Genomic DNA, 144179 nt, shown 5'->3' on the forward strand with positions numbered 1-144179 from the left:
TTTCCTCGTGCCAGGGCCCCCAATTCAAGCCTCCTTCCTGAGAGTGCAGCGTCCCAGGCCCCTCCGCAGGGTGGTGGCCCAGGTTGGGTGTTGTCTGGAGGGGAGGACCGGACTTTCAGGGGGAAGGAGTAGTGAGACACGAGCCCTTGAGTGTTTGCTCAGGTACATTCCACTCGAATAAACAGCTCATGAAGCCAGTTTTCCTAAGGATCTCCTTGCCCCAGGAACCAGAGTTGGGCATGAAGAACGGCAGCAAACCTCTGCATGTTTTCCATATCTACAACTTGACCAGCAGTGCTTCAGTCAGTTCAGTTGTTCAGTCGTGTCCAACTCTTTGCAACCCCATGAATCACAGCACGCCAGACCTCCCTGTCCATCACCAACTCCCGGAGTTTACTCTAATTCATGCCCATCAAGTCAGTGATGCCATCCAACCATCTCATCCTCTGTTGCCCCCTTCTCCTCCTGTCCCCAATCCCTCCCAGCATCAGGGTTTTTCCAATGAGTCAACTCTTCGCATCAGGTGGCCAAAGTATTGGAGTTTCAGCGTCAGCATCAGTCCTTCCAGTGAACACCCAGGACTGATCTCCTTTAGGATGGACTGGTTGGATCTCCTTGCAGTCCAAGGGACTCTCAAGAGTCTTCTCCAACACCACAGTTCAAAAGCATCAATTTTTTGGCACTCAGCTTTCTTCACAGTCCTACTCTCACATCCACACATGACCACTGGAAAAACCATAGCCTTGACCAGATGGACCTTTGTTGGCAAAGTAATGTCTCTGCTTTTCAATATGCTATCTAGGTTGATCATAACTTTTCTTCCAAGGAGTAAGTGTCTTTTAATTTCATGGCTGCAGTCATCATTTGCAGTGATTTTGGAGCCCCCACAAAAGAAATCTGACACTGTTTCCATTGTCTCCCCATCTATTTCCCATGAAGTGATGGGACCAGATGCCATGATCTTAGTTTTCTGGATGTTGAGCTTTAAGCCAACTGTTTCACTCTCCTCTTTCACTTTCATCAAAAGGCTTTTTAGTTCCTCTTCACTTTCTGCCATAAGGGTGGTGTCATCTGCATATCTGCTGCTGCTGCTAAGTCACTTCAGTCGTGTTCGACTCTATGCGACCCCATAGACAGCAGAGATTATTGCTATTTCTTCCGGCAATCTTGATTCCAGCTTGTGCTTCATCCAGCCCAGCGTTTCTCATGATGTACTCTGCATATAAGTTAAATAAGCAGGGTGACAATATACAGCCTTGACGTACTCCTTTCCCTATTTGGAACCAGTCTGTCGTTCCATGTCCAGTTCTAACTGTTGCTTCCTGACCTGCATACAGGTTTCTGAAGAGGCAGGTCAGGTGGTCTGGTAGTCCCATCTCTTTCAGAATTTTCCAGTTTATTGTGATCCACACAGTCGAAGGCTTTGGCGTAGTCAGTAAAGCAGAAATAGACGGACCACGCAGAAGCGTGGCCGTGAGGAGCTACCCCTTGCCCAAGGTCAGGGGTAGTGACCGAGCACGCCAGGCGGCGACAGCGCAGGAGCGGCGGCCGAGAGGAGCTTCCCCACGTCCGAGGTCAAGGGCAGCGGCTGAGAGGAGCAACCCCACCTCCAAGGAGTGGCTGCTGTGGGGTGCAGCAGGGCTGAGGGGAGCTACTCCACATTCAAGGTCAGGAGGGGCGGCCGTGAGAAGATACCCCTCGTCCAAGGTAAGGAGCAGCAGCTGCGCTTTGCTGGAGCAGCCGTGAAGAGATACCCCACGTCCGAGGTAAGAGAAACCCAAGTTAGACGGTGGGTGTTGCGAGAGGGCATCAGGGGGCAGACACACACCTCTAATTCACAAGCCCTGGGGGGCTCTTAATGACAGATGCCCTCAGGAAAGGCCCAGGGCCAGTACTGCAGAAATAAATTCCAAACACAGTCCATTTTCAAGAAGCCAACTGCAACAGGTAAATTTCCCTCACATGCTTTGAGGGAAAAGAAAAGGAAAAACAAAACAAAAACAATGACGGCCACGGGACAAGATCCTCAGCATCCCTGATGATTCTGGAAGAATAATAAAATGACAGCAAACCCCGAACCATAGCAATCAGATGAACAACTGCAAGTCTATAAGCAGTAAATGGAGGAGAGAGTCAAGAGGGCACGGAGCCCCCTACACGGTTGGTGGGATGGACATTGGCAAGTTACTAGAGAGACAGTCTCTGCATGCCAGAAAATAAAATTTTAAGACAGGTAAGCCTAGGGCTTATTACACCTGGGCCTGGAGCCCGAGAAAACCATCATTCAAAGAGACACATGCATCCCAATATTCACTGCAGCATAATTACAGTAGCCAACACTCAGAACCACAAAATTTCCAGCTTAAAACTTAAACAAGACATAATACCTACATTCCATGGATTATTATTCAACCACAAAAAATAGTGCCACCAAAATTGTGCAATTATGCCACTAGAGGACACAAGAGTGGATCTTGGAGGATCATACCCTAAGTGAAAGCAGCCAGACAAAGGAGGAATATTGCAGATGATGAACCTCCTCAGCAAATTAAAAAAAAAAAGTATGAGAAGCTAATTTACAATGCAAAAGGAGCCTCTGAGAATTCAAACACTAGGAAAGAATTCAAACAAGAATTAAGACAATAGAGGGCCAGGATAAACTAGGAGGTTGGAACTAACAAATCCACAGAAAGCCCTTACTCCAAGGTACGCACCAAAATCTGTACCTGTAATAAATTATCCACAAGGATGATCTCCTTCCTTCCTTTCACATTCACACACAAAAAATATCTGTATCTCTGATAGATACTCACAAGGATCTGATGTTCTGCACAGGGAACTTTTCTCTAACTTCGACAATACTCTCGATGGAAGAAGAACCCACAAAGGAACAGATATGCTGGATGTATATGTCAAAACTGAATCAAGCAGCTGTACACTGCACAAAACCACACACCAACTCTATTCAAAAATAGCAATGGCTTGAGATGAATGGAAATAAAAGCACTATCCACTCCGAGCCTACCTGACTTGGGCTGCTACCTCGTCACTGATGAGGCTTGGTTCCCGTGGCTGGACTGGGCTGAGGTGGTGACATCAGGAAGGGGGCCCTTAATTTAGATCCCGAGTTCACCTGTACTGTCTGGGACTGCACCCAAAGGATGCTGGCACACCCTCTGACTCTGAGGACCTTGGAAAACTCACCAATCGCCAGGGGTCCTGGTGCTGGGAACCCAGTTCAGTCCTCCCCCCGAGAGTGCAACCTCCTTTGCCCCTCAGCAGGGGTGTGGCACAGGTTGGGGCGAGTCTGGAGGGGAGGGGAGAAGCTTTAAGGAGAACAGCTAGTGAGACAGATGCCTTGAGTGTTCGCTGGGACACTGACTTTCCTTAAGGCTCTGGTCGCAGGAGGACCTGAATTGGCCGTGAGGAAGTGCTGCCGCCTTGTGGACAATCCCTCTAACTACAACTTGAACACACCTGTGCTTACTGACCGCTTAAATTCAGTACCTGTGGGGCTTAATTGACAGCTGCCCTCAGGAAGTGTCCTGGGGATGGTATGGCAGAAATAAATTACAAACACAACCCACCTTCAAGAAGCCAATTGCCACAGGCAAATTTGCCAAGTTCTTTATGGAGAAAAAAAAAATCAGGGAAAAAACACCAGTGGCCACAGGACCAGATGTTCAGCATCCCTAACTATTAAAGGAGGAATGATGATCAAAATGACAACGGAAATCAAACCCCACCATTCAGAATGGACATCCTCACAAGTCCACCAACAGTAATCGCGAGAAAGAGTCCAGAGGTGACTGAACTCCACGAAACGGGAATGGATACTGCCAACAACCCCTGGAAAAGAGCCTCCACATGCCATAAAAAAAGAAAAAAACCTTTCAAGAGAGTTTAGCATCTCACATACACACACCTAGGCCTATAGCCCGAGAAAACCATCATTCAGAAAGACATGTGAACCCCAGTGCTCACAGCACTAACAGTACCCAAGACACAGCCCCAAGAAAATGTTCACCAACAAATTAAAGCTTAAAGAAAATGTGGCACCTATACACAATACCTATTACTCAGCCATGAAAAGCCACCATGGAAATTATGAAATTATGTCTTTGGTTGCTACCAGGATGGACCTTGGAGGATCACACACTGAGTCAGCCAGAGAGAGGAAAAGAATATGATATCTCTTGCAGGCAAAATTCTAAAAATATACAAAGGAACTCATTTAATACACAAAAAAATCCCTTAGAATTCAAACAAATACAAGAAATTCCCCTAAAAAAGACAAAGGCTCAGGGATAAATTCCATGGACAAGACAAACATATATACAGGAATCTGTATCTGTAATAGATAATCCACAAGGATTACCTTTTTCCTTCCTTTCATCCAAATGTAAACAAAAATCTGTGTCTCTAACATAGACGCAAAAATCTCTGTCATATAATTCACGAGTATTATCTCCTTCCTTCCTTCCACCAATACAAAAAAAAAAGCAAACTGTATCTCTAGTAAGTAATCCAGAAGGACTTGATTTTAGGCAGAAAGAAATTTGTTCAACCTTTTGAAATAACCTCTATGGCAAAGAATCCCGAAAACTAGACATAAGCTCTATGTACATGTCATAACTGAATCAGGCGACTATACGCTCAAAGAAGCACAGAGCTGGAGAATAAAGAGAAGAAAGTACAAGACAGAAAAAGAAGGCCTGCTTCGTTCCCTCCACCTCACTGACCTGGACAGCTGGCTCATCCCTGGAGCCTGAGCAGGCTTGGTTCCTATGGCTGGCCTGGATGCAGTAGAGACAGCTGGGCAGAGAGCCCTTAATTGAGTCCCCCTCTTCAACCTGTACTGTCTGCTTTTCTTGGGTGGGAACAAAGTCCCCAGTGTACCCAAAGGGTGGTGGACCAGCCTCTGGCCTCCAGGACCTTGGAAAAATTCACCTAGCCTCTAGGTCTCCTGGTGCTAGCGTCCCCTGTCCAAGCCTCCTTCATGAGAGTGCAGCCTCCTAGACCCCTCAGCAGAGGTGGTGGCCCAGGTTGGGTGCAGTGCAGAGAGGAGGCATGAACCTTCAGAGGAAGCAGCAGTGAGTGTGTATCTGGCACATTCCATTCTAATTCACAGCTTGGGAAAGTGATATTCCCTAGGGACCTCCTTGCTCCAGGAAGCAGAGTTGGGCCGCCAACTCCAGGAAGAGCAGCCGCCCTTTGCACTTTTCTGTATCTACAGCTTGACCAGCAGTGCTTACTCACACCTCCAATTCACAAGCCCTGGGGGGCTCTTAATGACAGCTGCCCTCAGGGAATTTCTTGGTGCAGGTATTGCAGAATGAAACTCCAAACACAGCCAACTTTCAAGAAGCCAACTGCAACAGGTATATTTCCCTCACATGCTTTAAGGGAAAAGAAAAGAAAAAAACCAACCATGGGACAAGATGGTCAGAATCCCTAATTATTAGTGGAAGAATGGTAAAAGTGACCACAAATACCAAACCACACCAGTCAGAATGGACATCCGCACAAGTCTGCAAGCAATAAATGGAAGACAGATCCAGAAGTGGAGGGAACCCCCCCACACTGTTGGTGGGAATGGACACTGGCATTACCAGAAAGGACAGCCTCCGCATGCCAGAAAAAAAGTTTCAAGACAGATAAGCCTCGTATCCCACATCTACACACGTGGGCCTAGTGCCTGAGAAAACCATCGTTCAGAAAGACACATGGACCACAACACTGAGTGCAGCACTGCTTACAGTAGACAATGCATGGAGCCGCAAAACCTCCACCAGCAGCTCAGAGCTCAAACAAGATGTCATACATGTGTGCTACGGACTATTCCTCAGCCACAAAGCAGCGCCACTGAAATTACAAAATTACGCCACTGGTCACCACAATGGTGGACCTTAGGGGATCGTACCCTAAGTGAAATGAGCCAGACAAAGGGAAAAAATTGCAGAGGATGAACCTCCTTGGAAAAATGAAAAAACAGATTAAAATTTACAACACAAAAGGAACCTTTGAGAATTCAAACACAAGAATTAAAATAAAAATACAGTGGAGGACCAGGATGAATTAGAGATTGGAACTAACAAATACACAGGAAGCCGATACCCCAAGGGATATACCGAAATCTGTATCTGGTAATAGATGATCCACAAGGATTATCTCCTCCCTTCCTTTCACATTTACAAAAAATCTGCATCTCTAATAGATATTTCACCAGGATCCGATGTTCAGCACAGGGAACTTTTCTCTTCCTTCAGCAATAATCTCTACAGGAGGAGTCCACAAAAGGAGAGGTATGCTGTATGTATGTGTCACAACTGAATCAAGCGTCTGTACACTGACAACAAACACGCAAAACCAAAAATCAACTCTATTCAAGCATAGCATCCGCATGAGATTAAAGAAAATGAAAGGAAATTGAAGCACTATCTGTTTCATTTCTTCCAGCCTCCCTGATTCTGGCTGCTGCCCCGTCCCTGGAACCTGAGCCGGCTTGGTTCCAGTCCATGGCTGGACTGGGGTGGGGTCGTGACACTAGGAAGGGTGCCCTTAATTTAGAGCCCTAGAACACATGCATCGGCTGACTTGCTCTGTCTGGGGCCACACTCCCTCGTGCACCCAAGGATGCTGGCAGACCCTCTGACCTCGAGGACCTTGGAAAACTTACCCGGTCTCCAGGCGTCCTGGTGCTGGGGTCCCTAATTCAAGCCTCCTTCCCGAGTGCAGCCTACTAGGTCCCTCATCGGGGTTATGGCCCAGGCTGGGACAAGCCTGGCGGGGAGGGAAGCTTTAAGGAGAACAACTAGTGAGACACAAGCCCTTGAGTGTTTGCTCAGGCACAATGCTCTCGAATTCCCTGCTCAGGACACTAACTTTCCATAGGCTGGTTGCAGGAGGACCCGAGTTGACCATGCGGAAGTGCTGCCGCCTTGTGGACATTTCCTGTAACTACAACTTGAACACACCGGTGCTTACTGACCCCAATTCACAGGGCCCGTGGGGCTTAATTGGCAGCTATCCTCAGGAAATGTCCTGGGGCCGCTCTGGCAGAAATAAATTACAAACACAACCTACTTTCAAGAAGCCAACTGGCACAAGTAAATTTCCTCAAGTCCTTTATGGACAGAAAAAAAGGAGGAAAAAACACCAATCGGCCACAGGACTGGATGTTCAACATCCCTAGTTTTTAAAGGAGGAATGACAATCAGAATGACACCAGGAAATAAAATCCCACCATTCAGAATGGACATCCTCACAGGCCCACCAGCTGTCAACATGGGAGAGAGTCAAGAGATGATCTCACGACACATTGGTTGCAAATGGACATTTCCAACAACCCCTAGAAAAGACAGTCTCCCCCATGCCAGAAAAAAAAAGAAACTTTCTAGAGAGCTAAGCCTGGGATCGACACACCCACACCTGGGCCTATAGCCTGAGAAAACCATCCTCCAAAAAGACATGCACCCCCACACTCACTGCAGCACTGTTTATAGTACCCGAGGCAGGGTCCTAAGAAAATGTTTAACAGGTTAAAGCTTCAAGAATATGTGGTACCTATACACAGTGCCTATTACTCAGCCATGAAAAGTCACCACAGAAGCTATGAAATGATGTCCTTGGTTGCCAACAGGATGGTCCTTGGAGGATCACAAACTAACCAAAGTCAACCTGAGAGAGGAAGACAAAAGAATAGTATATCCTTTACAGGCAAAAATTTTACAAGTATGCAAAAGAGCTAATTTAAAACACACACACAAATCTTAGAATTCAAACACAAACAAGCAATCACCCCAAGCCTCAGGGATAAATTTGATGGTGAAGACAAACAAATACACAGGAATCTGTATCTGTAATAGATCATCCAAGGAAGGATTATTTTTTCCCTTCCTTTCTTCCTTCCAAATATACAGAGAAATCTGTATCTTTAACATAGACACAAAAATCTCTGTCATAGAAAATTCACAAGGATTATCTCCTTCCTTCCACAAATATAAAAAGGAAAAAACCTGTATCTCTAATAGATAAGCCAGAAGGACTTGATTTTAGGCAGAGGGATATTTGTTCAACCTTCTGCAATAACCTCTATAGCAAAGAATCCCCAAAACAAGAGATATGTTGTGTGTACATGTCATAATTGAATCAGGCCACACTGTATACACTGAAAAGAAACACGCAATTGGGGATTAAAGAAAAGCAAAAGAAACAAAAGTGTTAGTCGTTCAGTCATGTCCAACTCTTTGTGACCCCATGGGCTATAGCCCACGAGGATCCTCTGTCCGTGGGAGTTACAGGGCATGAATACTGGAGTGGGTTGCCTTCCGTTTTCCAGGGGATCTTCCCGACTCAGGGATCGAGCCCAGGTCTCCTGCACGGGCAGGCAGATTCTTCACCACGTCAGCCAATTCCTAATTCCCAGTCCAGGAAGCTGACATTCCTCACGGCTCTGGTTACAGGACCAGAGGTGGGCATGAGGAAGTGCTGCCGCCTTGTGGACATTTCCCGTAACTACAACTTGAACGCACTTGGGCTTACCGACACCTGTGATTCACAGTGCCTATGAGGCTGTTAATTGACCGCTGCCCTGGAGAAATGTCCTGGCCCCAATATGGCAGAAATAAATTCCAAACACAACCTACTTTCTAAAACTGAAAGTGACACATGTACCCCAGTGTTCGTTGCAGCACTGTTTACAATAGCTAGGGCATGGACACAACCTGGATGTCCATCAGCAGATGAATGGATAAGGCAGTTGTGGTACTTACACACAATGGAATATTACTCAGCTATCAAATAGAAGGCGTCTGAGTCAGTTCTAATGAGGTGGATGAAACTGGAGCCTATTATATAGAGTGAAGTAAATCAGAAAGAGAAACACCGGTACAGTATATTAATGTATATAGAACTTTTAAAAAATATAAACAGGACACAATTTGACATAAAATGCAGCAAGTTCTTCATGTATCCACCTCTTAGAATAATGAAAAATAAACCACAAATCAGAAGATGGGACCTCATGAACCACAAAACCATTTGCATTCTGAAGGAAACCCTAAGTGAGAGACAAGCTCAGCACTCAGAATAGGAAGAAAGATTTGCAAAGGAATTTACCCACACGGGATTCATCTCCAAAGCATATGAACAGCTCGTGACTCAATATCAAAAATAAATACATCCCCCAAACAAAATGGGCCAAAGATTGAAGTGGATATTTCTCTAAGGAAGGTCTACAGAGTGCAATTAGGCATGTGAAAAGATGCTCAGCATCACTGGTTATTAGAGAGACACAGATCAAATGAGTCCAATAAGCTAAGTGCTCACATTGGTCAGATGGCCATATGCAAGGCCTTTCCTGGTGGTGCAGTGATTAAGAATCTGCCTGCAAATGCGAGTCACAAATTCGATCCCTGGTCTGGGAAGATTCCACGTCCACGGGACAACCAAGCCCGTGTGCCACAATGTGGAGCCTGTGCTCTCAAGCCCTTGAACCACAGCTGCTGATCCCTCGCGCCAGGATCACTGAAGCCTGGCACTCTAGAGCCTACGTTCTGCAACCAGAAGCCACCGCAATGAGAAGCCTGCACAGTGAAACTAGAGAGTAGCCTCTGCTTGCCGCAGATGAACCTGCACTCAGCAAGCAAGATCCAGTGCAACCAAAGATAAATTAATAAATAAAATTATTTTTAAAAGAATAAATGTGGAGACAAGGAGAACCTGCCTGCACTGTTGATCACAATCCACATATGAACATCCAGTAGGGAGAACAGTATGGAGGTTCATTTTAAAAATACCATAGAAGTACTTTAGGACTCAGCAATCCCACACCTGGGCATAAACCTGAAGAAAATAAAAAATTTAAAAGACAAGGAACCCCTGCAATCTCAGCCCCACAAGGTACAAAGCCAAGTTTGAGAAGCAAGCTGACTGTAGAAATCACAGTTGAATGGATACACAGTGGGGTACATGTACACAACGCGATATTTCTCAACCATAAAGAAGTAGGAAATACTGCCAAGTCCAGCTTCAGGAAAGAAGCTTGAGATGATCATTCAAAGTGAAGTGAGGGAGACAGGGACAGACAAGTGTCATATAATATCACTTCTAGGTGCAATCGAAAAATGGATACAAATGAACTTCATTACAAAGGAGAAACAGATTCACAGACTTAGAAAAGAAACTTACGGTTACCAAAAAAGAAATGTGGAGGGTGTGCAGGGAGTATTGAGCTGGTTCAGATCAATAATACACCTTATATACACCTTATACACCTTAAAACAGGTGCTGTTTTTGTTGTTTAGTCACTGAGTTGTGTCCGACTCTGTGCGACCCCATAGACGGCAGTCCACCAGGCTCCGCCGTCCCTGGGATTCTCCAGGCAAGAACACTGGAGTGGGTTGCCATTTCCTTCTCCAATGCATGAAAGTGAAAAGTGAAAGTGAAGCTGCTCAGTCATGTCCGACTCCTAGCGACCCCATGGACTGCAGCCTACCAGCCTCCTCCATCCATGGGATTTCCCAGGCAAGAGTACTGGAGCGGGTTGCCATTGCCTTCTCTGATATCTCCTATTAGTCTCCTGCATTGCAGGCGGATTTTTACCACTGAACCAGCAGGGAAGCCATAAAACAGATGCTGAAGGGCTCCTAACAGTCACATGTCCCACGGGATTTTAAATGACATCTACCCTCAAGAAATGTCCATGAGTAAATAATCGCAAAAGAATTCCAAACAGGACCAAGTTTCGAGAAGCCAGTTTCAAGAGGTAAATTGTACTCACAAGGCATAAAATATAAACGCACATGGAAGGATACTCCACATCAATAATTATTAAATCAGTGCCAATCGAACCTCCAATAAGGTATCACTTCACACTGGTCGTAATGGCTATCACCAAAAAGATCTACAAAGACTAAATACCGCAGAGAATGTACAGAAAAGGGAATCCTCCTACTATCTTTGTGGGAGCGCAAATGGTGAAGCCGCTATGGAAAACAGCATGGAGGTTCCTTGAAACACCAACCATAGAGATAACATATGATCCTGTGATCCCATTCCTCAGCTTAGCTCCAGAGAAAATCATCATTCAAAATGACACATGCACCTTGATTTTCAGGGCATCACTATTTACAGTAGCCAAGACACAGAATCCACCAAAATGTCCATTGACAGAAAAATGAAGATTATGGGGTACATCTATACACTAGAATACTACTCAGCCATAAAACAGAAAATAATCATATTGGCAGCATCATGGATGAACCAAAAAATTACCATTCTATATGAGGTAAGTTAAATACCCTAAGATATCACATATAGATGGAACCTATAAATTCATAGCAATAAACTGTACAAAAAAGAAACAGACTCACAGCCTGAGAAAACAAGATTATGATATTATCAAAAGAAAGTCTGAAGGGAGGGATAAATTAAGAGTTTGGGATGAAAATATACACACTAATACATATCAAGTTGAAAATGAAAAAGGACCTACTGGATAGAACAGAAAACTGTCCTGAACAAACAGGAAAAAACAGAAGAACAGATATATATCTATGCATAACTGAATCAAATTCATGTATCCCTAAAACTAAACATCAGAAATCAAACTTTACTCCAATATAAAATAACAGTTCAACTACAAATTAAATTACATGGGCTCGGTCTAGGGGAAGCCAGACTGTGGTGACCCCTATGAATTGGATCTGTGATGTACTGTGATATTAATATGACCCATGAGAAGTTGCCTGACCTCATGTGAATGCGACAAGATGAAGAGAAGGAAAAGGATCACAGGTTAATCAGGGCAACACCCTCAATTCAGAGACTGGGGATCTCAGAGGGGATGAGACACACAGCAGGTAAAGAGTAGACAGGGGGTCTCTGGGTACAGGTTCCTGACGCACATGCATGGGTGAGACCCACACAATCCCCAGGACTGAACCGGGGACACACGTCCACAGTCTCCAAGGCGACACCACCTCCCCAAGCCCTGCACCTGGGGCCCCACGACCCTTGGTTAGGGCACCAGGTCTCTGCTGGTTGGACCCCTAAGGCAGAAACGAGGGGGTTCCTGTAACCTCCTGGGACGGTAGAAAGAAGTGCAGGGTCGGTCTCCTCTCCCCACATTGTACCAGAGAAGTCCTCCCCTTTCCCTTTGGTTCTGTGATAGTGACTGTTTCTACAGCTGTCCTGATCATGTTGAGTGCACTATCTTGGTTTTGGAAGGCTTGGTCCTTTCTCGTGCCACTGAAATGCTGAGAAAACACCACAGATGCAGGGCAGGAAGATGAGAGGCAGGTCTGGTCTCTGTTGAGTATGGGTGGTCAGCTGGAAGGAGATAGCAGCAGCAACCTCACCTGATCCCACTGGCTTTTTCCTGATCCACGTGCCTGCAATCAATTTGCGAGTAAACCTGCCTCCCGTCCCACCACGCGCATGCTGGCAAGTGGAATAATTCCCAGGTAGCCCACCTGAGGAGTCCCCAGGCGCCCCAGGGAGGGGGAACCTCTCAGGGGTAAAGAGGCAATCAGGTACAGGCCTGTGTAGAGTGAATACACTCAAGTGTTAATTCCTAAACACAAGTGAAGCTCTCGCATGTTCTTCCCTCTTTCTTAGCTTTGTGTGTGGGGTCTCCCTGCACACAATCCTGACCCACACAGAGGGCGTGAGACTCACACCGTCCCCAGACCCCCCACCTGGGGTCTCACGTCCCCTCGGTCAGGACCCCATGGCTGTGGCCCGCGGGCCCCCAGTGTGTAAACCAGCCAGGCCCCTGGGGCCTCCCGGGACCCTAGAAAGAAGTGAAGGGTCCTCTCCCCTCCCCACAACGGTCCCTGAGAAGTCAGGCCCCTCCTGTTTTCACTTTGGTTCTGTGTGGTTCTTTGCTGGTTTGAAAGCTCGTGCTGGAGGTGAACACACCACCTTGGTTCTGGCGGGCTCTGTCTGTCTTGTCCCGCTGAGATGAGGAGAAAACAGGAGAGCTGGGCCGGAAGTCAAGCGGCAGCTCTGTCCTCCTGAGGAGAGCGGACCGGAAGGAGATCACAGCGGCAACCTCAGCTGCGGCCCGCGGACTTCTTGCCCAATCCCTGTGCCCAGGAAACAATTCAGCAGGTGAACCTGCCTCCCTACTCAACCTGAAGGTGCTGGGAAATTGGAGTGATTACCAGGTAGCCCACCTGAGGGGCCTCCGTGCCCCAGGGAAGGTGAACCTGGCAGGGAGAGACTCAGAGCCTGCCGCAGCACTGCCCCTGGGAGGGCCATGGAGCCCCCTCAGAGAGGAGCACGATGCCCAGAGAAGCCCACCTCAGCTCCAGGCCCCCGACATCTGAGCTCTGACATTCAGACGCAGGCGCGGAGTTTTCCAGGACAGAGGCCAGGCCAGGTCTCTACCCAGGTCTCCATGTCCCAGTGCACACAGAAAAAGGTCAGGTCTAAATGTTCTCATCGTAGAAGCACACGGTCATGTCTAAACGTCATCAGTGTAGACAGGACTTTTTTGTTCAGTCATTCTATTTTCATATATGAAGTAAAGGAAATTCTATCATTTTCATATATGAAATATGAACCACTATTTTCATATATGAAATACAGAAAATTCTCCCATTTCCATATATGAAATGTGCTACTCTTTCATATATGAAATATAGAAAATTCTACCACTTTAATATATGAAATATGGACCTCAGTTTTCATATATTCAATATAAAAAGTTCAACCACTTTCATATATGAAATATGCTACTCTCATTTCATATACAAAATACAGAAAATTTTACTACTTCACAACAAACTGTGGAAAATTCTTAAAGAGACAGGAATACCAGACCACTTTACCTGCCTCCTGAGAGCTCTGTATGCAGGTCAAGAAGCAACAGTTAGAACTGGACATGGAACAACAGACTGGTTCCAAGTCGAGAAAGGAGTACGTCAAGGTTGTATATTGTTACCTTGCTTATTTAACTTATATGCAGAGTATATCATGCAAAATGCCAGGCTGGATGAAGCACAGGCTGGAATCAAGATTGCTAGGAGAAATATCAATAACCTCAGATATGCAGATACCACCACCCTTATGGCAGAAAGTGAAGAGTAACTGAAGAGCCTCTTGATGAAAGTGAAAGAGGAGAGTGAAAAAGTTGGTTTAAAACTCAGCATTCAGAAAACTACAATCATGTCATCTGGTCCCATCACTTCATGGCAAATAGATGGGGAAACAATGGAAACACTGACAGACTTTATTTTGGGGGGCTTCAAAATCACTGCAGATGGTAACTGCAGCCATGAAATTAAAAGACGCTTGCTCCTTGGTACAAAAGCTATGACCAACCTAGAAAGCATATTAAAAAGCAGAGACATTACTTTGCCAACAAAGATTCATCTAGTCAAAGCTATGATTTTTCCAGTAGTCATGTGAGATGTGGATTAAAAAGAAAGTTGAGTGCTGAAGAATTGATGGTTTTGAACTGTGGTGTTGGAGAAGACTCTTGAGAGTCTCTTGGATTGCAAGGAGATTAAACGAGTCCATCCTAAAGAAAATAAGTCCTGAATATTCATTGGAAGGACTGATGCTGAAACTGAAACTCCAATACTTTGGCCACCTGATGCGAAGAGCTGACTCATTTGAAAAGACCCTGATGCTGAGAAAGATTGAAGGTGGGAGGAGAAGGGGACGACAGAGGATGAGATGGTTGGATGTCACTGACTCGATGGACATCAGTTTGAACAAGCTCCTGGAGTTGGTGAAGGACAGGGAAGCCTGGCGTGCTGCAGTCCATGGGGTCACAAAGAGTCAGACATGACTGAGCGATGGAACTGAACTGATATATGAAACAAGGACCTCAATTTTCATATATGAAATACAGAAAACCGCCACTTTCATATATAAAATATGGACCTCAATTTTCATATATGAAATATAGAAAATTCCCTTTTCAGAGATGAAACATGCACATATAGAAAGTATTAAAATAACATTTTAGCAACATGAACTTAGAGATGATCCTACTAAGTGAAGTAAGTCAGAAAGACAATGACAATATCATATGATTTGGCATATATGTGGAATCTAATATATGATGCAAATGAATTTATCTATGAAACAGAAACAGACTCACTGGTATATAGAACTAATGGTTGCCAGTGTGGGGAGGGAGGTGGGAGAAGCAAGAGAGGGGTAGGAAAATAAGAGATACATACCATTATCTGTAAAATAAATAAGCTACAAGGATATAGTGTACAGCAGAGTGAAATATAGCCATTATTTTGTGATACCTTTAAATAGAGTTTATTTCATAAAAATATTGAACCACTGTGTTGTACACCCAAAACAAATACAGGAATGTAAATCAACTGTACTTCAGTTTAAATATATAGTTGATATCCAGGGGATCTTCTCAACCCAGAGATCAAACCCAGGTCTCCTGCATTGCAGGCAGTTTCTTTACCAGCTAAGCCACAGGGGAAGCCCTGATGGTTAGCTACAGACACAAAAAATAATCAATGAAAAAGTTAGTGAAATAAAACAAAATTTTAAAAATAGAAGATTCCATCAAGAAATTACTTTCAATGACTTTTAAATAATCATATAAAGTAGTTTTACTCTTAAAATTTGTTTCACAAAGAAGTAGTCAAGCCAGTTAACTATAAATTTTTTTTTGAAAGTTGCTTTTTTTTTGTCAATGTTCTCTGACAAAACTTTTAACATTATTTTTGATGCCTACATTTGGTTTCAGTTCACAATGCCCTAAAATAGAAGTCACTTAGCAATTTTCTAGTTTCAAATTAAGACTTTTGTATGTATTAATATGTAAGACAGTATACCTGAGTTAGAAGAGTTATTTTAAGTCTTTAAAAGCATTACTCAAAAGGCACAATGATTTTCATTATGGTCCATGGACTGGTATTTGCAAATCTACTAAACAAGAAGCTCTGGAACTACAGTCTGACAATCTGAGTTAATGAGTCCTCCAGGTGATTATGAAGTACTGAAGTGCACTGAAACTTGAGATCTATTGCCTTAGAAGTCCCAGCGAAGCACGTTTTACCAAGCCCACGTGGTAAAAACTTATCCTTAGAAGTTACGGTAAAACTTTGATTATTTTGCATAAAGAACAATAGCAAAGGAGTTCACTCTACAAATGTACATACCTTTCCATATATGAAATACAGAAATGTCTATTTTCATATATGAAATATAGAAATGTCTATTTGCATATATGAAATATGCACCAATATTTTAATATGTGAAATATAGAAACTTCTATTTCCATTAATGAAATATGCACTTACATATTCATAGTGAAGTATGGAAAATTCTATGTTCATATATGAAATATGCACCGATATTTTAATATGTGAAGAGTCCTATTTTATATATGAAATATGCATGGTTTTCAAATGTGATTTATAGACATTTCCATTTTCATATATGAAATATGCACCAATATTTTCATATACGAAATATAGAAAAGGTTAAAATGCCATTTTCAGCAACATGAACCCAGAGATTATCATACTAAGTGAAGTCACAAAGACAAAGATAAATGCCATGTGATATCACTTATATGTTGAATCTAAAATATGACACAAAAGAACTTCCCTATGAAACGGAAACAGACTCACTGGTATAGAGAACCAGCGGTTACCAGTGGGGAGAGAGAGGCTGGAGGGACAAGACGGAAGTAAAGGGTTAAGAGATACAAACCACTATGTGAAAAATGAATAAGCTATGAGGATATAGTACACAGCACAGGGAAATATAGCCTCTATTTTGTAATACCTTTAAAAATACAATTTTCCATAAAAATATTGAATCACAGTCTTGTGCACCCAAAACAAATACAGTAATGTAAATCAACTGTACTTCAATTTAAAAAATAGTTGATGGCGGCTGCAAACACAAAAATAATCAAAAAGAGCTAAAAAATAAAAATGGGAGAATTTTTAAATTAGAAAATAAAGATTCCATTAAGAAGCTAATTTTGATGAGATTTTTAAAAATCACATACAGCAGTGTTACTGTTTTAATTTTTGCTTCACAAAGAACTAGTCAAGTCAAGCCAATTAACTACAGAAAGAACATGGTTTTTTTGAAAGCTATGTTGCTTCTGTCAGCGCTCTGTGACAAAACACCTTATATAACATCATTTTTGATGCCTATATAGTGATTTCAGGTCACAGTGCTCTAAAATAGAAATCACTTAGCAATCTTCTAGTTTCAAATTAAGACTGTATGCATTAAGATGATGTAAGACAGTATACTTGAGTTAGAAGAGTTATTTTAAGTCTTTAAAAGCACAATTACTCAAAAGGCACAATTATTTGTATTGTGGTCCCCAGACTAATATTTGCTAATCTATCAGATCATAAGCTCTGGAACTACATATGACAATTGGAGTTAACATGCCTTCCAGGTGAATCTGAAGCACACTGATATTTGAGAGCTATTGCCCTAGAAGTCCAGGTAAAACTCACATTTTACCAAACTCAACTTATAAGACTTAGTATCATTTTAAGTTACAGTAAAGTTTTTATTCTTTTGGTTAAAGAACGATAGCAAACGAGTTCACTCTACAATGTATATACCTATATTTTCATACGTAAAATATAGAAAATTCTATTTTTATGTAAAATATGCAATGATATTTTCATATGTGAAATATGGAAGCTTCTATTTTCATTAGTGAAATATGCACTTATATATTCATAAGTACAGAAAATTCTATTTTCATATAAGAAATAGGTACCTATGTTTTCATACATGAAATATAAAAAATTCTACCTTCATACATGAAATATGCACCTATAAGTTCATATGTGAAATATAGACCTGGTTTCAATCTGTTGGTCAGGAAGATTCCCTGGAGAAGGGAATAGCTACCCACTCCAGTATTCATGCCTGGAGAATTCCACGGACAGAGAAGCCTGGTGGACTACACTTGATCCTTGTAAGGAAAGCTATGACCACCCTAGACAGCATTTAGAAAGCAGAGACATCACTTTGCCAACAAAGGTCCATATAGTCAAAACTATGGTATTTCTAATAGTCGTGTACAGATATGAGAGTTGGAGCATAAAGAAGGCTGAGCATCAAAGGACTGATGCTTTCAAGCTGTGGTGCTGGAGAAGACTCTTACAAGTCCCTTGGACTGCAAGGAGATCAAACCAGTCAATCCTAAAGGAAGTCAACCCTGAACATTCCTCGGAAGGTCTGATGCTGAAGCTCCAATATTTTGGCCACCTGATGTGAAGAGCTGACATTGAAAAATACCCTGATGGTGGGAAAGATTGAGGGCAAGAGGAAAAGTGGGAGGCAGAGAAAGAGATGGTTAGACAGCATCTCCAACCCAATGGACATGAATTTGAGCAAACTCCGGGAGATAGTGAAGGATAGGGAAGCCTGATATGCTGTGGTCCATGGGGTCACAAAGAGTTGGACACAGCTTAGCGACTGAACAACAACAATATACACATAGAAATCTGTATCTGTAATATTAATATATAATTCACAAAACTTATCTCTTTCCTTTTCTTCCTTCCACATATACAAAAAATCTGTATCTCTAATAGATACTTCATAAGGACTTGATGTTTAACACAGGGTACTTTGTTCAACCTTCTGCAATAACGTCTTTAGCAAAAGAATCCAAAAAAGAACAGATACGCTGCATGTATATGTCATAGCTGAATCAAAGTAGCTGTACCTTGACCACCAGCCCCAAACTGGAAATCGACTAGACTCCAACATAGCATGGGCATGAAGAAAAGGAATAAAGAAGCAATGCCTAGTTTATTCCCTCCAAACTCCCTGACTTTGACTTCTATCCCATCCCTGGAGCCTGAGCAGCTTGAGTCTCTAGTCTGGACTGGGTGGAGTTCAGGCAGCTGGGTCAAGACAACCAAAATTTTAATAGAGAAGTATACCCATGTGAGTTCGGCCCCACAAGATACCAAGAAGCAAGGAAGGGAAGCAAGCTAATTATAAAAGCACAGATGGATGGATACAGAAGGTGGGGTATATTTACACAATGCAGCATACCTCAACCATGAAAAGTAGGATATAGTGCAAAGTCCAATCACAGAAAAAGTAGACATGATCATTCTAAGTGAAGTTAGGGAAACAGGGAAATAAAGTATCACATGATACCACTTCATAGGTGTAATCTAAAAATGGATAAAAATGAACTTCTTTCAAAAAGAGACACAGCCTTAAAGACTTAGAAAAGAAACTTTTGGTCACCAAGGATGTAAGATGTGGGGCAAGGAGAAATGAGCTTCTTTAGACTAACATATGCACATAACTATTTATAAAATAAGACACCAGGACCCATTGCATAACACAAGGAATCTTACACAACACTCTGTAATCTCTTGTATGGAAAAAGAACCTGAAAAAACAAAACAAAACAAAACATGTATCTATGTGGAGGTGAACCAGTTACAGTAAATTGAAAAGAAAAAAAAAAACCAAGATTGCAATTCACCTATATATACTAGCTCAAATAATGATATACTATATATATTAGCTCAAAAAAAAAAAAAAAACCAGGAAAAAAAAGAAGAAAACGCTGACTCTAGTCCCCTCAGGCCATAGTGAGCTGGGCGGGCATCACATCCCTGGAGCCTGATCAGCTTGGGTCCCAAGGTTGGAGTGTCCTTGGGCTGAGTGAGCCTGGAGCATGTAGCAGGTGGTGCGTCTCCACAATGGACCTGGAGTGCCTGATACCCTCTGTAGAGCCCCGAACCTCTGACATAGGCAGGATAAATTAAGAGTGTGGAATGAACCTATACACATTTGTTCCTTTGTTGGTTCATTCAGTCACTCAGATATGTCTGATTCTTTGTGGCCCGCATGAACTGCAGCACACCAGGCTTCCCTGACTTCACTGTCTCCCGCAGTTTCTTCAAACTCATGCCCATGGAATCGGTGATACAATCCAACCATCTCATCCTCTGTCATCCCCTTCTCCTGCCTTCGATTTTTACCAGCATCAGGGTCTTTTTCCAATGAGTTGGCTCTTCGCATCAGGTGGCCAAAGTATTGGAGCTTCAGCTTTAGCATCAGCCCTTCCAGTGAATATTCAGAGTTGATTTCTTTTAAGATTGACTGGTTTGATCTCGTTGCTGCCCAGAGGACTTTCAAGAGTCTTCTCCAGTTCACAAGCATCAATTCTTCAGTAGTCAACCCTCTTTATGGTCCAACTCTCACATCACATATCATATAGGTGATCAAAAATACATACTGAATGGCACAGGGAAGTTTTTGACCACTCTGTAATCATCTAAATGAGAAAAAGGACTGGAAACAGTATAGATAAAGGTCTATATATAAATTAATTGAGTTTCTGTACGCCTGAAACAAACATCAGAAACCCAGTACATTCCAATATGAAATAACAAGGAAATTACGGATTCTTTACTCTTGGAGGCACGAGGGAAGCCCATGGAAATTACAGAGGAGGGGAAAAAAAAAAAAAAAAGATTGTGGAACGAAGAAGTGCTGCCACCTTGTGGCCATTTCCTGTAACACCACCAAGAAAAGCTGTGCTGCTGAGCATTTAATATTCACGAGGATCCAGAGCAGTAGGTAAAAATCATGTGAAAGATGTCAACATCACTAAATATTAGAGAACTGAAAATCCAAACTACAATGAGGTATCACATCATATCGGCCAGAATGGCCGTTGTCAAACACTCTACAAACAGCACTGGAGAGGGTGTGGAGATAATGAGAACCTTCCTCCACCAATACCTGGGATGCAAATTGGTAACAGCCACTAGGACACTGTGAAGATTATTTCAACCGTGAAAACAACAATGATGTTAGAATACTCCCTAACCTCACATAGAAATAAATTCCAAATTGTATAAATAAAGAAATGTAAGGATGGGTACAATGAAATTCTTGAGAAAATATAAAGAGGACACAATTTGACAAAATATGCAGCACGTTCTTTGTGGATCCACATTTTAGAATGAAGTGTGTGTTAGTCGCTCAGTTGGGTCCAACACTTTGCAGCCCCGCAGACTGTAGCCAGCCAGGCTCTTCTGTCCATAGAATTTTCCAGGCAAGAATACTGGTGTGGGTGCCCATGCCCTTCTCCAGGGATCTTCCTGACCCTGGGATCGAACCATGACTCTTGAGTCCCCTGCAAAGGCAGGTGGGTTCTTTACTGTTAGTACGACCTGTGAAGCCCTTTTAGAAGAGTGAATAATCAACCACTAATCAGAAGCCTGACCAAACTAACCTTCAAAGTATTTGCATTTGCGTACCAAAGGAAATCCTAAATGAAAGATAAGGACACCCCCCCAGAATTCCCCCCCTAAAAGAAACACCAAAAAACATATTTCCAATTGGACATACCCACAAGGAATACATCTCCAAAACATATAAACAGCTCTTGCAACTCAATATCAAAAACACATACAACCTTCGAAAAAAATGGGCCAAAGATCAAAACGGATATTTTCCCAAGGATGGCCTATGGATTGCAATTGGCCCATGAAAGATGCTCAACATCATGAATTACTGTTGTTGATCAGTCACTAAGTCTTGTTCAACTCTGTGTGACCCCAGGTATGGCAGCACACCAGGCTCCTCTTTCCTCCACTATCTCCCAGAATTACTCATATTCATGTCAGTTGAGTCAGTTATGCTATGTAACCATCTTATCCTGGGTTGCCCACTTCTCCTTTTACTTTCAATATTTCCCAACATCAGGATCTTTCCACTGAGTCAGCTCTTTGCATCAGGTAGCCAAAGTATTAGAGCTTCAGCATCAGTTCTTCCAATGAATATCCAGAATTGATTTCCTTTAGGATTGACTGGTCTGATCTCCTTGCTGTCCAACAGACTCTCTCGAGTCTTCTCCAACACCAAAATTGGAAAGCATCAATTCTTTGGTGCTCAGACTTCTTTGTGATCTACTCGCACATCCATTCACGACATCTGAAAGGATTGGTCCAAATCATAGCTTGGAGTACAGACTTTTATCGGCAAAAATGATGTCTCTGCTTTTTAATATGCTCTCTAGGTTTGTCATAACTTTCCTTCCAAGGAGCAAGTGACTTTGAATTTCATGGCTATACTCACTATGCAGTGATTTTTGACCCCCCCCTCAAAATCATGAATTATCAGAAAAAGGCAAATCAAAATCCAATTAGGTAAGCCCTCACATTTGTCAGAATGACCATCTCAAAACATCTTAAAGAATAAATCCTAGAGAGGGCATGGAGAGAAGGGAAACCTTCTGTACTGCTGTTTGCAAAGTACATAGGTATATCCATAGGGAGAACAGTATGGAAGTTCATTAAAAAATAGCATAGAAGTTATTTATGTTATTTACTTTAGGACTCAGCAATCCCAAGGCTGGGCATAAATCCGGAGAAAATAAAAAAATGAAAGACAAGCACAGCCCTGCAATCTTGGCTCCACTAGGTTCAATAGCCAAGAGAAGGAAGCAAGCTACATAGACCAGGACATATGAATGGATACAGAAGGTGGGGTACGTATAAACAACGAAATAGTTCTCAATCATAAAGAAGCATGCTATAATGCCAAATCCATTCACAGAGGTAAACATCATTTCAAGTGAAGTAAGGGACACAGAGGGAGACATGTATCATATAATATCACATCAAGGTGTCATCTAAAAATGGATACAAATGAGCTTCTTTCAAAAAGAGACACAGCCTCACAGATTTAGAAAAGGAACTTCTGGTTGCCAAGAAAGTAAGATGTGGGGCAGGGAGAAATGAGCTGCTTCAGCCCATATGCACACTATTGTTTATAAAATAAGTCACCAGGACCCACTGTGTAACACAAGGAAGCATACCGAACACTCTGTCATCACCTATATGGAAAAAGAGCCCCCCAAAAAACATGTATACGTGTATGTGGAAATGAACCAGTTGCAGTATTTGAAAAGGAAAAAAAAAAAAGATTGGAATTCACCTATATACTCCAGTTCAAATGGAGGGGAAAAAACAGAAAAAAAGAAAAACAAAAAAAATGCTGACTCTATTGCCCTCAGGCCATAGTGACCTGGGCTGGTGTCACATCCCTGGAGCCAGAGTGGCTTGCATCCCAAGGCTGGAGTGTCCTGGGGCTGAGGGAGCTGGGAGCAGGGGGCAGGTAGAGTGTCTCCGCAAAGAGCCTGGATTGCCTGTTGCAGAACCCCTAACCTAGAGACACAGGCGGGAGAAATTAAGAGTTTGGAATTAACGTATACTGGTGATCAAAGTACATGCTTAATAGCACAGGGATGTTTATGAACATACTGTAATTATCTATATATGAAAAAGGACCGAAAAGAGAATAAACACCTATGTATAACTGAATCAAGTCCCTATGCATGAAACAAACACACATCAGAAATCAACTATATTACAACATAAAATTACAAGGAAATTTTGGGGGTGGCGAGAGAGATTGTGCCATGGAGACATGCTGCTCCCTTTTGGCCATTTTCTGTAACAACACCAAGAAGAGCTGTGGTGCTGAGCTTGTAGTATTCACAGGGACCCAAGGGTTGAAAGTGAGAAAACAGTTGCCTTAGAGAAATGTCCTAAAGGTAGCAATTGAAAACGAATCCAGAGCAAGACAGGAGTTCAAGAAGCCAATTTCAAGTGGTAAGTTTAACGCACACCCTTTAAAAAAAAATCACATGAAAGATTTTAACGGTACTAAATGCTAGAGAAATGCAGATCTGAACCACAGCAAGGTACCCCATCACACGGTCAGAAAGGCCACTGTCAAACATTCTATGAACAGTAAGTGCTGGAGAGGGTGTGGAGACAAAGGGAACCCTCCTTCACTGAGACTTGGGGTATAAATTGGTAACAGCCACTATGGAAGACACTGTGAAGCTTCCTTCAGCCATAAAAATGACAATGAGATGAGATTACTCCAAGCACTATCCAAAAGAATAAACTCCAGATTGTATAAATCTCTAAATGTAAGGACAGGTACTATGAAATTCTTAAGAAAAATATAACCAGGGCATGATTTGACATAAATTGCAGAATTTTTTTGTGGATCCACTTTTTAAAATCATGAAAATAAATCACAAATCAGAAACTGGACTGAACTAACCTTCAAAGTATTTGCATAGCAATGAAATCCATAAATAAAAGACGAGGGAAAGGATCAGGATAGGAAAAATATAACCCATTGGACATACCCACCAGGAATGCAGCTCCAAAACATATAAACAGATCTTGCAACTCAGTATCAAAAATACATGCAACCCACGAAATAATGGGCCAAAGATTGAAATGGATATTTATCAGGAAGCATTTAACAGGAGGCTTCCTGTGTGCTGTTTTGGATCCATCATGAATCCTCTGTTCCTTTTTAATTCCTGAATATCCAGGAATTAAGAGGAGAGGCAAGCCTCTCCTGGGGCTGAGGAATCCATGCGTTTCCTTGGATCGCCTCTTGGCCTTATGGCCCCTATTGCTCCTTGCTTCCTTGGTAAATTTGTAAAGTCTGGTCTCTTGATCTTTATCTAAAGAAGCTACTGGTATATATACTCTTACAGAACTCAGTAAAGCACCTTTGCTCCATCAGAGCTTGGGTCCCCGTGTCTTTCTTTCTCTCTTTCTCTCTCTCTCTATTTCTGGCTGATTCCCTGAAACACAAAAGCCGGCTGCGTAACCCAGGGAATATTAGCCTCTTTCTTTCTTTCACTTTCTCATCATTGACTCTGGATTACCAGGTTCCGGTCCATTAAAGGACCAACAGATATTTCTCCGAGGAAGGGCTACAGATGGCAACTGGCACAGAAAAATATGCTCAGCATCACAAATTATTAGAAAAAGGCAAATCAGAAGTCCAGTGAGGTGAGTACTCATACTGATCAAAATGGCCTCTCAAAACATCTTAAGCTATACATGCTAGAGAGGGTGTGGAGACAAGGGAACCATCCTTGCTCTACTGTTTGCAATGTACATAGGTACATCCAGTAGGAAGAATAGTATGTAGGTTCATTAAAAAATAAAATAGAATTACTGCAGGAACCAGCAATCCCATGCCAGGCCATAAATTCAGACGGAATCAAAAATTGGAAAGCTATGTATATCCGTGTTATCTTGGCCCCACTAGATTCAACAGCCAAGACAAGGAAGCAAGCTGATTGTAGCATGACAGATGATGGATACAAATGATGACATACATAACACAATAGTTCTCAACCACAAAGAAGTAGGAAATAATGCCAAGTCCAGTCACAGAAAAGAAAGTAGACATGATCTTTCCAAGTGAATTAAGGGAGACAGGGAGATACAAGTATCATATGATATCACTTCTAGGTAAAAACAGATACAAATGAACTTCTTTTCCAAAGAGACGCAGCCTCACAGACTAATAATAGAAAAGGAACTTCTGGTCACCTGGAAAGGCAAATGTGGGGCAGGGAGAAATGGGCTGCTTCAGATTAACATATGCACATTACTATTAAAAAAAGTCACCAGGACCCCATGTGTAACACAAGGAAACATATGCAACACTCTGTAAAATCTATAGGAAAAAGAACCCCTCCAAAAAACATGTGTACATCTATGTGGAAGTGAACTAGTTGTGACAGCTTGAAAAGGAAGAAAACAAAAATACCAACAAGATTGTAATTCACCTATATACTCCAGTTCAAATGATAGGATAAAAACAGAAAAAAAGGAAAAGAAATTCTGACTCTCAGGCCATAGTGACCTGGGCTGGTGTCACATCCCTGGAGCCAGATTGGCTTGTGTCCCAAGGCTGGAGTGTCCTGGGACTGAGGGAGCTCGGAGCGTGGGGCACGCCATGTGCCTCCAAAATGGACTTGGAGTGTCTCTTCCCCTCCGCAGAGCCCCCAGCCTAGAGATACAGCTGGAGAAAAATTAAGAGTTTGGAATGAACATGTGCCATTTATATATATCAAGATCCAAAAGTAACTTGAAAAGCAGAGGGAAATTTATTGCACACACTCTAATCACCTCTATGTGAAAAAGGACCCAAATGAACAAACATCTATGTATGTATAACTGGATCAAGTTCTTGTACACCTGAAACAAACAACATCAGAAATCAACTATATTCCAATATAAAATTACAAGGAAATTACAGAATTTTAAAAAAAAGAAAATTGTGGCATGGAGAGGTGCTGCCACCTTGTGGCCATTTTCTGTAACAACACCATGGAGCATTGTGCTGCTGGGCGTTTAATATTCACAAGGACCCAGGGGCCCTCTAGAAATGTCCTAGGAGTTGTCATCAGAAAACAGTTCAAAACAAGGCAGCCATTCAACAAGGCAACTTCACGAGGTAAGTTTAATTCACACCCTTTAAAAAAACAGTCACATGAAAGATGTCAGCATCACAAATATTAGAAAAATGCAAGTTTTAAACTACAATGAAGTATCACAGCACCCTGGTCTGTGTGGCCACTGTCAAACACTCTGCAAACAAACAGCGCTGGAGAGGGTGTGGAGACAAAGGGAACCCTCCTCTGCTAACGCTTATGATGTAAATTGGCAACAGTCACTATGAGGACACCGCAAGGGTTCCTTCACCCATGAGAATGAGGTTAGAATTCTCCCGAACACCATACACAAAGATAAACTCCAAATAGCATAAATATCTAAATGTAAGGACGGGTAAACTCCAAACAGTATAAACATCTAAATGTAAGAACAGGTACTAACAAGAAATTTTTGAAAAAATATAAGCAGGACACGATTTGACGTAACTTGCAGCAAGTTCTTTGCGGAGCCACCATTTAGAATAATTAAAAATAAACCATAAATCAGAAACTGGACTGAACTAACCTTAAAAGCATTTGCATAGGAAGGAAAACTCCAAAGAAAAGACAAGGATATCATTCAGAGTAGGAAAAAATGTTTCCAATTGGAAACACCCACAAGGAATTCATCTCCAAAATGTATATTAAGAGCTTGTGCAACTCAACATCCAAAATACATACAACCCAAGAAAAAAATGAGCCAAAGATCATAATGGATATTTTTCCAAAGAAGACCTATAGATTTCAACCGGCACATGAAAAGATGCTCAGCATCATGAATTATTAGAAAAATGCAAATTAAATGTCCAATGAGGTAAGCACTCATATTTGTTGGAATGGCCATCTGAAAACGTCTTAAAGAATAAATACTAGAGAGGCTAAGGAGAGAAGGGAACTCTCCTGCACTGTTGCTTGCAATATACATAGGTATATCTAGTAGGGAGAATAGCATGTAGGTTCACTAAAAAATAACTTAGAAGTAATTTAGGACTGAGCAATCCCATGCCTGGGAATAAATCCAGAGAAAAGAAAAAACTGAAAATACATTCCTACCCCTGCTATCTCAGTTCCATGAGGTACAAAAGCCAAGACAAGGAAGCAAGCTAAACGTACCAGGACAGATGAATGGATACATAAGGTGGGGTACATATACACAATGAATATTTCTCAACCATAAAGAAGTAGGAAATAATGCCAAGTCCACCTGCAGAAAGTAGACATGATTATTTCCAGTGATGTAAGGGAGACAGAGAGAGACAAGTATCATATGATATCATTTCTAGGTGTAGTCTAAAGATGGGCAGAAGTGAACATCTCTCCCAGAGAGACACAGTCTCACAGACTTAGAAAAGAACTTCCAGTTACCCAGAAAGTAAGATGTGGGCAGGGAGAAGTGAGGTGTTTCAGACTGACATATGCACGCTACTATTTATGAAATAAGTCACCAGGACCCACTGGGTAACAGAAGGAAACTTACACAACACAGGCTAATAACCTATACAGAATAAGACACCTACCAAAAAAAAAAGGTGTACACATCTATGTGGAAATGAACCAGCTGCAGTAGATTGAAAAGGAAAACAAAAGACGCCAAGAGGATAGTAATTCACCTATATACTAGCAACAGGCTGACTCTCGTCCCCTCAGGCCATAGTGACCAGGGCCGGTGTCATGTCCCTGGAGCCAGATGGGCTTGGATCCCAAGGCTGGAGTGTCCTGCGGCTGAGGGAGCTAGGAGCATGGGGCTGGTGGTGTAAAGAACCTGGAGTGTCTGTTACCCACTGCAGAGTCCCCAACCTAGATACAGGTGGGAGAAATTAAGAGTTTGGAATTAACATATACACATGATTCCTGGGTCGGGAAGATCCACTGGAGAAGGGATAGCCTACCCACTCCAGTATTCTTCGGCTTCCCTGTGGCTCAGCTGGTAAAAAATCCGCCCGCAACGTGGGAGACCTGGGTTCAATCCCTGGGTTTGGAAAGATCCCCCGGAGAAGGGAAAGGCTACCCACTCCAGTATTCTTGGGCTTCCCTGTGGCTCAGCTGGTAAAAAATCCGCCCGCAATGTGGGAGACCTGGGTTCAATCCCTGGGTTTGGAAAGATCCCCCAGAGAAGGGAAAGGCTACCCACTCCAGTATTCTGGCCTGGAGAATTCCATGGACTGTATAGTCCATGGGGTTGCAAAGAGTTGGACACGACTGAGCAACTTTCACTTTCAGATTAATATATGTCAAATAGATGATCCAAAACTAACTACTGAAAAGCAGAGGGAAGCTTATAAAACTCACTGTAATCTCCTATATATGAAAACCACCCAGAACGAGAATAGATAAATGTCTATGTACAGCTGACTCAAGTTCTTGTACACGAAACAAACATCAGAAACTGACTCTATTCCAATGCACAATAACGAGGAATTTACAGGAGAAAAAAAACAAAACAAAACAAAACGAAGTGTGGCATAAAGAAATGCTGCCACCACGTGGCCATCTTCTGTAATAACAATTAGCACTTGCGTTGCAGGTCATTTAATATTCACAAGGATTCAGGGTCTGTAAGGAAAAACAAATACCCTTAAGGAATGTCTTAGGGGTTGTCATCGAAAAAGAATTCAGAACGAGGCAGGCATTAATGAAGCCAATTTCAAGACAGAAGTTTAGCTCACACCCTTTAAAAAATCACAAGAAAAGATATCAACATTGCTAAATATTAGAGAAACGCAAAGCTAAACTACAGCAAAGTATCACTTCACACTGGTCAGAATGGCCATTGTCAAACATTCAAACCATAAGTGCTGGAGGCAAGGGAACCCTCCTTTACTGGTCTTGGGTTGTAAATTGGTAGCATTCACTATGGAGGACACTGTGAAGATTCCTTTGACCATGAGAATGAAATTAGAAAACTCCTTAACACCATACACAAAAATAAAGTCCAAATTGATTAAATATCTAAATGTAAGGATGGTTACTGTGAATTTCTTGAGAAAAATATAAACACAAATGCAGCAAGTTCTTTGTGGATTCTCCTTGATGGATGAAAGCTTACAGTGTTCCGCCAGATTGGTGGTCTCCAAAGGATAAGGTTTAACTCAGGGACCAAAGACAGTCTCAGTCACGCAGAGCTTTGTATAGTAGAATTTTTATTAAAGTGATAATGGCAGAAAAAAGCTTCTGACATAGACATCAGAAGGGGCAGATTACTTCCTTGTTAGTTTTAAGCAGGGCACTGTATACTTTTCTGTTAGCTGTTGAGAATAGGAAAAAAACAATACCTCATGGTTGTGAAAATTTTTCCCACACCCTTTCCTGTAACATACATCCTGGGATGACATCAGCATGAGATTAGTCAGAAGGAAGGGGTTAACCCAGAGCTCGAGGCTGTGGAAGTTTTACCTGGACCTTCTCCCATAACATACATTCTGAGCTCAAAAAAAGCATGTCCTTGAACAAGAGATACCACTGTCTACAAGGCCTACATGTCTAAGTCAAAAGAATGTGAAAAAGAATGTTTACCTCCTCCTTGAAAGGGCCTTAGGCTTGGACTCCCTATCAACCTGACTAAGTTAACTGTCTCAACCTCCTAGAATAATGAAAAATAAATCACAAACCAGAAAATGGGACAGAATTGACCTTAAAAGCATTTTCATACCAAAAGAAAATTCTTAAGGAAAGACAAGGACAATCCTCAAAATAGGAAGAAATATTTACAAAGGAAGATACCCACAAGGGATTCATCTCCAAAATATACAAACAGCTCGTGCAACTTAATATCAAAATCACATACAACCAAGAACAAAATGAGTCAAAGATCAAAATGGGTATTTCTCCAGCGAAGGCCTACAGATTGCATTTAGGCACATGAAAATGTGCTCAGCATCACTAACAAAGAGACACAAATGGAAAGTCCAATGAGGTAAGCACCAACATAGTTCAGATGGGCCACCTCAAAATGTCTTAAAGAAAAAATGCTTGAAGAGGTGTGGAGAAAAGGGAACCTTCCTGCGTTGTTTTCACAATATACATTGGTACATCCATGAGGGAAAACAGTATGGAGGTTTGTTTAAAAAAATAGCATAGAAGTACCTGAGGACCCAGTCATCCCACACCTGGGCATAAATCCAGAGAAAGCCTACAAGTTAAAAGATATGGGTAATCTTTGATTTTGTCCCCACTAGGTACAATATCCAAACCTGGGACACAAGCTAATTGTAGAGATTACAGATGAGTGAATACAGATGATGGGAACATATACACCGTGCAAAATTTCTCAACCATGAAGAAGTAGGAAATAATGCCAAATCTAGCCAGAGGAAAGAAAGTAGAGATCATCATTCCAAGTTAAGTAAGGGAGACAGGGACAGACAAGTATCACCTGAGGTCACTTCTAGGTGTAATCTAAAAGTGGATACAAATAAAGTTCTTTATCAAGAGACATAGCCTCACAGACTTAGAAAAGAAACTCCAATCACCAAGAATATAAGATGTTGGCAGGGAGAAATGAGCTGCTTCAAACTAACATATGTGTATTACTATTTATAAAAATGTCACCAGGACCCTGTGTGTAACACAATGGAACTTACTCAATACTGTGTAATAACCTACATGGAAAAATAAACCAAATATATATATACATGCATATATGCATATATATATATTCACTTCTATGAGGAAGTGAAGCAAGTTGCAGTAGATTGAAAAGGAAAAAAAAAAAACCCACAAGATTGTAATTCGCCTATATTATTTGATAAAAACAGAAAAGAAAAAAAAAAAACCCTGACTGTATCCTGCTCAGGCCATAGTGACTTGGGCTGGTGTCAGATACCTGGAGCCTGAGTGGCTTGACTATCAAGGCTTGAGGGTCCTGGAGCTGAGCGACTTAAGAGCATGGGGCAGGCTGTGTGCCTCCACACAGGGAAGAGTGTCTCTTCCCTTCAGAGCCCCCAACCTCAACACAGGCGGGAGAAACTAACAGTTTGAAACTATCAGATACCCATTAATAGATATCAAATAGATGATCAAAAGTAACTACTGAATGGCATAGGGAAGTTTATGCACACACTGTAATCACCTATATGGGAATAAGAACCCACAAGAGAACAGACAAACATCTATGTATAACTGAATCACATATCTTTACAACTGAAACAAACACCATATCAGAAATCAACTATATGCCCACATACAACTACAGGAAATTACAGGCAAGTAAGACTGAGGCCTGAAAAAGTGCTGCCCCCTTGTGGCCTTTCTCTGTAACAACACCATGAAAAGCAGTAGTGCTGGGCATTCAGCTCAGTTCAGTCGCTCAGTCGTGTCCAACTCTTTGCGACCCCATGAATCACAGCACGCCAGGCCTCCCTGTCCATCACCAGCTCCCGAAGTTTACTCAAACTCATGTCCATCGAGTCAGTGATGCCATCCAGCCATCTCACCCTCTGTTGTCCCCTTCTCCTCCTGCCCCCAATCCCTCCCAGCATCAGGGTCTTTTCCAATGAGTCAACTCTTCGCATCAGGTGGCCAGAGTACTGGAGTGTCAGCTTCAGCATCAGTCCGTCCAATGAACACCCAGGACTGATCTCCTTTAGGATGGACTGGTTGGATCTCCTTGCAGTCCAAGGGACTCTCAAGAGTCTTCTCCAACACCACAGTTTAAAAGCGTCAATTCTTCAGTGCTCAGCTTTCTTCACAGTCCAACTCTCACATCCATACATGACCACTGGAAAAACCATAGCCTTGACCAGATGGACCTTTGTTGGCAAAGTAATGTCTCTGGTTTTTAATATGCTATCTAGGTTGGTCATAACTTTCCTTCCAAGGAATAAGCATCTTTTAATTTCATGGCTGCAGTCACCATCTGCAGTGATTTTGGAGCCCCAAAAAATGAAGTCTGAATCTATTTCCCATGAGGTGATGGGGCCAGATGCCAAGATTTTAGTTTTCTGAGTTTTAAGCCAACTGTTTCACTCTCCTTTTTCACTTTCATCAAGAGGTTCTTTAGTTCTCCTTCACTTTCTGCCATAAGGGTGGTGTCATCTGTGTATCTGAGGTTACTGATATTTCTTCCAACAATCTTGATTCTAGCTTGTGCTTCATCCAGCCTGGCATTTCACATGATGTACTCTGCATATAAGTTAAATAAGCAGGGTGACAATATACAGCCTTGATGTACTCCTTTCCCGATTTGGAACCAGTCGGTTGTTCTATGTCCAGTTCTAATTGTTGCTTCTTGACCTGCATACAGATTTCTCAGGAGGCAGGTTAAGGTGGTGTTGTAGGTAAAAAACACCTGCCCTTGAGATTAGCCCTAGGGGTTGTCATCGAAAAAGAATTCAAAACAAGGCAAGGTGTTCAAGTGGCCAGTTTCAGGTGGTAAGTTTAACTCACACCCATTTAAAAAAATCACATGAAAAGATGTCAACTTTTTAAATATTAGAGAAATGCAAGTCAAAACTGCAATGAGGTATTTCCTCACATGATTCACAATCACCATTGTCCAACAGTACAAACAATAAATGCTGGAGAAAGTATGGAAAAAAGGGAATGCTCCTACACAGTTGCTGAAAAAGGTAAATTAGTAACAGCCACTATGGAAAATGGTGTGCAGGTTTTTGAAATGATAAGAGGACTGAAATTAGAAATGAATGAAATAATGTCTAATGAAATTAGAAATTTAGAAATGATAATAGGATTTAAATTAGAATACTCCCTGACAGCATACACAAAATTAAACTCCAATTAAAGATTTAAATAAAAGGATATATACAATGAAACTCTTGAGGAAAAGAGTATATAACATGCTTTGACATAAAATGCAGCAAGTTCTTTTTGGACCCACCTTTTGGAATCATGAAGAACAAAACAAAAATAAATGGGAACTAATTCCCCTTAAAAACACTGGCACAGCAGAGGAAACCATAAACATAACTAAAAGACAACCCTCAGAATGGAACTATATTTACAAACAAAGATATCAACAAAGAATTTATCTTCAAGACATACAAATAGCTTATGCACCTCAATATCAAGAAACAACCCACAAGATTTAAATGGACATTTATCCAAAGAAGACATAGAGCTGGCCACGAAACACGTAAAAAGATGCCCAGCATCTGTAAGTATTAGAGATCTGTGAATCAGAAGTACAATGTGAGATCAACTCATGCAGGTCAGAATGGTCAGCTTCAAAAAATCTACAACAATAACTGCTGGAGAGAGTATGGAGAAAAAACAACCCTCCTCCCTGTTGGTGAGAACAAAAGTCAGTAAATCCATGAAGGAGAACAGAGCAAAGATTCATTAAAAACAAAATAGAAAAGTACCACAGGACCCAGCAATCCCATTTTTTGGGCATCGATCCAGAGGAAACCACAATTTGAAAAGACAGGTGCATCCCAACGTTCATGGCAGCACTATGAACAATAGCCAAGTCATGGAAGCAGCCTAAGTGGTTAAGGACAGATGAATGGGCAAAGAAGACTGGGTACTCACACACAGAGCCGCATCACTCAGCCATTAAAAGGGTGACATCATGCCATGTCCAGCAACAAGGAAGGAAGTAGAGAGGATCATAATAAATGCAGTGAGACAAAGAAAGACAAATATCATATGATATGACTTAGAGGTGAATTCTAAAAATGGACACACATGAACTTCTTTCCAAACAGAAACAGCCTCACATAGCAAAGCAACCTCATGGTTACCAAAAGGGAAAGGTGATGGGCAGTGAGAAATGAGGAGGTGGAGATGAACATACACACACTCTTTATAAAATGATCAACAAGGACCCCTAATCAACACTGCATAATAAACTCTATGGGAAGGGAACCCAAAAAAGGACACGTCCACATCTATGCAAAGGGAATCATGCTGCTGTACAAAACACACCCTATGACCTTATAAGACACCTATACACAAATACAAATTATAAAAAGAGAATGCTGATTCTGTTTCCCTCAGGCCTTGGAGACCTGGGCTGCTGGCACATCCCTGAAGCCTGGGCAGGCTTGGTTCCCAAGGATGGACTGTCTTGGGGATGATGGAGCTGGGGAGGATGTACAAGGCAATGAGCCCTGCCCCGTGGACCTGGCGTGCCTGCTCCTCTCTGCATGGGCCCACAACCTCCAGATCCACGGGGTCCTCCTGCAGTGAAACTATGCCTACTGCACCCGAAGGATGTGGAGCCTCTGGGCTGAAAGAGCTTTGAAAAGCCCCGTGGGCTCCCTGTCTCCTGGTATTGGGGTTCCCACCTCCAGCCTCCTTCCTTGGGGTTTCCCCACCTATGGATGAAAGCACCCTCTACATAGTGGTGTTAAAGGAACTGGGATTTGTCCAGGGGATGGGGGAAGGAAGAAGGAACAGGACACAAGCTTTGGGTGTTTCTCCTGTCACTTTCCACTCTGACAATCCAGGAACAGGACTTTCCCTAAGGCTCTGGTCCCCCCAGTAACCAGAGTTGAGCATAAAGACCTGCTGCCCTGTGGCCATTTCCACAGCAACTTTGAAACGGTTGCTGATGGGTACTTAATATTCACAAGGCCTGTGGGGCTGTAAGTAAAAAGCACCTACCCTCAAGAACTGCTCTGGGGGAGGTCATCAGAAAAGTATTCAAAACAGGGCAGGTGTTCAAAAAACCAATTTGAATAAGTAAGTTAACTCACATTGCTTTTTTAAAAATCACACGTAAAGATATCAACATTGCTAAATGTGAGAGAAACACAAATGAAAAGTTGAAGACCACCCAGAATGGCCATAGGCAGAAAACTCTACAAACAATAAATGCTGGAGAGGGTGTAGAGAAAAGGAACCTTTCTACACTGATGCTATAAATGGAAACTGAGAACAGCCACTATGGAGGACATGGTCAGGTTTCTTCTCAATGAAAATGAGTGAATTAGAATACTTCCTAAATCCATACTCAAAAAGAAACTCCAAATAGTTTAAAGATCTAAATGAAAGGACAGCTACTATGAAATTCTTGAGAGAAAAAGCAGAACACGCTTTGACATAAAATCCAGCATTTGTGATCCACCTCTTAGATTCATGAAAGATAAAACAAAAGTAAACAAATGGGACCTAATAAACATTAAAAGCATTTGCACAGCAAAGGAAACCATCAGCGAAGGAAAAAGACAACCCTCAGAATAGAAAATATTTTTGCAGCCAAAGACACTCACAGGGAATTTATCTCTAACACATACAAACAACTCCTACAGCTCAACAGCAAAAACAAACAAACAAACAAACAAAAAACCACCTAATAAAACGTCATCCAAATATCTAAATGCACATTTTCTGAAGAGTCATAGAGATGGCCATAAAGCACATACAAAGATGCTCAGCATCACTACTTCTTAAAGAAAGGCAAATCAGATATCCAGTGAGGTATCACCTTACATCAATCAGAATGACCATCTCAAAAAATCTATAAGTATAAATTCTAAAGAGTGTGTGGAGAGAAGTGAACCCTCCTAAACTGTTGGTGGGAACTGGTACACCTACTAGGGAGAATATTATGGATGTTCTCAAAAAAAAAAAAGAAGTACCAACTGACACAGTAATTTCATACCTGGGGTAGATCCAGAAAGAACCAAAATTTATAAACAACACCTGCACCCAAAGATCATGGCACCACTGGGTACAATAGCCAAGATGCGGGAGCAACTTAAGTGTTCACAGATGGATGAATGGATACAGAAGATGGGCTACGTACACACAATGCAACATTACTCAGACCTAAAGAAGGATGAAATAATGCCATTTCTAGTTACAGGGAGGAAACTAGAGGTGATCATATTAAGTGAAGTGAGATGGGGAATGACAAGTGTCATATGATATCACTTCTGGTAGAATCTAAAAATGGACACGAATGAACTTCATTATAAAGAGAAACAGATTCACAGACTTAGGAAAGAAACTTATGGTTATCGGAAGAAATGTAGTAGAGGGCAGAGAGTAATTAGCTGGTTCTGATCAACATATATACCTTAAAACGGGTACTGCTGTTGTTTAGTCACTCAGCTGTGTTCGACTCTTTGCCATCCATGCACTGTGGCTCCACCAGGCTCCTCTGTCCATGGAATTTCCCAGGCAAGAATACAGGAGTGAGTTGCTATTTCCTTCTCCGGGTGATCTTCCCAACCCAAGGATCAAACCCAGGTCTCCTGAAAGTCTCCTGCAATGCAGGCAGTTTCTTTACCACTGAGCCAGCAGGGAAGCCACAAAACAGATGCTGAAGGTCAAACTAGTCCAACAGGGCTTTAAATGACACCTGCCCTCAAGAAAAGTACCCTGAGTAAATCATCGCAAAAGAATTCCAAACGATCACGTTTCAAGAAGCCAGTTTCAAGAGGTAAATTGCACTCACAAGGTGAAAAAGAATAAAAGCACGTGGAAACATCGCAAGATACTCCACATCGATAATTCTTAAATCAACATCAATCAAAACTACAATAAGGTATCACTTCACACTGGTCACAATGGCCATCATCAAAAAGATTTACAAAGAATAAATACTGCAGAGGATGTACAGAAGAAGGTATCCTCCTACAGTCGTGGTGGAAATGCAAATGATGAAGCCACTATGGAAAACAGCACCGAGGTTCCTTGAAACACTAAACATAGAGATCGTAAATGATCCTGCAATCCCGTTCCTGGGCTTAGATACAGAGAAAATCACCATTCAGGATGACACGTGCACCTCGATTTTTAGGGCAGCACTATTTACAATAGCCAAGACATAGAATCCACCAAAATGTCCATTGACAGAAAAATGAAGACTAAGTGGTACATGTATATACACTGGAATACTGTGTGTGCGTGCTCAGGGATTTCAGTCGTGTCCGACTCTTTGCAGCTGTATGAATTGCTGCCCCCTGGCTCCTATGTCAATGGAATTCTCCAGGCAACAATACTGAAGTGGGTTGCCATGCCCTCCTCCAGGGGATCTTCTTGACCCAGGGATTGAACCCACATCTCCTTCATTGCAGGTGGATCTTTACTGCTAAGCCACAAGGGAAGCCCCACGCTGGAATAATACTCAACCATAAAACAAAACGAAATAATGATACTGGCAGCACCATTGATGGACTGAGACATTTTCATACTAAGTGAGGTAAGTCAGAGAGAAAAAGACAAATACTTTAAGATATCATGTACAGGTGGAATCTATAAATTCATACCAATGAACTAATTTACAAAACAAAAACAGACTCACAGCCTGAGAAAACCAAATTATGATTATCAAAAGAAAGTTAGAAGGGAGGGCTAAATTAAGAGTTTGGGATGAACATATGCACACTAATAGATATCAAACTGATAATGAAAAAGGACCTACTGAATAGAACAGGGAACTCCATGGGAAAAAAACCTGCAGTATCCTATATAAGGAAAAAAACAGAAGAATAGATAAACATCTATGTACACCTGAATCAAATTCATGTACACCTAAAACAAACAAAACATTGGAATTGGAAATCAACTCTATTCCAATATAAAATATCAATAAATTACAAATTAAATTACATGAACTCAGTCTAGAGGAAAGCAGACTGTGGTGCCCTATGAATTAGATATGTGATATGCTATGATACGGACTTCCCTTGTGGCTCAGCGGGTAGAGTCCACCTGCAATGTGGGAGACCTGGGTTCGATCCCTGGGTTGGGAAGATCCCCTGGAGAAGGGAAAGGCTACCCACTCCAGCATTCTGGCCTGGAGAATTCCATGGACTGTATAGTCCATGGGGTCACAAAGAGTCAGACACGACTGAGTGACTTTCACTCTGTGCTATGATATGACTGTCGCACCACCAGAGGTTCTCACTCAGCAGAACAAGCAGCAACTCACTCCAAAGTGCCTGGCCTCAAATGAATGCAACAAGATGACGAGAAGAAAAAGGATCACAGGTTAATCAGGGCACCATCCTCAATTCAGATGCTGGGAATCTCAGAGGGGACAGGACATGCTGCAGGTAAAGAGCAGACGGAGGTCTTCAGGTACAGGTTCCAGACCCACGTAGCTGGGATGAGACCCACACGATCCCCAGGCCTGGCACCTGGGGACACATGTCCACAGTCTCCAAGGTGACACCACCTCCCCAGGCCCTGCCCCTGGGGTGGCATGACCCTCGGATAGGACACCAGTTGCTGCTGGTTGGGTCCTTAAGGTAGAAATGAGTGGGTTGTGGTAACCTCCTGGGATGGTAGAAAGAAGTGCAGGGTCAGTCCCCTCTCCCCACACTTTTCCAGAGAAGTCCTCCTCTTTTCCCTTTGGTTCTGTGTGATATTAACTGTTTTTACAGCTGTCATGATAATGTTGAACACACTACTTAGTTCTGGCAAGCTTGGTCCTTTCTTGTCCCACTGAAATGCTGAGAAAACACAACATATGCAAGGCAGGAAGATGAGGGGCAGGTCTGGTTTCTGTTGAGTAGAAGCAGTCAATCTGATGAAGATCACAGCAGCAACCTCACCTGCTGCCCGTTGACTTCTTGCCCGATCTCTGATCCCTGGAATCAATTCATCAGGTGAACCTGCCTCCCTACTCAATGTGATGGTGCTGGAAAATTGGAATGGTTACGAGGTAGCCCACCTGAGGCGTCTCCAGGAGCTCCAGGGAGGGTGAACCTGGCAGGGGAGAGACTCAGAGCCTACTGCAGCACTGCCCCCTGGAAGGCCATGGAACCCCCTCAGAGAAGAACACGTTACCCAGAGAAACCCATCTCAGCTCCAGAGCCCAGGCACCTGAACTCTGACATTCAGACGCAGGTGCGGAGTTTTCCAGGACAGAGGCCAGGCCAGGTCTCTACCCAGGTCTCCATGTCCCAGTGCACACAGAACAGGGTCAGGTGTAAATGTTCTCATCGTAGAAAGCCCATGGTCTCATCTACACATCATCAGTGTATACAGGACTTAGGGGTGTAAATCCACCATGCAGACTGAACCTGGTCAGGTTTTAACTAGCTTAAAGTCACTCTCCCAAGAGGCACAGGTCACACACAGGCAGAATCACTCATTGTTGGAGGGGGCTTACCCGCATGTGGGAAATAGGATGTACATTTCTTGAAGAAATCGTCACTGGGCTTCACACTTCACCTACACCAGGGAACTGAAATAATCTGTGTCATTGCAGCAGGCAAAAGAAAAATGTCACCAATTTCTCTGACCATGTGATGGTCAGGATCCAGGGGAGAGCCAGGAACTTCTTACAGTGCAGCCCAGTGTCCTGTAAAGACAGGAAGTGGCCTGATTCCAGCATTCCAGGCTTCCAGCAGGAGGGAACCACACTGGAAGCTTTCTGGAAAAGGATATTCTTTATCAGAATAAAAATATATTATTGAAATTGCAAGCAAACTAGTTATTATTTGCAAACCTAAAATATTCTTGAAAGCTTGCCACCCTGATCTTTGTGGTTCCCATTGGTTCCTTGGTATTCAGATTTTCTAGGTAGAAGCAAGCCATCATTTCAAATTAGTTTCCTCTATTTATGTTATTTCTTATCAATGAAAAGTCACATTTGAAAAAAAATAAGAAAATTCCTGCAAACATTTAGTGATTCAAGGAGCCCATAAGCTGCATATACTTCATCTTCTAATAGTCTCATTTTTTTCCCTGAAGAAACCTGAAAAAATAGGCCCCCTGATTTTTTGCTTCTCTATTCAAACTGAGCTAAAATGAAACTGATAGTCATATCAACAGGTAAGTTTCTGAGGTTTGAGATGTCATACCAGGGTGACAGGGCCTGGAAAAAAGGGTCTACTCCTACGCTATTGGTAGGCAAGCCAAATCCTAAAAATAACACTTAAAATAAAGCTTTTGGGTGCACCGTGATTCCCTCAGGATCTGTTATGAGCTGAACTATGTCCCCTTGCTACCCAAATTCTTATCTTGAAGCCCTTACCCTCAGCACTTCAAAATGTGACAGTATGTGGAGATAGGATCTGTAAAGAGGTAAGTTAAAACGAGGCTCTTAGGGACCCTAATCCAATTTGACTAGTGTTCTTAAGAAAACAGGATGTTAGAACACAAGGGATGATGTGTGTGCAGAGGAAATATCATGCAAAGACACAGTAAGAAGGTGGTCAAATGCAAGCCAAGGAGAAGCCCAGAAGAAATCAACTCTGCCAATATCTTGGTCTTGAACAGCTACCCTCCAGAACTGTGAGAAAAAATATTTCTGTTGTTTAAGCCACTTGACCTGATACTGTTAAGTCATCCTAGCAAACTGACACGGGTTCTGTTTACACTTTCCCATGTTTTTTCCTTTCTGCTCCCAGACTGGATAATGTCAAATTTCCTATCTTCCAGTTCACTGACTCTCTTTTGCCTGCTCAAACAAGCTGTTTATCTAGTCCAGTGAATTTTCATTTCAGTTACTATACTTTTCAGGTCCAGAATTTCTGACTTTTTATAATTTCTCTGTTTGCACTTTGTTGCTCATGCAACATTCTCCTGATTTCCTTTCCATGTCTTCCCTTAGCTCTGAGCATATGTAAGACAAATTATATTAGTCTTTGTCTAGTAAGTCCAATATCTGGGCCTTCTCTGGGATAGTTTCTATTCACTTATTTTGCTCCATTGAATGAGCCACATTATCATGTTTATTTGTATGCTGTGACTTTTTTGTTGAAAACTAAACATCTATTATGATACAGTTCCTATGGAAATCAAATTCTCCCTACCCAGGGTTTGCTCTGTGTATTCAAAATTATTGTTGAGGGCTGGAGGAGTCCATTTGTCTTGAGTTCCAAACATTTTTCTCATACATTATTTCCTTTTGAGCATGATCACTGAGGTTTCTTTACCTCATCTTCAAATTAAGATTCCCTTGACTGCCAAGAGCTGAAATAAAAATGAGGGGAGAGGAAGAGAGGGAGGATCCCCCCTCTTAAGTCTTTGCAAACTGGCTCTGCAAAGATGGAGGACGTTTCTCCTCCTTCCCGCTTCGGCTAGGCTTGCTCTGAGTGCAGGCTTCACCATGAGATCCAAGGTGGTTGCTTTCACCCTAGTATCCCTGTCTTACCACAGCTTCTCTCCTCAGCCTCAGGTGGTCTATTGTAGATAGACCTCCACCAGTATCTTTTTCAGGCAATTGAGGTGTTGTCATCCCCCTGTAGCACTCACAAGCAGTGCCTGCTGCCTTTCCCACCCACACCCTAAGTCATGGAGACTAAGACTGATGTCCATTCTCCACTATCCCCAAGCGGCTAAGAACAATGGACACGATAGTCTACAAATAGGATTTGCTCTGCTCCCTCCACTGGTGGGAGGAGGAGAAGGGGGCGAGGCATTAAGGGTGAGTACATGTGTTATGAAGCTTTCCTACCATTTTGAAGATCTTTGTTCTTGATCGGGCATTTACTTGGTTACTATGAACCTTTGACTACTTCCAGGGCTACAAAGTTGGTTCAGCTCCAGTTTGCTTCTCCAATGTTTCTGTTGGGGAACAAGGGCCTGGAGTTTCCTATTCTACCTCTTCCTAATGTTATTCCAAATGAGCACTGCTGCTCTTCTTATTTTTTATTTCATTCATTCTTATGTATCTTTGCACCTCCAATTCCCTACCATCATACCTGAGATGCAAGGGTTTTTGGAAATGTTTTTGACTGCCAGTGAAGAAGAGACACGATTTCAACACAATGTGGTAAATATCATGAAAGAAGCCTGCAGAGCATGACAAAGCTGGCCAGGGCACCAGGATCCAAGCTGAGAACTGTCCCACTCACCGTCTTTGCTCTTTTGGTGTCATTTCTGGGAAATGTACATTGGGAAACTGGCAGGTTCGGGTTCCATGATTTCCCAGGTTTCATTGCTTTAAATGGGACTGACTAATATGTTTTCAATCCGGAAGAACTATGTGATCTGTCCAGGAAAGAGGACTGATCAGTCTTGGGCTTAAAAGTTTCATTTTCAAAGCTCTTCCATATGCTAAAGCTATGAGCTGACAAGAAATCTGGACACTATTTTTAATATTCCTACCGAGTCTCAGTGATTTTGTAGCCCTCACTTTTTCCAACTGTAAAATATTATCAGAATATTTCACCAATTGTTATTACTATTTAGTCACTAAATCACATCTGACTCTTTTGCAACCCCATGAACTGTGCCCACCAGGTTCCTCCGTCCATGGGATTTCCCAGACAAGAATACTGGAGTGGGGTGCCATTTCCTTCTCCAAGGGATCTTCTTGACCCAGGGATTGAATTTGAGTCTCCTGCTGGCAGGCAGATTTTTACTTCTGAGCCACCTGGAAAGTCCATTTCACCAATAATTGATGATAAACACTTAGGAGTCATTTACTATCATTGTTATCATTATATTTTCTTTATAGGGACCAACATCCTTCTAGTGGCCCAAGAACATTAAGTTTCCAATTTAATGGCTCTAACCCTGAGATCAGAAATTATATTAACCCTGGATACCATGAATGGAATAGTACGAATGAGAATCCCAAGAAAATTCAATGTCTGAGAGAGGAGGATTTGAGACAGGCTAAAAAAAGAAAGGGAAAGGGAAGAAGGGGAACAAGAGGAACTGAAAAGGAGAGGCCGCAAAAAAAAAAAAAAAGAAAACATCAAAGTGATGATTCCTGACTTTACACCAAATGCAGAAATTCTAAACTTTTGAGCATCAACATATGCTCGCACTCAGCTGGCAAAGGCTGTTGGTCTTCTGGCTCAGTGGTGTTTAAACCCAGCTGGGAGTCAGATCTGTTCTGAAGATGCACACACAGAGTCCACTCCTGGGTGGCCCATCTCTGAAAGTGAGCAGAGATGACAAAGGATTTATGAAATCCTACAGAATGGCATTTCTAACTACATTAAGGAGAAAACCTGACCTCAAAGTGGTCTGTTCTCCAGCTGGTAATAATTACAAAAAAGTATCAGCTTGGTGCTGAGCCAAGGCTAAAACCCAGGAGGGAAATCTTTTTTTTTTTCCCTTTCTTTTTTTCTTTTCCTGTAAATAATACCCAAAAGGCTCTGATTTTATTTTTACAAGCAAAAAACACCACCACTTGGCTCACTGTGAGAGTATGTGCTTTCTGCCCAGAGGTATACTAACCTACCAGCCACGCCGCTCACACACCAAGGCAAGAGGGCCAGGTTAGGAGCTGAGGACGCAGGCCAGCATCATGGGCCTGTCTTCCTGTTCCTGTCCTCTGTGACCTTCTTCATATTATTCTAGGAGCAGCAGTGGTCATTCCATTCTCCACGGGGCCTAATTGCTCGAAAAATATTTAATTCATATCTCCAGAGGCATCATGCTTTGAAGTGGCTTATTACTATGCCATTCTTATTCTTGAAACCAAGTCCATCAGAGGTGGCACAGGCACCTCATTAGAGGTTGGGATGACTCTGACCCCTTCCTCAGTTCACCCTTAAAGACGGTGATGGTGAGTGGTATCCCCAGGCTATGGAGCAGTGGTGAGGGACTGGCCTTCGCAGAGGATGAAGCTTGTCCTGAGATTCCGAGTCCAACACTCTTTCCACTTCACTGTATTTCTACAGTTCCTTCTTGTCCCCACGATGTCATCAAAGAATTCTTAAAACGTGGCTGGTTTTATATGTGGTGCACGTGTGACAGGAAATGTGGCTGATGATGGAAAAGTCTCAGAATTCTTCCTCTACAATCTAACCACTTATTTCCCTGATGCTAAAAGATACTAAAATGGTCCCCTAAAGGCAAGGCTATTCCATGACGTGTCAGGGCCAGGCTCCATGGCGCCAACCACAGCATGTTACTAGAGTGCCACGGGCACCCACCCCCTCTCTGTAAGGCTGACACGGCATAAGCAGCAGGACTTGGGGAGGAAGCGACAGAGCCAAGACTCAGACAGGTGGCACATGGACATGCCAGGCCATAAGCAGCAGCGTCTGGTACAGGTCTTCCCATAGGGGGACCTGACCAAGGCTGACTGCGGTCCTAACTGGTCACTGAGCCATCTCCACTGCATGTCTCAGACCACGCGGCAGTGCCCTTGCCAAATCTGGGTGCTGTGTCAGGGGGTCAAGGTGCTACTGTGAGGGAGGGGGCCAGCTTGGGATTCCACCTGGAGAATTCAGACAGGCCTCCAGCCAGGAGGTCTGCACTCAGACACAGACGACAGAATCCTACACACAGGGACCTGCCGGGCCCGAGAGCCCGGCCTTAGCCAGAAGCCAACACAGAGATGGTAGTGGGGTGGGCGTTTCGCCGCATGAGTCACTGCTTGGACACCCTCCTTTGCCCCTTGGCTGGGGCGCCAGCTCAGCAGATGCAGAGTAGGAGCCAGAGGGCCAGGTCCGTGTCTAAGTCCCAGTGTCATCTGGTTAGGAGACAGCTCTGGAAGGACAAGGACCGCAACCTCCTAGACAGAGGTCTGCAAGGGAAACGGGTGCTCTTCCTGAGAGATCGGGGTGGGCGGGGGCGAGGCTGCCAGATGGGAGGGGGAGGAGCGAGGCCTGGACACGCACCAGCAGCAAGCGTGGGGTCGGGGCTGTTTGTGGCTGAACCTTCACCTGCTGAGAAGGAGAACCGAACCACTGGGGTTTTTCTCAGAACAGGACTGACGCCCGGCCTGCTGAGGAAAGAGCCAAGCAGGAAGGGTGGGAAGGCCTGGGTGCTGCTGGGGTTTCACCCTGTGGGTTGGCTGTAGCATCTTCTGAATGCACTACCCCCTCCCAGGTCCCATCAGGGGCGGGGTGACCACGCACACAGCTGGTTCACATCTACGTCTGTGTTTATGTCCAAGAGCTACGGCCCCTGGACTTGATAGGCCTCCTGGTTCTGGGAGAGGGTGCCGCCCACATGGGGGCTGGTGGGCAAGGGGAGTCAGGGCCACGCAGGCCCAAGTCCCTGCCAGGCTGCCCCACAGGGCAAATCCTGATACCCACACTTGAACCAGCATCAATCCCCACACAGGATTCAGAGCATTCTGAGGTTAATCTCATCAGTAGAAGGAAACAGCTGTACCTGGAATCCAAAACAAATACCTTAAACGCAGTTTTACTGACTTAGACCTCACAGGATGTTTAAGTGGATTTAGCACATTTCAGGACTCGGAGATCTAGGACAAAGAGATGGAGTCTCAGGGAATGCAGAGCCCTTCACCCCCACCCCGCCAACCCCCGGGGAGATGGCAAATCAACAGAAAACTAGAACACATGCAGAGTGCTCAACCAGAGATGGCAATCCAGTGATGAAGGCAGAGGGCCCATAAGGAAGAGGCGGCATCAAAAGTAAAGCAACCAAGGAAGGAGAAGCCCCAGTCTGAACCAAGATGGTGGTTCAGAGATGCGTGATGAAAGAGGCAGAGACACAGCCCCGAAGGGTGATGAGCCTCACCTGACCGCTGGCCAGCCCTGCGGTGAGGCCTCCCCGGCACCCCACAGGCCCCTTGTCATAAGTCAATGCAGCCTCTCGCTAAGCTGGATGGTAGGCCTTCCTGCCGACTCAGGGCTCCGTCCTCTGCGGCACTGTCTGCTCCCTGGCCTCCCTCCCTCATCTACACAGCCCCCACTAAGCTCAGGCCCTCCAGTCCCCGCCTCCCCGCACCTCCCCCCCACCACCGTGGCCACGTGGCCTCAGGGCAGGTGTAGGAGGTGGAGGTCTTCAGCAACCCTTGGCCTCCTCTGCTTCTTCCCAAGGCTGGAGCTCCTGCTTCAGCATCTGGAGCCACACAGGACTTACCCCCAGCACATTCTGACATGAAACTGCTCAGAGAAGGACATGGGGACCTACATTTTTTATAATCCCTCCGGTCCCTGCAGCTGCTGGTGACCGCTCTCCCGCGTCCTCTCTGGGGCTGGCCTCGGCGCTGGGGGCGCCTCCTGCCCCTTCTGGTGCTGGCCCTTTCGGCCGCACGCCCTTTCTAGGACCACTCTGACAAGGCCGGCAGCCCACCAGGTCTTTGAACCTTCAGTGGTTCCCCTCGGCTTCCAAAGAGCTTACCTGTCCTTGCAGTGGTCTTTTCCCAAAGCTGAGCTCGGCAGTCACACGTGGGACCAGAGGTCTCAGTCCACCACTGAGTGTCTGAGTATCGTGGACCAGTTGGTTAACCTTGTAAAGCCTCGGTTGCTTAGGTCAAATGGAGGTTCTAAACGCTCCTTCCCTGGCATTTGTGAAGATTAATTTAGTACCTGCACCAGCTGTTACCAAACGAAACTTGAGTCTGCTGCGGTGGGGGTGGGGGAATCAATAAAGCCACACTGGGAGCTCAACTCGGTACTCTGTGACAACCTAGAGGGGTGGGACATAGGTATACTTGTGGTTGATTTATGTTGCTGTATTGCAGAAACCAATACAACACTGTAAAACAACTATTCTCCAATTAAAAAAAAAAAAGCCAACCAATTGATGCCAGGGTGTTGGAAAGAAAAGTTCAGCATTTATTTAGGACCTGGCCAGGAGTCCAGGCAGCTTGTGCTTAAAGGACTCAGATGCCCCAAAGGCTTTTTTTTTCTTCTGATTTTATTTGTTTTAATTGAAGGAAATTGCTTTACAGAATTTAGTTGTTTTCCACCAAATATTCCCCAAAGGCTTTCAGGGAACATTTTAAAGACCAGGTGATGGAAGGGGGCCGAGAGATGTGTGGAACCAGGTTGTAGACCTTCTTCTGACTGGTGAAGTAATCAGGAACCAATATCCTCAACCTGGTTCCAACCCATGCAGGTGCTTGTAAGCAGTGTACAGTTAACTTCTTCCACCTGGTGGGGGTTTCGGTCTCTGCAAAACAGCTCAAAGGACATGGCTCAGAATATTATTTGTAGCACCTGAGGAGGAGCTAAAGTCCTTGACTTTGTTTAATGGCTAAACTGTGATTTTGTTTTGGTTGACTTTTTGCATTTTCTCGCCTCATTACATTTATCCTTTGACTAAAGTTTTCTATGGATGAAAGGCAGGCGGAGGGTATGGGGCAGGGGTGCATTCTGGCAAGGCCCTGTAGGGTCCTGCTGTTACACTAACTGCTAAATAAACGCCAACTGCTCCCCCTTCACTGGTGAGCTCAGTGCTGTGACTGTTGTGTTGGTTTCTAAGCAGACGATACTTGGTTTTCTCCCTAGACCCCATCGGTCACAGTGCAGGGGGCACATGGAGCCTGGCCATCTGGCGGGCATGGTGACAGAGGCAGTGGGGACGAGGTGGGGGCATCCTGGGGCAGTGGCATCTGCTCTCAGGTGGAGCCCAGGTGGAGGGCTGAGCCCTCTGAGCACAAGTGGATTTGGACACAGATGCCTTTGGTGATGCAGGAGCCCCACCAGCACATGGCAGTCGTGGTTCTGTGTCCTCAGCACTCACCTTGTGCTGACCGAGCACCCAGTGAGGACGTAACCTGAATGAACTTATTTAAACCCTGCAACTCCCCTAAGGGAGGTGCCTGTCTCCCTCCCAGAGACAAAGGTTCTCAGAGTGGCTTACACAGCTGCTGGGATGAAAAGGCCGAGTCAGAACAGGGTGGGAGGGTGAGTGGCAGTGAACGGAGGGGGCAGCGGGCAGGGCAGCATCTTCAGGCGATGGGGAGATACGGCAGAGAGAGGGTGGGATTCGGGGGCTCTGAGCTGCGGGTAGGGCCCTCGGGCACAACAGGTGGCTGGGGAGGAGCTGAGGCTGTGAGCGCTGGTACTTGGAAGGCAGTCTGTCGAGTCCTGCAGGGGAGCTTGAGGAGGGAGGCCAGGCTCTGGCACCGCCGTGGGCCTGGTTGACCCGCAGCTGGATGTGCACCCACCGTTGCTCAGCTTCTCTACTTGAAAGCCTTTGCTAACCTTCTGCAAACCATTTTCCTGACCAGGGACCAGCAGTTAAACATCCGGAGAGAAGAGGAAGTCAGAAACCAGTCCCTCCAGACTAGGACCAGGACGCGTGCCCCAGGGAAGCTGGACAGCATCGAAAGCCCCAGATCAGGGGGACAAAGTAGTCCCACCCCAGGTCCCATTTCTGATATACCCAGGCCCTCAGAGGCTTTCCAACCCACACAGGTATGTCCCTGCAAGGGATTGCAACGTCTCCCACAACAGGAAAGCACAACAGGGCCCCCGAGATGTTCAGCCCCCAGAGCTGGAAAAGGAAACCAAACTGAGACTGTTAAGTTCTCAGAGGGCGTGTGGCCACCCGCCCACACTTTCAATGCTCACCCATGGCAGGGGCTATGATGAATTAAACTGTTGTGTCCATTTGTGTGCAGACTTTTGTATGAACATGTTTCCTTTGATCTGGGACAAATGGCCAAGAGTACAAAATCTTGCTGTATGTTGTGGCATGGGGAGAAACTAGTTTTCCAGAGTTGTGCTGGACCAAAAATTCATTGTAGGAAAGTCTTCTTTCTAAAGTTTTATTTTTAAACTTAGTGGGGGTACCGTGGACCACTCTGTATTAACTTTGCAACTTCCTGTGAATCTATCATTATTCCAACAATAAATTGGAGAACATGTCTCTATTTCTAAAATGATGATCTTCAAATCAGTATGGCATTTGGAATCTACTGAATATGCAAGAAAGTGATGTAACAGTTTTAAAAGTATTGATATTCAGACAGATTCTTCACCATTTGAGTCACCAAGGAAGCCCATACACCAGAAAGCATATACCTAATAACCCAACTTACTTAACGACTTTTACTTAAGGCCTCCTGAATTCTTTCAATGAATATGTCAGGTAAAACATCAACTGGTGTAACTGCATTCGTGACCACAGGGTATGAAGGGGAATGCTTGTGTGGTCATGGACAATCTGCAGTGCATGTCAGTCAGCAGTCCTGTCTGAGGTCTGGCTTTTGGACTCTTGAACCATGAGGGAGTCTTCTCTGCTACCCAACTGAAGGTTAGTGAAGACAGTCAGTCAGGGTGACGTCAAGATTTCCCCTTTATCAAATGTAGCCTTTTTATCTCGGGAGATTCCTACAACTGAATGCGACATGAGGGCTCTGCCTTTGTATTCCCACTGTTTTTCATTTTCCCACATCTTCACCATTATCACTATTTAAAAATATTGCTTATCCTGGTAAAACATACACAACATAAAATTGACCATTTTAACCACCTTTACGTGTATAACTCCAGTGGCAATACATTTACGTGTATAGTCAACACCACCATCCATGTCCACAACTTGTTCATCGTCCCACTTTGTCCCCAGCAAACAGCAGCTCCTACTTCTCCAGAACCTGGCCCCAGGCAACCTCCAGGCTACTGTCTCTGGCTTTGCCTACTTGAGGGACCTCACTAAGAGGGACCCTACAATATTCTTTCTTCTGTGTCTGAATTATTTCTTGCAGGGGGGGTGTGGTTTCTAAGGTACATCCATGTAACAAGAAGCATCATTCTACTTTTAAGGCTGAAGGATATTCCACTGAACATGTACAATCATCCCTTGGTGATGAACCAATACCTTGGTGAACCAGGGCATTGGTTCCAGGAAACCTCTCAAGAGCAAAATCCATGGGTGCTTAAGTCCCTCATATTAAGTGGCTTAGCGTTTGCATATAACCAACACCACCTCTCAAGTACTTTAAATCATCTCTAGGTTACTTATAATGCCTAATATGTCAGCACTATGTGAAAAGTTGCTCAGGCTGTGAGCACTGGTGCTCGGAAGGCGGTCAGGGCAGCCGTCCAGTCTTGCAGGGGAGCCGGCGGAGGGACGCCAGGCTCTGGCACTGCTGTGGGATGCGCAGCTGGACACACACCCGCTCATGCTCCACCCGCCCCAGCTTCTCTTCCTGAAGGCCTCTGCCAACCTTCTGCTCACCATTCCCCTCACCAGGGACCATCACATTCAGCTCAGAAATCAGCTACATGGTCTCACCTGGGCCAATACTTCCCCTCACAGGCCAGTCCCTTCTGATCCAGTCCAGAGATCATGCCACCAGGCCTGCTAGAAGCCCAGCTGCCTGCCTCTCCCTGGAAGCTGTCACTGTAGGCAGTTCCTTATAGTCAGTACATAGCTTCCTATGTCTGATGTCAAAATCCTGACTGTAATATTTTCTATTATTTGCAAATTTCACTTTTTAAAGATTCTTCAAATGCATAAGGGTTGAGCATGGGTACAGCCTCCTAGTACTTTTAGCACAGGGCTTTTATCAGTAGTCATTTAACAGACAGAGTGTCTGAGAAGCATACAACCAAATCTTTCCCCTTAGGGAAAAGGGACCCAAGCTTTGTTTCAGGTCTTCTACCTCCCCCACAGCAGATGTCTTAGCATAGACTGCAGTCCCTGCTTAGAGAAAACCTGTTTTTTTACCAGAGCAACAGGAGCACTGCTTTATGTCTAGTCCAGAGGGCTGTCTCTGCAGTGGAGGGGGCCTTAGGCTCCTCTGGACCACCAGTCTCCTTAAAACACTGGTGGGTGTGTGCTCTGTCCAAGAATGAGTAGAAAGAAACTCGGATGGCTCAGGTTTCATCCCAGTTCTGCAGGAGCAAAAGCACAGGGTTTCTGTTTGTGTGTGCTGCACGTGGAGTGGTGGCAGGATGAGAGAATGGATGCTGTCCTGACCCCTGGCTTCCCACGTGTGAATGGACATGTGTGCACATCTGCACAGCACACTCTGCATGTGTGCACAGTGGAGTCAGAGGGTGGCCCCTGGGGCAACACCCTCACCTCCGTCCAGCACTTCGAACCCAGGGCGTGCCTGATACGACGCAGGAAGGAGGGAAATGAAGAGGCTGAGTTCCTTTTTTTTTTTTTTAGAAGCTTTTATAAATGAGGTTTAACAAACACCAATGTACAGGTGTGTTAGTAGCACAAGTCTGTGGCACCGGGAACAGCTGCAGCCATACCGAGGCCACAGCGGCAGGTGTGGCCTCCAGGCTCCTGCCACGTTTACATCCTAAAATCTCCCGAGGCTCCTTTCCTGTCTGCATGTCTGCAGTGACCGGCAGCAACCTCCCAGACCCACACTCACTCCCCTCTCCTCTGTCACAGCCAGGGCACAGGGCAGTGGGGTGGAGGTTTTAGGGTCCAAGAAGGTCACCCCGTCACCGGAGCTGCCCCCAGGACAGAGGGCGCCTCCCTCTCCACCGAGAGGAGCTGAGAAGGAAGGATCCTCTCAGGTCTGCGCTTTCAGGTTACAAACTCAGAGAAGACGCTACCCCAGCAAGATGAGGGGCTGCCTCCGCTGCTGCAGTTCTCGTGACAGAGTGTCCACACCATTTAGGAAAGAAATGTCAACATAGTCTTAGTGTTCAATTAAAAAAACCCAAAGTATAAAAAATCACGACACTGAATATTTAACCTCATGATGACTATGTTCTTCTACGTGAAAACCGTCTGGTGACACAGAGGAGTGGGAGCATCCTTCTGCGAAGCTCCTGCTCCAAATGGCTTCACGTCGGGAGTGAACACAGCGGCGTGTCTGAGGCTGGGAATGCCTGCTCGCAAGGAACAAAGGCCTCTGGATGGTGTTCCTGACGCCCCTCGAAGCAGGCAGTGGGTTGGGTAAAGACTTCACCACAATCAGGAAACTGTCTTGGACCCAGGCTCATGCTTTGCCCACCATCAGTCGGGCTGTCGCCTGGCCACCCTTCTTGCTATCATCAGAGGCTGGCCTCACGACCCGGTACAACAGCCTCCTGGGAGGTGAGACGGAACCTGCGCTGTCTTCAAGGCAGAGGGATAGAGGAGGTCGCTGTCTTGAAACAAATGTAAATGTGGTTGACAGGTTTGCTTTCAAAACTGCCTTTGGCCCTGGGCAGTCTCATGAACTGCATGAGTAAGTAGTGTATGTGTGTGTAAGTCACTCAGTTGTGTCCAACTTTTTGCGACCCCATGGGGTATACAGTCCAAGGAATTCTCCAGGCCAGAATACTGGAGTGGGTAGCCTTTCCCTTCTCCAGGGCATCTTCCCAACCCAGGGACTGAACCCAGGTCTCCCACACTGTAGGCAGATTCTTTACCAGCTGAGGCACAAGGGAAGCCCGAGTAAGTAGAAGGAATTTAAAGGCCTGGCAGCAGGGCTGCTGTGTTTTCTGAGCCACACACAGCCATAGAGCTTGGGCCCAGGGAAGCCAGGCTGGGGGGCCACATGGGGGCCCTTCCAGCCACCTTGGCGCTATCCTGGGTGGACCCACATGGCAGGTGAATGGCACTGTCAGAGCTGTTCTGCCCATGGCCCGTGTTGGGGTATTAGGTGGACGAGGAAGGGAGGGCTGGCCTGGAGACTCGGGAGCCAACGCCGAACATGCGTGCGGCCTGCACATCTGTGTCTCAGGGCCTGGGGTAGGGGTGGGGGTAGGCCCAGGGAAGACGCAGCTGGAAGGTCACCCAGGAGGCCTGTGTCTCTTCTGCACAGACACAAATAGACTGTGAGGTTGCTCAGCTGGAATTTTCTTAAAGGTTTCCTAAGCCACCAGTGGTGTTTCCAATTGAAAGGAGCAGTTTGGGCTCCTACCTTAAGTTGAACTTTAAAAAAAAAAGATACAGTATTTAACGGCATACGACAACTTATTTACAATTTAAATAGAAATTTTCAATAATCAAAATACATCTCTAGCAAAAATTTAGACTGTAAAATTTTATAAAATAAACACCCATAGAAAAGCAGAACATCATGTCAGTACCATTTCAGATTCAGCACAAGATGAAGGCTCTCCACTGCTGGGACCCTCTGTGGATGAGCAGGGTTCCCACAGCTAAGAAGATCCCTCCTTCTAACAAGCTGTTTACTGTCCTGATCTGGGCTGCTGTTATAAAATGCTGACCCAAAAAGAATCCCCCAGATGGACACCAAGACTATCTTGGCAAAGCCTGGGGATGAAGTGGCCCCGGGGCCACCGTGAAGCCCCATCACTGCAGCCAACGCTCGGGCCACGACCCTGGCTGCCAGCCCTGGACGCTCATGCCAGCGTGGCCCCACCGCGGGACAGGTCATGGTGCCTCCCGAGCCTGGGCTGCCCACCTCGAGGCCGGCAGACCCCACGGGATTGGCTTGGCGAACCCGGCCACTTCCTTGCCTTGTGGTGACTTGCCCATCTCCAGGAAAACTCTTTTATTTGTGTAGCTTGTTAAAAAGTAAGAAAGGAGTAGCGGTCAACTTTGGCCAAAACAAAAGCTTTTGTGCGCGTGTCTAACCCCATCCGGCGCCCCTCGAGGGGCTGCTCCTGGCAGGGTCCCCTGTGGAGGTGTCTGCATGTGCACACAGCCGCGCCACCATCTAGATCACGAATGAGGACTTGTGTCTGAAGTCGCCCTGAAAGGCCAACGTAGAAGGTTAGAGGGTGGTCAGCAGGTGGAAAAGGAGCCTGACACCACTTCCCTCGATGTGCTCTTGGCTGGGAATGGCCACAAGGCCTGCAGACCGAATGCCCCACGAGCATACTGCCAGGGGGCACGCTGAGGGGCTTGTGTGCTGGACATAACTCAAATTCCTCTCCTAGGGACCCGCTCGGTTTTCGGGGGGATGTCATCTTCCCTGCTGCAGACACCGTCTCCAGGCTTCCTTACCTCCTCATCTGTCCTGATATAGTTAACTCCATCTGGCTTCCCTGGGTTCTTGTAGCTGAAACAGAGCAGGGGAGCTGGGTGATGCCTGATCGGCCACAGCAATGCTCAGGGCACGCTGTTCATGCAGGACAGGCTTACCTTTCCCCGTTGCGGTTGTGGCTGATGAAGTAGCCACGTCTGTAGGCACAGCAGATGCCCCCTGTGATGAGGGCCAGGACGGTCAGGACGACTAGGACCCCCCCGATGATGCCGCCGATGTTGAGGTCATCTGGAGAACAGGAGGGGTGAGAAGATGCTCTCCCCCCTCCACCCCTCCCTGGCCTGAAGCAGCTCCGCCCACAGGCTGTGACGCCCACCTGCTGCCCCACAGTCGCTGCAGCCACGGAGCATGGCCTGCGCTATGGGGAGTAACAAGCCTCTGGGGCACATCCTAGAGCTTTCTTACTGAGAAACGGTTCCCCTACAGAGACAGAACTAGGAACCAGAGTCCTAAGGAAGAAAAACCCCTAAATTTCTAGGGCTTCTCTTTGCTGCAGATTATTTAGTTTCAAGGGGTCATTAAAAGGGCAAATAGGAGGTAAGAACGTGGCCTTGCAGCCACCAGCCATCCCTCAAGGAGATCCTCAGCTGCACTCTTCTGCTTCAGTGTGGGGCCTGGGGCTGCACCCTTTGTGCAGATAAAAGCACAGTGGAAACCATGCAGGGGTGTATCGACCAATGCTGTCCAGGCTGTGAGCTGCTGCAGTTCTCCCTTGTCTGGTACAGGGTTCTTGACCGTAAGCATGCAGTTACTTAAAGATGCATTTGAATTCTGATTTCATAACGTCAGTTTCCAAGCTCTGTCTCTCGGGTCAGGAACTCTGGGGCACAACCCAGAAATCTTCCTCCTGCCCATGAGCAGCTCCCCAAATCTGGCAGCAGCTGGGGAGTCCCCTGGGGACCGGCTCCACAGGTGGGGGGGGCCTGGACCCCGCCCCCTCCACTGAGCCCTGACAGCCCAGAGGAAGAATCACCCCAACGGCATAAAGCACTGGGGTGAGCCCTAGTCTCCGCTCACTGCAAACAGCTCAGGCTGGGTAAATGCCCGGAGACCTACACAAGCTTACGTTTCCACGACTCTATCAGTTACCAAAGAAATGGAGTTCAGGGTACTTCAGTGAAAGCTGTGGGTTGAGGAGAGAACCTGTGGGTCAGCCCTTCAGAGGGTCCCCCCACCACACCCAGCAGACTCCGGGGAGCCCGTGCACCCCACAGAGAGCGGCCAGCACAAAGGGCGCTGAGCTGAGGGCACCAGCAAGCATGACCGTCCCGCCAGCCCCCAGGTCGAGGCTCAGCAGACACTCACACACTTCCATGTCCTGCTCCTCGCAGCGGGCCGAGCCCGCGTCGTTGGACGCGATGCAGTAGTACTGGCCTGAGTCCTCCTTGTGGACAGCGCTGAACACCTGCCGGGAGTTGGGAGTGAAGGGAGATCTGGTGACAGGGCTCTTGCACCGTCCCACCTTCCCACCAGGGGCTGGCCCCAAACACGACAGTGTGGTTCAGTCTTTTCCATGACACTGCGAGCGGCCCAAACACACCAGCAATGTCGCAACATCACCATGTGGCCAGCGAGCAAGGCCCACTGCCTCCCGACTCTGCTCCAGACGGCACCGGGCAGGGCACCCTGCAACCCCCTCGGCCAATGTCCCCGCAGTTCTGCCCACCCTCCTGCACCCACTTACAGGCTTTCCTGTCTATAAAGGGTGGGCGGTGGGGGCGGTAGTGGTCCCTGACGTGAGGGTCTGTAGCTTTGGTCTCCTGTCTGCTCACAGGCGCTCTGCCCACAGCACAGACGCCCACACCGCGCCTCTTCCCAGAGCTCTTACCAGAGTGCCCGTCTCAGGGTTTAAGACAAAAGAGGAGTTTCGGAAGCGGGGGTTGGCCCTGGAGTCTGTGGGCAGTGGCACATCGTTGCGGTACCAGCTGTAGTGCGGCCGTGGGAAGCCCTCGCCCTCCTGGCAGGACAGGGTGGCCGCCTTGCCCACGGGCACAGCCCGTGGCACTCTGCACACGGGGGCCACCGGCTTCACTGCGGGAGGAGCGTGGGCAGGGGTGAGAACCAGCAGCCAGGCCTGCTTTTACCCGAGCCCACCCAGAATGCTGCTCCACAGCAGGAAACCCAGCCCCCGCAGGGACCCCAGCCTTTCCAGTGCCTCTGGCTTGTGAGGGCTGAGGCAGAAGCTCCACTTCCCTCCCCGCCCCCAGCCTATAGCTCTCAAAAGCCCTCCCTGCCCAGCCCCTGTGGGTCCTGCCACACCCACAGGGACGTGGCTCTGGAAAAAAGGAAGTTGGTCGTTTCCACCAGCAGACGCAGAGCCAAGGGCAAGGGGCCTCCGCCCTGCGTGCACCCCCACCTTGCACAGTCAACTCGATGACGATCTCGTCGATCTCCTTGCGGTCATTCCGAGCAACCACCTCACAGCGATAAAGGGCCGAGTCTGTCCTGGTCACGTTCCAGATCTTCAGAGACGTCTTCCCCAGCAGCTCTGCACGGTCGGTGAGGTCTCCTGTGGAGAGGAGAGGCACTGAGGGACTCCCTACAGATGCCTGGCTCCCCCCAAGGCTTCCCCGTTAAAGGAGAAACTAGTCACCCGGCACTAAAAGACAAGGAGCATTCCACAGACAGTGCTGCGATCACAGGGTACCCTCATGCAAGAGCGACCTGGACCTCGACCTTGCATCCCACACCATACACAACACACACCTTACTGCACGAGCTACAACTCCAACCCTCAGGAGGAAAGAAATGTGAATGACATGACCTTGGACTAGACAGTGATCTCTCAGATATGACGCCAAAAGCACAAGCTTCCCACAAACCCCCCCAACACACAGTTATTTGTTCCAAATTGGGAAGGAGTACGTCAAGGCTGTATATCGTCACCCTGCTTATTTAACTTATACGCAGAGTACGTCATGAAGCTCCCTATGCTTCCATGTCTTTGTGCCCTGCGTGCTCCTGGGCCAGCACCCCCGTACGAAGAGCTGGACACAACTCTACACCCCCACCCTGCTCTCCTGTGAGGTGTGATCGGCACCCAGGTGTGTGCAGTGGTCCCTGCTGTCCCCCTGCTGCTGAAGTCACTGAACTTGTAAAGTCACGGCTCACGATAGGGAAGTGGCCTCGGGGAACGTTCACTAGACATCTCAAAGAGATGCCTGCATGGGGACTAAAGTCCTCCTGAGGAGGTGATATTTACTGAAGCAGAGAGGCAGCTACAGAGAGGCTCCACCCCTATCCTCACCACTTCTGCATGCTTGAATTCTCCACAGGAAAACAGACAGAAAACCAATCCTGGCTACAGATGTAGGTCCATGTAGAGCCAAGTCTTGGCTGCAAGTGCACGCCTGGGCCTTCTATACAAAGGAGAGGACCACAGGATCATACCCTGAATCTTGTTGTCGAAAAACACATAGGTGGTTTGTTCATCTTGGATCTTCTTCCATTCAATCCTGGGGTCATTTGTCTGTGAATCCGTAATGATACAAGATAGTTCTACACCTAATGAGAAAGGGGTTAAAAAAATAAAACTCTCTGTGAACGTGGAACAATTTCAGATTCACCTGTATACCCAGACCCTACAAGCTATGTCTATTTAGCTCTGTCGTGTAGATTAAAGATCCAGTTAGCGCCAGACTCCAAGAGAATTTAATTTTAGCCAGAAAAACAATGAAGATGATTAGCAAAGAGAGTGCATGTCCCCCTCGTCCTATGCTTCTACGTCAGAATGCTCTTGGCCATGTAAATGCAGACGCACTAGGGACCAGGTGGTGGCCAGCAGGGAGCCCGCTGAGTTGCTGAGAGCCGCCGAAGCCAAGCCGCGCTGACATGCGCGCACACTGGGGCTGCCGATGGGGCTCTCAGGCACGCGTGTCCGTGTGCCTGTCCTGCATCAGCCGCCAGACCACCGAGTGATGCCCCTTTGCCTCAAGGCTCCCTCGTACTTACTTTCAAATTCCTGAACCACTGGGTTTCGGTTGCTGGATTTGAGATTCACGGCCCCGATCAAGCAGCCTGAGAGGAGAAAGAAAAGTCAAGTCAGAGACGATGGGGCTCTGAAACAGCAGAGAGCCCGCACCTGAGGCCAGATTTTCCTTCATGGAGGCTGCAGTCACTAGCCACAGGGGACGGAAGACATCCTATTCCAAAACCAAGTCTCTTAGGATACGGCAGGGTGACGGTTTTCTCTGTCTGACCTTCGCCAGAAGGAATCCAGAGAAAAGAGGAGAATTTCCAGAGTGCACTCTCTTTCTTAGCCCCAGAACAAAGACACTAGAGCTTTCAGGACTTTCCCTCGAAGTATGTATTTGTGAGGGACTGTAAGAGAATATTAGGAAGAGCTACACACCGACAAACTGGACAACCTAGAGGAAACGGACAAATTCTTAAATTTGTACAACTTTCTAAGACTGAATCATGAAGAAAGAAAATCTCAACAGACCAATCACTTGTAAGGAGATTGAAACGGTAACCAAAACCTCCCCTAACACACAAGTCCAGGACCAGACAGTTTTTCTGGTAAATCCTAACAAACAGTCAATGATTTGATACCTGTCCTTCTTAAATTACCTGCAAAACTGAAGAGGAGGGAAGACTTCCTAACTGATTTTTCAAGGCCAATATCACCCCGATACCAAAACCATACAAAGGTAACGCACAAAAAGAATATTACAGACCAATATCTCTGAGGAACATAGATGCAAAAAAACCCAGTAAAATGTTAGCAAACTGAATATAATAATACACTTAAGAGACCATAGATCACAAACAAGTGGGATTTATCCAGGGATGCAAAAATGGTTCTACTCAATATTAGATACGACTGAGCAATTCCTCCACTCCTGGATATTTATCAGAAGAAAACAAAACATTAACTATAAAAGATATACGCACACCAATGTTCACGGCAGCATTATTTACAGTAGCCAAGCTATGGAAACAAACTAAGTGGCCATCAGTGGAAAAATGGAAAAACAGATAAAAGATGTGTGTGGCGGCGGGTATGTGTATGTATAAATCTGAGTGGGATGGAATATTACACAGCCATACAAAGGATGAAATCTAGCCATCTGCAACAACATGGGTGAAACTTGAGTTGTTATTCCAAGTGAAACGTCAGATGGAGAAAGACAAGTACTGTGAGATTTCAGTCACTGGTGAAATAGGAAAAGAGCAAGCAAAGGAAATGAGAAAATAAATGAACAAACTAAAGGATAATAGACAGATCAAGAAGAGAGAATAATGGTTACAGAGAGGATGGGGACAGGTGTAGGGGTGAGCAGTACAGTGACAGATGGAAACTAAACTTTTGGTGGTGAGCAGCTGTAGTGGAAACAGAAGTATAATGTTGTACATGTGAGGCTTATATAATGTTATAAATCAATGTTACTGCAATAAAAATTTTTTTAAAGAATTTTATCTTGCTTAGAGTCACTGTTAATCTTTTTATCATCTCCCAGATCCACACGGGCCTTCTTGTCATTCCTCCCTCTGGCCTGGCACCTTCCCAGTAGGATGGCATGGACATTCTGGGTACAGTTACCAGCCAGGCAAGGCTTCATTTGGCTGGATTTGCTGTTTATCTAACCTGTGGTTCCCAACATTAAAGGCTTTCTCCAGTCTTGAGTAAAATAAGAAAAATAACAACATGGTGATTTTCATGAAGTTTAGCTGAGTGAAGCTAATGGATGAAATCAAAATATGCTATTTGCATGGTGATCTCCTTCAAAATTAGCTACTGACCCTCCATGAGTTTAAACAATGCTGTAATCGGTTATCATGGTCTCAAAACGTTTTAGCTGATTTTCTTGGGTGAAAAGATTAAGTAGGTACACTGACCACCTATGAAGAGTCCTTCGGCTACTTGGCCTCTAGGAAAATCTACCATCCCCAGAGGAGGCCTTCCTGTTAACCCTGGGCCTCAGCTGACAACCCAGGTAAGAACACATGGAGACCTGTACTCTGAGCTCCAAGTCACAACCATCCATTCAACAATTCAGAGAGACGGCGGGGCAGGCACAGAGGTGTTTCTCTGCACAAGTCACCACCTGGACACCAGTCTTTGCCCCTTGGCTGGAGCACCAGCTCAGCAGATGCAGAGTAGGAGCCAGAGGGCCAGGTCCGTGTCTAAGTCCCAGTGTCATCTGGTTAGGAGACTGAGCTCCGAAAGGACAAGGACCCCACCCCTCTAGACAGTGGTCTGCAAGGGAAACGGGTGCTCTTCCTGAGAGATCGGGGTGGGCGGGGGCGAGGCTGCCAGATGGAGAATGCGTGTCAGGGTCAGCAGGGGGAGGAGCGAGGCCTGGACATGCACCAGCAGCAAGCGTGGGGTCGGGGCTGCTTGTGGCTGAACCTTCACCTGCTGAGGAGAACTGAACCGCTGGGGTTTTCTCAGAACAGGACTGACGCCCCGCCTGCCCAGGAAAGAGCCCAGCAGGAGGGGTGGGAAGGCCCGGGTGCTGCCGGGGTCACACCCTGTGGGTTGGCTGCAGCATCTTCTGAACACACTGCCCGCTCCCAGGTCCCGTCGGGGGCGGGGTGACCATGCGCCCAGCTGGTACACATCTATGAGCGCAGAACCAAAACCAGAAGCCAGGAGTTCCAATGCCCAGTCCCTACTTCACTGCTCAAACAGTCCCTTATTTACAGAGAGAGCAACAGCAGGTGAGAAGAGGATCTGGGACTGAAGGAAGCCCGAGTCAGACCCTGAAGCCCTGCTCACGTTCCTCCGTTTTGCAGGACCTTCCTTAGCCAAAGGCGAGGGAAACAGCCTTGAGGAAGCCTCTGGAAGGCATGGCAATGGTGTCTCATCTCCAGCAGCTCCCTCTTCCTTCCGGGAAGCCAGGACACTGAATCTGGGGAGCAGAGGAGCGGGCAGGAGGGAAGGAGGCCTCGCTGGGTCCTGCAGCCTCCTGTCCCTGTCCCCCACCACCCGGACGCCTGCATCGCTCTCCCGGTCTGGAACAATGCCACAACTCTGAGCAGCAAGTACATATTTCTACTTTGTTTCTCAAGACCCCCAGACTTGGGGGTCTGTGGGGGGATTGCTTCGGGGCCCCATTTAAAAGCCCACTTCCCACTCTACCTCCTTGGTCCGAGAACACATACCCCAAATTCTAACTCAACAGGCTGGGAAGGGCCCGGGTCTGAGTCTCTCCAAGCCCCTCATGTCAAGTCAGGGCCAACCCAAGTGCAGAGCCCGGTCCCCAGAAGCACAGGCCTGATGCTGGGTGTGACGACTCAGCTTGCTCCCCTTTTGCTTTCTCAAGAATCACTGGCTATGAAGTGCTTCTGAATCCCCAGGCCGAAGGAACTGATAACAATAAAAAATAGACATAGAAAAGCAGACTGTGAGCTGGAACAGCTGCTGAGGTAAGGCCATCTCGGCCGCAGGCAGCCAATTCCGCAGAGGGTGCCCTGCTCTGGTCACTTGTCCAGGAGCCCACACCGGTGCCTGTGTCCTGAAGCAGTCTGAGACAGAGGGAAAATGAAACCCCAAAGGCACCACCCAACCCACATTCATACACATGAGGTGGCGAAGTCCAAACTGCCCGTCTTCTCTGCCTATGGAAACAAAATCAATCTGAACAGCAAGAGAGGCCTGCTGGCTCCTGGGCCGGGCCAGGCGGGGGCCTTCTTTTTGCCTTCTGAGTGCTTGCAACCATCTCAACTGCAGAGACAGCGCTCAATGAAAAATCACACTGATCTGAGTTTACATTCATTACTGTAAACCGAACAGGGGAAAGAGACTCTGTTAGAAAATGTTTCCACTAAAGCCGGATGCTTGGCTCACTCGGGACTCGCCTGCCTGCGTGTATCTGTAAAGAGTTATATTTAGCTGCTGACATTCTGTCCAGTCCAGCGAGCGGGCCCCGGGCCGCGCGGGCGCATAGCGGCTCCACTGTGAGCCGCCTCACAGGTCCCAGGACTCCGGGCTAAATATAAACAGCAGCGCGGGCCCTCCAGTGAGAAGGCTGCACATCCGCCCTCGGAGACCACGCCTGTGTGCCTGCTGAGCAGGGCCTGTCCCAGGAAGGCCTCCCATCTCAGCATGTTTTCAACATTGCTTTGGTTCCTTAAGCAAGTTTTACAGGAATCTAAGAGCAGGGTGAGAAGGTCCATGTCAGTGATATTTTCCAGACACACAGCAGACAATCCAGAGTAAAACCATCAGACCCTGATGGGGGGGTCATCTCATCATCTCATCATCAGGCTCTGATGAGAACATAGGCAGCTGAAGCTCTGGTTAAAGCTTCAGCTTTAAAGCTTAGTTAAAGCTTACTCTGGCTCAACTAAATGGTGATCCAAAGAGACCCTTAAAAATCAAGTATGAAGAGACCCAACCAAGCATCATCGAGTTCCAAATACATCTGACTGTGATGGTCCAACTGTCAGCTTGAGAGTGTTTTTGTTTGTGTGTGTGTCTGTGTGTATGTGTGCGCGCATGCTAAGTTGCTTCAGTTGTGTCTGACTCTTTGCGACCCTATGAACTGTAGCCCCCCAGGTTCCTCTGTCCATGGGATTCTCCAGGCATTCTCCACTCCACTCCACGGAGTGGGTCGCCATTCCCTTCGCCAGGGGATCCTCCCGACCCAGGGATACAACCTGTATTCCTTATGTCTCCTGGATTGGGAGGCCGGTTCTTTACCAGTAGTGCCACCTGTGATTAATATTAAATTGTGGACTTTTAGTGCACTGTCCTCTGTAATGGTGGGGAAGGGGGGGCAGCGCCCATCCAATCAATCAAGAGGCACAATAAAAAATGCCAGTCACTCAGGCAGGAGCCCTCCTGGTCTCCAGCTTGCAGGCCCTCCCTGCAGAGTTTCAACTCACTAGCCTCCATAATCACATGAGCCAGTTCTTAATAGTAAATCTCTGTATGTGTATAGAACATACATAGGTAAAGGAAATGCATTCTGTTCTAGTCACACACACACACACACACACACACCCTGTTTGCTGCACTTCTCTGGGGGGCCCTGACTCACACCCTGGCCACGGAGCATCTTGTCTTGAATCCCAGGTTTATCGGGAATGGCACGTGTACCCCGTGACTCTAGACAGAGTCTCAGCACCATCACATCCTGCTCCAAGGCTCTGCTAAGCAGCAAGACGTCAGCGAGTAGCTGCTGACGCCAATTTAGATTGCTGCTTCCTTTAACTCATCTCTAAGCCAAAGCCATAGAAGATTCCTGACCACAGGTCCCACTAACCAGGCCAAGTCACAGCAGATGAAAGTCCATCAAGCGGTAACCCGGAGAGTGTCTGAAGAGCTAATGCCCTGGAGGGAGCCCTCCCCTCACCCTCCCTTCTCAGGCAGAGGGGTTCACACGGTCCAGGGAGCCCTTCCAGGGTCACAGTGGGAGGGGTCACATCACTAAAGGAAGCTGGGGGGGGACAACCTGGTGAGTGGGAGGAGGAATGGCTGGGTCCTATATGTCCCTCAGCATCAAACCACCCAGTAAACCAGAGTCTGGGGGGTCGGCCTCGAAGGGCAGAGGAATAGGGGGCACAGCCAGTGTGGGGGTGGAGATGCTGGGGTGGGGAGGTGGAGGGGTCTGTCCACACTGGTTTTAATGCTGCTGGACCTGAGGTGGAAGAACACATTCTATTTCTTCTCTAACACCAGTGTATGAAAACCTTTTTCTACTGATGGCGACTGAGTCATACACATAATAAACAAATTATTATGAAGCAATTTAATTTGCTTTTTCTTATCTTAACAAAGAGTGAAACATTCAATCTACTTATATTTTAAGTTCAGACCAGATTATACATTCAATAAATACAGCCAATGCAAAAAAATAAATATTTTTAATTTTACATTAAAGCTAGTTGTAAGGAGACAGAAACAGGGCAGTATGAGAGAAAAATCAAGAGTTTAGAGACAGAGGCACAGTCAGGACAAAATACATAAAGTTTACTATATAAATACACATAAAAATAAACATAGAAAAAGGGAGAAAGTACAAAACTGTTAAAAAAAAAAAAAAGTAGATAGAAGAGGAAATGGAATACAGACCAAAAGTCGGCACGAGAGATTGCTGAAACATCTGCAGGGGTGGCCTCGGTCTGATTTTTTTTTAACTGGTCTTCACCTGCTCTACTAGGGACAGGAAAATCAGACATGCCTGTCTAGAGAGGAAATTCTTCCCTGGGAAGCCACATCAAAGACACTATCATTCTGGGAGTAAAGCCATGGTCGTCTTCACTTGTTTTGCTAACAATTTCAACCTAACAAAACAAGGACTCCAGCCCTGGCTGACCTGCATGGTATTTCATGTCAAAAGCTGCTCTGAAGAAACGACTTTAGCATTACGTATTTTATTTTAGTAAAAAAAAAAAAAAGAAAGAAAGAAAAGAAAAAAAATACACTACAAGGACCCATGAAATCATTTATTCTAATAAATAACTTCACTTTTATAAAGAGGTAAGGAAGGGGTTGCCTGATAGATGTAACAGAGTGTGGTGCTGTGATGGTGCATCCATGGCCAAGTGTTCACCAAACCCTTCAGAACTGTATACCACAAAGAGTGAACTTTGTATTTCATGAACACTGAAAAGTACGGGGACTTCCCTGGGGCTCCAGTGGTTAAGAACCCATCTTGCAATGCAGGGGGCATGGGGTTGGTCAGTGGTCAGGCCACTGAGATCCCACGTGCCAACTAGGCCCACGCACTGCGAATGGAGAGTCCATGCACTGCAATGAAAGCTGCGTGACACAATGAAGACCCAGCGTGCTGCAACTCAGACCCGATGCAGACAAAAATACAAGTACACATATATATGCGTACATATATATCACACACGATGTCCTGGGAACCAGGATGGAATGCAGGCTCTGACAAATGAAACTAACTGTATTACAAGTAAAACAACCTCACTTAAGGGGGAGGGGAAGAAAGGAATTGACAAAAATAACTTTGGAAAATATTTCTGACTGGATACAACAAGGCTACCAAGAGAAGAACGTTGCACAGACACTGCACTCTAGTTGATAAAGTTACGCCTCACAGCAGTATAGGTGAGCAACTCTGAAAATACTTTACACATATAACTGGGTTGAACAAATAAACACTATAAAGGCACCATCAATAATGAAAGCCAAATTTCTCATTGTCAGAAAAAAAAAAAAAAGAAGTTATGAATATGCAAGGGGAAGCCAGAAATAGCCCTGTAGCGCTAGATCAGTCAGAGGCACTAACACAAATTAAAGTTTATTTCATATACACAAGTACAGAAATAAATACAAACATGTGTGCATACATGGGTCACTATAAACACACACACTTCCTAGCCCCATTTACCAAGAGCCTAGAGTCCTGACACCTCCGTAACAAAGAGCACACTCAGTACTCAGATCCTGATTTCTAAATACCATTCCCTGGTGAAGGGAACTAGAACTCCTTGGAGAAATGGCTAATTCTAAGGCTGGGGTGGGGAAAATATTACAAGATAAGCCTGGAACATCTTGTAGTGCCAGAAAGTGAGGAAGTGTTAAAACAAACAAACAAAAATATCAAAGGACCAGAAGCCAAACTGAAAGAGCTTCCAAAGACTAAAGCTGGAAGATCTGAGCACAAAAAATAAATGACAGACTGTATTACAACACAAAGAATAAAATAAATATCCACAAGTCCATATGATATGCATATGCTAATGAATATGCAAATGAATGGGACACAGAGAACTTTCTTTATGGAAGAATCCCAACTAATAATGTAGAATGAATGAGGGAAACAGAAAACCATCTTTAGAATAACAGAGTAATAGTTGCTTCAGGCAATATCCATTGATGACTGCCAAAATTAGTGGGAAAACTTTAAGGAGAAACAGAACATTTGGACAGTTTCAGAATATCTGATCCCTCAAACATTTAATAACTATTGTGGTGGTTTTACATATGAACACAGATTATTTGATATTCTGCCCTGCAGGAGGTGAAGTCTAACACCCCTCTCCTTGAGGCAGGCTGGCTGAACCTCGAACAGTGTTAAGGAGAAATAGTAACTTCACAGGATAGAAACGCAGAAGCCATCACCTAAACCCAGAGATTCAGGCAGCATTATCAATGACATGTCACGGTGATATAAGAAAGGTGCTATACCTCTGTGGTATTCACCCAGCCACCCCCTTAAAATCTATGACATAAGTCTAATCATTAGAAGACATTAGAAAATCTCTGAGGGACATTCTACAAAATATCCAACTGCTACTCTTTTCCTTTTAATTTTAAAAAGTGATTACAGGTTTTTCTATTAGATCCTAGTTTAGGGCTTCCCTGATAGCTCAGCTGGTAAAGAATCTGCCAGCAGTGCAGGAGACCCCAGTTTGATTCCTGGGTGGGGAAGATCCCCTGGAGAAGGGATAGGCTTCCCACTCCAGTATTCTTGGGCTTCCCTTGTGGCTCAGCTGGTAAAGATCCGCTTGCAATGTGGGAGACCTGGGTTCGATTCCTGGGTTGGGAAGATCCCCTGGAGAAGGGAAAGGCTACTCACTCCAGTATCCTGGCCTGGAGAATCCCATGGACTGTATAATTCATGGGGTGCAAAGAGTTGGACACAACTGAGAGACTTTCACTTTTGTTGACATTGACTTCTATTATTTTTCTGTTGACCACTCATGATACAATGGTATTAGGTGAGTAATAGTTATATAATCACAATAAGTAAAAGATGTTTATCAGTTTTCAGAGTCAATAGCAGACAAACAATAAGAGATAATTACAACTGCAAGCCATAATGGGAATATGATTAACTTAACAATATAAAATAATTACATACAATTTGGGGGGGGGGGTCAAGCAGAGTGATGTGGTAAGTGGAAGTGTATTCATGCACATGTTTTCATCTACCCAGCCAGTCTATGTCTTTTGGTTGGTGCATTTAATCCATTTACATTTAAGGTAACAATCAATATGTATGATCCCATTACCGTTTTCTTATTTGTTTGGGTTTATTTTCTGTAGGCCTTTTCCTTCTCTTGTGTTTCCTGCTTAGAGAAGTTCCTTTAGCACTTGTTGTAAAGTTGGTTTGGTGGTGCTGGATTCTCTTAACTTTTGCTTGTCTGGAAAGCTTTTGATTGCTCCATCAAATCTGAAGGACAGTCTCGCTGGGTAGAGTATTCTTGGTTTTACATTCTTCCCTTTCATCACTTTAAATACATCTCGCCATTCCCTTCTGGCTTGTAGAGTTTCTGTTGAGGAATCAGCTAATAGCCTGATAGGAGTTCCCTTGTATGTTATTTGTCATTTTTCCCCTGTTGCTTTTTTAATATTTTATCTCTGTTTTTAATTTTTGTCAGTTTGATTACCATGTGTCTCAGTGTGTCCCTTCTTGGGACTCCTCGGTGCTTTCTGGACTTAGTTGACTATTTCCTTTCCCATGTTTTAGAAGTTCTCAGCAATTGTCTCTTCAAATATTTTCTCGGGTCCATTCTCTCTTCTCCTTCTGGGACCCTTATAATGTGAATGTTGGTATGTTTAATGTTGTCCCAGAGGTCTCTTAGGCTGTCTTTATTTCTTTTCATTCTTTTTTACACCTTCTGTTCTGTGGCAGCAATTTACACCATTCTGTCCCCCAGGTCATTTATCTGTTCTGCCTCAGTTATTCTGCTATTGATTCCTTCTAGTGTATTATTCATCTCAGTTTGTTCTTTAGTTCTTCCAGGTCTTCGGTAAACATTTCTTGCATCTTCTCAATCTTTGCCTCCATTCTTTTCCTGAGATCCTGGATCATCTTCACTGTCATTATTCTGAATTATTTTTTTGGAAGGTTGCCTATTTCCACTTAATTCAGTTGTTTTTCTGGGGCTGTATCTTATTCCTTCATCTGGGACATAACTTTCTGCTTTTTCATTGTGATTAACTTTCTGTAATATGGTTGTTGTTTTAGCTGCTCTGAGACTGTGCTTCTTCTTGCTTCTTCTGTCTGCCCTCTGATGGATGAGGCTAAGTAAGGCTTGTGTAAGCTTCTTGATGGAAGGGACTGGCATGGGAAAAACTGGGTCTTGCTCCGGTGGGCAGGGCCTTGCTCAGTAAAGCTTTAATCCAATTATCTGCTGATGTGTCGGTTTGCACTCCATCCCTTGCAGTTGTTTGGCCTGAGGCGACTCAGCTCTGGGGTCTGTGATCACTTCTTAAAACCCAGATGCATATCAGAATTATCCTGAAATTTTTCGAAAAATACAAATGCTCAGGTATTGCTTTTCTCTCCAGGGCTCCAGATTTCTAATGGGCAGTCATGTTTAAAAACAACTAGACTATATGATGATCTTTTACTTTTATCTAGTTTGTTTCACTTTTTCTATTTCATATTAAGTGCTCCTATTTCATTTAGTTTATGTTCTCCAATTTATCAATCTCTTTTTTTTGATGTTCCTTCTCAATTTTTATCAAGTGTAGTATAAAAGCTTTTGTGTGTGTGTGTGTGTGTATATATATATATGTAAATACATATACATATTTTAGAAAACTTAAGAATTTTTGCCTAACTAAAAAAATTATATTTTGATTCTACTTGTTTGACTTAGTATGACTAGAATGCTAGATTTTTAATTAAAAAATATATATTCAATAAGCAACAAAGGTTTACTGTATAGCATAGGGAACTATAGTCAATATCTTGTAATAACCTATGATGGAAAATAATTTCAAAAATAATATATGTGTATTTGTATAACTGAATCACCCTGCTGTGCATCTGAAACACTGTAAGTCAACCATACTTCAATAAAACATACATATTTTTTTAAAAATCACAAATTAAAAGCAAACTGTATATGAAATAAACAACGATGTCCTACTGTATAGCACATGGAATTATGTTCAATATTTTATAATAAGCTACAAGGGAAAAGAATCTTAAAAAGAATATATATATATATGTATAACTGAATCACTGTGCTGTATATGTGAAACTAATACATTATAAACCAATTATATTAATTTTTTAAAAATAAATTACATGGCATATATATGCACTCTTTTTTATTTTTGTCAAAAATAAATAATTTGTAAAATGAAAGAATAAAGCAAAGTTGAGCCTGGGAAAAAAGTGTTGTTCTCAGTCCAGATAAACAATAAAGCAGGAATCTCCGTGTTCTTTTGAGATAATTCATCTCGATGGAGAAGGATGTCATTTTTTTGCTTCTGTAGACCCACAGATTCAGAGACGGAAATGGCAACCCGCTCCAGTCTTCTTGCCTGGAGAATCCTGTGGATGGAGGGGCCTGGTGGGCTGCTGTCCATGGGGTTGCACAGAGTCAGACACGACTGAATCAACTTAGCACGCATGCATACATTGGAGAAGGAAATGGCAACCCGCTCTAGTGTTCTTGCCTGGAGAACCCCACGGACAGAAGAGCCTGGTGGGCTGCCGTCTGTGGGGTTGCACGAAGTCGGGCACGACTGAAGCGACTCAGCAGCAGCAGCAGCCCCACAAATTACCAGGACACCCACACACCTGACTTCCCTCGGTTGTGACGCAGGTCCAGTGTGCTCCCTGAGCCCAGCCTCTCCTCCCCCAAACCTCCTTATCACACGGCTGTGATTTCAGAACCCAAGAAGACAATAGGTCTCTAGAAACTGAAAAATAGCTTGTACATGACAGGACACATCTCATGTGGCAAAATTTAACAGGGGAGAACAATTTAAAATGAGCTGTACACTCTGGATGAGAAATGATGTGCAGGTTCCAAGTCAAACTACAATCGCCATCTGAACAAGAATGCGGTGTGTATACCTGACATGAGAACGCTTGTTCACACAGATACATGGGCTGTGCACCATCTCGCACACATGCATGCTGACGGCCCTAGGAGCGTTCCTATGTGCCAAGTGCTGGGCGCCCTGGGAGGCAGGACTGTGCTGACTCTCCCTCCCCGGACAGACAGGCCACTGGGAGAGGGTCAGCCGTGGCCCAGACATGTGCTCTCGCCCAGGCTTGTGACTTGCTGAGTCCCCAAGGGCTAGTCTTCATTTTCTCCCTACTTTCCCGGGACCTGCCCCTAGCTAGGGCTCCCACGGTCACCCCTGCTCCCCGTCTCGGGACAAAGGCCTGTTTACTCACATGACATTCTCCTGAACTCATCCATTCTTCATACTTATTCATCTAAAAAGATGCTTATTTTTAATGTAAACACACAGATTTATATTGGCAGCTTCTTCACTTAAAGATATGCTGGAATTTCCACTGAAACTTTTTATTATTCAAAGTTTGCTAGCGCAGGCATAAAAATTTCCTCAGGCAAAAGAGGTCTAATCTTCTCTACAAACATTGTGGAACCACTTGTTAAATACAAGAAAGTCAGATAATTTCTTCTTTACTCTTGAAACTTAAAACTAGACTTTTGGGGTTTTTTTAAGAAAAAAATCAGGGCACCAATCTGTACTTTAGATGAAATGTCTCTCCTATAAAAAAAATGTAAAAACTTGCTGTCTCATCAAAATAAGCCATCAAGGAAGCTTCGATATGAGAAAGTTCCTCTAAATTAGGATTGTAGCCTAAAGAACCAGAAGACTAATGAAACTCTAGGACTCACAGGAAACAAAGCCGAGAACGGTAATGTTTACATCTGCACAGATTTTAACATGTACAGACCACTTGCACACAGTCTTGGCTGACCTCTGGAAAAACCCTGAAAACTGGATGTTATCTCCTCTCCACAGACAGAAGGCTCAGATACACTGCTGTTGTTGTTCAGTCACTAAGATATACTAGCAGACAGGTATAGCTTCAAAACTTGAACATATCAGACCAAAGTGGAAACCAGGTCTCTTGACTCGAAATTATTTTAAAATAACAGTTAAGAAACATATAAGGATTTCCCTGGTGGTCCAGTGGCTAGAACTCCACACTTCCAATGTGGGGGTTCCAGGTTCCATCCCTGATCAGGGAACTAGATCCCACATGCTACAACTGAGAGCTCACAAGCCACAACTAAAAGATGCCGTAACAAAGATCCTCCAAGCCAGAATGAAGATCCAGCACAGCTATATAAATAAATAATATTAAAAAGAAAGGAAAGGAATACACGAAGGAGGCCATGGTTTCTCATCTGTCTGGGCTGTTAAATGTTCAAACAGAAATCTCTGTCAGCCCCTATCTAAAATGGCCAGTGAAGCCCCTGCCTCTTTCCCAAACAAAAACTAAGGACAGACAGACACTCATCTCCCTGTGCTGGGCCAGTGCAAGGCCACCCCATGAAAGGAGGACAGCAGAGGGGAAGAAGAGGACACTCTTACCTGATTGTTGCTAAGGCAGCTATGCTCTGCAAATCTGAGGATACTGCTAGGATGAAAGTCGGGGCTTTGAAAGGGGCCTGATGAGGTTCACTTTCAATTTGCCTCTGAATAACTGAGGATCAGATGCACTGCAGTAACATAGTTATGGGCTTCCCTGGTGGCTCAGTGTTAAAGAACCTGTCTGCCAATGCAGAAGATGGGGGTTCGATCCCTCGGTTGGGAAGATCCCCTGGAGAAGGGAATGGCTACCCCCTCCGGTATTCTTGCCTGGGAAATTCCATGGACAGAGGAACTTGGCGGGCTACAGTCCAAGGAGTCACAAAGAGTAGGACAGGACTTAGCAACTAAACAACAACATAGTAATAGTATTAGCAGCAGCAGCAACAGTTAGCACTGACAGTAAATCTCTACAACCAAATGCTGAGAGCTTATCATTATGCCTGACCTCTGCTAAGCACGTATGCAATTTACACTAGTAACTGTAATTTTACTATATTAATTGGTGTAATTTTTGTTACCACTCATGCAGACACTTTGATAGGAGCAATACACATAGTCACTGGGCTGCAAAACAATCCTACAAAGTTTTATGTTTTTCTACTCTTTTATGGATAAGGATGTTGACTTGGACAGGTCGTACAGAGGAGCTGAGATTCAAACTTCATTCTAGCTTATGTTCTTCCTGCTGAACATGAATTCGGAAAGGAAGAGATCACTCCAGGCTAGAGAGCTAAGAAAGGCTTTAAGGAGAAGTACGCTGAGCTGGATACTAGGGAATGAGCAGGAGTGAACAGGAAGAGGGTAACCTGCATTGGGGTGGATGGGCTGTGATGATAAAGCAGAAACACGGCACATAAGGTGACTCAGAAGCCAGTGATGAAATGCCTTACAGAGCCCAAGACCACATTCCAAATTGTGTGATTCCCTGATAAAACTGAATTAAGTAAATACACTGTAAGGATCAATTTTTCTCTTTATGACATAAACGTAATCTTGAAAAGGAAAACGCTACATTTCTCTAGATTCCAACTCCTCTATGGAGAGGGTGGGTGTGGACACCCAAGTGCCTCGTCTTCGTCACCCCAAGCCCAAACCCCGTGAGTCCCCACAAAGGCGGTGTTCCCCACTGGAGGCCAGGGCTACAGAGCCCAGCCCCCACAGAGGTGGGGCAGGCAGGAGGACCAGGACGGGTCGCCCCAAGTCGAAGCCTCCAAGTGCTGGTTAAAGCATCTTCCTCAAGGGTTCATGAGAAGCAGTGTCAAAACTGAGCTGCTCATGAGGACAGAAGCACCAAATCCTAACAGGTTTTATTTACTCTGCGTTACTCCACACGGAGAAAGCGTACCTGATGAGAACAGCACAGAAAGCAAAATCTGTGAGCTGAAGGGAAAACAACACACATACAAACACAGTCCTCCTGGGGAAAGCTACCAGCCTGAGGATGCTGTGGGAGGTCGGGGTAGGGGGTTAGCCACACGGCCAACAGGAAGGTGTTTGTTCTGGCTTCTGTGAAGGCCAGATCCCCGTCCGATGTCATGAGATGTCCTTTAGGCCTCTTCCCTCATCCCCACTGCCTATGGTAGAGACAGACAGACAAGGACACTGAGGGAAATCGGAGGGCAGGTCCAGCGAGGGTTACACTGTTTTTCCTATGGCCTCATCCTGCACACCTCCTGGAGCTCTGCTAACATGATGAAGCACTGCAGAAACCATCCCTACAGCCATCTAAATCAAGTCCTCCCTCTGACCTAACCACAGAGTGAGGTAAACTCTCAACGTACAGAGATTATGACCAGATGTTTCACACCAACAGTCACCATCTGTAACACAGCCTAACAGAAAATTTGGGCTGCAACAGAGTTAAGAAGAAACATCAGAATAATAAAACAACCCTCCTGGATGTATGCTGGTCCCAAACCCCGCATACAGTCAGCATCAACTCAGAACACATGCCCTGTGCCCTTAGGCAGGCCACTCCACCTGAAGTGACCTTCTGGGGGTTGTAAACTGCCCCCTAAGGCAGCATATAAAATGTCCATATATGTACATGAAAGTACCAAGTGGAGGGAAGGGCCATGAGTTCCACCACCTCCTACAGTGTTCACGACTCTGCAACATAAACGACTCTAAAACAGCACCCGGTAAATTAAAGACACGAACACTTGTTCTAACTGAACTGCTGCTTCAGAGATTCATGGCGAAGGGGCTCCGCCAGCAGTGGACTTGAAAGGGAGACCGAATGTGGTCACAGTGAAAACTCCACAATCTGATGCATGATATCAAGCAGTAACCACCAGCCCAACCAACCAGTGGTCCACTGTTTTCTTCCTGGTAAACAAACATAGGAACTCTCAAAACACTAGATCTAGTAAGCAAGGTCACAGCAGGAAAAAAAACCAAAAAAACCCCCCAAAAAACCTGCGGTTCTGAAAGACCAACTGTCCTAACCTCTTGGAGTACAAGAGGACTTAAACCAAGGTTGTGTGTGTGTGCCAAGTCACTTCAGGCATGTCGACTCTTTGCGACCCCATGACTGTAGCCCACCAGGCTCCTTTGTCCGTGGGATTCTCCAGGTAAGAATACCGGAGTGGGTTGCTGTGCCTTCCTCCAGGGAACCCGACCCAGGGATCAAACTGGTGTCTTTTGAATCCTGCACTGCTTTCCTGGCTCTAAAAGCTTCTAAACTTTCAGAAGCGGAAGACAATTCTATGAACTAGGCTTTCAAAACTTTCACTTACACTTGTAATTAACAAACTAATTCAACGAATCCGTGAACAGAAATGTGAATGTGTTGGTGGGAGGGGGAGAGGAATGCTGCTTAAATTACTTTCAACTGACTTGGATTAAAACCAATATAATTAATATTTCCCCAAGGTCCCCAAATGAACCACATGCAAAGCTGGGAAGTGGGTCCAGAATGCCTGACACCCACACAGGCTCCCTCCTCCACCCAGAAAAGGATCTGGGAGGCAGTACACAGCTTAGCCTGGGGTGGGCTATCCCTCTTGCCTCATCCAGCAAGAATCTGAAAATCTGGGAAGCTCCTTCCCTGTGGAGAGGGGAGAGCTCCTCCACCAAACACTTGTCGAGTATGGAACATCAGTAATTCTCCAAATTTCAAGTTGCTGGGTCTCGAATCATTGATGCTCACTGCTCTTCAGATAAACCCACCGGCGGACAGGGATGACAGTTGTGCAGTAGGGGGTGTGTGTGTCTACAGGACATTACAGCCTCATCCTGGCAGCACTGATGCTCAGCAAGACTCCTTCAACCCCTCCCCCTAAACCTATCAGAACCTCTGCGGGGGCATATGTGCTCCCTCCCTCAAAAAAGAGCCAGTATTTTAACTTCATCTTATACTTGAAAAATGAAAACAGAAGCATTACCTTCATAATATAAAAGTTTGAGGATGGCGTGTGACTTAAGTTTTTCAGGAGGAGGCCAGGGTTCCTGTCTACAGCAGAGGTTTAACTGCACTCCAGTGAGACCTCATGCAGACAAACTGTAGTTTTTACTGTACCTCTGGGCTCATGGGAAACAAGTAAAATAGCTGTAGGCTGAACCCAGCAAGTAATAGGATGGATGGGCCGTGACCCCGAGGGTCATCACAGAGACTGCGCAGCTGGGCCAACGGGAAGGCAGAGCTGAACCTGAAGTTTCCAAACAATGCCAGGGACCCTGAAAGCCATCCCAGATGACTGCCGCCCAGCACGAGCACATTCACAAAACGCATCCCAGAGCTGTATATATTGCGATCAACCAGGCGTCAGTTTACGTTTACAAGCAAAGAGAAGCCACTACGAGTAACGGTAACGAGAAACAATAACCATCAGGTTTAGACTCCAGAGAACTTCAGATATTTGAAGTCTCACATGTAGACTATAAAACAGCTTTGTGTGAAATGTTTAAAAATAAAAAAGAAATGAAAAATGAGCAAGCAAAATAAACTAGATTATAGGAAGAACCAGGTAAATTTTTTGAAATGAATATAATGGGTTAAAAAAAATTCATACACTGGTTAAACATATTATAGACATGGTTGGCAAGAGACACAGTTGTAAAACAAAACTTAATAAATAACCCAGAACAGCAAAAAGAAAGAAGAACATGAAATTATGACAGAAAGGTTAACAGTCTTAGAAGATGAAAGACTGAATATATCTAATCAGAGTTCTAAAAGGAAAGAATTAAGAAAATAGAAGCTAGGCAGTGTTTGAACTGACCCTCCCCGAGAATTCTCTAGAAAGATGTAAACTCACAGATACACAACTTATAATAAATTAACAAGGAAAATAATTAAAAAGAAATGCCTCCTAGACACATGTAGTAACACTGCAGCATGCCAAAGAAAAGATGAGATCTCTAAAGCAGGTGGAGAAAGACAGGCTGATGGCCTGACAGCAGTTTCACAACAGGAGCAAAGGAAACCAGACCGCATCATAATATGGAGCCCAGGCTCTGAGTCAAAACAACTGTCAACCTAAATTTATGCACCCAGTAAATCTACATCTCAAGAACAAAGGTACAAATATATTTTTCAGATATGAACAAAACTGAATTCAAGAGACTTCCCCTAAGGGGAATGGGCATGAACTACTCTGGAAGCTTTCTAACTGACTCTCCCTCTCTAGCCTTCTTGAATATGGTATCAGGCCAACACACCTAAAAACATTTGATCAGATCACTTTCTGCTCCAAACTGCCACATGAATTTCTAGAACCTACAATGACAAGGTCCCCATTTCTCAGCCCGGCACTGAAAGCATTTTTCAGTCTCTGTCAAGTTACTCTGCGACATTCTCTTCCATTGGCGATATGGTTCCTTGACTTACCAGCTGTGACGGGGGCCAGGTGACCAACCTGCCCAAGTGTCAGGTTCAGCACCTGCAAAGTGAGGCCTATAGGGACTGCCTGCTGAGATGGACTAAGACTCCCATGAGGTGGCGCGGTCAGCAGTGCCTGGCACAGCCTTCCAATAACTGGCAGCTGTCCTTAGTTATCATCATAATAACTCACTGGTCCCAGAATACAACACACGCATTCCCAACGCCTCTGCTTGTGGCATTTCCTCCACTTTCCTGGACCCTAGCACCTCTACTCCCCCAAATCTGTACTAAGTCAACCATATTACCCCAAAAGGTGTACGTATTTAAGTAAGTGTGTAGTCGCTCAGTCGTGTCCAACTCTTTGCAACTCTGTGGACTGTAGCCCACCAGGATCCTCTGTCCATGGGATTCTCCAGGCAAGAATACTGGAGTGGGTTGCCATTTCCTTCTCCAGGTGATCTTCCCCACCCAGGGATCGAAGCTGGGTCTCCTGCATCACAGGCAGATGCTTTACCCTCTGAGCCACCAGGGAAGCCCTTACCTGGGTGCTGCTTCTTGAAATGTCCTTCTATCAGGTCAGCCCAGAGTTAAGAGCTCTCACTTCTGTACATGTAAAACACTTACTCGAAGGGCTGCTCTGTTTGTTAACCACCTAAACTGTGTACCGCTTCTGGTCTGGGGAAGCGCTTATGTTACACGTCTCTGGTTTGCTGATGTGAAAATGCCAGATTGTGGGACAATTATGGATCGGCTGATTAAGCTCCAGCACCCTGGGAGAGATGCTCTAGAGGAGGATCAAGGGATCGAATTTTTTAAAAAAAAGAAAAGGCAGTTGTCTTGGATTGTGCGGCATTATTTATAACCCTCCAGACAGCTGCACTTCATTCTAAAAGACATCAAAAGTTTCCCTTAGAGAAAGACATCCAAGGAGGAAGTCGTGGCGGGCAGGAAGACGTGGTAAGGGACCTTCAGCTCCCGGCTGACTTCAGGAAACATCTTTCGGAGTCAGTTTCCCAAGGAAGTCAACTTGACCTGGTATTCCTATCACCCAAGACAAAGAAAACAGGCCCCCCAGGAGCTGCCCGGCTGGCACAGAGGAGGGGATCCTCTAAACACGGGCTTGCACCGAACAGGCAGACCAAAGTGGCTACTTGGATGATTTCACTTGTTTGTTCAAAAACAGCGAGAGGCAGGTATTCTCATCAGCTCTCTCTGTCTTTCCACCAAGCACTTGCTGAGGACACCACAGCTGGCGCTCCAACCCAGAAGCGGTGACAGCAAGTCTCTCAGATGAGTCACAAAGGATGCCTGATCAAACCGAGCTCCAAGGCTGCCCCTCCTCCTCGCTCTGCAGCTGGCATTAACTCCGGAGCCAGAAGGAGCCACAATCACAGACTAACACATTAAACTGTTTTCCCATTTTAAAAGAAAATCCTTAACAAGTGTCAAACTTAAAAGTCCACTATGTTATTGGAGGACCCCCAAATGAAATTTTTTCCATTATATATATATATAAAAAAATCCTTATAAAATAATCAGCCGGGTAAATAAGGGAAAAGTAGAGAACAAACAGGCATAAGACCTGCCACTGAAAAACAGCACCCCCATCAACATTTTGATTATCTTTCAGTTTTGATTATCTTTTCAGTTCCTCTAAACATCCCCCCTGAGATGTTTTGTGTTGTTGGAATCATAAGGTATATGACTATGTTGCTTAAATGACTTCACAAACATTTCCCCATGTTTTCCTTCTTAACTTCATATAACCGCATAGAGTGGGTGAGAGAAGATGTTTAAAGTAAACCAAGTTGAGAAATAAATACTTATCATCCTCATTCTTCCACAAAAACTACTGTAGTAAAAACCAAGAATCTCCAAAAGTTTCTGGGGTCATTGGAGATAAGATACATGAAAAAACGCTTGGATGCATTGGAAGTGTTTAAGAAATGTTAACTGACTTTCAAGTGACAAAGACAATACTTACTATAGCCATCCCTGGAAAGATACAAAAGAAATTCAATTCAGCCTCTGCTCCCAATGAATTTTTAATAACATTGAGAAGATAAAATGCATTTACACCCAATAACAAAAGCGCAACGTAATTCAGTGGGCAGACATTCTGGCTTGAGGAGCCTTATTCCTGTCTGCACCCCTAACACAAAGGACGTATTACAGATACACAGTCAATGTCTGTTGTACTAGTCCAGACTACAAGCTATGCTGTTTAGAAATAGGAAGGATCACTGTGAGCTGAGTGAAGCTGGGCAAAGCAGACAACATGCACATGGCAGAACTTGATGTGGGCAATATTCTGCAGAAAGCAAGCTGACCCACAGAAGCCTTGGGATACTCTGAAAATGAAAGATGGTATAAGAAAAAAAAAAAAAAGGACTTCCTCGTAGCTCAGTCAGTAAAGAATCTGCCTGCAATGCAGGAGACCCAGATTCAATTCCTGGGTTGGGAAGATCCCCTAAAGAAGGAAATGGCAATCCACTTCAGTATTCTTGCCTGGAGAATCCCATGGACAGTGGAGCCTGGAAGGCTATAGTCCATGAGGTCATAAGAGTTGGATGTGACTTAGCAGCTAAACCACTACCAATCTATTAACAAGTTTGATGTTTCTACGTAACGAGCTTTGAAACCTCAGCTGTACATATTAACTACTCATAGGAATATAATACATAACACATAATTGTTCCTAAAGTGTGTCCAACCCTTTTGCAACCCCGTGGATTGTAGCCCGCTGGAGTCCTCTGTCTATGGGATTTCCAAGGCAAGAATACTGGAGTGGGCTGTCATTTCCTTCTCCAGGGGATCTTTCAGACTCAGGGATTCTTTACCCCCGAGCCACCAGGGAAGCCCTGCAACACATAGTAGATACTCCTTGAATACAAACACACCAACACTAAGTTCGACAGTATTCCTAGACATCAGAAACAAAGGTTAATCTCAGAAGGCTTTCTGTGTGTCAGAACACGTTGGAAAGATGCAGTAAATGAAGGCTTTAGAACTCCATATAGAGAACCACAGTGGTTACTATCCTTGCTAAACTGGGTGTAAAAGAATGTGCTTACCAAAACTTTCTTTCAGGAATGCTTTAGAATCCACTGAAGCTATTTGTATATACTGTGGGCATCCAGAAAGCAGATACATGAGATGTGAAATCTGCGCTCGGCCCTCACAGCATCACATTCACAAGATCACAAACACATCTTGAGAAGTGTCCAACTTCACGACGAGGGTATCAAGCAGACTCCATACCTCCTGACTTCATCCACACACAAACTTCTCTTTGTTTTACCACACTTGTGCTTGTGAAAAAATGCAAAGAATTTGTGGGGAAGGAATTTGCTAATATTACATCTCTAACAGCTGCTGGCTGGACTGTACTAAATCCACAGCCTCTACAGTCGCATTATATGGCCATCTCAAAAAGTGGGTGTTAAGACACATCAGGTCTCTTTCAAAAGAAATGATTTAAGCCTACCCTGTGAGGCTGCTTAAGAGAAAGTTTCCCAGAGTTGGGGTGGCATGTGTGATCTCTCTGTCTAGATATAACGCTGCAATTACTTATGATTAAGTATCTCTAATAGCTTCCCACTCAGTTTCCCCAGACTGAAGCACTCAGAACAAATGCCTTCAACAGGCCCTCTGGGAATGAACAGCTGGTCTGAAGCAGTGCATGCTTCAGGGCAGGTGGTCCTTATTTTTCTGAACACACATGTGCACACACATGTCTGATAACAATCATACCAGATATAATTAATTCAAGAGACTGAAAACAACATGAAAGAAGAGGTCATTTTAAAATGTTTCAGAAGTCCAAACAAATGCAAATGGAAAATTTAGAACTTTTTTCAAAAATTTCCTGAAATTATGATTTTTAGATTTTGCTAAACCTTAACAAATTGTCTTACCTTAACAAATTGTAACTCTCTTACCTCTAATGAAGCATCTCTCTAGGACATCTGAAGATTTGGAAACCCAATGGCAATTACCACATAATCATTCAAAAAAGACGTGTGGCATAACATTTGCAAAGGGGAATTGCACCTGTCACCAATTCAACAAAAGAATACTTTATCTACAAACCACACAGCATTGAACATTTAATAATTTGGTTAAAATGATCCATAGCAAGAGTTCCACTGTCAAATGGAACAATTTAAGCAACAACAACAAAAAAGGATTAACACAAATGGTTGACAATTTCCAAACTGGCACGCGAGGGATGTCACCCTGAGCAAGTTACTAAATCTCTCTGCACTCAAAATGATAATAACAACCTCTTAGAGTTGTTATCAATGTTAAATGAATACATATTAAATTTTTATAACAGAGCCTGGCAAAGGGTAACTAATAAAGAATGTATTATATCAGGAACCAGATTTTTTTTTAATGAAAGCACTCAAAAATAATAGCAGTTAAGAAGCGTAATCATAAAAATAAAAGAGATGCAGCTGTGATGCCCTGTGAACGAATAGTTTTCAAGGTATTACTGTATATTTACAGCATAAACAAAATAATAGAAAAGAGCTACATCTCTTCAGAGCCTATTAATACATCCTACCACCTTTACTCTTTGTCATTAATCCTACTATGCAAAATCTGATTAGTCCTCCTATGCTCCACAGGTAAATTCCAATCTTTAACATCAAGGAAATCACAGAAGTAGCGTTTCCAGGAAACCAAAATAAGAAGTTAGTAAAAATAAGTTTACTGGGATTTCCCTGGTAGTCCAGTGGTTAAGAGTCCTCACTCCCAATGCAGAGGGTACAGGTTCACTGGTATGGGGACTAAGATTCCCCCATGAGGCATGGCTTGGCCAGAAAAAAAACTTTTTTTGTTTAATTAAAATTAAAAGAAAAAACGAAGCTGATGTGAAGCCCTTATCATCCATTAGTTTTACTAACAAACCACCGACTTGAAACTCATTCCTGAACTAAACTGCCAAATGTTTCTGCCGTAAAAACTGCAAACTTTCGTGTGAACAGATCTTTTCAACAATGGGGAGTTGTTCCAGTCTGTGAATAGGACAGTGTCCGTGTGACCAACAAAGCCGGGAGGGGACATTCCTGACACCCTTGTCCCCTGGCTAGCCTTTGATCATTCATCTCTCCCAAACACACGTTTATGGAAACCACTTTCAGGCGCAGTATAGGGACACGTATTCCCTGAACTTAGCCCTCACACCGAGTCCTGCTCCCCGGCTTCTGCGGGGACCCTCACTGTTCTCGCCACCCCTGAAGACCACTCCCCTCACTGAATCTTCAACACAGAAGCCTTTGTTTCCCTAGTGCGCCCACCCCACTCCCAAACAGTCTCTTGGGGCCTCGCTGTGTACACTCTGAAAACACCATGGGATGACGATGGCAAGGAAGCAGACGACAAAGTGACCCGGAGAACTGGGAAGTCCTGCGGATGCCCCAGGCGAGCCGGCGCGGCGCCCGGAACCGGGTCTGAGCGTCCCCTGCTCCTCAGACTGCTTTCTGGACACGGCGTTGAGGACTACGTGGGACCGCGCTCTCGGGCGCCCAGCGCACGCCCACGGCCCCCAGCGTGTGGTCCGGCCGTTCCGTTGCCCAGGGCCTCCAGCCGGGGCGCGGGTCGGCGGACAGACCAACGCCCGACCCCGGCGGCCCCCGCGCCACTCCTGGGCGAGCTGCAGGGCTTGGGGCCGGCGGGACAAAGGGGGCCAGGGACAGTCGGCTTTGTTCGCAGAGGGACCGAGCGCGGGTCCACAGGACCCGGGCCTGACCCCGCACCCCGGGACGCCCTGCACCCAAACCCCCAGGTCAGATCCCCTGGACTGCCAACTCCGGGGTCCCCGGCCCCTGAGACTCCCCTATACTCCCGACCTCCACACCTCCCGACCTCTTCCCCGACCCGCAGCGCCTACCCCGACCCCAGACCCGCACCCCCAGCCCGGGACCCGCACCCCTGGGACCCCGCATCTCCAGGACCGCTCCCCGCTCAGCCCGAATGCCGGGAGCCCCGCATCCCTGACCCCGGACCTGAGCCGGACCCCCTCACCCCCGAGACTCCTCCCTGACGCCCCCCGCAGCCCTGAGCTCCGGGCCCCCGCGCCACCAGACCCGCTCCCTGCGCCTGGTTCCCTCGGGCCGCGTCTGGCGGAGGCCTGCGGACTCACCCCGCACGACCAGCAGCAGCAGGACCAACGAGGGCCTTCGCCTCAGCGCCATGTCGAGCGCAGCTGAGGGGCCGCGGGCCCGCTCCCCGCGCACGCGCCCTGCCCGCGGTCCTGCGCCCGCCCCGGTCACCATAGCGACCACGGCGGCGAGCCGTCGCCATGGTGCATGGGAAGCCCGAGTCTGGTTGCTATGGAGGCAGGGATGCTCTGGACCCGGCCCCTGGGGTCTCTTTCAAAGAATTGGTGCGAGGAGGTGAAAGAGCGCGTTCAAGAATGGGCGGGTTAATTCCTACATTTATAAACTGAATCCGTCACTACAGATCCGGAAAGGAATGCTCCGTTAAAATTTAAGAAATGAAGTTCTTATTTCACAAATAAGATTGGAGCCCAGTTGTCCTGGAAGCATTTTTGCCTGTGCCTTTTTTGGAAAGAAAAGTTAAAGCGTTAATTGCTCAGTCGTGTCCACTCTTTGTGACCTTTCCTCCTCTGTCCACGGACTTCTCCAGGCAAAAATGCTGGAGTGAGTGGCCATTCCCCTCTCCAGGGGATCTTCCTGACACAGGGATCGAAGCCAGGTCTCCTTCATGCAAGCAGATTCTTTGCCATCTGAGTCCCTTGGGGCCTGATTCTAAATGTGATGAGAGGGGAAAGTGCTGAAATCTATATAAAACACAAGGAATACATGCATTATATAGTACATAAAAGTGATATATTTCTAAAATAAAAGTTTGTTAGATCAAAAGCATGGTAGTATATTTATTGATATGTTAGTTCAATAAGCATGACAGTTTATTGCACAGAAAAGCAAGATAATTCTTTGCTCTTATTTCTGAATATTGAGAAATGGTAAGGTTAGAGAGGAAAAAAGAGAGAAGAATTTTATAAGGCCAAGCACACAAGATGAACAGAAGGATTACATGTACTGGAAATTGGACCCAAGAATGCAGGAGATGTCGGGTGTCATTAAATACTGTGGGAAATGATAATAAAATAATAACTTATTTTACATCCAACATAGTATATCTCTAATGCTCCAGGAAACAACAAACTCAAAACAAAATTCTTAGTATGGTTATTAGCAAAATAATGCAGTTTCCAACAACTAATATTTTTTTAATGTTTAACTTAGGAATGTCACTTTTCACACAGTTATCCTAATTTTTAAAGTATTAATATTTTAGTATTTTAGTTTTTACAAAGTAGAACAATGTGTCTACAAGTATGCATATACATATATAATTTACATATATACTTAATTATGGATGTCAAGAAACATGAAAGAGATTGAAGTTGTTGTCAAGGATATTCTTCAACTGCCATCACTAGGTGATTTTCTTTATAAGTCTTTGTTCACACTTTTGTTAAGTGTGAATTAATTATATTCCTTCAAATCCCATAAAGACAGAATAAAAATTTAAAAATAACTCAATCACCTGTTATGATTCTATTGTCTTTCCTTTCCTAAATCTTTTCTGCTCCAGATCACCATGTTCTAAAATCACAAGTAAAAATATGTAAAAACTTTTATAGTGGCAGCCTCTGTCCCATAAATAAACTCAACAGAGAAATTTAAAAGAGTAAAATTCTACTTAGGCCCACTGACTTTTTTTCCTTCTGCTCTCTCTCTGTTCTGCCATTCCCTTTAGTCCTAATTATACACTCAAGCATATTTACCATTTTGGTGACCTAGGAACTATGACAAAGTATCTGATTGTGAAAACAACAGTTTTCAGAATCAATGCCTCTTCTCTACTGCTGAATTTCCTGTGTTTGCACTGTGAAATTGTTCTGTCTGTTAAATAGTCTTAGGGAATCTTTTGAAACTCAGAACAAGATAACAGAGAAAGGCTCAATGAATATTCTACATGGAGCAGAGATTCCTATGAGAGTGAATGCAGGTCCTCATTGTAAAACATTGATTTTCCTCTACAGATGGAGTCTGCAAGTCGGGACCAGTGGCTGAGACAGAATCCTGAAATGGAGACTAACTAGTGACATGGTAGGATGCATTTGGCTGTCAAATGATCTCCTCCGATGATTTCACTCTTCTTGGGAGAGTTCTGACCCTGTGCAGAAGGGTGTCAGAGCTCTTGAAGCATTTAGTGAACAGGGCTGTGGAGTCTATGCTTCTATCACCATATTATCCAACTGACTATGCTTCTTTCTAATGGTGGCTTACTAAGGAGAGACACAGGTCTTAAAAGAGCTCAGGGAGGGGCTTCTCTGGTGGTCCAGTGGTTAAGAATCTACCTGACAATCTACCTGGACACAGGTTTGATCACCGGTCCAGGAAGATCCCACATGCCACGAGACAACTAGACCCATACATCACAACTACTATATCTGTGCACCCTAGAGCCTGTGCTCTGCAACGAGAAGTCACTGCAATGAGAAGCCTGTGCAATGCAACTAGAGAAAGCCTTCTTATAGCAGCAAAGGCCTGCTGCTGCTGCTAAGTCACTTCAGTTGTGTCTGACTCTGTGCGACCCCATAGATGGTGGCTCAACAGGCTCCTCTGTCCCTGGGATTCTCCAGGCAAGAATACTGGAGTGGGTTGCCATTTCCTTCTCCAAACAAAGGCCTAATGCAGCCAAAAATAAAAACAAATAAATATTTTTTTTAAAAAGAGCTCAGGGAATGAAATATATTTGTGCTAAATCTGAACAACAGCCTTTGCAATATTTTTCAAACCAACACAAAGTGCAAATCAAGTAGTAAATGGGGAATCAAATTTTCCTTCAAGACTTGAAATCAAGCAGGATGCTATGGGGTTTCCTCAGGTACAAAAGCCTTTCCATGTCCCCTGTTTTTTGTCAGTAGTGTTGACTGGGGGAAAAAAAAAGCACAACCTTAAAGTTCAGAGTTAGGTTTCTTTTGGTGGACTTGCTCAGGACTTAAGCCCAGGAGGCAGCCTCTGATGGCTCTAAGGGACCTTTCCAAAGAGGGCAGGGAGGAGCCAGGGCAGATATTTCTGGCAGGCCATTTCTGCAACAAAGACCAGATAGTCAGGCCATCAGGAGATTACTGTTAATTAAAGAAAAGCCAAATACCTCAAGTTCATGAATTTTGGGCTTTTCTATATATGGGAAGAGTCCTGACTTACTGAAATCATTCCTTTGATATGTCTCTTAACTATCTAGGGCCAGTATCCTGTTTTTCTCCCTCCTGAATCTTCTCAGAGTGGGGGAGGCTGCATGGGCCAAAGGCTTGATGGCTGAAACATCCTTTGTTTACTGATATGGCAGGGAAATTCTTCATCCAAAGCAGGAAAAAGGCTTCAGCCTTCTAGACCTTCCCTGAATTCCAAAGGGCAGGTTCAAACAGTTCCTAACTAGGGAAGAGAGAGGATGCAGAAACAAAGGAAGAGGAGTCAAGAAACAATAATACCTCGATAAAACAGGGTCCTGGTTCCTCCTTACAGGTAGTGCACAACATACCTTTGAGTCCTTCAGCAAGAACCCAGGGCCCCTGCCCAGGTAGAGGATGGTAATCTCAGGCTGAGCACAAGGTCCCTGTTATCTCCCCACCAACCAAATAGAAGGAAGTCATACACACTGCAGCGCTCACCCCGAACTTTGCCTTTAAAAACTCTTCCTGCAAAATGATCAGGGAGCATAGGATTTTTTAGATCATGAACCCCCTGTCTCCTTGTGTGTCCCAGCAATAAACCTTTCTCTGTTCCAAACTTCAATGTTTCAGTTGATTTGGTCTCACTGTGAGTCAAGCATGTGAACTTATGTTAAAAAACAGATCCACCTTCAAACAGACTGGAGAGATGCTGGAAGCAGCATGTCCAAGGGAAGAACATGGGCTGTGGATTCTGATGAACAATGATTCAAAACCTTGGATTTTGTAAACTTGGGAAAGTTGCTTCTGTAAGCCATGGATTCCTTGTCTATAAAATAGGGATAACAATATCCACCTCAAGTGGTCACTTTGAAGATCATGTGAGAAAACATTTTGAGCATACTAGGTGCTCTTGCATAGAGAGATAAGAGAGTTGTACCATAAAGAAGGCTGAGCACCAAAGAATTGATGCTTTCGAATTGTGGTGCTGGAGAAGACTCTTGAGAATCCCTTGGACTTCAGGGAAATCAAACCAGTCAATCCTAAAGAAAATCAACCCTGAATATTCATTGGAAGGACTGATGCTGAAGCTCCAATTCTTTGGCCACCTGATGCAAAGAAATGATTCGTTAGAAAAGACCATGAAGCCTGGAAAGATTGAAGGCAGGAGGAGAAAGGGATGACAGAGGATGAGATGGTTGGATGGCATCACCAACTTGATGGACATGAGTTTGAGCAAACTCCAGGAGTTGGTGATGGACAGGGAAGCCTGATATGCTACAGTCTGTGGGGTCACAGAGTCGGACACGACAGACTGACTGAACTGAACTGAATCAGATGTCAACATCATCCACCTAGATCCAACCTGTCAGGGATCTGAGTGCATGTGGGCAGCACACAGATAACTTCTCCCACCTGGCTGGGGTTCCAGTACCAGTAAAACAGCTTCCCCTTGAGAAGGAAATAGGACCTGACCTAAGGCTGCACTATTGTTCCTTGACTTCTCCTCTCTCCTCTCTGCATCTCTTCCCTTCTCTATTAGCAACTGTTTGAACCTGCCCATTAGAAATGAGGGAAGGTTCCCAGAAGTTGATTGAAGCTATTTTCTACAAACAAGAGAACGGAGGACACAGAAAGGCTTTTGTGCCCCAGAGCCCCACAGGGTCCAGCTCGGCTTCAGTGTGACTGAATTCTGAAAAAGTAACAGTAACTGGCTCCAGGCCCCCTCTCTTCAAGCCCTACCCTCTTGCAATATTTCCAACTCTGTTTTCTCACATTTTATCTTAACTGTCATCTTCTCTTTCTCTTCAATGTCCTTCCTTAGTTTTATTTGAGTAGGAGGACACCTCCCCATAATCTCAGGAAACAGTATGTAGACTGAAAAAAAAAAAAAGCATACAACTTAAAAGTTGTAAACTGTGGTGTTTTTTTTTTTTTTTTGCAGGGGCGTGGGATTTACTGAGGATACAACCAGGGAAACAGCCTCTCATAGTCTGAGGGATTGTTCCAGAGAGCCAAGGGGAGTCAGGATGTATAGAAGTTTTTACTGAAAAAAATCACATGTAGTCACATGTCAAGAGATGAGTGCTAATCACACACATACACATACATACACACACAAACCAGACATCTCAAATTAATGACTTTGGTGCTTTTCTACATGTGGGATGATGCAAGAGTCTGCACTCATCAGAATCACTTCTTTGACATGTACCTTATATATCTAGGGCCTGAGAACTGGTTTCCTCTCTCCTCTCAGGCTCACTGCCAGTGGGCTTCACTGGCTGATGACTTGCTGGTGGGCAATGTTCTCTGCTTACTCAAATGACAGGCAACATTTTTTTTGTCAGCAAGTAGCAGACATTTCCTCTAACAATGTAAACAGATAGGGTAGGTGGTCCCTGGAGAAAGAAATCCAGGCATTGTTATTGTTATCGTTCAGTCACTCAGTCGTGTCCAACTCTGCAAGTCCATGAACGGCAGCATGCCTGGCTCCCCCGTCCTTCACTAACTTCCAGAGTTTGCTCAAACTCATGTTCATTGAGATGGTGATGCCATCCGGCCATCTCATCCTCTGTCGCCCCCTTCTCCTCTAGACATAAAAGAAGCCATGTTTGGCTTGAGCCTTTCTGTGATCTAATCTTGGCCACAGTGCCTGCCCTTGAACAGGTCTCAGTAATCAATGCTTTTAAGGGAAGAGACGGAATGCAAAACAAAGGCGAAGCAGCCAAGAAACAACAGTGCAGAGGACTTCCCCAGCGGTCCAGTGGTTAAAACTTCACCCTCCAATACACAAGGACGGGGTTGGATCCCTGGTCAGAGAACTAGATCCCACAGGCCTCGCAACCAAACACCAAAACAAAATACAAACAATATTGTAACAAATTCAATAAAACTTTAAAAATGGTCCGCATAAAAAAAAATCTTAAAAAAAAATCTACAAAAAGCAAAACAAACAAAAACTCAACAGTTTAGTGATAAAACAGAATCCCAGTTCCTCTTCAAGGGAAATACGTAACCATCTCACACAGCCTCTGAGCTCTGTAGGAACTCAGGCGCCCACCCAGGAGAACGACAGTGTGATGATGCGGACTCTCGTGGCTGCCATCAACTCAAGCTTGGACTCTGCTGACCTTTGCCCCAATTCTATGCTGAGTTCACCTCTGCTCAAGCCCCTTCATGAAGATGCATGTAACCTTCAGCATAAAAGTTCCCCAATTTTACTCTTCCAGAAGGAACTGCTTCAGGAAAGATCCTCCATGTTCTCCTCACTTCCTGAAAGTAATACATCCTTCCTCCGCCCACTCTCTGGCTTGGTTGTATCTTTTGGTTCCACATCCACCTAGAGGCAAACACAGTTTTGGGGGCTAACAATCAGACATGCTGCTTGTGTTGGATTAAGTAGCAAAGTTGTGCACCTTGAGTTATTTGCACATTCCTCTCCATTGCAGTGGTTCACTTGAAAAAGGTCATATGAATGTCCAAGTTTGGGCTTAAAGCGGCTTCCTAGAGAGAAACTTTGTAAGAAGCTATTTAGCAGGCCTTTCACGTTTCACCCAAAGGAGGCTGAGTGTCACAAGCCAGAGTGTGTCAGTGTGGGGTGTGTATTTAAGCAAAGGAATCACATGTGCCGTGGGTGAGAGCGGAAGCCTCGCCCCCTGCCTGGGGTCAGCATCACCCAGGGCCTCTTTGCTCACTGGCACTCAGGGAACCATGACACCACCACCACCAAGGACAAACTGTGACATGCCCACATGAAAGCCCGACGCGGGATTGGCTTCTCCCAGGATGAGGGCCTTAAGGATGATGGATGCCAGCTCCCGGTCAGGGCTCAGGGTGTCAGCCACAGCGCCTTCTCTCAGTAAGTGGAGAAGCAGGGCTGGGCGCGAAGAGGGATGGGGGGTGGGGGCGGGGGGCTGATAAACAACACTCCCCATGGCCTCCCAGAAGGATACCTGCTGAGAAATACAACACACTGGCTCTTTCTTTCTCTCCCCTTGGCCTCAAGAATATTTCCGCTGTTCTGGGGAAAGCAAGACACTTTTCCTAATCTATGTTTTGAGACTGGAGACATGTGTGATCTGTGTTAGAGCCACGCCAGGGTGAGAAGACCCAGAGCAGAGGGGACTTGCAGCCTGGACGCTCCCTCCCAAACACCCGTCCTGCTGCTGTGTTTACAGACTGGATGTATTTTTATCCCAACCCTCCGAATGAGAGCTAGTTTTCTCTTCACTTGAGTTGTATTCCCAGTGTTTACTTCCTGGAGGCACCGGAGAGAGACCAGGGCCTCGCCACTGCTTCTGGGCACCTGTGTGCCTCGTACTCCCTCCCGGGCACACCCCTACCTACTTAGGGGTTTGGGAAAGGGACTCAGCTCCCCCTGCCCTGTCATTCTCTTTATCTTGGGAGTCTTTGTCCACAGGTGGGAGAAGGAAATGGCAACCCACTCCAGTATTCTTGCCTAGAGAATCCTATGGACAGAAGAGCCTGGTGGGCTGCTGTCCGTAGGGTCACATAGCGTTGGACACGACTGAAGCAACTTAGCAAGCATCAGCAGCTGTCCACTGGTGACAAATTCCAGGGGCCCATCTGTCTCCTGCCTCAGTTGGGTGTAAGGTTGTGGATTGTTGTTGTTTAGTTCCTGCGTGGTGTCTCACTTTGCAGCCCCATGGACTATAGCCCATCACACTCCTCTGTCCATGGGATTCTCCAGGAAAGAATACTGGAGTGGGTTGCTATTTCCTCCTCCAGGGAATCTTCCAGGCTCAGGGATTGAACCTGTGTCTCCTGCACTGCAGGTGGGTTTTTTACCACTGAGCCACCTGGGAATCCCTTTTAAGGTTTTGAATATTCACACAGTTAAATTTATTTTTTGTGCCACTTACAACATCAATATCTTTACTTTCTGTTTGGCTTTTTTTTTTTTAAATTTAGCTATTAATATCTGGAAAAGTTTGGTTAAATATCAGGCCGTGATTATGGATTTCTCATCATTCTATTTCTGTATTTCCTATGAGCTCACAGGTTTGGGAGCGTCGTGCCATCCTGGTGGACAGCGTGGAGCAAACCTGTGACTTCCACCCTCCTCAGCCTCCACTCCTCCCCGCCCCACAGCTTCAGGCTTCACCAGGAGGACAAGGTTGCCCTTGCTGGCCTCAGGCCTCAGCAGCCTCTTCCCCTCAAGTCCCTGTAGCCCGAGCTGCTCTCCCAGGTAGGCCTGGTGAACGTTCTCCACCAAACACACAGTGCTGTCTGTGAATGAAATCACAGCAAACCACCTCCACACCACGGCCTCTAGCTGGAAGGCCACAGGTCAGTGCTGGCCTTGTGTCACATCTCCTGAGGGCCTGAGGCACGCTGCTTGCTTGAGGCCATGTTAAGAGTGTTGAGGCACATCGATGTCACAATCATAACATATGCTACAGAATCACCTGTAAAGATTTTTCTGAATAAAATAATACCTCTGTGTTTGCAATGATTGAGGAACTCTTCCTGGAGATGTGAAAAGACCTGCATAACCTTTGATGATCACCTTCCATCATTTAACTATCCGTCCAGCAAACGTCACTCTCGTACTGTGTCTGTCCCTGGAACTGAGCGAAGAACTGGAGATAATTCAGGCACAGTTTCCTTCTTCCAGGAGCCTGTAGTCCCGTAGGAGAGACAGAAGGAAAAATAATTGTGCCTTAGGCGTCTAGCAACTCACAGAATGAGACAGTGTGGATCTCCACTGCTCCGCCGCATCACACAGGGAGATTCTGAATAAAATATAACATGAAAATTAACATGTACATTGAGCTTGCAATAAAGAAATCCTCAAGCGACAGAAAAAGGAAGGAATTTAAAGCCAAAATAGTAAGCCTTCAAACTGGAGCTAATGCACAGTGAAGAGGAGGAGGGTATGCAAAGCCAGGGGAGTAGCTCATGACCCATGAGGACGGGGACAGGCCTAGGACCCATCTGAAGCAGGACTCTGCACCTGAAATTCTGGCTCTAACAGTGGGAGGATGGCTAGGAAAAATCTCCATCCATCATTTTCTGCCGTAGGCTCTGGAAAAGGAAAAAAAAAAAGGTTCCGTGAAAAACTCAAATTTCCAGGTGTAGGGTGTGAACTTACACTATCTCTCACGGTGTGGGAATCCACAAGGCCCCAAATTAATGTAAAAATTGTTCTCACACTGGGGAAACCTGTGGGCAATGAGTTGAAGCAAACCCACAACTGTTCCTGGTGTGTCCTGAGAGCACAAAGGCCCCCAAGAAGGGAACAACCCCACAAAGATGCAAATCATAATTTACAAGTCCTGGGAGGAGATGGCCCGCCTCACACAGAAGCAGCATGCGACCAGCAGGGGAATCAGCCATGAACCCTGAGATGAAATCATCTAAAAGGGGCAATAAAATAAGTTGCCTTACAAAGTGCACAGAGATAAGAGGGCTAGAAATCACGGAGGAACACAAGGGCACTGGAAAGATGAGGCAGACAAGAAAGAGCTACGTGGGGAGTTAGTAGGGGCTTCCGCGGTGGCTCAGTGGTAAACACTCCACCTGCAGTGCAGGAGACCTAAGAAACCTGGGTTCGATCCCTGGGTTGGGAAGATCCCCTGGAGGAGGGAATGGCTACCCACTCCAGTAGTCTTACCTGGACAGAGGAGCCTGGGGCTACTGTCCATGGGGTTGCAAAGAGTCAGACACGACTGAAGTGACTTAGCATGCACGCACTTGCAGAGTTAGTAGAAATGAAACCTTTAGGAGTAAAAAAAAAGAAAAAAGAACTCCATGAAGTTGACTGGGGACTTCCCTGGTGAGCCAGTGGCTAAGACTCTGCACTCCCAATACAAGAGGCCTGGGTTCCATCCTTGATCTGGGAACTAGATCCCACTTGCCACAGCTGAGAGTTCACACGCCACAGCTAAATACCCCACATGCTGAACCGAAGACCCAGGGCAGCCAAATAAATAAAACATAATTTTAAAAAAATTGACTGAAAGAAAATTAATGAAGTGAGAGATCTTAGGAAAGTATGCAGGTTCAGACACAGAGAGGTAAAGACATGAAAATTTGAAAAAGATGCTAAGACTTGTAAGAGAGGATAAGAACTATAGAGGAATAAAATAAGAACAAGGAAAAAGCAGTAAGTGAGGAGACAATGACTCAGAAAGCCCCAGAATGGATGAAAGGTACAGATCCTTAGTTTGAGGAGGCATCCTATGTAAGTGCCCAGGAGAGAGAAATGTCTCCTTTCGTTTAGTCGCCCAGCCTGACAGGCCATCTCTAGACATAACATGGTGAAGTATCAGAACCCAAGACTAGAAGAAACATCCCATAGTTAGGTACACTGAAAAGACAGGACATCTACAAGGGAACAACAGCAGTAAGAGAGGCTGGAACAAAAGGAAAGAACTGCTCCAAAGAGCTGAGGAAATGAGAGAACAGTCCAGGATTCCTCTCCTGCTAAACGAGGGCTCAGGAGTAAGGGTAAAAACAGGTGACAGCTGATCGGCTGTTTATGTGTTGAAAGAAATACTCGAGGATGATCTAAAAGAAAAGGAGAAAATGATCCAAAGGAAGCTATGGGTGAAAGAAGCAAAGAGGAGCAAAAACCTTGCTGAGTAGGTGGGCAATCTGCAGGCAAGCACTGGCTCTAAAAGCAGATGATAATAATAATAACCTAGCATGTGAGTTTGAAAAATAAACCTAAAATACTAGGCACTAGTAACATTAAAATCTATGGTTAGAAGAAACGTAGAGCATAGGGAGGACAGCAAATGTTTAACTTAAAGTTAGACTTTTGGAATTAAAAGCGTGGAGTTGGAACATTCAGGGTGCTCCTTAAAAGAAGTGCATGGCTTCCAGATCAATTGAGCAGGTGAAGGGTCCCTGCAAAGAACCTGCGTGCCAGGCAGAGCTTCCTAATGCATCCGGAAGGAGATGAGTTTAGGAAGGCTTTCTAACAGGGGAGCGAGTCCTACCTTTACCCTCCCCACCCATCCTGGGCAGAATTAACCACTTACTTCTGTATTCCAAAGCATCTTGGCGGTATCTCTGTGCAGGGGATTCTCTAGGCAAGAATACTGGAGTGAGTTGCCATTTCCTCCTCTAGGGAATCTCTCTGACCAGGGATCGAAACTGAGTCTCCTGTGTCTCATGCATTGCAGGCAGATTCTTTACCCACTGAGCCATCGGGAAGCTCTAAATAGTGTCTATCATAGCTTATCATTATTTACATAGGTGTGAATGGTATGCAACTGTCTTTCTTCTGTATTCTGAACACCGAAGGGGAAGAAACATTTCAGTGTGACGCCAGGAGCTTTCTGTGAGTAGTAGGGGGTGCCAGCTCTGTCCTCCCCCAGCTTCGGTTCCTCCCTCCGGTGATGGCTGCCTGGACTCTCCACCTGCTCAGGGAACCCAGTGCCTGGGAGTCAGCCCGTCCCTGGTGGGGAGGGGCTTCTGTTGCAGGAGGATGAAGTCTGCCCTTCCTGGCTTCCTGGCTTTCGCTCCAGGGTCCGCTAAGGCTGGGGGTGGGGCTTTGCCTGAAAGGCACACTTTCCCTCCCTTCCCTAACTGCTCACCAGCCTCTGACTATCCCGAGGAGCACACTCCTCCACACAAATCCTCAGCACCCCAGGGTCTGATTCCTACTCACCTGGGACAAGGCTGGGGTCCTCAGTTATCCTAACTCTGCCCCAGCCAAGGTCAGAAGTTCAAATCTTTCCAGCTCTTTTCTTTTGTCCCCTCCCCACCCTCCTCCTTCCCACCCCCCTCCTCTTTTCCTTCCTCTAGGAGCAGATGAGTCACCATCTTCCAGGGCTGGTCTGGGCTGGACTGGGCTGGTTCCAAAGACCCCAGAGTCGTCCACCGAGCCGTCAGTCCTGAGTTAAATCCTCTCAGTTCCCTGCGTTTTGTTTTCCTAGTTCTTTCATGAGAATCACTTGGTCTTCTGTCTCTCAGTGGTGTTCTGTGATGATCTATATAAAACAACAGACAGGAATGAATTTTGGAAGAAGGAAAGGCAAAGGGAACATGTACAGAGGATGGGTGTTCTGTGCGGGGAGGTAGAGAAAGTTTTCCAGCCTCCTCCTCCCCTTGGCTGGAAGCCCTGATGTGTGAATGCCGGGGCCTGGCTGAGGAGGGCCGCCGGTCCCTCTGCAGGGCTGGGAGCACTAATAGCAAGCGGGAGGATTAGCCATATGCCACTTAATTCCTGTTAATCAGGATTGAGAAGAGCTTGTGCTTGTAAGTAACAGCTGAGCCGCCATCAAGGCGCTCAGGCTCCCCGCCCCCACATTCTCAACCCCTCCCACCTCCCCGCCCTGCCCGGGGTTGGTCCTCCTCCGGCCGGTCTCAGCTTCCATCCCCTCCCTCCTTATCTGAGATTTCAACATGGTCTTTGTTCCCAAGTTCTCCGCTGGGCTCCCAGTCCCCAGCCGCTGCTCCCACCTCTGTGGTTTAGTCCTCCCCTCCTCTCTCGCGGGTCCTCCCCCTTTTCGAACACCCACAGCTCAAGCTCCACGCTAGTTAGTGTAACTTTTGTTCTTGCATCAACAAACTCCCTGACCGTTGGCTGACTTGCGAAGGCAAAGTTCAAAGGCAACCGTTCCTGGCTCCTGTGGGCACAGGCGCGTCTCCCTCATCCCTGACCTCACAGAAGATTCCAAACTCTGACTCCCTCTCCTCAGAGCTGAGGACAGGCTGTCCTATTTCTGCTCCACACCCAGGTCCAGTTCCTCTGTGCGGAGCTCCGAGCCAGCCTGTGTGAGATGGAAGCAAATCTCCCACCCAAGGTCAAAGGCTGTGCAGCTCACCTTGGGCGGGGGTCAGCATCACCCTGGGTCCGCTGTCTCAGGGTGTGTGCGTGCGTGAGTGCGCGTGTCCACGTGTGTGTTCATGCACACACACTGGCACGCATCTACCTTCCCACGAAGAGCGATGCCTGTGAGATAATGCGCACGAACTCTGTGAGAAGCCCCGTGTGAGAAGTGTGGGGCGGTGATGTGTGTGTGTGGGGGGACTTGGTGCTGGCAAGAGGACAGACCTGTGTGCACAGATGTGTCTGAGCCGTGTTTTGCAGAAAGCTGTTGAGAGGGGGTCTGGAAAATGACATTTGTAGAAATGCATATTTAACCACAGAAACAAACTGAGGTGGGCGAAGCGTGGACTTTGGGAAGGCTGGGTTCTGGATGAAAAACAAGAGAGGAAGCTTATTAGACGCATCCAAACCCTCACCGGATAGCCCCTTCAAATGTCCGATTCTGCGGCAGCAGCAGACATCCAGGGTTTGGCGTTTGTTTCCAAGAAGCTTATCAGGCTCAGAAAAAGGGCATCTTTGACCTTGCCCCACCCCCACTCTCAAACGCCAAGGTCACACACACATCCCTCCTGCAGCACACCTCACCCCAAGGCCCCCCCCCCCCCCAACTCTTCTCCCACTGAGCAAGATCCAGTCGCATGTTCCTAGATGGCTGACAAATGAGAGGAAGGGGCTGAGCGCAGCCCTGGTCTGGTTCTCCCCGGCCAACCCGAAGTGGCGGCCTCGGGACAGCTGCCCCACTGCCGCCCGGACAGCAGGTGTCGGCCACTAGTGGGCCAGCCGGGCGCCAGGCTCATGGCGCCACCTCGTGGCCGCTCTCACCATCACAGCCCCAACGCCAGAGTGCTGGTTGGTCCTCCTGGCTGGGCACTGGTGCTGGTTGTGCTGGTTGGGGGCTTCCAACCCAGGTGTTTATTCTGTGCCCACTGTTCAGAGGGAGTTCTGGGGACCCACGTGCACGCAGCGCAGAACCAGACAAGGTTAACCCTGGAACTCACGGGTCCGCCATCTGGATGGGGTGGGGAAGAGGCTGTGGGCCAGCTGGGAGAATTCCAGGTATTTCAGGCTGGACTGCGCTGGGCTGGTCCTTCACCCAGGCCTTGATATGACTTTTGTCCCCTCTTAGGCATTTCCATACCCATCTGAAAATGCAGGACTAAGAGCAGGGCAGCCTGCACTGACTGACAGCCTGGGGTCTACCAGCCAGGAGGGGGGAGCCCGCCTCTGGCAGGGGAGAGGGGAGTGGGCCCTGGGGAGGGGCCCAAAGCCTGGAAAGGGGCACCTCCCAGCCTAGGGCTACAGAAGGAGTGCTGATGTTGAACTCAGATTGCTTTTCTACTAATTCAGTGACACGGAGAGAATTCCTTAGCCCCTCTGGGCCTCGCCTTAAATTTCTGAACCACCTGTTACAAAGCCCCCTTCTATTTGTGTTCAAGCCACACCCACCACCATCAGGTCGTCTTTTGTGTTACCAGTCACACAGGTCTATTCTTGTCCCCCAGACATCACTGGCTCTTAAACGTTGCTGGTGTCATTATGTTTGCTTGCAATGATCCCCCCTCCTCGTCTGTACCTCTAAATTCCACCCACCCCCACGGTGAACCCAAATTCCACTCCTTCCCTGAAGCTTTTCTTGGTCTTCCCACTTGCACATCCCTTCCTTTATTCTCTTCTGGACCAGCCCTGGACCTCACTGACCTTTCCCTTGGGTGATGCCTCACACACGCCTCCTTTCATCGTACGTCCCCTGCCAGGTAAGCAGCTCCAGTAGTGGACATGATCTTTACTTATCTTCACGAGGCCCGCCTGGCCCTGCTCTGGCCACACTATGTGCTGAGCAGACCCTTAGTGAATGAAGTGGGATGTCCTTCTTGTTCCTATGCCAGCTTAGATGTCATTTCTCCCAGTAAGTTTCCGTGAACCCACCACCCGTCCCACCCCACGCCTGTTGCTTCTAGAACCTGCCTTCTCCCCCCGACAACCTTACTTAGTGTTTGGCCGCAGCTGCCTCCTGGCCTGTCTCACCAATGTGGTGATGAGCTCCTTGAGCAAAGACTGGTCTTCAGGTCACCGTTGTCCGGACTGTTCATGGCACATGGCAGGAGCCTGGTAATGACTGGTGATGGAACAGATGGATCCAGGTGGGGATGGGTGGTGGTTGTTGCTTAGTCGCTAAGTCGTGTCTGGGTCTTCTGTGACCCCATGGGCTGCAGCGTGGATGGGTAATTCTCTGTAAACTAGGAGGGCAGGGAAGGGGAAGGGTTGTCTTGAAGACCCCTTTACAAGCTAGTATGAACTTCTTGGAGGGAGAGTTGCCTTGGCTACTTGAGAAACCACACAGCCATCTTGGTGGGGTCCAGAGGTGGCTGTCCCTTGAATGGACGTTGTTGGCTTCCGTGGGCATCTGGCCTCCTACTTCATGGGGAATTTCGTGTTCCCTGGGCTCAGCCTGGCCCAGAACTTGGCAAGATCTCTGGGGCGTTCGTTTTGTCACCAGCCCCGGTGGGAGGGTGGACGGGTGGGTGGGAACCGTTTTGGGAAAGAGTGTTGGGGAGTGTTTGTGTGTGTGATGAGTCAGGGCCAGGGAGCTAGTGAGGAGCCCTAATCTCTGCCCCCTCTCTGTGGGGGGAGTTCTCACCCCTTGGAGGGGGTGGAGGGCCACCAACTGTCTTTGGAAAGTTTTCTTAGTCATAGCTTCTACCAAGTCAGCTGGCGCTTATGTAACGGGGCCTCTGTTTTACAGACAATGGGGTCCGATGGGCCAGAATGGATGCTGCCCCCCTTCCCCCAAGTGGCTCCAGTCCCTCCTACCTGCCGGTCAGGCAGCGGCACCCTGAGGGAATAGCACTGGGACATCTGATCCCACTGGAAAGGGCTTTAGGTCTCTTCACAGGCCCCATGGGGAGGCCATCATTTCCCTCCTGTTAGTCCAGCACCAGGCGGGGCTGGGGGAAGGAAGGGCCACCCCCCCCCCAACCCCTGTGCCCTCTGACTCTGGGTCTGCCCAGGCCCCAGGTGAGGCCAGGGCCGGCTCCCAGGTCCCTAGCTGTTGTCGTCTTATGGCCTCAGTCTCCAGGCTGAGGGATACAGATTTGGATTTCCTGTCTCTGACACCAGAGTCCATTTGCTTATCACAACACAGTCCTCTCAGGGGCCCAGATAAGGCCTGAAGTGGTTGTGTGAACAGAGTGGGGAGGGTTAGGTGCTGGTGGCTTGGCCCGGGGAGGGACGGGGGCCCTGGGCCCTGGGAGAAAGCAGTGCTCGGGGACCCGGGGGGTGCTGGGGGAGTCAAGGGCCTGACACTGGCTTCTGTGGGGGCACCTGGGGGCCCTGGATTGCTGTCCTTTGCTCTTTACTGGAGGAAAGTGGTCTTTCTTGTGCCTCAAGTGCGGGGTTTGCACGCTCTGGAAAAGATGGGCAAGTGAGGAGGGGTGTTTTTTGGAGGCGACTTCCCAGGAGAGGGAGGGACAGGGGACAGGGGAGCTGAGGATGACTGTTCCAACTGTGAGACTGGCCACTCTTACCCTGTGGCCTATGTGGGGGCCAGATATGCTGTGGACAAGAGAGTTGGGGGTGGGGAGAGCTGGGAAGGAGATCTGGGGGTGGCGGGGAGCGTGGTGGGGGAGAACTAGTTGGGGATTTGCGGGAGCCTCCTTGCTACCTTCAGCCCCTTCCTCCATGCGAGGAAGTTTCATGGGGGCCAGAGCCCACTTTGAGCCCAGGCGGCAGAGCCAGAAGGAAAGACCTTGAGGGGCCCTGAGATGAGCGGGACCTGCTGAGAAAGAGCTGGGTGGGGATCAGAGACGGAGGCAGTGAGAAGAACGGGGGTTCCCATGCTGCTCTGAACCAGGCCGGCGGACCCAGGTGGAGAGGGACACACCCCAGAGGAGAAGACACCATCCTCTCTTCTGTCTGGGTGCCTAGTGGTGAGAGACACACAACAGAACTTTCTAGGTCCTGTCGAGCAAGTCTGGGGAGACCCAGGACGGGAGGCAGGGACAGGAGAGATGGAGAAGGAGGAGGAAGGACAGAAGAGCCCGCCAAACAGCAGGGCCACGATCTGTTCCACCGTCACACAGAGTCCCCAGGCTCTCCTGCCTTCTCTGCAGCTCAGGGACATAATCCAACAGGCTAGCTAGGGCTTGGGGGAAGCAGCCAGGAGCCAGGACCCGGGCTCTCAGCTCTCATGCGGGCCATCCCTGGCCGGGAGCCGTTGTGCAGTCCATCTCCTCCAGCAAGTCTTCCTTCCTGGAATGCAGCTGTCCCGGCCCTCCTTCTGGACCTCAGAGAATCTCCATTGCCCTGCAAGGTGGGGGGGGGGGGGGAGGGGGGCAGGTTGCATAGAGCAGAGGTCCTGTCTGCACATCAGAACCCGAGCCTGGCTGAACCCCTGGCTCTCCCTGTCACCCCGGCCCTGACGTGTGTCCCCTTCTTCAGAGGCAGGGCTTACCTGGGGGTGTGGGCGAGGCCCCTGGAATAATGGTGCCAGAGCATCTGGTTCTGCGGCTTCCCACGGAGTCAGTTCTGGTTTTCAGGCACCACTACGACCTCACACGTCTGATCCCGTTTGTCCCAGACAGAGACAGCGTGTTCCAGTGATGCTGGCCTCCTCCTCCTTGTACCATGAACAGCCTCTGCTCAGCCCCATTTTCTTGCCCATAAATGTCCTCCCACCTCCTGCACAACAAGCACGCGGCACCCGCACGGCCTCGTGGAGTTCCGCCTCCTCCCCAAAACCTTCCTTGAGGTTCTAACCCACTCACATCGCTTCCTCCTCTGACTTCCGGTGCTTCCAGCCAGTGCCTGGAAATTTTAACTTCGAAATCATAGACTGGTAGAATTTGGGATCTGGAAGAGCCCTGACAAACGACCCCTGTCTGTTGTTCTTCATCAGGATGGTAGAGAAGTAACAAGACATTGATAAGCAACCTCTGGTTCTCCCCGACAGACATCACGAATTAACCACAGCCTCAGAATCCTTCTCAACACAGCGTTCCAGGGAGAAGTGCTGCCGCCGTCCTTAACCTGGACAGTCAGGGGTCATTTCAGCTGCAGTGCGGATGAGGAAACTGCTTCAGGTCCCAGGCGCATGGGCTGGAGCTCTGGTCTGGTCCTCACTCAGTGCTCCTTGGACCATCTGGGCCTCTGTTGGTCTCCTGCTTGTCCTCTGCCCTCCGGATGAAGTGACATCTTAAACTGCTCTGGCATCTGGTCAGGATGCCTCCACCTGCTCACCTGCTGATGGGGAGGCCAGCTGGGGTTTCTTCTCATGTCCTGTAACTTGTCTTCATGTCCTATAACTTGTCTTCAGTGCCTGTGCAAAAGGGCAGGGAAACGGGCTAAAGGAGGCTCAGTCTGCGTGCTGATCAAGCCCACCCAGGATCCATGTTAGCCCTCTGTATCTAGCAGGCATGGAGCTCCAGTCCCTGGGAAACTGCAGAGGGCACTGGCCTCAGGGCTCAGAGCTATCCTCCTCTTCTGTCTGCTGAGGGGCTCTGTCTCCATCCATTCAAGGGGCTGCAGGAAGAATGGGAAGAAATCAGATGCCCACTTCTCGGGCCCTGGGGTGTGGAGGGGAAGGGGTCTCTGTCCTGGGGAGGAGTCAGGACACTGGTGTGAAAGGGACACAGCTGACGTCCAGGTTGCTGGAGGGACTTTCGCCCCAACTAGGACTCCTAGAGGCTAAATAGGCTTTCCCCTCCCAGTCCTACAAACTAGAAGCTTCGGCACCCCCTGACCCCACTGGGCCCTCCCTCCCAGCCCCGGCCAGTTCTCTCGGTCCCCCTCCTGACCTCCCCACCACCCCAGGCTACCCTCACAGCACCTTGCTGATCTGCAGGTCCGCAGGCCCCTAACTGAGCTCTGTGGTCATGCTGCAACTTTGCTGGAATTTTTCTCTCTAGAACTTAGATTTCCTTGAGTCATCCTCTGCTTCAGCTCACCATCACCTCATTGTCTTCAAGAGGAAGGTGAGCTCCTGGCCCGGGGTTCCCAGCCTCTGTAGAATTTGCCTCTTGAATTGCATGCTCCACTGCACAGGGGCGTCCTGTCCTCTGTACAGTGTTAGCAACATTCCTGTCTCAATCAGCTAGAGGCCAGTCTCCCCCTCCCCTGCAGGTTTCACCAACCAAAATGTGTCTGGACACTGCAAGACGTCCCCTGGGGCACAATCGATTGAGAACCATCTTGGCTGACAGATCAGGCTGATAGTAATGACTAATAAGTTAGTGTGTTCTTCACCCTTCCCCAGGACTAATCTTCAGAACCTCCCTGTGGGGCGACCCTATTAACATCCCCATTTTATAGATGCGTAGAAGGCACCCGCTTGGAAGGGATTCAGATCTTTCAAGAAAGCTGAAGATTTTCCCTTCTGTGTGGGGTGAGAAGAGAGGAAGATAATTCAAAACATCTCCTCCTGGAGGCCAGGCTGCCGAGCCAGAGTTAAGGCAGGGTTTGAAACCAGGCCGCCTGCTGGAAGGCCTTCACCAAAAGCGACTCTAGCCTCAGTGCAGGGTGGGGAGAGCGGTTTCCCAAGGCAGCGCAATCAGGAGCGCCCTACCCCTCCTCTCCCTCTCTTTCTTGGCCCGCTTCTCCGAGCGATGGCCAGGCCCACAAGATTGGGCACAAGCTGACCCAGGACATCTGGACCACTGTTGGGTTGGGGAGGGGGCTCTAAGTGTCTTTGGTAGTGGGTGGGCCGGGCTCAGTGAGTCTCTGGAGAAGCCCAGTTCTTTTTCCCTATTGACAGTCAGGGCAGAGGAAAGGCTTCCTGAGAAGACATCAGAGTTTGGGGTGAGGCTGTCTGGGCAGAGAAGAGTGAAGATGCAGGGGCCAGGGCCACTCCCAAGACAGGGGCCCAGGACTGTGTCCGTGGCCACATATTCATGTGAATGTGCCCACTGGTGGGTGTGAGGGGCTGCGGCCTGGGAACAGGCAGAGGTCAAGGTGAAAATGCAGAGTTACACTCCAGCCCCATCAGACTTCCTGCGATGGGGTGGGGGTGGCGGTGCACAGGGGTGGAAGGTCAGGGACCTCTGTGACCTGAGCACACTTGTTCCTATGCACGAACCAGAGCTGGGTGGCCTCTGTGCACCCACAGACCTCCGCTGGCACTGTCTCTGCACCCCAGGGGTCCCCTCTTGGCCCAGTCTTTTCACACGGGCACACACAGCTTTCACTGCCCCCAAATTCCTCCACTTCTGAAAAAGACAAGGGGAGAAAAGGGCCAGGATACAAGAAGAGATAAAAATAGCTGAAAATAAGCTCTTTGGATCAGAAAGCTCCCTTTTTCAGTGAGTCACCAGTTTTCCAGACTGAGCACACACACACACACGCACATACACACACATTCCGCACAAAACACAAGTACGCAATCCCGCCTTCAAGTCGTGCGGGAATCCTCGCACAGACCCTCGATCATGCTCTGTCCTCAGAGGTAAAATCACCCCCAAAGTTGGGGGGGTCCTGTGGGCTCTGGGGAGCTTGGCAGGCAAAGCCCCCACCCCGACCCCTGCCCCTCGCCCTGTGCTCAGCTTCTTCTGACTCCCCTGCGTTTCCTGGTCCTCCCTGCAATGGGGCGCACAGAACGGGTGCAATGGAATGGGTGGTCAGGCGGGAGCCTCCGAAGCTGGAGCGGGCGGAGGAGCCGGCTGGGACCAGGCAGGGTCTGCGAGCAGCTCTGGTAACTGCATTAGTGTCTCTGCTGGGGCACCGGGGCCTGGCCTCTACAAGGCGAGGCGAGCAGACCTAGTGGGCACAGGGCTGAGCGTGTGCGGCCTCCTGCTAACAAGAGAGGTCTCCCCCGCTCAGCTGCAGTCGTCAGCTGGGCAGGATGGCCCTCCTTCCTGGGTTCCTCCAGGTTCCTCAGGTGCAGACAGCGGCCTGGATGGACAGCAGCCCATCTTCCAGGACTCACTGCCTCTGTCATTGTTTCTCTCCCCCTGCCCACCCCCACCTGCCTTCCCTTCTTCTCTCTCTCTCTCTCCCCTGAAGTCCTTCCCTCCGTCCTCTCTCCACCGCCACCCCTGTTGTGTGAAGCCCGAATCGGCTTCATTCCAGGCATTGAAAGGAATCCGGTCCCAAGGGACCCCTCTCGCCTCTCCCCAGGAGCATGACCGCTCCTCCCTCTGAGCCTCTGGGGTCCCAAGGCCCCAGGACTTGGCTGGGCATCATGTCCCCGGGCCATTTCAGGTGGCGGCCAGAGAGGGTTTACCTGAAAATTCGGAGCAAATCTGAGGAAACGGCTCTGAGTCTTGTGACGTGAGCTGTGTCCAGGCTGAGCCCGTAGAGGCCAGGGCTGGGCCCCCACGCTGGTCTCCCGGGGGCAGCTCTGGGATCCTGTGTACTCTTCCCCAGCCCTTGGTGTCTTACCTGGCTCGGACCCCACTGTGCTTCTGTGGGATCTCCACTGGGGCTGCTGGCTCTGTGGGTTTGGTGAGTTTTGTCTCTGGGCCTTTGTTTCTTTGACTGTCAAAGAAAATACCACCACCATCACCTGCATCATCCGGTCCTTTTATGTCTCTGGTGCTTCAAATAGTGAAACAGGCCCCTGGCAAGCACGTAAGTGCCAGGTCAGCTGGCTGGGCCTTTCCACGCCTCCTTCCCCTCGAGAAGCATGGCCCAAGGAACCCAACCCTTTCCTTCAGGAGTTTCTGGGGCATCAGAGTCAAGATTCAGGACCAGAGTTTCCTGTCTCCCCTGGGGGGAGTCTCCCATCTCTCCCTGGGGGGTCTCCCATCTCCCCTTATGGGGGTCTCCAATTCCCCTTTGGGGGGTCTCCTTCCCTTGAGGAGTCTCCCCTTGAGGGCTTCTCCCATCTCCCCTGGGGGTCTCCTATCTGCCCTTGGGGAGCCTCCCCTTGGGAGGGTCTCCCATCTCTTCTTGGGCGGTCTCCCATCTCACCTTATGGGAGCCTCCCATCCCCCTTTGGGGGGGGTCTCCTGTCTCCCCTTGAGGGGGTCTACCATCCCCCTTTGGGGAGGTCTCCTGTCTTGCCTTGGGGGTCTTCCCTGGGGCGTCTCCCATCTCTCCTGGGTTGTACCACTTTGGGCAGCATGAGTGTTGCCCACTCTGCCCCCTCCTGCCTGTACGTCCCCTTCACAGCTCTGGCCCAGGCTGCGCTGGACACGGCCAGACAGGAGGCTATTTTTAGCCCCAGACAGAAACAGCAGCTGTGCAGCCAGGACGCAGAGCTTGGCTCTCCAATGGAGGGTCCATTCCCCAGGCAAGCCTGAGGAAGGTGGGTACAGGGGGCCTGGGACCCCAACTCTGCGTCCTCCCTCCTTGGAAGGCAGCTCACGTCTCACCCCCACCATGAACTGCTCTCTGGCCCCCTCCCCCAGTGTCTTAATCCCCAGGGGGCTTAGTGGCTGAGCTGCAGAGGCTGCAAAGTGGGACAGGGAAGGTAGAGGCCAGGGGCTGCAGCCAGTGTCCTGAGGCTGGGCATGCTGTTCCTCGCCGCACTCAGAAGTCTCTCTACAGCTGAGCACTGAGACGCCCGAGGTCTGGGCTCTGAGATGCTCTGGGCATAGCTGCCCCGCTGCAGGAAGCTCTCCCCTCCTGTCTGCAAGAGCGAGCCCCCCCACCCCCCACCCCACCAAAGATCTTGGGCAGTAGTGGTATGCCTCACAAAATGTGTCAGGAGGTCTGCATTTGCCTTGATCTCCCCAAGGTGATCAGTACTTCACAGAAGACAAAAAGGGTCCTGAAAAATCAGCACTGAATCATCAAATAATTCTTGCAATTCCTGAGTCACAGCTTCTGTATAACTGTGACTCTTGTCATGGTTGCAGTTCAGGTAGTGGTGGGCAGATCAAGACATTAATCACATTTCATCTGCTCAGGCCCCCACCCAGGCTCTGAGGATCCCTTCGAGAGTGAACAAGAGGGCCAGAAACTTACCCTGGAGGAACTTAGATCCTGCAGCTTAGAAGCTCTTTCACATTGAAAAAAAATACACGCATAAACCCAGGGAACAGGAGCCCAACCCCTCTCTGTCTGTAAATGCTGCAAAGACGCTTAGCAACTGGTTGCGAAGATCTGATTTCTCTGGAGTCCAGATTCCTGATGCTTTTAGCCAACGACTCTCAACCTTTCACATCCTGCAGCTCTTTGTAAATCGATTAAAGCTGTGAGCTTCTCTCCAGAAAAATGTCCAGAGCACAGACACTCAGATGTCTGCCTACGATCTGAAGGGCTCACAAAGCCCAGGAAGCTGACGCAAGGACCTTGTGCTCACAGGGCCCCGTTTGAAGAGCAGGAGGCAGCTGCGTGGCGGGCGCTGATGGCTCCACCGCAGCGTTTCCCAGCAAGAGGCGTGTGGCTGAATTTTAATCACAGTGCAGATTAGGGCCCAGACTGTCTAGCCTTCAGAAACATTTCTAAGTTCTACCAAACTATAGTTAGTAGTTAAGAATCTGCCTGCCAATGCAGGGGGCACAGGTTCAGTTCCTGGTCTGGGAAGAAGATCCCACATACTGCGGGGCAACCAAGCCGGTGTGCCACAGCTACTGAAGCCCGCGCCCTAGAATCTGTCCGCAGCAGCAGAAGCCACCGCAGTGAGAAGCGTCTGTACTGCAACTAGAGAGTAGCTCCTGCTTGTCACAACTAGAGAAAGCCCACGTGTACCATCAGAGACCCAGCACAGCCCAAAATAAATAAATCCATAAAAAAGAAAACCCATTTGTAAAAACTTCTAACACCTTATATCTTGGTGGTGGCCTAATGAATTCTATGACCTTGGCCAAACCCCACTTTCTCTGGGGTCTCAGGTTTCTCATCTGTGGAATGAGGGGGCCGGGCTCTGAAATGGAGCTGAGGGTCCTTCCACCTTGGATATGTCTAGAATATCTGTCGTGGCCCCTACAGGTCCGTCCTTCACTGAGGGGTTGGGGAGGAAGTGCCCCCAGGTGGAGGGCTGGGACCTGGGCCAGAACCTGAGCCCTGGGGAGGAGACTTGGGCGGCTGGTGGGAGCTGTGCTCTCGGCCACCCGGACCCCCTGAGGCCCCTGAGGCCCCCCCCCCCCCCCACGCCGTGTGAGTCACTCTTCTGCCCCTGCCCCGCTGCTGGTATTAGGATTTATCACCTGTCCCCTCTGCTCTGGTCCTGAGGCTGAGGCCACCTGTTCTGACAGTTCCCTGGGGCCAATCCCATGCATCCCCAACTGATGGAGGGGGAGTGGTAATGGGGCAACCTCCTGGGCAGCCACCGCCAGTGCAGGGAGGCGGTTCTAGCCTTCAGCCTGGAGCACCTGCTGGGGAAGTCAGGAGGGCGGGGCAGCCCAATTGCTCCAAGGCCCTGAGAGGGTGCAGCTCTGGGCTGCCCCAGGCACAGGCAGGTCCTGGCACCACCCTGACCTTTGAATTCCTGGCCCAGCGGGGCCCAGGGGCTCCAGTTGCTGAGTGACAAGATCTGCAAACTCCAGTCCCTCCTTCTGAATCCACGCCACCTTTTCCTTCCTCTTCCCTGGCCTGGCCTCCTCAGCACTCCTGGCTGGAATTTAAATGTCATCAGCTCTGACCAACCCGCTCAGGTCCTCTGCTCAGGTCTTCTGCAGAGGTGGGGGTGAGTGGGGGTGCTGCTCAGGGCTCAGGTTCACTCACCTTTTCATCTTTTCATCCTGGGAGGAAGACCCCCTGAGGTCCCTGGTGTCGGAGAACAGAGGTGCCTGACTCAGCATCTTAGTGGCAGTGCCAGGAAGTGCCCTGGCCCAGGTGAGTCACTTTCCTTTACACACTTGCTCCCCGGCACTTACGCACAGGTACATGTGTGCACACCAACGCATAGGCGTTAATAGAGGACACTTGCGTGAACTGTCTGCACAACTTCCTTCTCACCAAATTCTGGCCCTGCTCACATCACGCAGGGAGAAGTCCCTCCCTCCTTGTGACGTGCATCTTCCAGACCCGAGTTTGCCGCGGGTAGAGGATGAGGTGCACGCTGCATGATGACCTCCAGCTCTCATGCTCACCCTTCCCAGCTCACCTTGAAAATATGCCATGACGTGTGTGCTCACACGATCCCCACCCCTAGTCCCCTCTCTCCCAGGCCCCGTGCAGGGTACCAATCCACCCACTACTGCCCCCTCTTTCCTCAAGCAGCATCCTTGGGTCACAGGTCTTCCCCAGCATCTTCCTGCTGAGTCTCTTCCTGTGGAGCTGAGGACGGGAAGCAGTGAATGTGGGGGAGGAGGCTGGGAGCCTGGGCTCTCTGCTCAGCCCAGCTCATAATAAGTTCCATTGCTCATTTATCTCTGGGCAACCTCATGTGCCTTGTGAGGCCATCAGTAAACAGACTCTTAAATCCAGCCTCACTTTCCTCATCCATGAATTGGATTAAAACATCACTTTATCTCCATCAATCATGGCAATGTTACAGGAACCAAACCTGATATGCAAGGAAGCAGCCTGGCAAGTGTGACACGCGTGACCCATGGGTGGTCCCACAAGTGAAGTCCAGTCCGAGATTCGGCCAAGCATTTTCCCAGCGTGAGTGAGTCCCAGAACCGGTCTTGCCCAAGGGCCCCTGGTCCAGGGCTCAGTGAACAAAGCAGAAATTTCATTTCTAGTCATCCTTCCTTCCTGCTGGTTTCACTCTCTTCTTCACTCTTGTCTGCCACAGACAGGTCCTGGCTATGGAGCCAAGGTCTTAGAAGGGCCAGGAGGGCCTGGCATGGAGCCCAGCATCTGTCCTGGCACGTGGGTTGCTGTGGTCCTGGCTCCCAGGCTCCTGAGGGCTTGTGCCTGGGAGGGCTCCTCTCAGCCCCTGGGCCCTGGGGCCATGCCAAGCAGCTGAGTCCAGAACAAGAGGCCCTGTGGTGTGAGGAGTCCTGCACGCTGGGCTGGCTGCTATTACCTCTGTGCCATTCCAGCTCCATGGCCCCGAGGCAACCCCGACAGCACCTTGACCTCTAAGCCTGGTATGGGAAGGCCAGATTCTGCCCAGCTTGCCTCGGGGCCCTGAGCCACGGTGGTTGGTACAGGCGGGGGTAATGAGAGGAGGTGGTCAGGGTGCTGGGGCTGATGTCAGCTTTGAGAGAAGGCCAGCAACTGGCCTTGAGCAGGTTTTTGTCCCCAGGAGCACGTGAGCGGCGATGGGGCCACCCTGTGGGGGTGCTCTCTGGCCCTGGGGCTCAGAACAGTCCCAGATTCAGCTCAGAGCCTTTATTCCTTTAGCTCAGTGCTGCAATCCCAAGGTAGCGCTTGGCTTGCTGTTGGCCTCCCGCAGCACTATTTAGAGAAGAAATTCCACTGGGACACCTGGTATTTTGCAGATGAACATTTCTGGACTTGCTCTGGGTAGAGGAAGGCTGAGGCTGGGGTGCCAGGAAATAGGCTCCCCTAGGTGGATGCGGACGTGATGGACAAGGGCCCCAGGTAAGCCTTCTGCTGGGGTGGGTGAGTGGGACCCTTCTGCCTGCCTTTTTCTGCAGGCAGGCTGGCCTGGAGGCCTGGCTGGAGCTGGGCAGATAGGGCCCAAAACTGAGCTGGTCTGGGGGTGGAGCCTGTCAAGTCGCAGAGCTCCAGCCTGGCTCCGCCCCTCCCTTCCCAGGGCTCAAAGGGATGACATCACCAGGCTGAGGGCTCTGGCCTGGATGGGCTCTGCTCCTGGAAGCTGCCTCCACAGGGCCCCAGGATTTCGTGGGGTGGCCAGGCCTGCTTCTCCGCTACTCATCTGAATCCCCCCTCAGCCCCGGGATCTCTGCTTTGGGGCCCGAGACCTGGCCACTTGTTTTTTCAGACGTCCAAGTCTGGGGCTCGGGTCTTCCACCAGAGACCATGCCTGGGGCAGGTGGTCAGGAGCCCCTCCCTGACCCAGCCCACACGGGTTGCTCCATTGTTCTGAGGGGGAGTCGACCCCTGGTTCCAGCCGGGCAGCAGTCAGCCGCAGCAAACCTACCGTCCCCTTGCCGCGGGTCCACGAAACTCTCCCCGCCTTCCCCCCCCAACTGGGTGCTGGTGGTGCCTGCTTGTGGAGCATATGCTTGGCTGGCTGCTGCGTGTCTGCTGTTTATCCGTCTCTTCCCACTTAACTTCTGTTCCCGCCTGGCCCATCTGGCTCCCTGGTACCTGTCTTTCTCTCGGGCGCCTCCATGCGACACTGCACTCCTGCCCCACAGTCCTCCTCCACCACTTCCCTCCTGGGGCCTGGCTCTCATCCAGCCTGGGCCAGCACCGGAGCCCTTGACCTTGGATCTAGGGGCAGTGAGGGGTGTCGGAGTCCCTGCAGTGTTCTGGCCGCCGTTGGGGAGGGAGGTTGAAGTGAGTGGTAGAGGGTAGCATGTGAGGGGCCTGGGACTTGGCGGGGGGGTCTGGGGCTTGGGGGGAACCCTGCTTTGCTGGGTCTTTCTGAGCTTCCTTCCCATCAGGGGGCTTATTTGGGGTAGGGCCATGGAGATACTGCCCTCTGCCTGCATCAGCCTTAAGAGAGTGACCTGTGAGTAGCAGCAGAGAGAATGAGGTCAAGGAGGCCCCAGGGTTCTCCTAACCAAGAACCTGGGGTGCACCCTGGTTCTCCCTGCGGAGAGGGACTGTGGCAATCTGGTGTTCTGGGCAAGAGGCCAGAGAGAAGCTGCAGGATGCTTCCAGTGGGCACGAGGGGGACGGGTTAGGGTTGGCCTCCCCTCGACCAACAGATCCATCCCACTCCAGCCAATGGCCCGATCACTGCCCCCTCCCCCGACCTCCCACTTGCTTGCACACCCCAGAACGCATGGCATCTCCCGGGTGAGATGTAGTGGCTTCCGGCTTCCCCAGGACTCACACATGAGCGGCTGGCGGAGCCTGGAGGAAGACGGAAAGGAGGATTAGGGCGGGGACTGGGGCTGCTCCTCCGGGTGGAGGCCGCGCTGGGCCCGAGTCAACAAGGATCTTCCACATGCTCCCTGGAAGCGACCGCTTCCCTCAGAAGCCGCAGGGCTTGGCGGCCAGGCCTCACCGCGTGCCGCTCCATCTGCCTGCTCTGCCGGCTCCTGGCCCGCTCCCTTGGCCTCTAATGTTCTTCCTTCCTCCTGAGCCTCCTTTCTGCTGCCCCGCTCCCCATCTCTGTCTGGCCAGGTCCGTCCATGCCACGGTCCCAGGCCTTCTTCCCTTTGGCCTTCATCCATCCAGCTTCCTCTTGCGCCTCTGCTGTTTCTCGTGTTCAGATTCTCTCTCTCATACATATTCAGCGGCTCCTTGAAAATCCACCTGGATCATTCTCGGTGCTAGAAGCCTAGATCTGCTTCAGAAATAAAGAATAAAACTTCTCACCCTGTGATTCTGCATCCCTGTCTCCGGACCCGGACCGGGATCAGTCACCTGGCAATTGTTGGAGAAGCCGCCCGTTCTTCCACCCAGGTGCACTCACTCCCCCAGTGCCTCCTTTTCCAACCTGGGACCAGCAGGACAATGAGGTCCAGAGACACACTCCTCGGGGACAACCCCACTGCCCCAGAGGGACTTGAAGATTTTAGTCCTGGAAATGTATGCTCCAAGCATCTGAACCTTTGTGATTTACAACCCGTTCACACTTGCCCTGTTATCCCTTTCTAACTCCTGTAGGAGGTTCAGAAACGAAGGAAGCTTACGGCACCAGCAGTGCTGGACAAACAGCTGGCATCAGATGGGCTCAGGTTCCAGCCCTTGGCCGTGGCAGGTGACCAGAAAGATCCAGACAGACGTGGGGGAGTGGTGGTTAAGGGAGGAGGAGGTGTGACACTGAGCCACACCCCACCCTGCTGGGGAGGGTGGGAGGCCGAGCAGGAGGAGGAGGGGGAGGCAGACCAAGCCAGGCCACCGCGCAGGAGGTGGGAAGGGGTTCACGGTTCCCCAGCCCCGTTGTTTCGGCTCCGTTCTCTGCCTTTTTTTATCTTCTGGGCTTGTGATTCCTTCTCTGCTTGATTCTTCTGCCCTTGCCTGTCTTTCCCCGCATCCTTGGGGTCTGCCACTAACCTCTGCTCCCTTTCTCTTCCATCTTCCCGATTCCTCACTTCTCTTTGCTCCCTGACCGCCTTCACATCAGCTCCCCAGCATCTGTCTCTCAGCCACAGTGTCATTGGTGTGGCCTCAAAGTGGCTGGACAGCCCAAGGGCTGGTAGATCACATCCCTCCCCTAGAGTTCCTGACTCCGGTCTAAACTCCCAGGCTGAGCCCCGTGCACCCTTCATTTTTGAACCCCTGGGGGCTGTCCACTTAACCCCCGTGTGACATGCACCCAGCCACGTGGACTCACCTCGAGGCCCGTGATGGGGCCTTGGGCAGACAGAGCTCTTTTCTAGGGATGGCTCCCGAAACCCAGCCCCCTCCAGGCCCTCCCCCAGTTTCAATTAGCCAGAGACGGTGGTTACTACCCAGAAGCCTACCTCTGCCTCCTTGTGTAACTTTTCCTCCACAAGCATGTGATTCTTCAGTTTTCAGTGTGACTGCTAGGCCAATGTCCTAACTTCCCTTAAAGTTTCTTTCATTTCTGTCTGGAAAAGAAGAACAAATCTAACAAACCCTTCAAAACCCACAATGTATGCCACCAAAGAGATTCCATCAGGTCGGGGGGTCACCTGTGCCCCTGGCTCCTTTCACCAACACCCCTTCCATGCTGACCCCCAGCTGCTTTGGGAGGCAGAGTCAGAGCTGGGGCTCAGGGCCTCTGGGCTGCCTGTCCTTGGGCTACAGGTGATGTCAGTTTTAGCAGAACCATGAGCTGGGGGCCCCTCCAACTCCCCAGGGCTGTTTCCTTGGTGCCGAGAGAACTGAGTCCAGTTGAGTGGTCTGGGGCACTCAGATGCCCCTCTGAGCTCAGGTCCTCGTCTGTGAGGAAGGAGCAGTAAAATCCTGCGCTATGGCTTTGTTGAGAAGATTAAATGCAGAAGCAGGAATGCAAGCGCTAGGTACGTGTATAGAGTTCTAGAGAAGCGGGTGTGGAGCATCGAGGCATCAGGTTTGCTGGGGGAGACCGGCAGCAAGCAGCCCCCGGCCTCAGAGAGGCTCAGTGAGGACCACAGATGCCACAGGGCCTCGGGAGAGGCTGGCGACCTCACTGCCCCCAGAACCACCTGTCGTTTCCATTCTCCTTCTGGCCACTCTAGATGCCTTCATAGCCCACTTGTCTCCCTCCCAACTCCCTTCCCATCCTTGCTTTAAAGCTTCAGTTCCCATTTTTCTTCAACAAATTTCCTCCCCCACCCCGATGTTCTCCCTCCTGCACTAAAGCCCAACCGGAGGTCAGTCCTTCCTTTCCGTGGTTGCTTCTCCCCTGAGGAGTCCACCAGACCCCCAGCCCAGAGAGCTATGTCCTGAAGACCTGACTTGGCCTGGTGTGGGGGCCATGTTTCCCTGTGTGGTTCCTGCGTGCCCTATCTGGTCCCCAGTAAAGACTTAATCATACCAACACCACCAACAAAAAGACTCAATAGTACGTGTGCTAGAATCTCTAAACGTAGTGGGCGCTTCTCATGGCTCGCTCCCTTCCTCCCACGAACCCAGCCAGCCCAACCCCTCCAAGCTTGGCCCTCCAAGCTTCTGAGAGCAGAGAAGGCAACATCCTCTAGGTGCTCAGGCTGTCCTGGTAGCAGAGGGTCCACTGATCCCAGACCAGGGTCTTCTTCCTACGGAGCTTCCTAGAGTCACTGCCAGGCACTGCCAGGCTCCAGAGCCCTGGACAAGGACTCTCAGATGCCTGTCTTCAGACATAGATACAAAGTGATCAGCACAGTAGATCCCAGGATTCAACAGAGATGGAACTGCTAGTCTAAAGCCATACATTATCAATGCCCCGTGAGGGGGGACTTTGGCCACATGGGCTCTGAACCCCAGAGCTGGCTTGGAGAGGCTTGCCCCTGTCTGGAGAGCCCTTGGACCCTCTGCCACTCTGCAGGCACATCAGTAAGAGATGCATTTGTAGGCAGACAGATGCCAGTTCAAATCTCAGCTGTATTGCTTTCCAGCTGCATGTCAGCAGGTTTGACCTAAGTTCTGCCCCTTTGTGTGAAAAGGAGGATGCCAGTTCATTCAGAAGGCTGCCCAGAAGAACAACTTGAGAGAGGCACATCTTTTAACCACCGCCCAGTGGAGGTGACTGGATGGTGCTTCAGACCATTGACCGGTGGTCCTGACACTGCACTGTTCTGCTCCTTTCTGTTCTGTCCTGGACCTCTTCTGTTTCTTTGCTTCACTTGAATCAGATCCAGTGCTATCAAGTCCCGAACTCTGACCCCTCCCAGCCGCCTGACCCTCCATGGTCCCCACATCTTCAGAATAGCGCTGCTGGAAGTGACCCATCCCACCTGACACTGGCTCACCTGGGATCAGCAGGTAGGTCTCCCTCTCAGGACAACTCCTTGAGCCAGGAGCCAGCACTTCCCAGCAGGAGGGGCCAGGGCCCCGGGAAGAGGAATGGTTCTGGGTTTGGGCCTCCATTTGGGAGCTGGCTCAGGCCCATCACTGGCCACTCATCCTCCTGAGGAGCCTGGTGTGAGGGATGTGCGACTAGCCCTGGACCCTCAGTGCCCTGGTCCACTCTCGGCAGACCTGTCCACAACTCAGTTAGCCACTTAGGGAAGAGAAAGAGCAAGGGGAGCTGGAGAAATCTGTCCAGACCCTGATGAATAGTTTCCTAAGCCTGCTGTTGCCATGGCAGCCAGCTGGGAACACCGTTTCCAGGGCCCGAGGCGCTCAGACCTGCACGGGGGGCTGCCCTGCTGGGCTGCTGCCCACTCGCCTACCCCCACCCGGCCTCCTGGCTCCTTAGCAACTGCCGTCACTATTGCCATGGCAACCACGGCTGCAGCTTCTGCACTGGCGGCTGGAGGGGGGGAGGGGGCAGTGTCCAGGGATGTTCCGGGGGGAGGTGGGGAGTATGTCCCTGGCAGAGTTGAGGTACCTATGAGGTAGGAAGGGAAAACCTGGGCCACTTTGCCTCAGTGGCCACAGGCTCCTTCCTGACTATAGACTCCTAAGGATGTGTTTGTGTATCTCGGTGTATGTGGGTTTTTTCTGGAGAAAGAGTTTAGAGTTTTTATCCAACTCTCAAAGAAGACCAAGGTCCCCAGTGAGTAAGAGCCACAATCATGGACGCTTTTGCTTTCAGAGTCAGAATCATCTCAGGGACTGATTGATCCACAGGCTTGGGAGATAAGCAGAGGGGAAGGGTGGAGGCAGGAGGCATGCTACTCAGGGACCCCACAGGGGTGCCCCTGGGGTCCTTTGGGAACCGGGGCTGGGGTCTCCCTCCTGACCACCTGAGATGTTCCGTCCTTCTCATCTGCCCCGATTTGCAGCTCTGCTCCGGAGTCAGCCAAGCAAGCCATCTGTTTGCTGTGCCCAGTCCCTGAGCCCTGTGCCCTGCACACCCTATGCAGTGTCCCATCAACCTGCACACCAGCAGGGGTGTTCTGTCACCACTGCCATTTAGAGATGAGAACTTTGAGACAACAGATAAAGTAAGCCATCTGCCAAGTCAATGCAGTGGGTTTCCCTGTCTCTGAGGAGCAGGAGTCACGGGGCACTGTATTTTCTCGGGGGACATTGTGCAATCGCCACTGTTGGCTACATGCAGATCAAAGGAACTGACCTCGGGACATCCTTGTAGACTGGCCTCTGCTACAGAGAATTGCCCATGCCCGCAGCTCAGGTACCCCTGGGAGCCCGGGTGGTGCCCTTGGGCGGGCAGATGGCACAACATCTCTAGCTAGCAGGTGCCTGGGTCAACAGTCTAGGTGAGGTTGCTTGAAGGTTCCACGGAGGGAGCAGGAAAGACCAGGTGCCTCACACTTCACTGGCATGTAGGGGGGGAGCAGGTGTTCATGGGGGGCCCGAGAGGGAGGTCAGAGGCTTGGAACACCCCCAGGCCGCGTGGGCTGTTGGCATCCTAGCAGAGGGTGACAGGGACGCAACGGCTGTGTTCATCACTGGTGTGCAGAAACACAAGTTACCATCCGATCCGCAAGTGGGAGTTGGGGGCTCCGTCATCTGCAGGCTTCTGTGGGAGCAGTCTCCCGGCCCCTCTTCTTGCCCCAGAGGCGCGGTGCCGAGAGCAGATGGTGAGGGGGAGGGGGGTGGGTCCCGATTCCTGAGTCACTTGTCTGCCGGGCTTCCTTTTGGGGGCGCTGGCAAGTACAGCATGCTCCATCACCACGGACAAACTGGCGGCCGGATGGCAGCGAGGCGAGGGTCAGACAAAGGAGATGATGCCGGGAGTGCCTCACGCCCAGTCAGGAGCCGCAATCGGAGGTGATTAAGCTGTGGAGGAGAAAGCCAGGAGTCATCGCTGACTCAGGGATGAGGCTGCTGCTCTGTTCTCGCCTCACCTGCCCGCTCACTCGCAGGCTGGAGCGGGGAGGCTGGTTGAAAAGGTGAGTGACTCACAGGCACTTAAAAAAGCAGCGCTTCTTAAGCTGACGAGCTTCTGAGACTGAATCAAAGAATCTTTTTTTTTTTTCTTTAATTTTCCAATGGCCATGTGAGGAGGTTGGAGTCTTTTCTGAGAACTAGGGGCAGAGCCCAGGGTGGACACAGCTGGGGGCTTGGACAGGCAAAGCAGCCATGTGCCCCCCAGCTCTGGGTGGGGGTGTGTGTGTGTGAGAGAGGCTGCAGGCTGGCTAGTTAAGGGCCTGGGATGTGACCCCAGTTTGGATCACTAGCTCTGGGCAGTGACCACCGCCACCCCCCCCCCCAACTCCACGGCAACCGGGTCTGTTTGCTCATCCATAAGAAGAGACTAGAATTCCTGGACACCAGGCTGGGAGGGGAGAGGGCAGGGAGGCACCCACATAGCCCTAAACGATGAAGCAGTAACTTCTCTTCAGTTTCTCTCTTCTATTCCAAAGAGAAGTAAGACACCCTGATTTACATCACACGCTGTGGTCACAACAGAACAGTAAGAAGGGTAACTCAGTGATACAAATTACCCCCAAATACAATAAACATTTACTGAAAGATGCTGTTTTATTGTTGGCAACCCCCTCTGGGAAGGTGCTAAATGTGCACGGATCTGGTTGGTGGGCGTCTAAGGAGACTGAGATGGTGCCCCTTGTGTTTAGGGTTTAGAGTCTCAAAGACCAGAAGTCGGAAAACTAAGCTTTTGGAAGGGCTGAATATAGAATAATCAAGACCCTAGACCTTGGAGGGTTAGTCAAATGCCCCATCTCAGGCTGGGTGACACCAAACATGTGCCTTGAGAGTGAGTCTAATTCTCTTCCAGTTTTTCTTTATCCCAAAGGAGAAGGAAGAATCTTTGCAGCCAGCTTGCAAAGACGGGATGGCTGACATGAGGTGCAAACAAGCAAGTCAGGAGGTCACTTGGTTGACCTCCAGGATGCATTGGCCAGAGCCCGCAGGGTGATTCCAGCTGTGCAGGGCACCCTTGCCCAGAGCCCCTCTGAGCCTGGCAGCTGATGACATGCACCCAAGGGGCCAGGGCTTGGCTGGGGCTCACCCGGAGACACTCCCTCCATCTTGCTGTCCACGGGCTCCCTCCTGCCTGGTACCACTCCCACCACCTGACCGTTCTGGGCTCTGCCAAGAGCTGCCTGTTCAGCCGGTGTGAGCTGCTCACACATAGCTTTCCTGCTGTTTCCTGGGGTTTATCATGATCTTGGGAAGAGTCAAAGCCATTTTCTCCTTGGCAGGAATGAGTTTTGGGCTTATCTGAATTCTGGCCACAGATGCATCCAGAATGTTCCCACAGCCACAAGAGCTCTACAAACAGGGTGACTTAACCATCAAATTGGGAGCCAGGTAACCAAGATCTTGCTTGGTTCCTGCACCCACTGATGGGAGGGGCCTGACAACCCATGAAGCGTCCTTTTCTGCTCCCAAAGCCCTGCTCCTTGTACACGCCCGGCCTCCACCAGCCACGCAGACAACTCTCCTAGGAAGTTCCCTCCCCATTTGCCATGCGTGGGCCGTAGCCTCTTGCCATTGAAGGCGTGGACCACGACCATCAGCATATAGACTGATCTGTTAACACAGGAAGAATAGAGTGAAAAGGGAGGGGGCTTACAGAGCTGGGGTGGGCTCTTCTGGGGGAAGGTGGTTTCTGAGATGAGGGATCAACCAGCTGCTTCTGCCGCCATGCCAAGGACAAGGGGAGAGTCCAAATAAGGGGGTCATCACAGTGCCTGGCCCCTCCCCCAGAGGGGCAGAGGAAGGGGCAGGAAGTAGGGCTGGCGTGTCCTTGCAGCCCCACTGTCAGTCCCAGGCCATCACCCTGGGCATGTCCTGCTTGCTGAAGGATCTCTCTGTTCAGTCTCTACTTTCTATACTGGGTCTTGATTCTCCTTTGAATCTCAGCCACAAGCAGACCTTTGCTGAATCTGTGACCACAAGGTATTTAAGATGCAATATTAGCTTCCCTCACCCCAGTGTGGGTGGGGGGGGGCAGGCAGCAGGGCGGGATTGGAGCCCAGGATGACTCTTGGTGGGGAGCTGGAGGGCAGGTAGACTCAGATTACACACTTGGGAGTCCAGACGAGGGAGCTGATGCCTTATGAGATGAAACGGTTTGTTTACTGAGAGCTTGTGCTCATTGATGGGAGAGTAAGACTATGCTCAGGTCATTGGACACCTGAGCCTTCCTGCAGCCACAGGGCCTATCCCATCCAGCAGCGGCTCAGCTGATGATGGGTGGCACAGCTCTGGGAGCAGAGGGGCACCCCTGTGTAACCTCGACCCCTTCCAGATGTCCCTGCCTTGCACCAAGGGCTGCACGCGTCCTGAGGTCACCTGGGGGAACACATGGATGGAATGAACTTTTAGAGGTGTTATGCCTGGATAAACCTCCAGACCCTGCAGGAATCAAAGCTCTGAGCGCGTCCTGCAGTGTCTGCTGCAGCCTCTGTGCCTCCCCTGCCTCCTGGATGTCCCCTGCTTCCAGGGGGCTCGTGGCTTTCCTAGTGACACTGTCACATCCTGTCCCTGGGATTCGTGGTTGTCACCACTCCCGCAGCTGACCCTGTGTGCCCCCTCCTCCTACTTCTCTCCACATGCTGCTCTGTGAACAGCTGGTCCTGCCCAGGGAAGGGCACCCAGATCTGCAGACCAGGCTCCTGCTGGTGACGTAAGTGCCGCTGTATACATAGCCACACACACTCGACATCATCTCTTACACACTTGCCACATGCTGGATGGCGGGGTGCATATCACATGCGACAGAATCTCTGCCCCCAAGCAGTGATCAGGTGAGTGAGGAAGGTGCCTAGTCGATCGGTGGCTTCGCGGCAGCACGATGTGACCCATGTTTGGCCATGACAGGCCCAGGCCAAAGGAATTTAAAAGCAAAACAGAGGGATGGTTACATCATCCTGGGAAGCAGGAGGTGCCCAGAGAGGGTGGGGCTTGGCTGGATCCCCAGAGGATGCCTGGGGGATCAACTAGGGGAAGGGCATTCAGGAAGAGAAAGCGCAAAGGCAACGTATACTGGGCAGGTGTCCAGCTGTTGGGATCCACTGGAAATCTCTCCACTCCTCATCAGGAGCAGGCTATCATGGTGGGAAGGGCTCCCCTGGCAAGAATGTCAGACACAGGTGTGGACCAGGGCAATTCACTGACCCACACCTCAGGGAACATGAGAGGACTAGACAAGATGGTCTCTCAAGTCCCTTCCAGCCTCAGAGCTGCCTTCTCCCCCTAGACCACTCTAGAAACCCTAGACAGAGCAAATAAGGTTCACCAAGACTAAGACCTCCTCCCAGGAAGGCAGGTGAGGATGGGGCCATAGGGCTGCAGGGGAAGAAGGGGGCTCACCGCTTTGGTTGGGCAGGCCCCCTCCTCCTGTGGGCAGGAGGATGTTGGGGCAAGAAACTTACATCTGATGGACATGCTAGTGGGCGCTCTTCTGTCACGATGTTCCACTCCAGCGCCTTCACTTCTATTATTACACCAGTGATTTATTCCAAAAACATAAACCGAACAGCAAGAGTAACTGGCTCCCTAGGGAGAGGTCCCCCACGTCCCCTGTGAGCCGCCTCCCCAGCCTACTGTGTTTGCTATGCTCAGTTCAAGCCCATTCTTGGGGCGGGTGGGGGTGACAGCGGGGCTGGGCAGGGGGGCTATATCTCAAAGTCCTCCCGGACACTGAACTAATGGCTCCGACCAGCAGTGCTGCCTGCCCAGTGCTGCTCTAATGCATTTGAAACCTGGGTGAATGTCATTCTTGGAGCTGTGGTTTCCTCACCACTGAAACATGGAGGAGAATTCTGAGAAGACAGTTTCCCTTTTAGCAACCTGGGGAAAAGCAAAGACTTGGGTTCCAGCCGGCTGCTCTCTCCCCTGGTGGCTGGTGCTCCCTGTCCCAGGAGGATGGACACAGCTCCGGGCTGTGCCTCATCTCCAGGGGCCATAGTGGGCATCCCCATTAGCACCGCTCCAGTACTGCGGAGCTGGCAGGAGAGATGCTGTTACAGAAGGCAGGGTCTGGGACCACCTGCTGTGTCCTTGCGACAAAAACCCTGGAGTTTAAAACACCCTCCCAATAATCCATTGTGCTTGGCTTTTCCTGGCTGAGATGGAAACTGGTGAAGGTCGTGTGGGGGCGGGGCTGGGCAGACGTGTCACCGGGGCATGCTGGGTAATCACTCCCTCCTCGGGACTCAGGAGACGTTCTGCCGGCACAGTGCCGTCATTTGTCACTTGGCATATGTGGACGTATATTTTAGTGATTTTATGAAACACAGTCCGTCTGTATTTCAAATCTTTCAAGGGAAAGAGCAAAATGATACACAGTAACTTTTCAATAACTGATTTTCTTATTGCTGATGATTATAACCCCAGTTTCAGAGTTCACGAGTTTGTTAAACAATTGGAATTGTGAACTGTCAGAACATAGGAGTCTTAATATCCCAGGCCAATTTCCTTATAGACCTACACAGCATAAAGTTATCATATCTCTCGTTAAAATCCTCCAAGAGGGCTTCCTTGGTGGTCCAGTGGTTAAGAGTCCATGTAGCGATGCAGGGGGCACAATTTCGGTCCCTGGTTCTGGGAATATCCCACATGCCCTGGGCAGCTAAGATCGTGTGCTATGAATACTGAAGCCCACATGTAGCAACTACTGAAGACTGCGTGCCTAGAGCCTGTGTTCCACAACAAGAGAAGCCACTGCAATGAGAAGCCCACACACCATAACTAGAGAGAAGGCTGCACTAGAGAAAAGCCCAGGCAGCAACGAGGATCCAGTACAGCCAGAAATAAATAAATAATATAAATTGTATATAAAAAAATCGCCGGGGGAAGGGGCAGCAGGTGCCATGTCGGGCTGCAAAGGTGGCAAGAAGAAGCCCCTGAAGCAGCCCAAGAAGCAAGACAAGGAGATGGATGAAGAAGATAAGGCATTCAAGCAGAAACAGAAGGAGGAGCTGAAGAAACTTGAGGAGCTAAAAGCGAAGGCCAGGGGGAAAGGCCCCTGGCCACAGGTGGAATTAAGAAATCTGGCAAAAAAATAAGCTGTTCCTTGGACCTGAGGCAGTGATGACCCTTAGTTCCATTTCTGTGCAAACATCGTCATTTCCTGCCATGACAGCTTTTGTACCCTCTAACTAGGATGAAGTGTTGTCTCGGAACTTATTGTACATTTAAGAATAAATTTTGGTAAAAAAAAAAATCATACACTGGCTCATTTGTCTTCATTTCTTCTCAGCCATTTCTACCTTAGCTATGGGATCCATATAAACCCAGTCCAGAATCCGGCCAAAGTGTATTCTTAAGTCTATGTTCTGTTCTGATTTCTGTACCACCTGAGATTAAACCAACTCATTGGGGAAAAAAAAAATCCTCCAAGAGGTGTGTATGGCTGGAAGGCTGACATCTCTTATCACCTGGCTCTTTTTGTTCCTTGCCCAGGGCCAGTCGGCAGTGACACAATTGAGTTGGAACATTGACCCCAGGCTCATTTTCTTTCTACCATGTCATGACTCTTCTTAGTGTGCAGACCGAGGCAGTGGCTTCTGGATGGTTCTGTGGACTCAGCTATGCATGAGGAGGCTGAGGCTACGGGGGACAAGACAGTCTTGCCAAGTTCAAATGAGCAAAGGAGAATGTGCAGACATTCTAACACCAAGAGCAGCAGGCCCTCCAGATTCTGGAGGGGGTGGGCCACACAATGTTCCCCGCACCCCACATGATGCTGCACCCCACATGATGCTGTGTCTCCTTCCACCAGGAGAGGAACATAGTCATGGCCATGCCCCGTGGACTACAGCATGCCAGGCTTTCCTGTCCTTTACCATCTTTGGCAGTTTGCTCAAACTCATGTCCGTTGAGGGGATGATGCCATCCAACCATCTCATCCTCTGTTGCCCCCCTTCTCCTCTTGCCTTCAGTCTTTCCCAGCATCAGGGTCTTTTCCAATGAACTGGCTCTTTGCATCAGGTGGCCAAAGTATTGGAGCTTCCGCTGCAGAATCAGTCCTTCCAATGAATATTCAGGGTTGATTTTCTTGAGGGTTTACTGGTTGGATCTCCTTTCAGTCCAAGAGACTCTTAAGAGTCTTCTCCAGCACCACAGTTTGAAAGCATCAATTCTTCAGTGCTCAGCCTTCTTTATGGTCCAACTCTCACATCTGTACATGACTACTGGAGAAACCATAGCTTTGACTATACAGACCTAGAGGCTGAAGAGGTCTAAATGATTTTCACCTTGACTCCTTCTTTACAAGGAGAAGACTCTAAAATCCAGGGGTGACAAAGGGCTTCCTCAATGTTCTTCCCCCTACCCCAACTCACCTGTAGTTCACCCTGCCCTTACCTTGAGGGGTAATGGCTTTCAAGCCACCTCTCCTCTTCCTAAACTTCTTATAAGAGAAAGTGTTTTTAAGCTTGTACAGAAGATGATCCTGACACCTCTAAGTCTCTAAGACAGGACACGCTGTCCTGACATCAGTAAAGTCTTTCCATCTCACCTTCATTTGTTTGCTGCTATATTTCCTAAACCTTTTCAGTAAATAGAGAGAAAAGGGGTCCCACCCTTATGCATTAAAAAAAAAAGTAAAAACAAGTGAAGGATACTAAAAAATTCTTTTTGGCTGCACTGGGTCTTCACTGCTACTCAGAGGCTTTCTCTAGTTATGGTGAGCGGGGTCTACTCTCTTGTGGTACACAGACTTCTCATTGCAAAGTCTTATTTGTTGCAGGGCACTTTCTCTAGGGTATGCAGGCTTCAGTAGTTGTGGCACATGGGCTTAATAGCCCCGGCATGTAGAATCTTCCCAGACCAGGCATTGAACATGTGTTCCCTGCATTGGCAGGCAGATTCTTAACCCACTGGATTACCAGGGAAGCCCGTTATGTATTTTTCCATGGGTTTCAAATAGACAGACCTGCCCTTGCAGGGGCCTTGCTGTGGCCCCTTGTTGAGGTTAACACATGAGAGCTTCCTTGTTCATAAGCCATCTAGCTGCTTAACCACCTAAGTCAAATGAAGGTCATTTGTTAGTCCCTTGGAGAACTGACTCTGCCTAATGACAGAAAGGTAATATCTTTAAAAGCTTTCTCTTTTATTTCCTGCCAAAGTTAAGGTTGATTTATAGACTAGATCCAGCCTGGGCTTCTGGCACCCAAGCTTGTCAGAGAGGAAAACTGGCACAAGACCATCAGGACTTCCTGATGGTCCAGTCATTAAGACTCCTTGTTTCCAGTGCAGGGGACCCAGGCTCAATCCCTGGTCAGGGAACTAGATCCCACATGTTACAACTAAAAACCCACATGCTGCAACTAAAACTCCTGTGTGCCACAACCTGCTGCAGCAAAAAAAAAACAAAACCAACAACCAAAAGAGACCCTCGTAGGTGGAGCTATGGAATAAAGATGCAGTGGGCGGGTCTCGGGAGAGCTCCCCAGTTTTGTACTGTGTAGTTCTCAAGATGTAGCCATGAGCATCTTGAACAGCATCTGAGAAACTGTGAAGATGCCAAGCTAAAAATACCATGGAGCAGCGCAATCAAGGAGAAGCACAGAGCTGGGCATGACTCCCCTGGAAAGTGTGAGACTCAAGCAGGGGCCAGCCTGCTGCGTATACCTAGGGCTCTCATTGAGGGGACCACCCTGGGACTCAGCCTGATGGAGAGTGAAGGGACAGATGCTTCTGGCTTTAGACCCTTTTATTGTTGAATCAGGTAGTTGTCATGCACATGAGTGTCTCACAAGCACCTACCATGTGCCTAGAACTGGAAGTGGAGAACACACCATGCTTTGAGGACATGAACTCTGAAACCTGTTGTTGTCGCCCTTGGTGAAAAGTGTAACTTGGTTTTTGTGGCTTCTGGCTCTCTGCAACCCAGTTTCAGAATCTACTTCTTCTAACACTTAATCATGTGTCCCTGATGAATATTTTCTCTAGTCTGCTTCTATGAACAGTCTGTTCCTGATTATTGGGAACATTTTATCATCCGCGCAGCAACCCACACCCCGCCCCCCACCACTGCCAGGGGCTCCATCAGCAGTTTAATGGTCTCTGGGCAGCAGGACCCACTTCCCTCAACCTTTTTGCTTGAGCTATGGCCAAATCTCATAGGCTCCTGCTCAAGTTTCTCTTAACTTGAGGAGTGAGGGGTGGAGGGGGAGGACAGGAGAGTAGAGGGCAGTCTTTCTCCCCATATTTTAAAATGACAATTGTTATTTGAGACAAAGCCTTGTCTTTGAGGAATCAGTAGTCTAAAGACAGATGTCCCGCTATGGGCAACCATCCACAGGACACAAAGAGCAAACTTTAAAAAAGTAACAGGAGGCATTAGCATTTATGTCTTGCACAGATCAAGGTAAGCATGTTTGCACTCTGATATAATTTGGTTACTCCGTCCCTGGCTGTTCCAGCAGGAAACGCTCCCTCCCTCATATCCTAAATTATTTTTGGAGACTATTCCTTTTAGAGGACAGAGGTGCAGAGCCATGCCCCCTTCTGGCTATAGCATCTTGTCGCTGACTTGTCATTTGAGAAATGAATGGAGCAAGAGGTCGTGAGGTGACTCAAGAGAGTGCGAGTGCTATTGATGAACTTTTGGGCAGGTTTTCAAAAATGTAAAATACCCGTTTTCACTTGTCCAGCCTTGATCCATTTGTATAACTTTCCTTGTGAGTGCTGTGTGGAAATACCCTAGGCACACAGGACGCATGGCCTTACAAGCGGACACTCGAGGTTACCTTGGAGATAGGTAGATTCTGCTTTGCCTAGAAACTCTGAAGGGCTTCAGATTTTGTGGATGGAGAAATAGTAAGTTCCTTAGGGGCTGGAACCCAGGGCACTGAAGCAGCTCTGCTTTTCCTGGAGCCAAGATCTCCAAGATCCCCTGTGGGTTCCTCGGCACAGAGGGAGGCAGTGAGCAGGTGAGGAAGGATGTGGTCGGCTCCCACCAAGCATCCTCCCCAAAGTGTTGCTCTTTGGGAAATTCCTATAAGTACCAGAGCACCTTGAACAGTAGTCGGATTGATAACAGAGCCCTGCAAAGTCCCCTCACACCAGCCCAGCCACAGCAGCCTCAGCGAGAAAACAGGTGTGCGCTTGGGGCTCTGCTTCGGGGTGTTACTAGAGAAGGGAGGACCCAGTGGCTAAGCCCCTCCCAAGGAGTCTACAGTGACTGTGGGGGGAGGCTGGGGGGCTTCTCCGGGCAGCTAACACGGGTCTGTGAGCTGTCCTTGTGCTGAGCCAAGGGCTCAGGGAAACTGTTTTCTCTGCATCTCCACTCTTCCTCTGGCTGGTCCCCTGTTTGCATAATGTAATCTTGGCCAGATTTGCCGTATCCTGGCGGGGATCCTGACACCTACCTCACTTTTCTTGGGCCCTCAAGGACGTCGGAGCCGGGGGAGATGCTCACCCAAGGGGGTACAAAGTCAGAGATCTCTGCAGCCTTGTCCTGTCAGATGACATCACTCCATGGTCCCAGCTGCCTTTCCCTCTCACAGTTAGCCTTTCCTGCCCCTGGTTTTCCCTTGAGGGATAAAGCATCTGAGTACATGGGCCTTGATTTTATTACTCACCAGGGTAAAGGGCCAGTGACTGAAACAGTAAAGAATCTGCCTGCAATGCAGGAGACCCCGGATAAGATCCCTGGGTTGGGAAGATCCCCTGGAGGAGGGCAGGGCAACATACTCCAGTATTCTTGCCTGGAGAATCCCATGGACAGAGGAGCCTGGTGGGCTACAGTCCATGGGGTGGCGAAGAGTCGGACACAACTGAGTGACTAACAGTTACACTTTCAAGGTAAAGGGGGTCAGTCAGAACCGAGATCTCTGGACTCAGATTCACTGCCTTGTGGAGCTGGGGGCCCAGTTTTGTGGCTGCTCTCTGTGGTGGCTGGACGGAGAGTGATGCACTGCTGGGCAGCTTCTCCTCACCTTTGGAGGCCAGCTTTGTCACTGTCCAGGAGGATGTGGAGCAGCCCCAGGTAGAGGTCTCCCCGGGACAAGCTCCGGCCAGAAACCTGGGGAACTTTGCCAGGGTGATTGACCCTCCTGGAGGTGGGTCCTCCAGCCCCAGTCAAACCTGCCGTGACACCACCCGGGCTGACACCTTCCTGCAGCCTCGTGAGATACCCTGAGCAGGGACCTTCCAGCAGAGCCACTATCCGCTTCTTCCTGGGTTCCACAAACTGTGTGGAACTATATATGTTTATTGTTTCAGTCTCTGGAACATGTTCCAAACACTCTGGGACTGATCCCATCAAGCCTTCCTCCAGACACCCCAGGACTGACCTCATCAATCTGCGTTTCAGACACAAGGACTGACCCCATCAAGACATTTCCTGACATCCAGTAATTTCCTCATACCTTTTCCAGATAGACCAGGAAACAGCCTCTTCAAGAGGTGTTCCAGACACCCCAGTATTGACCTCATCATGCCTTTTCCCAGACACCCCATGATAGACCTCATCAAGCCTTTTTCTAAACACCCCAGGACTAACCTCCTCAATGGGTGTTTCATAAAACCCAAGACTTTCCTCCTTAAGTGTGAAAAGACACCCCAGGATTGACCTCATCAAGCCTTCTCCAGACACCCCAGGACTGACTTCATCAAGTCTCCAGATGCTACAGGAATGACCTCAACGATTTGTGTTTCAGACATAAGGACTGACCTCATCAAGTCATTTCCTAACACCCCAGTAGTGACCTCATCAAGCCTTTTTCCAGACACCCAGGAATGACCTCATCAAGCCTTATTACAGACACCTGAGGATTGATCGCATAAAGTCTTTCCCCAGAAATCTTGTGAATGACCTCACTGAACCTTTTTCCAGGCTCCCCTGGACTGACCTTATCAAGGAGTCATCCAGACACTCCAGGACTGACCTTCTCAAGGCTTTTTCCTAAAACCTCAGGACCTATGTTGCAGGTCCCCAGCTGCAAACTCTCACTCCTCTCAGTAGTTGATTTCCTCACCTCCCATGAGAAAGGACAAGACCATCTAAGAAAGAAGAAATAAGACTGTTACCAACCAGGGTCCTTGGACTCTTTAATCAATAGGAATTGATCAGAAGGCAGAGGACTGAACTCAGGGAAGGTTTAATAAATCAGGGGCCTCTGCTGCAGCGGAGAGAGAGAAAAAACAAAGAACAGGTGCCCTTGCTGTTCCCTGAGGCAGTGAGTTGCTCCCTTAATAAAGTGGGGTTCGGGGTTGTTCCAGGGGTCCTGCTGGCATGAGGATTAGGTGGTCTGCCTGCCCCTTGTTGGTGCTGTGTGCAGGGATCAGGCACAGATCCCTGCTTTTGCCCCTGGCACCTCAGAAGTGGCAGCTGGGTTTTGGCTGTCTGTATCTTGTTGAGAATTTGCCCTGACTGTGTATGCAGTTATTTTTAGTCCCTTATAGTTTTTTTGTATCTGTTGCGTGGGAAGAAGTTTGTCCAGGTGCAAACACTTCACAAAAGGACCCAGGTCCCAGCTTGTCTGAAAACCAGAATTGACTCCATGGGAAGTGTGCTGCTTATATAGCTGCATTTAAACTTGATGGCGACCTTGTGAGAGGCAAGCTGTTATCATCCCCGTTTACAGGCTTCCCTGGTGCCTCAGATGGTAAAGAATCTGCCTGCAATGCTGGAGACTGGGGTTCAGTCCCTAGGTTGGGAAGTTCCCCTGGAGAAGAGAATGGCAACCCACCTTAGTATTCTTGCCTGGAGAATCCTGTGAACAGAGGACCCTGGCGGGTTACTCTCCACGGGGTTGTAAAGAGTCGGACACAACTGAGGGAGATGAGAACAGGGTCCATTCTCTTGAGCAACGTGCCAGGCTCACAAAACGAGGAAATGCAAGACCATCACTGAGAGCAGTGTTGCCTGCTTCCAGGCCTTCTGTTACCAAACACAAATCCTTGTGTCCAACAGTTCCCAAGGATGTGCAGCATCAGCAGCAGAGACCAGAAAGGCTGTTCAAGGACCCACAGACCCTCGAACAGCAAAGTGGCTTTTTAAAGCCAGGAGAGGGAGGGGTGTTGCAGGGTTGTATCAGCTGTGCACAATTCGAACTGGCTTATGGTGGGGTTAGGTCTTCCCTCATAGCTCAGTTGGTAAAGAATCCACCTGCAATGCAAGAGAGCCCAGTTCGATTCCTGGGTCGGGAAGATCCACTGGAGAAGTGATAGGCTACCTACCCACTCCAGTATTCTTGGGCTTCCTTGGTGGCTCAGCTGGTAAAGAATCCGCCTGCAATGCGGGAGACCTGGGTTTGATGCTGGGCTGGGAAGATCCCTTGAAGAAGGTAAAAGGCGATCCACTCCATTATTCTGGGCTGGAGAATTCCATGGACTGTATAGTCCATGGGGTCGCAAAGAGTCGGATACGACTGAGCGATTTTCACTTCACTACGGTGAGGTTATAGGGCAGAGTCACAGGTGTTAACATTATCAGTCTTAAGCTCCGGGAGGCCTGGAGGCTATGAACTCTTGGTTGGTTAAGAATTTTATTTCTTCCATTTGGTGGTGGTTTTAGCATCTGAAAAACAGCTCAGGAAAAGTGCAGCAGACACTGTTATCTGAGAGGAAATGAGCGGGGTGGGGTCTGTCCCAGGAAGCCCCACGGGGATCCTGCTTGGTTACATTCCCACTACTATCATTCACAGAATGCAAGATTAGGAAGCGACTTCTGAATTTCTAGAAGATCTCCTCTAACGCACTTGAGGAAGTGGAGGCTAAGAGGTCTTGAGACTGATAGAATAGCTCAGCTTTTGACAGTGTGACCAGGTTGGTTTTGGACTTCGGGTGTGTTTTTCTGTTCACATCACCACTGGAGGATAAGATCTGCTGTGATTGTTCCCCACAGCTCCTGGACTCAGGGTTCATGAGGACTCGGATGAGTGACAGAGTTTTAATCCATATCCTGAAGACCTCCTACTTTTTAAAATAAGCCTAAATATCAGACTTTAGAGAATGGAGGAAGACAGCATTTTCATTTCCCAGCTGCCCTGTGTGCCGGTGAGAAGAAGGCGCATCTGGCTCCATGAGGGCCACCCTGCTGTCCCCGGAAGGACTGAGGACCAGCCAGGTAGCTTTGCAGGCAGAGGAGATGCTCGGGAGGATCCCAGCCAATTCTGAGGTCTTCTCTGATAATAACACCAGTTTAATTATAGTCCAGAGTGTAAATTCCAGTTTGCTTATATTTCTAGTATGTTTCATTTCAAATGTGACTTTCCAGCTCCTTCTCTCTCCTTTTTTTCTCTCCGTGCCATAAAATATTTGCATATTTGAATGTCAAATTCTCCAAGTGCTGGAAGCAACAGGCCCTGGTATGTTCTTGAGTTATTTTGTACAGCAGCATCTGTCTTGTTTCAGCAGCCACCAGAACTGAGAAATGACCCAAGAGCAGCCTGCCAGGAAGATGGAGGGTGGGCTCCAAGTGGGAGGGGGGTCCCTCTGAAACAGAGCCCGTTGGGACTAGGGCCCTGCTAGTCCAGGCAGCTTCAGAACAGAGGTTTGCCTAGCTTATATTTATTTATTTATTCATTTCAAAAGAAAGGCAGATTACCAGAGGAAACAAGTACTGAATGACGGCTACAGAATGTATCTTTGGAACTTGCTAGACTAATTACTGAAGCTCCAAAATCACTTTACGAGCAACACATTTTGTTTTGCAATATACATTCTTGTTGCCAAGATTTTGGGGGGAGAATTTCAATCAGAGTCCACCTCAAACTGTATTGGTGATGCTGAAGAAGTGGCATTAGGAGGGAATACTCTCAATAGGACAGCACCTTTCAAGGAGTTTCCTGCCTTTTTCTGTATACACATGCAACATTTCCTGCCATATCCTTGGGCAAGAAATGTCACAGCCATCAGTGATTTTGGGCCTCCAAATGTGAATGAGGGCTCCCAAAAGAGAACACAATGCCTGTGATCCAGCAGATGCCATCCGCTCACCGCCCCCTGCCCTCCCCCCTCCCCCCACAGTGATTGTTAAGGAGCTGGGGTAGGGGGGTAATGCAAGCCATCTTCCACACCTTCCACTCCTTGTAATTAACAAGGAATTAAGGATGTAAACAATTAAGAAAGAGGATTTGGCCCCAGACAGTATCCTTGGGCTTCCCTGGTGGCTCAAATGGTAAAGAAGCCACCTGCAATGCAGGAGACCTGGGTTCGATCCGTAGGTTGGGAAGGTCCCTTGCAGGAGGGCATGGCAACCCACTCCAGTATTCTTGCTGGAGAATCCCAAGGACAGAGGAAACTGGTGGGGAGAGGAGACAGAGCTACAATCCATGGGGTTGCAAAGAGTCGGACATGGCTGAGTGACTAAGCATAGCACAGCTGAGGTGCACGTGAGTGAAAGGAATGAATTCAGTGAGGACAAGAGGCTTGCATCTTCCCATATGTAGAAGAACACTAAATTCCTTAGCTTGATATCTGGCTTTCTTTATTACTTAACGATAATATTTGATGTTCAAACTGCCTGCCCCCTTTGTTGTTAACTTGTATATAGCCTGGTTATACATAACCATTCAATATCATGGTAATCCAAGTCTATGCCCCAACCACTAATGCCGAAGAAGCTGAAGTTGAACGGTTCTGTGAAGACCTATAAGACCTTCTAGAACTAACACCAAAAACTAACAACTTTTAGAACTAACACAAAAAAACACTAACACCATCATAGGAGACTAGAATCCAAAAGTAGGGAGTCAAAAGGTACCTGGAGTAACAGGCAAGTTTGGCCTTGGAGTACAAAATGAAGCAGGGCAAAGGATAACAGAGTTTTGCCAAGAGAATGCACTGGTCATAGCAAACACCCTCTTCCAACAACACAAGAGGAGACTCTAAACATGGACATCACCAGATGGGCAATCCAAAATCAGACTGATTATATTCTTTGCAGCGAAGAGGGAGAAGCTCTATAAAGTCAGCAAAAACAAGACCAGGAGCTGACTGTGGTTCGTTATTGCAAAACCATGAACTCCTTATTGCAAAACCATGAACTCCTTATTGCAAAATTCAGACTTAAATTGAAGAAAGTACGGAAAACCACTAGGCCATTCAGGTATGACCTAAATCAAATCCCTTACTATTATACAGTGGAAGTGACAAATAGATTCTAGGGATTAGATCTGATAGGGCACCTGAAGAACTATGGGTGGAGGTTCATGACATTGTACAGGAGGCAGTGGTCAAGATCATCCCCAGGAAGAGGAGATGCAAAAAGGCAAAATGGTTGTCTGAGGAAGTCTTACAAATAGCTGTGAAAAGAAGAGACACTAAAGGCAAAGGAGAAAAGGAAAGATATTCCCATTTGAATGCAGAGTTCCAAAGAACAGCAAGGAGAGATAAGAAAGCCTTCCTCAGTGATCAATGCAAAGAAGTAGAGGAATGGGAAAGACTAGAGATCTCTTCAAGAAAATTAGAGATGTCAAGGGAACATTTCATACAAAGATGGGCACAAAAAAGGACAAAAATGGTATGGACCTAACCGAAGCAGAAGATTTGAAGAAGAGGTGGCAAGAATACACAGAAGAACTATACAAAAAAGATCTTCATGACCCAGATAACCATGATAGTGTGATCACTCATCTAAAGCCAGACATCCTAGAATGCAAAGTCAAGTGGGCCTTAGGAAGCATCACTAAGAACAAAGCTAGTGGAGGTGATGGAATTCCAGTTGAGCTATTTCAAATCCTAAAAGATGTTGCTGCTAAAGTGCTGCACTCAATATGCCAGCAAATTTGGAAAAGTCAGCAGTGGCCACAGGACTGGAAAAGGTCAGTTTTCATTCCAATCCCAAAGAAAGGCAATGCCAAAGAATGCTCAAACTACCACACAATTGCACTCATCTCACATGCTAGCAAAATAATGGTCAAAATTCTCCAAGCCAGGCTTCAACAGTACGTGAAATGAGAACTTGCAAATGTTCAAACTAGATTTAGAAAAGGCAAAGGAACCAGAGATTAGGTTGCCAACGTTCACTGGATCATCGAAAAAGTAAGAGAATACCAGAAAAATATCTACTCTGCTTCATTGACTATGCCAAAGACTTAGACTGTGTGGATCACAATAAACTGTGGACAATTTTTCAAGAGATAGGAATACCAGACCACCTTTCCTGTATCCTGAGACATCTGTATGCAGATCAAGAAGCAACAGTTAGAACTGGACAATAAACAACAAACTGGTTTCAAATTGGCAAAGGAGTACATCAGTGATGTATATTGCCATCCTGCTTATTTAGCTTCTGTGTGAAACGCTGGGCTGGATGAAGCACAAGCTGGAAGCAATAAATATCAATGACCTCAGATATGCAGAGGACACCACCCTTGTGGCAGAAAGTGAAGAAGAACTAAAGAGCCTCTTGATGAAAGTGAAACAGAGGAGTGAAGAAGTTGCCTTATAACTCAACATTCAAAAAACTAAGATCATGGCATCTGGTCCCATCACTTCATGGCAAATAGATGGGGAAACAATGGAAACAGTGAGAGACTATTTTGGGGGACTCCAAAATCACCGCAGATGGTGACTGCAGCCATGAAATTAGAAGATGCTTGCTCCTTGGAAGAAAAGTTATGACCAACCTAGACAGTATACTAAAAAGCAGAGACATTACTTTGCCAACAAAGGTCCGTCTAGTCGAAGCTATGGTTTTTCCAGTAGTCACATCTAGATGTAAGAGTTGGACTATAAAGAAAGCTGAGCGCCGAAGAATTGATGCTTTTGAACTGTGGTGTTGGAGAAGACTCTTGAGAGTCCCTTTGACTGCAAGGAGATCCAACCAGTCAATCCTAAAGGAAATCAGTCCTGAATATTCATTGGAAGGACTGATGCTGAAGCTGAAACTTCAATACTTTGGCCACCTGATGTGAAGAACTGATTCCTTGGAAAAGACCTTGATGCTGGGAAAGATTGAAGACAGGAGGAGAAGGGGATGACAGGATGAGATGGTTGGATGGCATCACAGACTCGATGGACTTGAGTTTGAGCAAGTTCCAGAAGTTGGTTATGGACAGGGAAGCCTGGCGTGCTGCAGTCCATGGGGTCACAAACAGTCAGATATGACTGAGCAACTGAACTGAACTAATTTAGCCTGACTCCCTCTCCTGACTCCTAGGAGCAGTTTTCTCAGAGCTATCGAAATGCCGTCTCCCAGGTTCAGCATCCTAAAATTTCCCACAAAATAAAATAACTCTGCTTTCTGGTTGTGACTGTATTTTTAGTCAATATATAGAATGGTGTTGGGAAAACTTTTGTACAGTATTTTCTCAGAGCTTTAAATATCTTCCTTTTGAAATGATGCCTCTGTTTAAGCAATTAAAATAATAATTTCTTACATGTGCCAAGTGAAACCTGGTATCATCCTCACAGTGCCTCTAGGTGGTAGGCATCCTTTTTGTTGTTGTTTAGTTGCTAAGTTGCATCTGACTCTTTGTGATCCCATGGACTGTAGCCAGGTTCCTTTGTCCATGGGATTTCCCAGGTAAGAATACTGGAGTGGATAGTCATTTCCTTTTCCAGGGGATCTTTCCGACCCAGGACTGAACCTACATCTCTAGCATTGGCAGGTGGATTCTTTACCACTGAGTCACCTGTAAAGCCCAGGAAATCCTTGTTACTGCATCTACAGGTGAGAAAGTTGAAGTGAAGTAAAGTGAAGTTGAAGGCTCAGTGAAGATACTTTTCCAACAACATACAACAGGAAATGGTGGAGATGATTTGGTTGGAGATTGCTTGCACTTACTGTGCTCATTGTATTACTGTTATTTATCTGTAAAGAGACCATGACAGAAACACCTGCCCATATAATATCCTGATGTTTGAAGCTCAGACCGTGAATTTTCTAGAGATCTTCCTGATAATTTCCAGAAAATATGTTTTTCCCCTGAACATTTGATCCAGGAAATAGGACTCTGGCTTAAACACAGAAATGTGACTGCTTCGAAACCACACTTGCTAGAAACATTTGTTTATTTAATGAAAATGTATTCAGCACCTACTGTGTCAGTGACTGTGGTCACCACTGGGGAAATGATCATGCTGAAGTAGAGCTGTTCTAGAAATTCAACTTATAGTGGGGAGTACCATGAGGAGGTCCAGATGGGCTAGACCCCTGTTCTATCTCTCATCAGAGTCTTGTATCCTGATGGTAGATAATCTCAGAATCTGATAGGTGACCTAGTTCATCTAAGCATTCACTCATTCAATTGTTCCTGTAATTCATACGTATTTAGTATCTAGTATGTGCCAGGGGCATAAGTCAGGTACAGTTCCTGTTCTCATTGAACCTAGAGGCCAATGACAAATAGCAACATATAAACATGTAAAAACATAAATCATGACTTACAAGCCCTAGGGGTCGGGGACATCTATGAGGCATCCTTGAGCTTGAGGGCTGCTCCTCGTGGTTGTGGAAGTTAGTGAGGTGGTGCAAGGCAGCCAAATCCAGCCTGCCCTCCAGGCTGAGGGCCCGCATGGCCAGCACCACGCAGGACGGATGCCTCTTCCTCACTGTCACAGTCGCACATCGGTGTGGCAGGTGGCCCCGAGGAGGTGCCAGTAGTTGTGTGGCAGGGTGTGAGGAGGGTGGCATGGACAGGTGTGAACGGGCTTGAAGCGGGCCCTCGTCAGCTTCACATGGCCCCAGGACTCAATCTCAGGGTGCTAGAAGCCATAGAAGCTTCAAGCAGGGTTTGTGGTTTTTTTTTTTTTTTGTTTGTGTTTTTGAAAGCAATCTCCATCTTTGAGTGCACCCCTAGTCTCCCTATAACCTCTGGAAGTTGCTATTCCCTCATTTGGATAATAGGGCTTAAAACTGTGTGTTCCAAGGCTTTCTAAAAAGCATTTGATAAAGGGACACAGTGAAGTTCCCACGAGCACTTTGTTGGTGGCCTGTGAGCAGAGCGGTCATAAGGGCCAAGAGTCAGGGCTTCTTCTGGAGCCCTTCTGAGAGGCTGCGTTGTCGCCGTTCCTCTTGTGGGCCTGTGGAGGACTCCCATCTCACAGTGAGGACAGCTGAGGCACAGAGGAGCTGAGTGCCCAGGCCACCCAGCGGGTCAGAGGAGGAAACGTGAATCTGGTGGTCTGGCTCTGAACAACGATGCTGGGGGTGTGGCTTGAGTTCTGCTGACCAGACTTCCCATTTGCCCTAAAGACTTGTGTTTCCTGTTTGGAATAAGAACTATTCTGATTCAAAGAAGGTCATGGGAATTGACTGGGGGTGGGGGCAGGCCTGGGTCTGTGCGTTGGCCCCTCCAACATCTGTCCCTCCATCAGAGCTGGAGACTTAGCAGAGCTGTGGGAAGCACCGGACCCCACCGTCCTCAACGCTGGTGTGTACATCTGTGTATAAGTGTGTATTTTACACCCCCTCCTTTGCAGGCAATCACTAGAGGATGTGACGTGGCTGAAAGCTCCTTGAACTGGAGAAAACTACAGAAGATGAAGCTTTAAACGAGCTGACACCTCTGTTATATTTTAGTATCTGTGTGTACGAACAGGGCATTTGGAGACCTGCAGCGTTCTTGCCGACAGCTCTGCAGGTACAGTCTGTCCTGAAAGGTATTTCCTCTGGCTTCAGGCCTGGCCGGGAGAGATAAAGTGGAGCCCCTGGGGACAGGGACATCTGGGCTGCATCTCAGGTCACTGGAGCCTGTGGCTCTGCCCATCAGGACGTGGCTGTCACTTTCTCCTTGCCTACCTGGGCCACTTTGGAGCCTGGTGGGCCTTGTTCAATGATAGGAGGAACAGACAGACAGGCCGGACCTGGTGCATCTCAGGAGGGACCCGGAGCTCAGGTGGCTGAGTGGGGGGTCAAGGGGTGATGTGGTCAAGGTGTACTACATGATGAGTTGACTTACACAACCTTTCAAGTCAGTCACATCTCAATAAAGCTGGAAAAACAAATAAATCTCTTCTGAAAAATAAAAAGAAACGAGGTTAAGGACTGCAGCAGTTAGAAAGATATAAAGGCTCTGAAAGTAGGAAACAACTTAGATCCTTAGACCCAAGGTTCTGACCCAAGCTGCTTAGCTCTGGTCCTGATGCTCAGCTCCCTTGGGGAGGGGGCAGAGGGGACCCCCTGGACACATGCCCAGAGAGGAGGCGACTGCCTTGCTGTTGTGTCTAAATTCAACCTGTTCCTGTCAGATCTGTCAGCAGAATGCCACTGGGTCTCAGGTACAGCTAGGAAGTAGGAATCTGCAGCTCCCAGGGGGAGAGACTTTGAGGGGCTGGGCCCAGCTCTGTAAACAAGTGGGTGAGTTTTCATTAATAAAATGGCTCAGGCTTCTGGTTTCTCACCCACCTCTGAATTCCTGACCCTAGCTCAGTTTCTAGACAGACTAGTCCTGCCCTGAAAGTTCCTTCCTTGAGCCCAAGACGCAGATGGACACAGCCCTGCCCACCTGTCTCTCAGCTTGGGGGTGAAGAGCAGGCCTGGGGGTGGCAGCTGGGTAGTGGGCAGAGAGCAGCCCTGCCTGACCAGGTGCCCAGGGGCCACCCCGCAGGACTCAGCAAAAGCAAAGATTGGAGACCCGGATGAGGACCTGTTCCCTGCTGCCAAGTGGTGTCAACAATTATGTCAAATATCCCTGATAAAAATGTATAGATCAAATGAAAACATGCAATATTTGAAAGTTAAACTACAATCTATATGCAAATTATATTATTTATTATAGTACATTGTTGTGTGAGTTTTATCAGAAGATAATAAAACTCAGTTTGAAGGAAAATGGGGCATTTATAGCTGTGATATTATTTTTTTAAGATTTTTTTTTGATGTGGACCATTTTTAAAGTCTTTATTTAATTTGTTAAATATTGCTTCTGTTTTATATTTTGGTTTTTTTGGCTGTGAGGCATGTGGCATCTTAGCTTATGATCCTGCATTGGAAGTCAAAGTCTTAACAACTGGACCACCAAGGAAGTCCCCTGATATTATTTTTAATGAACAGAAATCTTAAATCCTGAGGACATCTGGCAGTTCTCTCCCTAAGCAAGGCTATAGCCAGCTGTAGAAAAAGATGCCCTGGGAGGGAGCAGTGGCTGGTTTTCTGGTTTCCCTCTTGCTTTTCTCCACTTAACATTTCCAGAGTTCCCTTTGAATAATTTCAATCATGAATCCACCAATCTAAAGGAAACTGGTAATTGTTCCCATTGCTGCTGCCTCTGGAGAGCAGACCGTGACAGGCAGTGACACCTGGCCACCCGCCTGCCTGGAGTGCTCCCTTCCCGGGAGAGCATCTCCAAGGGGTGACCCGAGGCGAAATTTGGAAACAAAAGCCTTTGTCTCAGCACCTCCTTCCTTTCTGGCACTCTATTCTGGCTCCCGGCTAGGGTTTGATCTGTTCTTACGATACAATGAGAGCTGTGTAATACTGCTTGGTCCATGCCTCTCAGTTTGCATATTAATAATAACATCATATAATCAAAGCTATGGTTTTTCCAGTAGTCCTGTACGGATGTGAGAGTTGGACCCTAAAGGAGAAGAACTGTGGTGCTAGAGAAGACTCCTGAGAGTCCCCTGGACAGCAAGGCGATCAAACCAGTCAATCCTAAAGGAAATCAACCCTGAATATTAATTGGAAGGACTGATGCTGAAACCGAAGCTCCAGTACTTTGTCCACCTGATGCGAAGAGCTGACTCATTGGAAAAGACCCTGATGCTGGGAAAGATTGAAGGCGGAAGGAGAAGGGGATGACAGAGGATGAGATGGTTGGATGGCATCATCGACTCAATCGACATGAGTTTGAGCAAACTCCGGGAGATGGTGAAGGACAGGGAAGCCTGGGGTTCTTCAGTCCATGGGGTCCAGAGTCAGACATGACTGAGTGGCTGAACAACAATATGTACATTTTAAGCAAAAAACTTCCGGAGAATGCGCTGGACTACAGTCAGGACTACCAATACATGGAGCCCCATCTGTGGGTGTCTGGCTGCGGAGCCGGCCGCTGTCTGCGCAGAAGATTGTTATATCTGTCCTGCTTTGCCGGCTATCTGTCCACACGCAGCCTAGAACTTGGCTTCCAGACGTGCCGTCTGTCAGCTTAGAGGTTTGCTGATGTGCCCCTGGGACTCAGCCAACCTGATGTGGAGGGGTCCAGTGAGGACCAGGTCAAAGGTCAGTCGGCCCCCTGTCCTGGGCAGGTAGTCCTGCTGGTCTGACCTGAGCGGGTTTGTGCAACAGGCAGGCTGGGGTCCTGGAAATCTGAACTGGAGGAAGACTGAGGGAAACCAGGTCTAGACAGTACAGGGCTGGGCAAAGTGCAGTCCACATTGTGCCCAAAACTGGCCCTAGAGGGCAGCACTGGACTGGGGAGGTGAGGGGGGCCTGGGGCAGGTGGGGTCTGATTTCTGGAGGCAGCTTCGGTCTGCAGGGCTCTGGGGGCAGAGCTGGTGGAGCAGAAGGAGATCAAGGGGTGTCTGCAGTCAAGCAGGTTGGAGGTGAAGGGGTGCCAGCACTCCTGTGGGCTGAGGCCAGAACTTGGCTATGTGAACACCTTAATGAACATGTTGGTGCCAGGCCTTCACCCAGGACCCCCAGGGGCATGATTGCTTTCGCTGAACCAGTGCCAGAGCCTGCCCCTCGCTTCCCCCATGGGTGGGAGGCCTTATTCTACTTTGAATTTTACATGCCAAGCACAGAGTCTGGCTCATTATAAATTCCTAGTCTAGGTCTAATCAGTACTTACTGAGCTCCCACTGTGTTCTGGGAATACGGGGGAGACTGACATGACAATCCTGCCCCCACACAAGTGGGTGGACAGCGGTGAAGCAGGACATGACAGACACGATGATTTCCGAGGGCTCTGGTGAGTAGAACAGAGAACAGGAGCACGTCCAGGTGGAGGTGAAACGGAGTAAGACCCTGTGGCCCTTCCCCGCAGGTTCTCTACCTGCCCTTTGCCGTCAGTCAAAGAATAAGTTTAACCAGGGAAACGAGAACATATGAAAACAAAGAAAAGTAGTCAGAGGAGACCAACTAATAATAATGTAGCCATTAAACTGTCAAGGACTTGTAGCTCATTCTCAAGGACTATAGATAATATTCTGAGCCATGTCCTGTGAGCTGTCTTATAGATACTGAAACACTAGGTGGAAGAAGTTAACTACACGATGACCAGACTGTATCCACGACATAAGCTGCCACAGTTCTGAAAATTGGCCTCAAAGAAATGGAAATAAACCGACCCTGGAACTGAAGCTTAACTGTACCTAAAACAACAAAGATGACTCTGGTCAGACCACCAGTCTGACCAGATGACTGTCAGCTGACTATGCTGTTTTTCTGCATGTAGCCCCCTCACTTCTGTCTATAAAAGCTCTTGCCCTATTGGTTGCCAGTGGGCGGGGAGTGGGGGCAGTCAGCCTTTGGACAGATGTCTGACACCCCTTCCCTTGTTGCCAGCATCTGAAATAAAGCAAACTTTCCTCTCCACCAACCTGGCCTGTTTATTGGGTTTTGATCAGTGAGCAGCCATACCACACTTTTCTGATAACAGAGGGACCACATGGGATCTTGTGGTGATACATGAAGGACAAGAAAGAAGAGCCAGGCAACCATCTGGGGGTGGGGTGGAGTTGGGTGGGGTGGGGGAGGTGGCTCCAGGCACAGGAGGTAGCCAGAGCAAAATTCCTGGACAGCAGCAAGCTGGCCCAGTTTGAGAAGTAGAAAGGAGGCCAGTGTGGCTTTGGCGGAGCTGACGGGCTTGGAGAGCTTGGTGGGCATGGATCCACCATGGCTCCTTCTTAAAGCAGTACTGTTGGCATTTGGGGTGAGGTGAGCATGTTGTTAGATGGCATTAAGCATCTCTGGCCTTCCGTTAGTAGTGACTCATCTCCCAGGTCATTCTGACAACCGAAAACCCCCCAGTGCATTTCCACTTCCACACACTGCCTATCAAATAATGTAAGTGTGTTCGTCAGGGTTCTCAGAGAAACAGCACCAGCAGGATGTGTGTATAGGAGAATATTTATCATATGGAATTGGCTCATGCAATTTTGGAGGTTGACAAGTCCCATGATCTGCAGTCAGCCAGTTGGACTCAGGAGAGCTGATGGGTGTGAAGTCCAGTCTGACTGAACCAGCCAGCAGGTTCAAGGCCCAGGAAGAGCTGATGTTTTAGTTTGAGTCCAAAGACAGAAAAAGACCACTGTCTCAGCTCAAGGCTGTCAGGCAGGAGGAGATGACTCAAATTTGTGGGAGGATCATCCCTTTTGTTCTGCTCAGCCCTTCAACTGATTGTCACAGGGACAGAATGAAGAGACAAAGTAGGTGATTAATAGTTAATTGCACTAGGGCACTATAAGTAGAAAAATATGGGAGACCCTGTGAAGTTAATGATTACTCGAGAAAGCAGATTTGTTTAACCACAAAACCAAGCAGGCCTGCTTAACAACAAAACTATGCCACGGAAGCACGAGACATGCCCCCATACAATAAAACAACGTGGCATGAGACCCACATCCTGCCCAGTGGGCTCAGTAAATTAGTGATCCCTGGGACATGCTCTCTGAACACATAAAAAACAGTAAATTGTGAACCCAGCTAGACCATGCAGGAACAGGATAACTCCCCTGCTCATCCTGGAGGAGGAGCTGATGATGGAAACATGACCTCTACTCAAGAAAGGCAAAGAAGGTCTTCTCCCCCTCCCCACATCTCCTTTGATTATAAAACTGTAGCCCAGTAAGTTCTTGGGGTGTGGCATTTCTCACCTGCCCGCTTGTAAACCTTACAAGCATCCTATTCTAATAAATCACTTCTTATCTACCACATTGCTCTTGCTGAATTCTTCTCTGTGCTGAGACATAAAGGACTGTGATACCGTAGCTTTTTGGAGCCCCCCTGAAATGACACTAATCGGTTTTAGCTGGTGACCGCGGCAAGACAGTGGTAAGATAAGAAGGTCTGGGGACTGGTCCCAGCAGGGCTGTGGGATGCTGCGGGCCAGGAGTTCAGGGAGGACACTCCACCGATGACAGCCTGTTTCGGTCAGGCTGATCAACACCGAATGCCTTGGAGCTCTGATTGGGTGCCTAGGACAGGCCAGGGGAACAACGATACGAGTGCTTAAAGACAGGGAATTGGAAGAACGTTGACAGTCGGCATGGGTTGCTATAGAAAGGTGGTATGGAGACAAGGGGGCTTCCCTGGTGGCTCAGCAGTGAAGAATTCGCCTGCAATGCAGAAGATGCAGGAGACACAGGTTCCATCCCTGGGTCAGGAAGATCTCCTGGAGGAGGGTATGGCAACCCACTTCAGTATTCTTGCCTGGAGGATTCACAGACAGAGGAGCCTGGCAGGCTACAGTCCATGGGGTCAGAAGGAGTTGGACAGGACTGAAGCAAGTGAGCATGCACATGCATGGAGATGTGGAAGGGGTCTTATTGCTGGTGCAGGAGACAAGCGAAATGGTATAGGAAAAGGAAGAATTTCACTGTCTGGTGACTTTGGCCAGGTTTAAGTCCTGGCTGCAGAGAAATGTAAAAAGATTGTAGAAAGACTTTGCTTGTGCGCATCGAACAGCAAGCCAGGGATAAAACCAGCTGCTGTAGAATGTTACAGGATTTCATAAACCATACTCTTTCACTCTGAGGTTTTCCTTCTACACTCTACATCTGCTTCTTTCCTTTTTAACTCTAGAACATTTTTACTGCATTCACTAGAACAATTCATTCTCTCTTCTCAGTTTAGTTGACAAGAAAACAGCTTAATTCTGAGACTTTTCTTCTATCACTGATTAAAACTCAAAAGACTAAGTGTTTCTCACAAGACCTCTTGCCTTTCGAGATGGCCCGCAACTCTATGAAATGTGTTTCTCTCTAAACAAATACCCCTCACTTGGTTTCTTGCTGATTTTTTTCTGTGATGAGACATCAAAAACCTGAACTGCATCAAGTCCTGAAACCAGGTGTGTAGTCTCAATTAAAAGACCCTGGGTTCAAGTCCTAATCTGGGTTTTATGGTTTAAGTCCTAAATTTAAAAAGTTAATCTGTAAATTAAACAGTCAGGGCTATGGGAAGTTCAAGACAGCCGCTTGGCTCTTTCCGGCTCCCTAATAAACCCCATTTTTTAATTCACTGGATTAAAGCTTTCTTGACTATAAAACTAATGCCCTCACACAAAAAGAATGGTTAAAAATGTGTTTTTCATTTGGAGTAGACTTTTACAGTTTTTAGTGACCAAGGCATCTGCTTTATTGGACAAAATGTACAAGCCTATGTGATCAATTAACCAGATTTATTTGGCAAACAAATCAAACTTAATTTAGCTATATTTGGGAAAAGTGAGGCTAATTCAGTGAGAAAATTATTATTTTTTATTTTATTTTTTATTTTTTTATTAGTTGGAGGCTAATTAAGAAAATTATTTTAATAAATATGAAATTTTAGTTTTGTTACTTGAGGTCTATATTTACTGTTTAAAACACTTTTCAAAATAGCTATTTGTTGTTAAATTATTGTAAAACTTAATTGAGTTATTAAGAAGGTATTATAAGCTTGTTTCTGAAGCTGATCACTGTAATCTGTCTGGATAAAGACCAAATGCTTATAATCTACAATGAGGGTATATATGTTTAAAAAATCATTTAAAGGACTGTGTCCCACCTAGATAAATGACCTCTTATCAGGTATTCTTAAGTACACTATGCCCCAAAAAACTGAAGGGAATGGACTTCCAAGACTTAAGGTACTTTTCCCCTAATCGCTAAAAGTGCCCAACAGAGGATGTCCTGGGCCTTGATGTCAGTCTTCTCCTTGCTCCAACCCTTAGAAATGCTTATCACTCCCACCTTGCAGCCAGACCAGCCCTTGCTCACTGTCAACAGTGCTGGGGACTCCTTTGTGGCAGTTTCTTGGACTTTAACACCTGGTTGGGAGACTGCTTTAGAAGGGATAACACCTAAAGTTATAAGTACAAATCTTAATTACACGGAAGGTTTTGACACGGGAAGAAAATTTTTGGATCACTCTTACCCCAGTGAAACCTACTATATTGTTGGAAATGGCTGCCCCCACAAGGGCTATCTCACTGGCAGAATCCAAGTCTTCGGTCGAAGCTGCTACAGCCAGAGCCCATGCAGACCAAACCGCAGCCCAGCCCAAGAAGACCATACAGGATACCAGGTGGGCAGACACTGTTCCTGACACAGGCCCACAGTGGGATCACCAGGTAAGTCTTACTGATAGAGGTAGATGGGACCATATGATTGTTTAATGGAGGGTGTAAAAGAGCTTGCAACAAAGCCTGTTAATTATGGAAAAAATAAAAGAAGTCCAAGAGGGGCAGGATGAAAATCCTGCAGTTTTCCAAGGGAGATTAACAGAAGTTTTAAAGAAGTATACAAATGTGGATCCCTTCTCCCCCGAGGGACAAGCCCTTTTGGTTATACATTTCATAGCCCAGTCTGCCCCAGACATCAGGCACAAAATTCATAAAACAACTGCTGGTCCTTAGACCCCAGTGAGCGATGTGTTCCAACTGGCTTATTCAATTTTCAATAATAAGGGTATGGCCAAAAAGGCTGAATGCAGTCAGAGAGGTAAACAAAAGGCTCAAATGACTGCAATGACTTTGTCCACTCAGAGACCACCAAAGGAGAGCCCAGGCTTTCTGGGCTAATCTGGCCATGGTGGACCACAAGACTCATGGGTACCTAGAAAAAAATCTGTGTGCTCTAAGTGGAATGAAGGGACACCGGAGGAAAGACTGATTGATATGTGTCCTTTGCAAACAGCCAAGCCATTGGCAGAGGGAATGCCCCAGATGCCGGTGAGCGATGAGGGCCCCTTGGCCATTGACAGCATCACAATCAGAAGACAGACAGGGCCCAAGGCCAGAAGTGGCCCTGTGTAGAGATGGCATCTATAGAAGGAAGGCCGAGCCTTGTGTGGTCATTGAAATGGCTGGCCACTTGATAGAATTTCTCATATACACTGGTGCAACCTCCTTGGTTTTAACCCAGAGGATTGAAAACTTTAACAACTGTAAGAAATATTTAAAGAATATTTATACTTAATAACATTGCTAAGAGAACTTTAACAGTTGTAAGTAATGGGAGTGTCAGGAAAGAAACAGGGGCACACTTTCCTGAGACCACTTTTCTGCAACATCAACAGCTAGTTAGTACATTGCTCTCTCTTTGTGACTGATCGTCCTATTTCTTTAATGAAAGGGACTTATTAACTAAATTAGGGGCCACTCTGTGTTTCAAGGGACAAGAAAGCCACCCTCATCACCAAATGATATTAACAGAAGAATAAAGTAAACAGATTAAATCTATGACTGAGATGAAGGACTCAATAGACTCTAAAATATAAAACACTGAGTTTCTGGGCCTAACTAAACACAAACAGATTGAGGCCTTAAATGATCCTCTTCCACGCTTGGAAACTGTTTGGGGAAAAAAAATGGTTTGGATCTTCAAAATCATGGTTATACTCTCTTCTAATGACTTTTCTGAGGCTTACTGTTTTATTTCTTTTAATTTATAATGCTTTGTAGACTCATCCTCCAAAGCTCAACACCTAAGATAGCTAAAAGGATGATGCTAGCCAGAATGACATGGACTAAAATTCTCCCAATATTTGCTGTTTTTCAGTTGCTTAGTCATGTCTGACTCTTTGCGACCCCATGGACAGCAGCATCCCAGGTTTCCCTGTCCTTCACCATCTCCGGGAGTTTGCTCAAACTCATACCCATTGAGTCAGTGATGCCACCCAACCTTCTCATCCTCTGTTGCCCCCTTCTCCTCCTGCCCTCAGTCTCTCCCAGAATCAGGGTCTTTTCCAATGAGTTGGCTCTTCGCAGCAGGTGGACAAAGTATTGGAGCTTCTCCCAGTAGAGGAGGGGTAATCAGCCAGGTGTTCGCTGCTTCCCCATGCAGGCTATGCCCCATCTCAGCTGGAAGCTGCTAATGATTGAAAGAATTTTACCCCTTATCCCCTTTTAAGCTTAAAAGGGTAAACACCTGGAGGGAGGAATGATAGAAACAGAATGAAGAGA

At 47.5% G+C, this 144179-nt stretch overlaps 1 protein-coding gene and 3 long non-coding RNA genes across 5 annotated transcripts; 1 reads left to right on the plus strand and 3 right to left on the minus strand.

The window, feature by feature from the left end:
- Positions 1-52742: 52742 nt before the first annotated feature.
- JAM3 (junctional adhesion molecule 3) lies at positions 52743-82095 on the minus strand. Its single transcript, XM_020878147.2, has 9 exons — positions 81948-82095; positions 57678-57743; positions 57117-57230; positions 56083-56235; positions 55555-55757; positions 55032-55131; positions 53825-53954; positions 53687-53741; positions 52743-53432 (listed from the first exon to the last, which is right to left on the minus strand). Exons 1-9 carry the CDS (start codon positions 82078-82080, stop codon positions 53397-53399), a joined length of 990 nt encoding a protein of 329 aa, XP_020733806.2. The 5' UTR covers positions 82081-82095; the 3' UTR covers positions 52743-53396.
- LOC110127786 (uncharacterized) lies at positions 80842-90485 on the plus strand. The gene is made up of 3 exons (XR_002310933.2): positions 80842-81590; positions 83880-83946; positions 90039-90485. It is a non-coding gene; the product is annotated as an uncharacterized lncRNA (long non-coding RNA).
- Positions 83035-105461, minus strand: LOC110127791 (uncharacterized). Its single transcript, XR_011484359.1, has 7 exons — positions 104722-105461; positions 103192-103287; positions 99272-100338; positions 96809-99123; positions 93026-93979; positions 91654-91757; positions 83035-91064 (listed from the first exon to the last, which is right to left on the minus strand). It is a non-coding gene; the product is annotated as an uncharacterized lncRNA (long non-coding RNA).
- A 1646-nt stretch (positions 105462-107107) lies between these two features.
- LOC110127787 (uncharacterized) lies at positions 107108-115456 on the minus strand. Of its 2 annotated transcripts, none has more exons than XR_002310934.2 (3): positions 114726-115456; positions 111162-111269; positions 107108-110041 (listed from the first exon to the last, which is right to left on the minus strand). It is a non-coding gene; the product is annotated as an uncharacterized lncRNA (long non-coding RNA). The 2 variants fall into 2 exon arrangements; XR_002310935.2 differs by lacking the exon at positions 114726-115456 and adding an exon at positions 113094-113498.
- Positions 115457-144179: the final 28723 nt, after the last annotated feature.

Source organism: Odocoileus virginianus, chromosome 28 (assembly GCF_023699985.2).
Source record: "Odocoileus virginianus isolate 20LAN1187 ecotype Illinois chromosome 28, Ovbor_1.2, whole genome shotgun sequence".
NCBI classification, from domain to species: Eukaryota; Metazoa; Chordata; class Mammalia; order Artiodactyla; family Cervidae; genus Odocoileus; species Odocoileus virginianus.

Coding starts and splice junctions, on each gene's coding strand:
- JAM3 (XM_020878147.2), bottom strand. CDS start 82,080: ATGGTGACCGGGGCGGGCGCAGGACCGCGGGCAGGGCGCGTGCGCGGG. Junction 55,758..56,082: donor CATCGAGTTGACTGTGCAAG/GTGGGGGTGCAC, acceptor CTCCTCCCGCAG/TGAAGCCGGTGGCCCCCGTG. Junction 55,132..55,554: donor ACCCTGAGACGGGCACTCTG/GTAAGAGCTCTG, acceptor AACTCCCGGCAG/GTGTTCAGCGCTGTCCACAA.